The sequence below is a fragment of the Pituophis catenifer genome, unplaced genomic scaffold, assembly GCF_029215685.1.
Source record: "Pituophis catenifer annectens isolate HBS135680 unplaced genomic scaffold, rPitCat1.0.hap2 SCAF_3, whole genome shotgun sequence".
Classification (NCBI taxonomy): Eukaryota; Metazoa; Chordata; class Lepidosauria; order Squamata; family Colubridae; genus Pituophis; species Pituophis catenifer.
The window spans coordinates 178093229-178236393 of NW_027256883.1; the positions used below are offsets into that span (position 1 = coordinate 178093229).

Here is a 143165-nt window from a genome sequence, read left to right on the forward strand (position 1 = left end):
CTTAGCAACTCAGATAAATACTATCTAATCATATCAAAGACCTGCCTTCTCCAAGATTTTATTTATTTATTTGTCAACAAGTACAAGGAAACAAGTATCAGTATAGACATAGACATGGACACATGAAAAAAATGGCACAAATAAATGGATATAAATAGGCAAAACATAGCCATAAACACATAAAATGAGTACATATAAATGGGAACAGTAGGACAGGGACGGTAGGCACGCTGGTGTGCATATGCACATCCCCTTAGGGACCTCTTAAAAAACGTGTAAGGTCCACGGTAGACAGTTTAAGGTAAAAGGTATGGGGGTTAGAGAAACTAACAATAGTATCAGATAGAGTGTTCCAAATATTTACTACTCTATTGCTGAAGTCGTATTTTCTGCAATCAAGATTAGAGCCCATTAAATTTAGTTTGTATCTATCGATAGCCCTTGTGTTATTGCGGTTGAAGTTAAAGAAGTCATTAACAGGTAGGATGTTAAGGTAGATATTCTTGTGTACTAAGCTTAGGTCGGAACGTAGACGGTGTAGTTCAAGGTTGTCCAGGCCTAAAATTTCTAGCCTGGTGGTATAAGGAATTTTATTGCAAGCAGAGGAGTTGAGTACTTTTCTTGTAAAATAAATACCTCTGGATTCTCTTTAATGTATTAATGTCCAAAATACAGTGGGTTCCAGGCAGGTGAGCGGTATTCAAGGATAGTTCTGGCAAAAGTTTTCTATGCCCTAGTTAGAAGTATAGCATTATCAGAGAGAAAACTTCGTAAAATAAGGTTGACAACTCTTAATACCCTTTTAGCAATGTTGTTACAGTGAGCTCTGGGCTTTTGAAATGAGTACTCCTAGGTCCTTGACAGAGTGTGGATCAACTTTTAGATCATTTCCGCCCAGCTTGTATTTGATGTTTTAATTTTTATTGCCAATGTGCAGGACTGAGCATTTGTTAGCAGAGATTTGGAGTTGCAAATTGTTGGACCATTCAGATACATAATCTAGGTCGTTTTGTAGGGTAGTAGAATTGTCTGTGATGTTAAATAGTTTTACATCATCAGCAAAGAGGATGCAGCTGCTTGTAATATGATCACAAAGGTCGTTAATATAAAGCAGAAAGAGTGTTGGTCCTAGAATGTTACCTTGGGGAACACCACTGTTAACTGGTGCAGGATTTGATATATCGTTTCCAATTTTAACTACTTGATGCCTGTTTGATAGGAATGTAGCTATCCACTTGTGCAAAGATCCAGAAATGCCGTAAGAACTTAGTTTTAACAGAAGTTTGTCATGTACCACTGAATCAAAGGCTTTGCAGAAGTCTATGTAGATTGCATCTATTGCTTTACCCTGCTCGAGTTGAGAGGTCCAAATGTTTTTGCAGTGTATGAATTGCAAATTACATAATTTTGTTCTCATAATGCCCAACAGTCAGCTATGAGGCTATGAACTTCCAGAAGTAGTTTGATTGACTGATTGGGATTTGTTTTATTGTCCAGAGTGATTAGGATAATAGTATCATTTCTAAGATTATTCACATTCTGAATCAGCATGGCAAATATTTCTTTGCCAACTGCTGAGGCCAATGTGAGTGATTGATTCACCACACAATTCCATGCACACCATACCAAGAGATGCCTCTTGAGTCCACCATATATCTAAACAAAATTAAAGGCAGTTGCCAGTTTTCACTTTTTCTGAAATACTCAGCACAATTAGGCTGTTCAAACTGAAATCCCTCCATATCTTTCTGATGAAAAGCCTCTGGGCATCTACCAGTCAGAAAGGATTGTGGACATGATGGAAACAATTGCTGTACAATTAGTATTTGCAACAAGTAAATGCTTCAATGATCAACAGAAATGGAACTTCTAGCTATAATATTCAACAAATCAGCATCTCAGGTCCTAGGGATATAAAGTAAGCCTAGATAAGCATTTGGCATATTGTAGCTTTGTGGTGAATAAATTAGAGAAATTCCAATACAACAGAAGGGGTAAAAAAGCAAGTAATTTTCATTATAGTCCAACAGGAAGAAATAGTAGCATAATGGAATAAGCTTTAATTCTCCAGTCTGAAAATGTTCATCCTCATTATAGCAGATATAAGCACAATTCTGAGCTCCCTTATTTTCATCAGATATGTGAGTCGGATGACTTGTATGATAGTTTCACATGGGAACATTACTAGCTCCCAGACAACATATTGTCCTAAACCCCAAGAGAGGGGATTTACTATGAGGTGTATCCAAAATGCAGCTTGATTGCAAACAGCATTTTCTGATCAGTGTTCATGGTATTTGCAACTTCAAACTCACTAGTCTTATAAGCAATATTTCACCAAAATACAGATGTAAACAACTGCAAAAATTAATAGTATGTATTTCTAAATAAATGAAATAGATTAAGCTTTATGTTCCACAAATTTTAATGTTCACAGTTTTTTATTATAATTGAAGGGAAGGATGAAAATCCAAGAAATCTTGCCAAAAAAAGGTATTTATTATCAATGGCTCAGAGTGTTGATAAATGTGTGGGTCTACATCCATGATCATGCATGTGAATTGTTGGGATGGAAAAATGTTAGGAAAAAGAAACAAAATAGAGGAGATGAAAACAGCATTAATTATTCCTGGAGCTTAATAATTGAGCCAAGGCTTATACGAGCCATCAAACTTCTAACTTCCACAAGAATAAACCTTTGCAGCAAAAAGACTTGGAGAACTCACTTTTCTGCCATGCACTGGGGTATCAGTATTTTTGCAGTCCAGATGTGATAGTTTCTACTGTCAATGTTATTAAACTCCCATTATTAACTACTGTAGGTGCTGTAGACTAGACTAGACTAGACTAGACTAGACTAGACTAGACTAGACTAGAATAGAATAGAATAGAATAGAATAGAATAGAATAGAATAGAATAGAATAGAATAGAATAGAATAGAATAGAATTTTATTGGCCAAGTGTGATTGGACACACAAGGAAATTGTCTTTGGTGTATATGCTCTCAGTGTACGTAAAAGAAAAGATACGTTCATCAAGAATCATAAGGTACAACACTTAATGATAGTCATACAGTACAAATAAGCACAAACTAGGGGCTGTGTGCCTGTCTTCTTAGAACTACTGATTTGGTATGCAAAAATCCAATGATTTCTAAATAAAATCAGAGATATTTAAACCCCTAACTGCCAACTGGTGATTATTAGACAGCTCTATTTTTTAAAAAAAATAATTTATACTAATATAGTCAAACAAATCTTCAAAACTCCCAACTGCTAAATCAATATTTCTGTTGGATGTCCCTTGAAAATGCCCAGTTGTTTCCTGCTCTCCAGTGATCAGTATCTTTTTGAGTCATTTTTAAAAAAATAAATAGTAGAAACCATCCTTTCTCCTGCTAGTTATACTATTATAGGGCAGGTCAATGCTTTTGACCCTGGCTTCATTCCTTCAGAATTAAGTTCTGATGTTCTTATAGTTTATTATAATTTGTAGTTATTAACTATAGATAGATACAGCTATCTCCATGGCCCTGACCACTCAATTTGTGAAGTGTAGCATGTAGCTTTTGATAATGTTGAGGAATATAGAAATAATCTTGAAGAAGGAATGCAAGAGCACTAACGTAAAGTTATATCTGAAAGAGAGGCAAGGATAAGAAAAAAACTCAAGAGCTGCCCCATCATAATATAAGAGAGGGAAGGGAGAAATTCTACTACCAGGCTTCCAAGATTCTATTATTATACCCTATAGCAATAAAGTTCCAATGTTTCTTGTGGTATTTGTTTCCTGATCTGGCCTATCTTTCACTTGTGGACAGACAAGTACATGTATGCACATTTATGAACAAACATGTCATGTGCACATATTTATCTTGGAATGCAATTTTCAGGATCAGTTTCAGCTATTATTGGCATCACTAAATTGATAAGGTGGAAAAGTTGCACCGGATCTTTAAACCCCCGAAAAAGACAGGAAACAATATTTTTCAATTATTATTTAGGTAGAAATAAATGTTATGCTAACACATTTAGAATGTAAGCGCACACACATACACAAACATGCACAAAGTCTCTAAGAAGCTAAGGCTAAGAATCTGGTTTTGTTTTTCTTTTTTCTTCAGAGAAAATTCAAATGAATATAAGGGACAATTGATCCATCCCATAAAAGTAAACAGAATAGATATCTCCTTTCAGGCCCTTGTTGTTCTTCAGAGTCTCATACTTCTTCCTGACATTGCTGTCATTTGGCCCTGCTACATCTATCACCTCTGCTTGTCTTGTCCTTTTCTACCACCACAATGTCTGATTGATTGGCCAGTACTGTCTGGACTTCGAAATCCACAATATCTTAACCCTGTTATCCTCCATAACCTTTGTGGTATTTCCCATATGGACTTGAGATGATCTAGCACATGACACTATCCATTGTTTCTGGGTAATTCCCCTACCAAAGATTAGTGGCCACATTGGAAGTGTCACAACCGTGGTTTGCAGGGTCTAGGCTGCCTACCAGCAATTTCAATGTTGCAATCCACATAAATGTTGTGGCCCGTCAGCGGCCTGTGCAGTTAGTAACTGATTCCGACAGCGAGGAGGTTGGTGTAGTGCTGTGCCAGCACCTGTGCAGCTGGCGGTCGAGTCAGACAATGAGGAGGCTGGAGAAGATGTGGTGCTAGAGGCGGGGATTCAGCCAGGGCCTTCAGAACCTCCAGAAGCTCCCATAAGTGAAGAGGAAGAAGAGGAGGAGCCTCTTCTTGATGCACAAGCGCAGCAGAGCTGTTAAAAGGCAGGAGTGGCTCCTCAGGAAGAGGTCTCCTCAAGAGTAAGGCTTGGGGCTAATTGGCCACTCTCCTAGCCTATTTAAGGAAGAACGACGACTGATGCAATTTGCAGGAAACAACTTTGTTCATATTCCTTCACGTCTTGATTCCAGAAACGTTTGATTCGACTCGTTTATCTTGTCAGTTTTCCTGAAAATTGCTTCTGGGCATTCTGCCAACCACAGTAAGATTACGGTTATCTGAAATACTATGCCTCAGAATTGAGGAGTTATTCTTTGGATTCTTGTCGGCTGTTAATGAAATTAAATTAACAGCCCTTGTTCAGAAAAGACTGATTTTATTTATTTATTTTATTATATTTCTATACCGCCTTTCTCCCGTAGGACTCAAGGCGGTGTACAGTCAAGAAAAATATACACAAACATCATAAAATTGCTAATTAAAATTATTATTATAACATAGTTTGACCCAATAGAACCTAAAATTAGATAACATTTTAGAAACATTCACATGTTCATGTTTAGCCCCGCCTGTTGGAACATTAGGGTTTTGAGGGCACGGCGGAAAGCACGGAGATCAGGGATATTTCGTATCTCAGGGGGCAGTTCATTCCAAAGGGTTGGAGCCCCCACAGAGAAGGCCCTCCCCCTGGGAGTCACCAGTCGGCATAATTTGACTGACGGCACCCTGAGTAGTCCCTCCCTGTGAGAACAAACTGGTCGGTGGGAGGCTATTGGTGGCAAAAGACGGTCTCATAGGTACCCAGGTCCTAAGCCATGGAGCGCTTTAAAGGTGATAACTAACACCTTGAATCGCACCCGGAAGACCACCGGGAGCCAGTGCAGCTCGCGTAGGAGAGGTGTTACATGGGCGCAACGAGCTGTTTTCTTGTGTTTAAACAACTACTCATATGTAGTCCTTAATTAGTAAACTAAGGTTTGTACGGACTTTGTGTGTGCTGCATTCTTTGGGGTCCATAGCTGGGGCAGAACACTAAAGGAGGACACAATCTTTAATTAGCTTTCTGGATTCTATACAAATTGTTCGCTTTGGAAGCAAGCATTAACAAGCTTTGTTTTCTTTACCACTATGTTCTCGTAAGGTAAAGGTAAAGGTTCCCCTCACACATATGTGCTAGTCGTTCCCGACTCTAGGGGGTGGTGCTCATCTCCATTTCAAAGCCGAAGAGCCAGCGCTGTCCAAAGACGTCTCCGTGGTCATTTAGCCGGCATGACTAAACACCAAAGGCGCACGGAATGCTGTTCCCTTCCCACCAAAGGAGGTCCCTATTTTTCTACTTGCATTTTTTAGGTGCTTTCTAACTGCTAGGTTGACAGAGGCTGGGACAAGTAATGGGAGCTCACCCCATTACACGGCACTAGGGATTCGAACTGCTAACCTTTCAATCAACAAGCTCAGCACTTAGCCAGTGAGCCACCGCGTCCCTCATGTTCTTGTAGACTATTCTTAATCTTTGTAGTTTTGAAGTCACTAAATCAGGGTTTCTCAATGGGTGGTAGCTCAGTATTTTTCTCACTCTTAAGAAAAAAACAGTGACTTTGCTTGACCAGTATTCTATTATTTGATAGGAAATTTCCCTACATCAGAGCATCACCTTCCTGTTCTTCCTAGCAACTCTACTTGCAGAAATTTATATGTGTATGTTTGAAGATCATGAATACTTGTTTCATAACCGTTTTAATTTCACTTTTCCTGTTTCCAAGTGAATTATTCTCTTTTCAGTTAGATGAGGAAGCTTCTTGAATGAGAAATGAAAACATAAAAACATAAAAACATTTTCAAAGAAAAAAAACAAGAAAATGCACCTTTGGGTGTGCATTTTATGTTTTAATTAAGGAACTTCCAAAAGCAATCATATAACATCTCATATCCCTACAAGTTTCGTGCCATGTTTGCATTCTCATTCTTCAAGGCCTTACATTTTTAAAAAATGCATAAAGTGATGCACTGAACCAGTTGGGGAAAAAAGGCTTGCAGGCATTTGATATTGTTCTGTCCCCGACTCACACACGCACACAAACAGTCAGCCAGGAGTTAATAAAACCAGCAGTCAGGAATTTCTTTGAGATAACAGCATTGGCAGCAACCCAGTAGCTGCTTGCCAAAAACTTTACTCACAAAGGGAGGTTTTCCTCCTCCGTCGGATAAACCAAAATAAGTTCACAAAGCCAAAGAATTGTCAAGTCCAGTCCATAATAAATCCAAGGAAGGCATATAACGAAGTTCCAGAAACGCAGTATGACTTGCTAGCTTTTCAGTTTTGTCCGTCACAAAGCCTGAATGGCCACCACACCTCCTTTTATTCCCTGTGGGGTGTGGTCCAGTGACTCAGTTTAATCTCTGGCATGCCTCCTTCTCTGCTGCGCGCGCTTGTCTTTCCGACACTGTTAGGGATCCAGCCAAGACTTATCTCCATCACTGTCTAACTGCGGCTGCTCGGAAGTGCCTGGCTCCTGGCCTCTCTCTTCTCCTTCGGAAGACACCTGAGGCATTGCCAGAGAGGAGGGTCCTGGAGAGGGAGGCCTTGCCAACTCCTCTCCTCCACTTTCGGAGTCTTCTCCCTCCAATAAGACAGGCTCGGGGGTCGGGGTCACAATAGGTATCAAATTTTGTAACCCCAATGAATTGACAAATGTACTAATACATTTTAAAATCTTAGTCTTAAGCACTACATTGCTCAAGTGTATTTTTCTCCTTGCCTCGTGTTCTGTGTACAGTGAAAGCATTTGCTCCTTTTTTCTATAGTTTAATTTCTCATATTTAATGGCAAATAAAGAGGCACAATATGTCACAGCACTACAAATTTTATTGGCACCATTTGTTATGTTGCAAACAGTAAATTCAACCAGGTTAAAAACATATCATAGGATTGAGGCTTCTTTATCAGCTTCGATGCAATGTAACGTATCCAACTTTGTTTCTAATCTTAGCAAGGGTTTTTTTCCCCTTTTCATTTTGGGTAAAGGATTGCAAAAGTTGTCAATGGACATTTTGACTCCACTGTAAATGTAGTAAGTATTCTAGATATAGAAGTAACTGAGAGGAGACATAGTCAGAACAACTGTACAAAATGATGGTAAATGCATGAGTGAGGGATTTTAGTGGGAAAATATTCAAATGATTTTGATGGGAAGAAATCTTGGCATGTTTCTGGAGCAGCAAAATAGCTATGCTGGCACAAATCCCAAATAAGATTTTTTTTTCATAATAAAGTGAATTCCTAGACAAAAACAATCACTTTCATAATAGCAAATTCACATATTAGTGAATGCCTATAAAGGCATTCAATGCTTATTTCAGGTTATTCACATTGTCTCCTCCTTGAATTTACCTTTTTAACTACTTCCAAGAAGTAAACATTTCCGTGTCCCAATCTTGCCACAGTAAAGAAATATCTTCATTCTTCCCCTCTCATAAACACTTTCGCTGGTTGCCTAATAAATAAAATGTGACTGCAAGGAGACAATATTTTGATGGAAAAAAACAGTGTTCAGCATTTATTGTCAAATGTGTAATAAACCAGACTAACACAGGATAAACTGCATGATTCACTATAGAATAAAGAAGTAAAATAAGAACACTACAAACAGTTTCTCAGAAAACAGTTCATTTTTTTTTTATCTTCAGGTCTGCCAAAAGAAATAGAAAGGAGAAGAAAAGGTCAGCATCTTGCTTCAGGTCCAAAAGAACCCATAATATATGTCACATCAATTTCCTGAGTTTGTATCATACCTCAAAGACAAGAGCTAAAGATAAAATAGCAAAAACTTGATCTGAGATAGTCACAATTGCAAACTTTGAAAAGGGATTTGAAATTTCAAGTGGTTTGACAACTTACAGAATTTGCTATAGGTTGAGGAGGAAACCTTATTTATATACTCTCATGAAAAAAGGAACAATCAAAATATTTTCTGTAAAGTTTATAAAATATTGTTTTTGTTGTTGTTGGAGCCATGGGCCAATTTAGGGAATTTCAATGGTGTACGCCAAGAAAAAAATGCCATGATGACTTCTATGAGGGTCAAAAATCAGCATCTTCCTCATGTGACTTCCTTCACAAGGCTTCCATCTGCATAAGTTGTTGCAGGGACACAGTCACTGAGACAGGGGAGATGAAAGGCATATATCCTTCCAGGTGTCCAAAGTCAGGGAGAAACTTTTATCTATTGATCCAGATAATATGACTACCCACTGGTTACCATTTTTTTTTTGTCGGGGTGTGGGGCGGGACAGGACTAGACTGATTATTATTGCATTATCTATATATGTTCTTGGTCTGTCACCATTTACAAATGCAAAAAACAACTTCTTGGTTTGGTTAAGCTTGGTGTTGCTTTTGTTCCTATCATTGTATTCTATGTATTAGATTAGTCTGTTTGTAGTTTAAAAATGCCCCCCATGCTTCTTGATTGGTTAGTTTCAGAGTTTATATTATTATTGCACTCTGTGCATATTCTTGAGTTCAGTCTCGATTTCATTACAAGATATAATGGGCCTATCTACATTAAGTATTTTTGCCAGGTCCATTCTGTTATATGCTACATTATAAAAGGCATGTATATGCCTTATGTATGTAGAGTGAGTAGATAAATTTATATGCCTTTGTAAGGTTACTAAAGATGAGGCAGTTGCATTAGATATTTTTTCTAGAGGGATACAAAAGAGAGTTCCTATTCTGCAATCCTATTTATCTTTACTCACTGAAAATATTGTAAAGCTATTTGCCTTCTTGGATCTGGCTGAAATGTGTGTTCTCCACATCTTGTGCAAGTGTAGTTCCATGATCCCTCACCATTGGCCATACTTCTTGTTGGGGTTACTTCAAGATGCAAGTCAGTAAAGGCCATAGGTCCCTCACTCATATTAGATGATACAAACGTATGTATCACATACATTAATAATACATTCTTGTCTCTCTTAATTCATGTCTGTAGTCTGTTTATATTCAACAGCATATAGTTAACCCCATATTAACAGTTGTGAAGTACACATATTAACAGTTGAATGATATTAATATTCAGTGTGTTCTCACTTACTGTAATTTCCCACAATAGATGCCATATAATCAGTTTGGATTTAATTATACATTACTATACATTTTTAAGTTCAAGAGCAACTGAAGTGTTGCTCAGTAGTTGAGGGAAAGTGGTAACAATTTATGGCATTTATTCTTCATCCTCATTTTCTTAAATTATTGCTATAACAAAACTTATTAAATAGGTAATTATGAATTGTTCAGAAAAAACCATTGAAAGAAGACAAATAGTCAAAGATTAATTATTCCACTTATTTCCATATTTTAAAATGGTTATTTAGGAGAGTTTTTAATTGCTTCATATTTCTCCCATTCGCTTTGCTTTAGAGCAACAGAACAACTTATCATCATACAACTATATTACACAGTTAGGCATCTTGTTATTAGGAACCACCTAAACAGGAATCCTGCATATAGCCAAAGCTTAAATACTATGGTATTCATAATAACAAACTACTGCTCATTTTCAGAATTATCTTGTGTTTTGAAAGATCTTTAACAAAATATAAAGCATTCTTACATACCATTCTTCCTAAGTGATCCAAATAGCAGTACTATTGTTGTAAACTAAAGGAGCCCCTGCGGTTTTACTCTGCTAGTAGTTGCCGATTATAGGGGGCAGTGCTCATCTGTTTCAAGGGCCAGCCTTGTCTGAGAACATTTTCATGGTCTTGTGGCTAGCATGATGTCACAGAGCACTGTTACTTTCCCAGCATAGTGGTAACTATTTATCCACTCGCATATGCATGCTTTCAAACTGCTAGATTGGCAGGAGCTAGAGCAAGGACGGGAGTTCAACCCTTCATGCAATGCTCGGGTCTCAAACCCAAGCTGTCGGCTTTCCAGCCAATAAGTCCAGTGTCTTAACCGCTGAGCCATTGCACCACTCTGTTGTAATCTAGTATAATTTACTTAGCCGAGGAGGCCAATATTGTCCAAAGATCCTTTCCGTAGTCTTCAGTGCAGAATAGTTATGGAACTGATTATGCAATGTAATTTTCCACCTCCCTCCTAATGTTTAAACAACTTTACAGGCTGTACATTCGTTTCAGAAAGTTTTCCAATGTGCCTTAAGGCATTATTAAAGGTGTTACACTTTTTATCCTATATATAATGTCAAATTGGGATTTCTAATGCTTCAATATGAACTTAAACATCATCCCTGATGCTTTTCTATCTTCTGAGATTAGCCAAAGAAATCTGGGAAAAGGGCCTATTATGTCATAGCATCTTTACTGTTGGCAGAATACTTAGACTTGGCTCTAATAGTTTTTTTTAATCTCACTAGCTACGACTCTTACCTCCTCTCTAATGTTTGGCAATGTGTTTATTACATTATATGTTTCTTAGGGAGTTTACAGACTTTAAATGCAGCTAGTTCAAAAGTATTTTGTTTGAAAAAGGCAACCTTATAAAGATATTCGTATACTCCAGTAAACCTTTCTAGTCTCTTCAGATATGCAATTATTGAAGTTTTAACAAAGATAATGATAGGGAGAATAGCCTCCAGCCATCTTCTTTGCTTTTAGTATATGGCAGTAATTCACTTTATTTCCCAATCATAGTTTAAATGGAAATACCTTTTTTCAGAAAGTTCTTCTTTTCATGAACATAACTATCTTCTTTCACCACAACGGATGCCAAAACTGAAGTAACATCCTAATAAAGAATGTTATATTATTTCTATCCTATCCTCTTTCCACTTGCAGGGCTCGCAATATGGTAAGCCAACAACCAAAAAGATCTATTGTTTGCTGGTATGTAGCTTGCCCATTTGTGGAATACAAACACAAAAATCTCACTAGCAGTAAAAAGAGACTAGGTGGAGAGTATATAAAGAAAAAAAAGACTATACATTCCAAAGATTAACATTCCAACTTCTCCATAAAATATTACAAGAAGTGCATTTCTTTTCAAGAGGTTAAACTGAGATAATACAAGAGGATGAAATCACTAAATCCAATACATCAAGTTAGCTAAACCAAATACCAGGGCAGAACAGAGAGCAGATGGGCTGGTAAGGAATAAACCCTGTTCTTGATTCTCAAAGAGAAAAATGGATTGCACTTCCCATCTGAGCAACTCATAACAGTACCTATTTGTCCCAGAAACTTCTTCAAGGATAACAAATTCAGCATGATAGTCAGTTTGATAGTGAAGTTTGGATCTTGGATTTATGGATTTCAGATAGGAGTTAACTATGCAAACCAATATTGTTCGCACTTCACAGTGGCTAAGCATATATTCATTTGTGAAAAAAAAACCTTCCAAACACACACAAGCAAAAATCTACATGTGACGAGGTAACATAGCAAGGAACAAAGCTAATTTGCAAGTCAAGCTCTTCACATTTCATTAAGCAGTGCAACAACATTGCTTAGTTTCTATAAAGGTTTCCATTCTTATCCATAGTCTCTGTATCAATCATAATTAAATGAAATCCGCAAATAACCTTCGACATCAGTTCATCTATTTACACTCAGGTACAAAACTGGTGAATAAAACACAGGACAGTTAATATTATAGAATACAATATTCAAAGTGAAAGGGCACCCTGAATAGAAAGATGGAAAATATTTTTTTTCTTAACAACTAAGATAATGTTATCTCTTTAATCTCATTCCATTTCCAAAGTAAAATATCATAGTGTGTACATTGAGAATTTATTTCTGTATGTATGTTTAAACTGATGTTTAAATAAATTATATCCATCATATAGAGATATTGTAAAAGGCTTGTGTGTGTATTTAATAATGTTAAATCATAACCCTTATTCTTAAGACAGTGTAGATGCTAGCCAAATTTTCATAATTTTCCCATGCTAATAATATATCAAATAACAGTATCAATAGGTCTAGGGAGGCCTTGAATTTACAAAACAATACTCATTTGAAAAGTTCTTCCTTTTCTAATTTAATAGAAATAACCAAAACAAAGTGGTTTTCAAAACAATGCTTTTTAAAACTGTTCTAATACAATTGCTACACCACATTCCAGAGCACTTAACAAGAAATATTTACAGGTTGCTAAATGTATTAAATAATCATGTAAAGAAAAATGCTTTTATTACACATCAGCCAAAAAACACAGGAACTGAACAATTAGAAACGTTAACTTGTTAAAAAAAATTAAATATTATTCAGAGAATACAACACCACAGAAACAGCACTTTTTAAAAAGAATCAGTAAAGTTAACTATGTGCAAAAAGTACCAGTTTTAATTACCAGAAAGAAAGAATACTGGGAATTGAACCCTTTGATTTGTATGTTTACATATAAAATTAAAACAGGCTTTCAATTGCACAAATCTTTATCGACCTCATATATACATGTTTAATGGCATTTTGAATTAACAAACGCCTACATTGGCAGGCCTTTAACATGCATCATTTTCCATTTCAAAATTTATGTTCACACTACGGGAATGCTGAAACGGGTAAAGATCTATAAAATTCTTTGAATTTGTTTATACAAAGTCACAGATTATTTTAAAAGAAAAGAGCAGCTCCCTACTTGAAAAAGAATTGAATAGAAAAGAGAAAGTTGTGTGTTATCATTGTCAATCAGCTACTAAATTAAGAAATCAAAATAACTTCAATTTTTCAAAACAATTTTGATTAGGATGCATTTTAAAAGTAGACTAGCAAATAGGCGGACACAAAAACCAACAAATGAGTGGAGTTACTGCACATGCATCACTGAAGCAAAGAAGTGGTGGCCATATCCAAAATCACAATCTTATGAATTACTTTGAAATAGGTCTATGTAAATTGTGGCATATAAAGTTTTTAAAAAAGTACTTCCATTATTTACTGAAACACCTACTTCTTAAAAAAATATGTTAACTTTCCCCAATTTTTAAAATAAAATGCCACACTATAACTGCACACTTTATTTGTTAAAAGCTAGACTTGGGTGATACACATACAAAAACTTTCCTATAAAACCACTACCCAAAGGAAATGGACTCCTGCCATGCTAAACAGGCAACAGATAAAGCAGTTTTATTGCTTTTTTGCTAAGAAGTGGAAAAAGAAAGAGAGAAAGCCTACATCCAGCACATTACATTTTCAACTTCAAGATAGTGTTGTCATAACTTTTACGTAAATGGGACTGTCTAATAAAACTACATTATACAACAGAATCGCAAATTGGGGTGATTTGTTAAAAAATACTACTTTGATGCAGTGGCTTGCAAAAATGTTTATAAAACATTCTGCTCTTCTATCCAGTATTGAGTACGCCGACAGTCAATGCCACTTCAAATATTATTAATGGGAATTTTTCTCATGAAAAAGGCTATCTACATTTTACAGCATACAGTATCTACTTTAAAAGCTAGGGGCAAAGCCACCTTTTTTGGATAGTAAATCAGCCTTAATAGTATATGATAGGACACTTAATTGTAGGGCACAGTTAAGTAAGACCTGAACATACTTAGCTGGTTAAACTAACACTAATCACTAGTAAGTACAAGGCAGGGGACCTGCTGAGGTAATTGAGAAGTCCACAATCAGCACGCTGTACATTTGTTATCCTTCCTGTTTCAAAGTAAGCTGCCTTTTTCTTCTTTGGATTAACTTAAATGTTTGGAACTATACAACCAGGGAAAGAGTTTTTTGTTTTCTTTTTTAGTAAGAGTATTTGAAGTCATAGTTTTAAGAGTCAAATTATAAAACAAAATATTTTGGGACCATATCAGATGTAAGTTACATTGTAATTTATGAAGCCCAGGTAAATCCATTTCACATGCAAGGAAAGCCCCATTATCCACTAGAAAGTAGATATATGAAGAACATACTCCAAAATAAACTATGTTTTCAAACCCAGTGTAGCTCAATAATTGCACAAGTGCCTGTGATATGCCAAACACAGGCTTCTTTTCAGCTGTACAGGTGGCAGAAGTTCTTTTGTGATATACTTCTTACCATCACGGAGAAAAGCTCATCAGACTGCAAATCATTTCCATCTATGAATATATTCTTCAAGAAATGACTCTAGCAATTTATACAGAGTCTATGTATAAATGTTATTATCCACTATGTTTCAGGTAGCAGATAATCAATTTAATGTCTCAAATTATGTTTTTGCAAAAAAGTAAAAAGATATTCATACAATTTAATACACTAAACTCTTATTACTTTTCCATTGCAGTTTCAGAATGGAAAAGAAACTAAATTAGCTCAATACCAGTTCTCTTTTGCAGAAAGAAATCTGCATATATTTAATTTAAGTAAGAAATAGTTTCATTCATTATAAATTGAGATACGAAGAACTTTAGTATACATAAGAACTACTACATCCAACAGTTATTTAGCATTTTGTTCTTGCATTTGATGCTTGCAATAAGCACATAAGTGGATATTTTGTGGGAACTTGTCGGAGAGTGAACACACTAAGAGGGAACAGCCTCCCATTCACCCTCATATTTTTAATTGCAAATAAAAAATGACATTCAAACTAGACTATGCTCATTACCTGTACGTAAGATCTCTCAAGCTAAGTAATCTTATCTCTACATTTGGAAAAAAGGATAATCAATAACACTATATATAGAAAACATCACAGAGTCCAGTTAGAATGTTGCCTTTTATATGTGGAAACGACAGCTATGATCATGAAACTTTCTTTCAATCTCTCTGAACTGACTTCTCTAACTTTAATTTGGTCACAATATAGACTAATATATATTCATAAAACAGACAGTTTAGAATTGATTTGTTAAATAAAACCTTTTGTGAAAATAAATCCCTGGACTCCTTTCATTTTTAATATACTGTTTATCTAAGAAAGTGAATTAAAGTCATAAATATCTTTAATTACTTTCATGTTAGAGAACCGTCCTGTCTGCCTCTTTCAGGGAAAATAAAATCAGGCATTTGAATCAAAACTCTTTAGGGAATCACTGGGAATACATTGTATAATAGAAACTATTCAACTCTACTGTATAGATCAATTCTTCATATACTGTGAACTATTGGCCATAATGAATACACTTAATGTCACAGTAAAGCTTATGTTTTGGTTACCTCAGTATAGTTTGCCTTTTTGAAAGAGGCATAAAAATATTCTATATAAGGGTTTGAAATAGTTTAATACAGACCTACGCCAAGCATATAAGGATTTTTACCTGTTCAACATTGAATTACAATAATGCAGATTTTTCTTGTCTTCGAAGAGCTTTGTTATGCATGGACAACTGCATATTATTATTCAACTAGTTACTTGTCTGATATGCTGGACCATTTTCTAGATTTAAGAATAGACAAGTAACTTAGCCTGAAAGGGCACATCATTCTCTTCAATTTAAGCTGCTTCTGAAGAAGACTGAATAGATCTAACAAAATAATATAGAACTTCAAATTATGAACTGCTTAAGAAATAAAGAGCATATTACAAATCTGTTCTTGATTAGGAACATTAGTAAGAATACATATTAGCTTAAAAACAGTCCAGCAAATGTTGCTGCCTGAAAGAATTTACAGTACCATTATTTACAAATAAGACAGAGTGAATACAGGAAATTTTACACATTTGGTAGTTGACAAAGTTATTAGTTTGCTGATAGCAGTCTATCAGAAACTGTTAGTAGGGAAGACTGGACAGTCACCAGTTATTAACATCATAGACTAGTTCTGAAAGTACTAAAATCTATATTTTAGTTGGTTTTGTAGCCAACATCCTGCCTTATAAGGAGAGAGAAAAAAACACAATACAAAAAGAAAATGGTGCTGAGGTGTATTGTGCATAGGACTTCCATTTAATACCATGAATCCTACTTAAAAACATGAATTGCAACCAAAGTCAATAAAGCACATATGAAGAACTCGCACTCCTGCATTCGCAAATTCAAGATGATTTAATGATGTTATGATACTTCTATACATAATAAAAGATTGCAGAGCTGGCTATTTGACTCAACGAAGTATGTTACTTGCATTATCACTTGGATAAGATGTTGAATCTCAAAAATAAAAGAAAAAGAAAATCATACAACCAGCAATTCTGGTTACATGAAGAGAAACGTTGCTTAGAATTTAAACCACAACCCGGTATGAAAGTGAAATATGACTTGTCTTGGTCCAATCCTACAGAAATAGTTATTAGGTAGTGACAAAAATGCATTGTTCATACAAATGTCATCATATAAAAACTTTTCTGATATGAATGTTAATAATCTCAAACTTCTATAATGAAGGAGTGAAAAAGTAAAATAAAAATCCAGCACAAAAAAAAACCCCACACAACACAAGAGCAGTAACAGAAGTTGAAAGCTTTCCCCCTTAGACAAGAATGTTTCTGTACAAATGTTTTTGTAATCTAATACTGTCTGAACACTATCAATAAAATGGCTACTAAAGCCACGATAATATCCCAGGAACATTTAAATATGTTTTTTTTTTTTTACAATAGTTCGGGTCCATTTAATCAGTTTACTTTATATGCACCGGCCTTTCATCTGATTTTAGACGTTTTCTACGTGGTTGTATAAAATCTTCATCTGAATCATCAGTTATTTCAGCATCATCTTCTTCTTGCTCGAATTCAGGTAAAGGCTGGAAGATCCTGCCTGGGTATATCTCTGTAAGTTTATCTTCAAAGTATAATGCAACTGCTTTCCCTGCCTGTGCTACTTCTGAATCAACCTGCAAAGTAAAAAAGATAGTAACATTCACCAATTGGTAATAAACATCTCTTCAGCAAGTGTGCATGGTCTGAAAAGCTTACCTTCAAATTAATCTCTTGTGTTTCTGCATAAACTTGAACAACTTTCATCATCTAAAAAGGATACCAGAGTCAAAACAAAGGAAATTATAATCCCTTCTAAAGTTATGAGACTGTACAGGAATGGATGATGAAACTCAGCCATGATGGCAATTTATTTCTAAAAACTGTGACACAGAAGTGACACTTCATAAGGTCCCAATGCTAAATTTGAGTATGTGATCCATTAACAAATGATCAGTTTGGCCAAACTGATACTAAGCACAGAAATCCAAAATTGAGCTGTACAGTAAATAGAATAATTGTGTTATAAATGGTCAGCAGTAATTTCTTCCATCAGGATTCCTTTGCCATTTCTTCTCAAGAAAGTGCTATCCCACTACCTTCCAGTTCAGTTCTTCTTGTCATGATATAAATGTGATAACTGCAGTAAGAAAAAAGGGCAAGTTTCTTTTTTAGTCTGTTCTAACTGCATTTATCTATCCATGAAAATTTCCTTTCACTGTGAGTGCGTTCATTTTTCTTAAAATTTATTTATTTTGAAAAATACTTAAACCTCACCTATTACAATCCAAGTTTAAATTAACTGCTTAGGGTAACTCAATACTTTAAAAATGTTTACATTTCTGAGATTTTAGTATTAGAATTTTATATGCAAGTATTAATATCAAACCAGGACAAAGATTATAACCCACTTTAAATGAAACTGAGGTTTTCAAATTCTGTCCTATAGAAAATTCAGGATTCTTTTTCAAGAGTCTCTGAGCATATTTAAATAAAACCTTCTAATCAATGGGAGATAGAATAATGGTTTTAGATAATATAGAAAGGATCCAAGTCCTTTCAATAGATGTTAACAACTCTAATTTAAATATGATTAAATGTGGCCAATTTTCCTGGAGTCAAAAAAATATCTTAGGTGCCTATTGATTATTTCTTTTCCCATAAATACAGTATTCTGCATTAGGTTCACATGCCATATTTTTGATGTTTCAAAAACACCATATTGTTTCAGCATTTTTTCTACATATTTGAAATTACCATTAATTATTTGTTTTATTTTAAGAAGACTTTGTTATCCAAATTGCTTAAGCTAGCAAGATAACTTTCAATTAATAAGGAATCTAACTAACAGACTGCCTTGCAGAATGGTTTCCAAACTTTTAAAAGATGCTATTTAAGCAGTCACAGGGTCGATCTGCTTCAGCGTCCATTTTTAAACAACTATTCAGTTATCATCAGAAGGCCAGGTATTCTACAGCTATTTCCATCACAAATCCTGTTCTATTATAAGTCCTTTAGCGACTGATAGCCCATGCCTCCTTGCATTTGTTTAAATCCTGCTTATTGCTTATTTTATTACATGAAAATCTTCATGTAATCTTGATTTAAGATTGCAACTTTTCAAAACTATTTATCATTCACAAAATGCTCTAGATTTAAAGATAATCTATGAATACACCATGTATTTAATTGTAAAATTATTTATTAATGACCTATCTTGTTTTCTATTGCTTTCAATGCTTTTCCATATCAACTAAATCATTCACACAAGCAGCTTTTCTGCTACTTGGGCTAGGTAACAATGTGCTATTGAAAAGACAATGTCTCCACAAAAAGGAGGCATGAAACAGTTTGTGCATGCAACCCAGCATTTAATTGGTTCACTATTAAAATCAGTAAAGAAATCAGAAGAGCAAGCATGTCCTCAGGATCCAATTTACATTATCATCTCTGTATATAATAAGTGACTAAGTCTGAGGCTCAATCTGTGCCCAGCCATATCTTTGTACAGCTTACATATGGGACACTATTTCCATCCCGCACTCAGAATTTGGAAACACTTGTAATTAAAGTCTGTAAAGACACAGAAGATATTTTTTTTCATCCGTCAAAACAATTCTACAGGTTGGAAGTTAACATACTTCATTAAACCTTTCACAGTTCTTGAAGATCAGCCGAACATCTGCCACAAAATCTTCAGGCGTCTGATAATGTTGTGAATGTTTCTTCTGCAGTTTTTTCTTTACTGTGGATAGATCCATTGGTTTCTTTATTATTTTATAGTAGTTTGGTATCTGTTCAGAAAAAAATGCAGTCATATTAGAAGAGAGAAAATGTAAAAAACATACTTTTATAGTAGAATATTTTTCTGTATGAAGCATTTTCATTTTTAAAACCAGACCCAAAGATTTTGAAAACATACACAATAAAATGCAAAATTGTGATATTATTTTTAAATGTGAAAATTCTGCTTCATAGCTCCTTCAACATTGCGGATCCAACAATTTTGTAAATAGATACTTTTTAAAAAGTACATACTGCAAAATACCGTTCATAACATAAAAGCAACTATGACTGTCAAATGTTGATCACCAATTTCATCCTCCTAAAAGTAAAAATTTACATTTTATCATCTTCAGGTAATGTATATGATGTCACTCACCGAGGCTGGAACTGGCTCTTGAAATTCAATACTCAGCTCATGGCAATATAGATAAAGTAGGAGGCGCTCACATTTCTTGTGGAGGAAAAACAAATTCAATTAAAATTGTTTTATTCTTTAAAGACTGTTAAAAGACTCTTTAATCAGTTATGTGCTTATCCTACAATTTTCAATAGAATAAGATTCTCAAAGCCTAATTCAGTCTGCAAAAAAACTACCAGTATCTAGATTACCTGGAATCAACAGAGATTAGTTATATATATTTTAATATCCATGCAACTAATTCCTTTTGCCTTCACAGCTTTGGACCTGAACAAAGTCAAAAGGAGGTAACTTTCAAGATTGTAAAGTATTTTAAAAGCAATTTATGATCTAGCATGTTTCTAAATGTTATGTGTTACTTCTAAATGTCAAGGCATCATTTCAAGGGTCACTGACAAGCCTAATTCATGTTTTAAAAAATATTGTGCATACTATCACAATACTGAGCACAACGTATTCCATGCATCAATAATAACCTATTTTTCCATTAACTGCTCTTCAATAGCAATAAAACAAATATAATATCAACTAAAATATCAACCAAAATGACAGGAAAAATCCAAATGAAACATAGTTATAAGATACCTTATGAGCGTAATCTAAGAAAATAGTCTTTGCTCCCAGTGGAAGGCAGATAAGGCAAAGCAGCTTTCCTTGGCAAAGAATCCCAAAGCCTCAGTATAGTCACTCAAAAGGCAGTACCTCAAATTTCTACCAAATATACTTCAAAGTCAAATGTCTCCCCAAAACTTTATATTGGGAACATTGTCTTCCAATTACCAGAGATACCTGTAGTTTTATGGTTCCCGGGAGACAATTCATCCTACATCACACATGGCTTGCTAGTTTATAACCAGCCTTGAATTACGCTTACAAACAGCAGTTTTGATTAAGATATTGAAGCAATGAAATCATTTATTTTCTACAATTGGCCATGGCCATTATCATAGTTAAAGCCCTCTAAGCACAGCTCAGAATCTCATATAGTCCATGCCAATTATCAGCCCAAAATATAATAATGATGATGGTGATGATGATGCAATATGTTCAGGTTTATGGGGGTGGGGGTGAAAAATGATAACTGATTGAAAAGACATGTCCGATAACTTGCTTGATCATGCTTTATGCCATTACTTCTAAGCAAATCATATCATATGCTTATTGCAGTCTGTGGAATTCCTTCTAAGCAAACGTTGTTATATCATATTATATGCTTATCATACTGTAACAGAAAAGTAAAAGCACTAGAACATTTAGCTCACTTATGATAGAGGACAATTCAATGGGCAGAACAGTCAGAAAGAGTTGAAAAAAAGACTATAAACATAGGTAAACTTTTCCACGAGAATAACTAAAGGAGAAAATTCAATGAGTAGGAGTAACTAAATGCCAAAGACAAAAGATTCAGAAGATATTCTGCATAAATGAGATTAATAAATGGGCTCAAACCTCTAGGAAGAAAAAATTATATTTCTTCTGTAATAACAGTTCTTTAAATGTAAAAAAGCAGAAATTCTATACTACTATACATATCACAGAAAAATGAAAATTCACTGATTTAGATTGTGTTAAAATTGTGATTCATTCTTCTTGTAAACAAAGGGATCTCTTGATAGCACTACACATTGGTCACAGTGGTGACATTATTGGCTCTCCACTGATTGAAGACTTGCAAAGCTATGTTCCAGTAGATCCACTCTGTTATATTGTAAGCCACACAATTTGGAGTCAGAGGACATCTAAATCAAATTAATTACATAAATAAATAATCCAAATTAACACTAGATGGAAGTCAAAAGATACAGAAAATTCCAGCTTTCTGTTTCCATTTAGTGGATATCTGAATTCTACAGTACAGATGCTGTAGACAAGTGAGAAACAACTGAAGTTCCATGGAAAAACAAGGAATATCATCACACTCATCCCTGTTTATGTACAAAATTGGTTGAATTGCTGAATGCAAACTAAATAGTACGGTTTAATAAAACAGTTTCAAATGCAAACAGCCAGCTATTTTTTTAAAAAGTGGTATGAATGGAAACTTTAGGATAATTGGCTTGTTGTAGTGAGCTCCCATCTCAAATACATGTTCCATTATCACTGTGGGGAATGGAGTGAGGAAAACAGGGAAACCTGGTTGAGAAAAGAAGAGTAGACCTTTATTATGTTTCAAAGCTGGGTGTGCATGAAATGCAACATGTCTTACAGTGTATGTAGAAATATTCCTATTAATATGCCAGATTTTTGAAATGGAGAAAATAAATCAGACCAAGATAAATCACTTCAAGGTTAAACTTTTTTTTACCAGAAATCTAAAAAGTATGTTTGGCATAAAAACAACACTATGTATCCCCAAGAAGTACACTATACCCACAGTGGAGCATGATGCCGGCAACATGTTTTGGGGCTGCTTTTCTTCAGCTGGAACTGGGGTTTTAGTCAAGGGGAAGGGAATTATGAGTCATTTCAAATATCAATCAATTTTGACACAAAACTTTCAGGTCTCTGATAAAATGCTGAAGATGAAAAGGAATTTGACTTTTCAGCATGACAATGACACTGCCAAATCAGCAAAAAAAATGGCTTCACCAAAAGAGGATCAAAATCTTTGGGGTGACCTGAAGACTGTGAACAGGAGAGCCCTTGCAATTTGACAGATTTGGAGCACTTTTGCAAGGAAGAGTAACTTGCAAGATTCCCAAAGCAAGATATGCCATCGTGATTACTTTTGAGCTCTTACCCCAAAAGTCTGAATGCTGTCATTAAATCAAAAGGCACTTCAACAAAGCATTAGTTTAAGGGTATGCATCTTTATACAATCACATTATTGTAAGTTTTTATTGTTTTGTTTTTTCATCCTACAAGGTTTCAGTTTGTTTTTCAATTTAATTGCACAGCTTGAATCTTATGTTAAAGATGGAAAGAATTCTGAAGTGTTTTATCTTGGTCTGGGTTTTTTTTTTTTTTTTTACATTCAAAAGCCTGGCATTTTAACAAGGGTGTGTGGACTTTCTATATCCACTAAAGTCTAAAACAAGAAGAAAGTATATGAAAAGACTTAGACAGAAACCTCCCTAATTTACATAAGAATTTGAGGGGAGGGGAAAGGAAGAGAAAGGGAGAAAAAGGGAGAGGGGAAGAGAGAGAGAGGGAGAGAGATGGAGAGAGAGAGAGAGAGAAACACAGAGAGAAAGACAGAGAGAAGCAAGCACAGAAAAACTTAAGATTCTGTTAGTATAGCCAATATTAATAAACTCGTACAGAGTTGGTTTCAGATTTGGTTTATGTAGTATGATGACAGTTGCTGACTATGTAAAATAAAATATAATCTAAATAAAGGAACATATAATACAAAAAAACCACAATAATTGGGTTGAATTGATTTGAGAACAAGATACCTAAAGTATGGGATACCTACCCTTTGGTCCACAGGACTCAATCCTTGTGCTGTTTTTCCCTTCTTGGTGTGCTGCAGATTATCACAATCATATTCTACCTCAGGTTTCAGAAGATCTCGACAAAATGTACATATCCATTCTCCACTAGAAAAGAAAAAATCATCCAGAAATCTAGATAACATATTATAAATCTTCTAAATATATAAATCCAAATGTCCAATTAATTAAATCATGCATATATATGTGAATGTGAGTGTGTGTGTGTGCATGTGTGTGCGTGTATGTGTGTGCATGCATGCATGCTGGTCAGTCCATTCCCGTCATAACCAACAGATCAACATTTGGTTGACCTGAAAATAGTGGACCCTGCACTATTGCAGAAAAAGTGCTGTTCGAACATCTGGAAAAGTAACTTTACAACTGATTCTTACATTACAACCATTGAAGCATCCCTGCAATCATATGATCAACATTCAGGCACATCACAACCGGTGTGTGTTTACAACTGTCACAGCATCCTATAGTCATAATTGTCATTTAAGCATTTCATAACTGGCTTCCAACAAACAAAAATTGACATTACAATTTTAAGTATATATCCTGTAATGTCTCGTTTAATGACCCACGGTAACTCAATGTGGAAAGTGATGTTGTGTATCCGAGAGTCATACGATGTTTTGCTTAGCTATGGAATTAATGGTTCCAGTTGTATTTGCTAAGCAAGGATTACCTGTATTATAAACAGTAATAGCCTCACAAAAAATTGAGGATTTTGTAGAAAAATTATAGAAATAAAATGCAAATTATGTCTAATAATTTTCACTAGAATAACAAACACAAATTGACTTGTCACAAGATTTTTAGTTACTGTAATGCCATAAGATGTTGCCTAACATACCGCAACCTACTTTTATTTTTTAACCATGCCTTGCATATGTGTAATTATGAGGACCAACTCTCCTCAAAGCATATAAGAGGTGATGGAATATTTTTTCTTGTGCACTGTTTAGTATGAAACAAAGCATAATTGTTTCATACAGATCATGGCCAGGGTGGATAAAAATCAATGATTTTTTTAAAAAAAATCAAAAAAATCAGATTTTTTTAAATTTAAATTGGATTTTTTTGATTTAAATCGGATTTTTTTGATTTTTATCCAATTTATTTTAACAAAAAACTTTTGGGGTAAAAATCTATCGTAAGATAGTTTTCTATTTAAGATACATAAATAATTTAGTTTATTCAGCATGAAATGGAGCTTAGTTATATAGCATGAGGCTGTATATTCTGCAACACTGGGACTATCAGTGAGTCAACAGTGGGTCAAAGGAGTAGCAGAGATGACAGTTGCTCTTTAAAAATTATGATTTAAATCGAGTTGATTTAAATCAAGCCTTTTTACTAGTGATTTAAATCATGATTTAAATTGTGATTTAAATCAACTAGATTTAAATCAAATCCACCCTGATCATGGCCATTGGCCAATAGCAAAAACTCATGTTAAATAAGTAACTGCTATAGTATATGTGACCGTATTTCTGTATTTAGTATTTATTACACATTTTAGGCCACTTTAAAATAATATTTAAAAACCTACCAATACCAATAATTGAAAGTCCTAATCTCCAAGAACACCTCATTCCAATATAATAATAATCTGCAGAGGGACCATTTCCACCTCAATATTGTATTTTTAACGTTCAGTATTATATCTTACTACAAATAATCACACCAAGCTCTTGCGGGATGTAACATAATAGTATTTTCATACCTTGGAAAGCTGAGAAGAGTAGGTACATGACATGTCAGATGGAAAACTTTAGGACACTTTTCACAACATAATAGGTCTCCCCCATTTTGGCACACTGCACACCAGTCTTCATTCGGGTCATCATCTTTATTGTTGCCTTCTCCTCCTCCAGCCCTGGGAGACCGGTGCATGAGGCTACGTACTGGAGATTTGCCATTTACAAGACCATGTCCAGACTGTTTACAGCTTTCATTCAATTCTGTTGGTTCAGTTTTTACATGGTTGTCTATACTTCCCAGTGCTTCTAACTCACTTTCCAGATGTAAGCTTGTAGAAAGTGGTGGCGTCAAACTGCTTTCAGGACTGCTAAGCTAAAATAAAGGCACAAATTAAAAGAAACTTTCCCTTGGGTGTCCCCTTTCTTCCCCATTTATTTTAGTAAGCTATTCTAAACATGAATACCAATAAAGGAGAATATCTGTAGCTCAGGGTTGATATGAGGGGTCCTTAGTGCTCTCTGAGCTTGGTTGAATAAATATGGATCCAGTTCAATATTCTAGGGTACACATCATGCTGCCAACGTTTATTATGGTTTATTAAATTATTATAAATTATTAAATTAACAACAATTGGCTAATACTGAGCCAAGCACCTAAGTCTGCCCTTTGTCTTAGTTTGATTTATGAACCAAAGCAACTTGGTTATCTAGTTTTCTAATCAAGGACAGGAAAAGAAAACATGGTACTAAAATAGAATTGTTAAATATTTCTAACACTATAATAATCTTTGTGGAAATAGCAGCTACTCTGTAGAAAGTAACAAATGTCTTCAATTCTTCCCACTGCTTAGGAAATCCTATGTCAAAATGGTATAACACAGAAATAGAATTTTACCATGCAGGCACTTCTCCTTCCATCTTCTGTTTTTTCTTGCTTCACAGGTCCTGAAAATCCGCACACCTCTTCCTCTGTGCCAGGTTCCTGCTTAACTTTTACATGGTCAGATTTAAAGCTAATATTGTTCTTCTCAACGGTTCTGCCTGATGAGCCACAACTGAAAAGTACACAAGTTATACAAATTAAAAATCCCTCTGCTAAAAATTCTGAGAAATATACATCCCCATACCTAATAAAATCCTTCTTCCAAAAAGTGTAAGGAACATAATTATCCAATAATAAAATCAACAGAAGTAACTCTGTGATTAATATTTTTATTTATTAAATTCTTCATTTTTAATATACTTGTATATATTTTTATTTTTTTAATTTATGAAAGCATGGCGTCTACTTAATATGAAACCAGGCCTGTAGAATCCTAAAAATGATATCTAAAACAACTATTGAGAAAAAAAAAACTCCGCACTTTAAGCATTCTGCCTGGAATAGTAAAGTTTATTTTCAATTTTTTTTTTCTGCAAATAACTTTAAATGTTTGTTTTAGCAATAGAAATTTTCAAAAGTAAATTATATCACTGAATCATTCTTTTCATTGGTTTGGTTTGTGTTTTAAAGTCAGGTTTATTTGAAAAAGTTGTTTAGGTCTTCTTTATGAAGGCATTTATTTATGTAATTAATTAAAATTCTTCCAAAATTATATAAGCAGCAAAAAACCATTGGGGACCCTAATTTTTTCCACAGTAAAAATACAATATAATTTCACATACAGTATTGTGCTAGTTTCCACTTTAGAAAATATATATCTCTTATTTTATCTTGATTTTTTAATTCTTGGTAAATCAGAGGCAAAAATGGAAGAAACAATCGCCACAGAAGTAATAGTCTTCTAGTCTTCAGAAGCAATAGTCTTCTTCTTCATGAATAAACTGACACCTATTAACAGTGATGGGATAGTGACACCATAAAACCAAGATGTCAAAATGCAAATATAGTACACAGAACTAAAGGAACTCCAACAGTGGGTTATAGTAGTGGTCCCCAACCTTTGGGGCACCAGAGACCGGTTCTGTGGAGAAAGGATTTTCCACGGTCCAGAAGGGCCGTGGTTTCGCATGCTGCCTGCATCCTGAGGATAGGATTTCCTTATTTGCACGGCCAGTTATTGGCCAGTCCACGGACCGGATGATGGGGTCCCCAGGGTTATAGGTTGATAGTATAAAGCAGAACAATAGTATAAAGAAGATACAGGTGTATATAAAAGGTCTGCAACACAAATGTTTTCGGAATCTTTTAAGCTACATAAATTATCACAGAAATGACAATATCCATTTATCACAATTATATTCCTCTTATAACGGTGTGTGGGTGTGTGGGTGTGTGGGTGTAGATATTTCCTTCATCCAGAGTATTTCAATATGAGTCAGAGAATTATGAACACTTAAAGTCAATCTCTGAGTCTAAAGTCTAAAAGATATGCCAATACAACTGGATATTGACTGAATACTAGGAAAAAAACACCTTTCGCTGTCCATAATGCTGATGTACTCACTGGAATAGGCCAATATGTTTATTGCTATAGCAAATAAAAATGATAACAGTCCAGTTGGCAAGTGTGTTTCTATTTTCCAAAGCAAGGGAAAAAACTTGAAACAATTTACAACCATTATTGTATGGATCTCATTGAAATATACCAGACTGCTTTAGAAGCAGTTATATGTTCCATGTTAAGAACAGAAGCAGTTGAAAATAAAGATATGTACAGAGGTTAAAAAAACCAGATGCAGACCAGGTTGCTGCAAAGTATGGATGCCTTTCTAGAACAGCTATCGCTTGGGAAATTTATTTATTTATTTTATTCATCACATTTCTACCCCAACTATTTAATCTAAGTAAAGAGATCCTATTTAATTATTCCTGTAACATCTAAATAGAGCATACATTTTCTTTCCTTTCCTTCCTGTCTCTATTCAGTTACCTGTTCCCTTCACCTCAACTCCATCCACTTTTTTCACTTCTTCCATTTCTCGTTTCCTTTCCTATACAATTCCTCTTAGCTCATCTCCATCTCTTTACCCAATTCCTTTTTGTGTTTCTGCTGGGAGAGGGAGGAATTTATACATGTATGCAAGGGGAAGACAAATATCTGGCACATGAAGTTAAGTGGAAACGTAAATGGAAGAGAAGAGACCTTTTCTCATTCAAAGAACTGTGGCAATCCTTTTTATTTTAGCTCTGCCTGCTAGAGCAAAGGCAACAACCCTATTTTCAGGGTTCTCTCTTCCATTGTAAGTATATATTCAATTTGCAAACGAGCACAATAAAAACATTAGAGAATGATGTTACTTCTTATACAACGCAGAAATTAAAAATAATGTATGGTTTTGTCTTCCAAGTCTTTTAATTCATAGATAAATTGTACCGCCCCAATCTTTGTCATAAACTGGAATTTATGGTTCTAGTTACGTACTCAATTCTCTGGAAACTTCAACACTCATTTAGAATTGAGAAGACCCTGTTTTTGAAGCCAATTAACTCACCTGCCTCTACTGCCTGTGCTAGATGTACTGGGTGGCCTCACAGGAGTATGAGAATTGGATAAACCTAAGGAAGGAAAGATGAATTTATAACAACAGCATATCACAGGGAACATTTCTGGCAATGCACAGTATCAACAGTTCATACTTTAAAAAACAGTTACTTTTTTTAATCCCAGCTATTATTAAGTTTACCAGCATTCAAATCCTATAGCCTTATAAATCTAATTCAGCTTCATTTTATTGAGAACGAAGTTACAAAATTATTTTATTCTTTTCATATATATGCTATTATATGAGGGGGGAAATTGCCTACTCATGGAAAAAACCTACTTTGATTAAATTTAACTAAACAGTCATAATACAAAGTCCATACATTGAAGCAAAAAACATTCAGTCTCTTTACTGTGCAAGTTACTACAAAAAGATGGGTAAAATTTCAAAATAAGTATTGGTTGTTTTATATACAGAAATTAAAATGTCTATCATGTCTTTCTCAGCTTACCTGATGAGCCTGGAGATAGTGCTGAGGGTCCAGGAGAGGGATTCATACTGCTTATGGGTTGAGGGGGTAGATGGCTACCTGCGATATATCTACTTAGTAAATTATCTAAGTTACTGGAACCAGCATCTTCTAGCTGAAATAAAAAACACTCATACAGTGAATTTGCTAAGTCTAAATGCAGTATGCTAGAAATGACCTCTTGAAACTATCTGTATTTTTTCTGAAGGATATTAATAAAAAAAAAACTAAAACCAACCATATGATAGGACAATGTCCTGGAAACAGGGAGCAGAACATAGGGTGACTTCATATAGCCTCTTTACACTATTCTTAAAATCATTAGGTTACAACAATAAATTATTACCATGTTTCCCCGAAAATAAGACCCTGTCTTATATTTTTTTTGAACCCTGAAATAAGTGCTTGGCCTTATTGCCATTCACTCAAAAGCCCGATTGGGCTTATTATCAGGGGATGTCTTATTTTGGGGGAAATAGGGAAAAAAATAAGGGATTGTCAGGTTCCAGATTTAAGTTAACAGGTTTCCACAACGTGCCAGAATTTGAATTACCAAGGGCACATGGCAACTAGCAACTTATTTGTTAAATCTAATTTTCCCTAAGCTGAGAATCACATTCTTTAAAGCTAGATTTAACATTCTTCCATCTGCACTTTAAGGCAGATATAATAAAATTTCTATAGCTGAGTGTATTTGTCCATGCAGGGACAAGAAAATTGAAATCATCTCACACACATTAGTAGGTTGTAAATTTAACAGAGACATTAGGTCAATCTGTACCTCTAATTGATAAATTCCACTGGAAGACCAGATAAATGTTATAGCACACAAAGGAACCATATATTTCCAAACCGTTAAAAAAGAAATTGAAATGTTTTCCCACATCCCAGAACTTATTACACAATTGACAAATAGAAATAATTTGCAAATATGTAATTTCCAATCAAGTCTCTCTTTTAAAATATTCAGGAAACAGCATAGTAGTTAAGTTTCAATCCAAAATTAATGGAGCAACTAAGAGTGGAACCCAATGCTGTGCAAGCAGATGTGATTCACATTCTGGGGATATTTTTAAGGCATTTAAAGGAGTTTGGGGGAGGAATTCATCCCCCGTTTTGATGGAAATGTAAATCAGTGGCAAAATCAGTGGGTATATTTTAAAATCATTGATACCAAAGAGGTCATAAAGCCAAAATATAGAGAATACATAGCTTATTTTATTTATTTATTAAATTTTTATACCACCCATTTCCCTACAAGGTGACCCTCGGCAACATTTGCATTTTGGTACACACATACGCGCGCACACACACACACACACTTCTGTAGACATCTTTGATCACAAGATATATTAACCTTGGACTGTTTAATGTGTGCAATAAATTTCAAGATTGAGTGAAGACTTAAACACAAATCTTGTCATTCTTACAGTCTCCAGTCCAAAAAAAGACATTCTAATAAATATATCCTACAGATTGGATTTTATCTTTTTTATACAAATTGTAAATCATTTTACTCCAGTGTAAGCTGTACAATGTTAATTTCAGTAACAATTAACTTTCATTCTTTTTTGATATAATATGCTTACCTGTATGGGAGGAATATCTGGCAAGGAAGGTAGATTTTCTGGGTTGGTTACAGATGGAATAAGCTCTATTGCTGCTACAGATGGGCTTGTTGGACCACGATTAGCATTTGCCATGGTGGCTGTTGTAGGGCTTGTTGGATTGATAGTATTGTTATGTACTGAAACAACTGGGAAGGGACCTGCATGTCCTGGATTTGAATGCTAAAAGAGGGGGAGAGAAAAAAAATAGAAATTATTATTAAGTTAGTTACACAGAAGGGCAATATTTATTTTTCACCTCTTACATTTAATAAGTCAAAATAATAACAACATTTTCTCATTCGTAACTTAATGCTGATGTTTTTTAGACACAAATTTTCCTTTATCAGAGAACAAGCTCTTACAGATCAATAAATCTGTAAGAGCAAACAATCAAAGCAATAAAAAATTATGGCAAACTGATAACCATGAATATTGCATGCCTTATGTTTGAAAACTATGTTTCGGTCTAATTTCAGATTTCTTATAACAAAATTTGAATTGATTTCCTTAAATAGAAATGATCCTTTTAATTTTGAAAAGCATTTTTGTAGCTAAATTACACTGATATTTAAAAAAAACAAGCTAATTCACTTTTCTAAAATGAAAGGTGGGAAACAAAATGTGCACACAGCATATACTTGTCTCTGTAAGTGTGGCTGCATCATAGAATACTGGGGCCCGTTGTGGCGTGGTATCCCTGGGAGACGAGCTGCATTCTGAGCCATTCTCATCTGATGAGCTTGGAAAGCACCACAATTCATACTCCTCTGCATGGTCTGCATACTTATCAACCGTGGAGGCTACAAAATATAATGAATTTCATAAAACCCTGGCTCTGTGAATGAGAAAAAACACTAGCCTCTTTTCCCATGTTTTTACTCTTCTGCATAAGGGAACAAACTGCATTGCAGTGATATTAGAATTAACAAAATGTAGCCCTATATAAACTTTAAATGTATGTAAATTCTATGCCTGAAAATGATCTTTTGAGTTTATATGAGTATCTTAATTTAAAGAGTCTGAAGACTTGCCTGTTGCTGAAGCATCTGTGGACCTGCCTGGCGTGTGATTTGCCCTGCAGGCTGCCCCATCCTCATCTGCTGTAACTGCTGGTGTTTTTGTTGCGCAAACACCTGCTGTTGCATGTGCTGGAGCCGAAGCTGTGCAAGATTAATTTGCCCTGGAGGTTTGCTGATATGATTTGTTCCTGGAGGAACTTGTCCCACTACTACATTAGGAGTGTAACCTTGTGTTGGCTTATTTTCAATAACAAGATTACCTAGACAATAGGAGAAAGTATGATTAACTACAAAGCTTGTACGTTAAATAAAGTTTAATAGTGAAATGCTTGTGATTAGTATACATTAGCTTCACATTAAGGGTTGAAGCTTTAAAAAAATACACAACTAGTGTATTTTTTTTTCAATAGAAAATAATACATGTAGCTTGGGGTTGAACTATGGAGTCCCTGATGCTTTCTGAACCTGGCTATTTGCTTTCAGGTATTTCATTACCCAAATAAGTAACATTATCAATGTTATCTAGTTGAGTAATGAAATGTCTACAAGCGAACAACCAAGCTCAGAGAGCAAAAAGGACTCTGTATTTTTTATGTTAAAAGATTCAAAGTCATATTTTTAATTAATGAATATATAAGACGTGGATTTTAATGTATCTGCATTATTTATTTTGATCAAACTAAGGTTAATGGAACATTTTCAACAAATTAGCACCTAGTTTCAATATATATGTGCTTTTCCCTAAACTTTGATGCACAGCTGCAGAAAATGTTTTAACTCTTGTATAATATATATATTAGATTTTTTTTCACTTAAATTCTTAAAGATGTTTATTACTGAAAAAATTAAAATGAAAAAAATGGGTATAATTTTAATTACGACAGCAAAATCTCATTAACGCTTGTAGTCACTGCCATAATGTATGGTCTCTGAATTATTCTCAGGATTATTCAATATTTTAAAAACCCCTATTTTGAATATCCTTTGATGAACCATTTTCTCTTATTCTTGCTATTCTGATACATTTTAATATTATGGCTCAGTATTTCAATTTGATTACAAATATATACTTCCTTGCATCTCTTTACAGCAGCTGCATCTTTCCCAGGATTCCATGGCTCTCCCTTATAGTGAAAGCTAAATCTGATGCATTGCACAGCCCTATTAAGTACTAGATTGTTATTGTATAAAATAAGAAATATTTTTTTCTCTAGAACAGTGGCCATAATTCTTTTTTTAAAAATACTCTATTCTTGGTCTGTACTACCAATTAACAGAATGGACAATTCTGTTCCTTCTCAAAAAAATTATTGTTGTTTAAGAATCTGACAATGGCATCCAATATCATCTCAGTTTTAAAATAACCCAGGCATTGTATTATTATCAAAAATTGTACTTAAATATTTATGTCAATAAAATAAAATACAGTTTAAACATTTCTGCACCCTCTAGGATCTTTTCAAACAGTTTTATAGTATTTCATTTCCAATACCTTTTCAGTTCCCAATGTACATTCCCATTCCAAAGGACCATATGATGAGCTCTGCACATGTAACAGGGAGTTTGGGTTCTCCCCCTTTCCAGAAGCATCCTCTCACACTACCCTGAAGTTTGGGAACCTCAAAAGTGGCCTCCAACAGAGTAAGAGGTGCTGCTGGTGGAGAAGAACATGGGAAAAACCTGGTATGGACATGTAAGCCTTTGTACACACCCACAAGGCTGTTTGTAATTTAGATGTTGACTGCTAGTTCTTGCTTATTAAATCTAAATGTATTTTCAATGGGATCTATTTCACTATAAAAAATAGAAATACATTATCTGATATATGTTGAGAAGATATAAATGACATACATGGACCAATGTGTTTTTGTTTTACATATAGAAAAATGCATTGTAGTTTCATTTCACTGGAAACTACAATGTCTCTAAGCCAACAGCCTCATACTTTCGGCTTAACCACCAATGTGTTGAAATAATTTTACCTTTAAGAGTCACCCCATTACTTCAGAGTTTATATTGCAAATACAAGGGTTGCAAAGAAAGGAACAATAAAGAAAATTCTTTTTGAAAGAGAGAGCATCTGCTCCTGTAAACCTTGCATTTTATATCTTGTTTGGTGGGAGGGGAGACATAAAAGAAGACAAAGTTTCTGCCTGTGCCAAGTAAAATAGTTTGGAGTTATTTTGAATCTGATTTTTAATTATTTTTTAGAATATGAAGATTTTGATACATTTGTATCAAATGTACATAGTTAACACGTCTGAGTTTCCCAACAATAATTGATATGCTAGAAATTAAGTTGGACTGAATCCAAATTACTTTCCTATAATTAAACACTTGTCTTTTTAATATTCTTAAAAGTAGAAGGTAGTGACCATATAATTATGTAATACACCATACCTCCGTAATTTTTTTCTTTTTTTTTTTTCAAATAACACTCTCGTCCTCCACAATTGACATGCCCCTTACTACTACTATATATCTCACTTCACACTGCTTTTCTGTGAAAAACATTGCTATCTATTATTAAGATGGGTCAATTACCATATGAACGAAGATTTATTCTAATGGAAAGTATTCCTGTGACAAGAAATGTATGAAAAAAGGCAAGCAAACAGGGTAGAAAAAGAAACATATCTGGGTTGTGATTGTATTTGTCTCACTGGTTTAAATCCAGACCTACATAAGTAAGTTACACTTCATCATGTGTATATTAACTGTCATGGTGCACAGAACTTCTGAACATTCTCCTGAAGGATAGCTTCAATCTTAAAGAAGGCATATTGGTACCCATATGAACAGCTCCAGTAACAAACCTTTTTTTTTTTTTTACTGGAAGTCTCTTACACCTATAAGGAACACTTTAGAGAACATGCCATTTACATTTACAAAGTTTTACACATTAAATCTGTCAGAAATATGAAAAGCTCTACCTAAATTGACTACGTTCTTTGCCCAAAATGTAGGATCACAATGGAAGCGAATTGCTCCATTAGCAGCTGGAACAGGATCACACCGTGCTTTTAAAATATGTCGCAGCTGGAAAGTGATCTGCAAAGCAAATAATCTCAATTACTGTTATGCAAAGCATAAAAAAAGAAATTAAAAGTAAGCTATTTGCAAACAAGTGACATTGAAAAAATTAAGTTTTCTTATCCATATTGTAAGATAAGCTAAAATTTCCACTTTATATATTTTGATGAAAGGATTTGATTGATCACAAGAAAATTAATATCAATTATGTTAAAGAATACAGATAAGATTTAATTTCAAACAATAAATTCCATATGCTTTTTAAATAAATTTAATAATTTTCTTAATATTTTGTAAAACTTGAATTGAACCCATGTTCAAAAATAGATAATCAATGAAATTAAACTACTTTGTATCAAAAGAAACCAGGTAATTTTGAATAGAAGATTATCCCAAGAAAAATCCTCCCTCCCAATGGGTTAGCAACAAAAAATATGCTCATTACATGCTACACTTTACTCTTTTTTTTAATTAATAACTGTGAGATATATTATTTTAAAAAAGGGCAGTACTTTTATAAAAGCCTCCCTTACATTGCAACAAGTTAGTTCCATTCATCACCAACGCTATTATTCCCTTCTTGGATAAGCAACATTATATGAAGCGTAGAAAAAAAATAAGCAGTGATTAGAAAAAGAAATTAAAGGCAAAAGATAATTTTTAAAAAACTGAATCTAATTAAATCTAGATTATACCAACACTATTTGCTGTTCGTCTGTCCTTGTAAATCAGTTTGCTTCCATATATTGTTTTTATATTTTTTTTCTTTATACTTTTTACCTTTCTTTTTTTGAGGCTCTCATCAATTCTAGACAACTACCTGTTTCTCCATTTTTCCTTCCCTCCCAATCAATTCATTTTTGTTCTTATATTTGTTCTGAGAGTCAATCCTCCTTCTCTTGTACAAGAAAGAAACCATTCTGCTCATTTTTGTAGTCAATGTTTATTCTTCAATCATACATTCCTTTTTCTTGTTTTACCACACATATGGATCTTAAGTAACTCATACCCACTGCATTCAACTCACTTATATATTTCATCTGACATACCCAATTTTTACTTTGCATGGATAGTGGATGAATGCGCACTCCTGCACACAGATATTCTAAGTGAACGAGGGGCCATTGGTCAGGAATGGGTTAAGACCTCTGATCTTTAAACACTGTTTGCATTCACTGTTGCTACCACTCCCTTTCTGTAAGGGAGTAACAGCATCCTTTCAGGTGTCATACATAGATGAATTTTCTCACACTTGCTACACAATTCTGTTCTGTAAGCTTTTTTCCAATTATAAAATATACCTCTTAAACACAACTTAAGATCTCAGTAATGAAAATCATATTAGAAACTGGAATAATTAGACATTAGAAAAAATTCTAATTCTAATTCTTTCATATAGTTTTCTTGCTTTTCTTTTAACTTTGATATCTTGGGTGTGTTACTCTATCGTAATTTCACTTTTTAATTCTGCATTTTTTCCCTGTGTTTTATATAATACTTTCTTGTGTGATAGTTGGAACTTTTCATTTAACCCTGACACTTGTGATACTAATTTCTTGAACATTTAGTTATGTATTTCTGAGCCTGATTCTAGTCCTCTGAGTCTTTCTCTAGTCCTCTTTTGCAGTAATTGGTATGGCTAGTCTAGAGAAAAGAAGGATTAGGAGTGACATGATAGCAGTATTCCAGTATTTGAGGGGCTGCCACAAAGAAGAGGGAGGGTCAACTTATTTTCCAAAGCACCAGAAGGCAAGACAAAAAACAATGGATGGAAACTAATCAAGAGAAGCAACCTTGAATTAAGTAGAAACTTCCTAACAATGAGGACAATTAACCAGTGGAACAGCTTGCCTTCAGAAGTTGTGGGTGCTTCTTCACTGGAAATTTTTAAGAAAAGACTGGACAGCCACCAATCTGAAAGGATATAGGATTTCCTGCTGGGGATTGGACTAGAAGAGCTCCAAGGTCCCTTCCAGCTCTATACTGATTGATTGATTGATTGATTGATTGATTGATTGATTGACCTTCCTTACACTCTATTGTCTTACCCTTTTCCCGTTACACTGATAAAAATAGCCTTCCCACATTCAGAAGGTTTCCGCAACCTTGTATCCTTTATAACCTTTCATCCTAACCAACCAAATAATGCTTTTTGATTTATTTCTTTGACACATTATGCACAACCAGATTCAAACTTCAACCATGTATTGAATTTAATAGCTATCTTCCTCAACAGATACCAAATAATCACCATTTCCATTTTGGGTTTTTGTGTAGTCTAAGCATTTTTTGTACATGCTGCATTCTATCTCCATGCAACCATTTTACAGAAAACTTTCCTCCAGATCATTCAGAATAAAACGTCTTCAATTCCATGTGTGTATTCATCAACTTCATCCCATAAACTCAAATTGCCATTCAACCCCACTACATGCTCCCTAGAGTTTTACAAAGATGTAACATATATCTATTTTTATTTCTTTTAAATAATTAATTCATGCTCATTATCATATATTCTTTTTATATTCATAGGTGTCATGTTCCATACACCATAGTAGTCAACGTATAGCCTACATATAGCCTACAACATATATCGACCTCTCATGGCCCATAAGGCTTTAGTCAGCTAAGGCATTCATAAAACACATTTTAGGAGGATAAAGAATGAGCAAAGTGGGTTGTGCCTTTGCCAGACTTATGCTATATGCAACATTTCTTAACAATACCAGTCACATGGGCTCATTTTGGTTAGGGAGCCACAAGCTTAATCAAGATTAAATTTTACTCCAATTATTTTAACATACTCTTTGCAAACTAGGATCTCTAAGAATACCTTGTAAACCATCATCCTGCTGCCCACATATCATTGAGCAGAATCTTCAATCAAAATACCAACATATTCTAGATTAATAAAGGAGAATACTTGTAGTTCAGGTTGACATGATGGGTCCTTGGTGCTCTCTGAGCTTGGTTGTTTTCTTGCAAACTGTTCATTACCCAAACTAGGTAACATCATCAGGGTTAGAGCTGATAATGACTAGAACTGATGATGTTACCTAGTTTGGATAATGAAACTGCAAGACAAAACTCATCTCAAGACAGCAACTCCAAAACTCCGGCATAAATATCGATTGGTGGCCCTATACTCAAATACACTCAAGACACATAGCAGATAAAAAGCAATATGGAATCTCGAATAATTTGAATGAATTGGATAAGATTTTACAAGGCCCAGAACAAAAAATGATAACCAAATTATATAACTTCCTACTTAGATATAAATTACTGGAAGAAACAGTAAAAGAAAATATGATAAGATGGGCCAGGGACATAGGGCACAACATCCAACTGGCAAACTGGGAGAAATTGTGGAAACAGAACATCAAAATGACAAGAGCCATACCCTACAAAGAAAACCTCATAAAAATGTTTTACAGATGGCACCTAACACCAGCCAGACTAGCCAAAATATATCCAAACACCTCCCCACGCTGTTGGAAGTGCAAAATAAAAAAGGGGACATACTACCATGCCTGGTGGAAATGTACAAAGGCCCAACAATACTGGAAGGACACAAAGGAAATCATTGAAGAAATAATAAACCAACAAGTAGAAAGCACTCCAGAATTTTTTCTATTTGGAATGATAACAACACAACACAACAAAGAGACAAAATACCTCATCATACATATTTTGACAGCAGCACGACTACTGTTTGCGCAAAACTGGAAATCAGATCAACTCCCAACCAAAGACAAACTAATCTCAAAGATAACAGAATGTGCCGAAATGGATAGACTGACACTAGAACTCCAAGATAAAGAAGAAAGTGAATTCTATCTTGTGTGGCACCAGTGGTATCAATGGCTGGAAAAGAAAATCAGTACAAATATGGATGAAAGAATATAGGGTAGAAAAAATAAAACTGGGAATAAATAAATAAAGAGGAGATGCAAGATTATTTCCAATCTAAAACATCTGAATTGATAATGTATCACGTATATATTAAATTATAAAGCAATATATATTTTGATGATGACCAAAGCATATATGTAAAGTATGGTGTGGGTAGGTTGGTGGTGGGAATTCGTTATGTCTTTGTAATATCTTTGTATTTTTTGTATTGTCTTTATATCTATGTTTAAAACTCAATAAAAAAAAAAAAAGAAACTGCAAGACAAAAAGTTTTAAAAACACCAAGGACCCTTCCCATTCTAGATTCACAGACATATCTATCAGGAGGTACTACTGATAAACTTCTCTCCGTTTTGTAGCTCTCTATGCACCTTCAAATCTAATTCAGATAATGAAGAGAGAGAAAGAAAATTTGTTGTGCAAGTGTGTATAACTCTGAGAATAATGAACTAACAAGATTTTTCCTTCTGTTCTGAAAACAACTAATACTGACATTTTATGTATATTAGTTTTTATCAGTTTCTTTACCTTTACTAAAAGTTCCACTACAAAAACATTAAAATAAAACATATCACCTGACCAATATACATTTTGGATCCCCCAGCATATTAGCAATAGCACTTAGACTTATATACCATTTCACAGTGCTTTACAGCCCTCTCTAAGCAGTTTACAGAGTCAGCATATTGCCCCCAACAATCTGGGTCCTCATTTTACCGACCTCAGAAGGACGGGAGGCTGAGTCAACCTTGAGCCTAGTGATATTAATACTTGAATTGCTTTGGGAATAGGTTACAGATGAGAAAACACAATTGCTAGAAAAAGAATATCATCCCAATTCAGCATTTAAAACCTCTAACATCCTGGATTATGATTTTACAGCTTGGCTTTGATGAACCAAATATATCAACAATTGAAATACAAAGTATTATGTTGAAAAAACAAAATTTCATTAGAGGTACTTACCTTCAAGACTACAGAATAAGAATAATACAGATTTTCATAATAAATATGGTTTTATTGCAAGAATAGAATTTATAGCCAAACTGCAACAATAAAATCTGATTTTTCTTACCAGTCGCTTGCTATAGAGCAATGCAGTGCTGCTGCCACTTGTAATGGCCCAATTAGTGAAGTTCATCACATGCTTCACCTGCCTTGATAAACCACTGATATCATTCTGTTGTTGTAATAATTTCATCTGTCTCTCCTTTGTCACAGTCTGAACAGAGAGAATACACACATACTGAATCAATTAAAAAATACGTAACAGCAATAATAAAGCCTTTTATCACAATGTTGAGATCTAGCAGGTACTGAGAGATTTTAAGTGTTCTAATAATACAAAGCTTTTTTTAAAAAAAAAGTTGCAGCATGAAAATTTATTTATATCCTATGCAATTTAATAATTATGCTTTCCTAAGGCAATATCCCTAAATCAGATTCACCTGCAAGAACAGGTTATAACTGTAATTCAGTTAAAATTGTGGCTTTGTTTGCCTTAATGTTATTTATTGCACTTATATCCACTTTCATTTAAAACCAACCTCAAACTAAACCACCTTCCAAACACTAGTCAAATTTAGACAAGCTCAATGATATTTTGAAAGCGACCACTAACAAAACAAGTCCATCAGGCAAACTCCCACAGATACAGTGACAATTAAGCCCCAACTCTAAAATCTGGAAATAACAATATTAAAGTTTTATGCAACAAAATGCATCTGTTTTTTTAATTTTAGTTACAAATACCCAATTTTTCTCATCGGTCTCATTATTTAATAATACCATCTACTTACAATTTTACTGTTTTATATTTGAAATGTGTATAGTTTTGGCACCTAATACATGCTCAAAGTAAAGTACATTGAAGATCAGTAATAAAACATACCATCATTATTACACCATGAATTTCATTATACTTATTCTGTTTTAGAAAAATGCTTTTTCAGTGCTAAATCTAGCACTTCACCTGTATTTTGACAGAATATGAATAAATTCTGTATGTGTCAATTGCTAAACAATGAATAAAACAAGCATCCTCAAATATCTTATTTAAAAATAAGTTCAGCAATTGTTTTATAGAATAGACTTTATAATGATGTTTCTTGATTAAAACAGAAAATCATATTAAAATTAAAGGAAGAGTGAAGTACACCACATTTCTGAGAAATGCAATGGTTGATACCATGGACAGAATTATGATTTCTCAGTGGAAAGTATAAGTTACTTTTGCAACAACAAAATCCTACAGTATTTCAAGTCATTCTTCAGAAGCTGCAACTTTACAATATAGGATAAGTAAAATTTTCCACTGTTAGGTTACACTAAACAAATCTCAACATTTTCTGATGAAACTCAAACCCAATAATATTTTGGTAAGTGACTGTTACTCTACCTCTGTCTCTAAAAGTATTTATCATTCAGAATAATATTAATCATGCTTTCTTTCTCATTAATCTTCTGATCAATATTTGTTTTCTATAATTTTACTAACATTGTATTCATATCAATGATATTGAAAGAGATTTTATTCAAAATGATCTAGTCTAGTTTCTCATCCTGTCCAAGTATTATGGTTTTGTAATACTTGTATTGCAAAATTAGGGTATTAAATTGAGGGAAAATAAATCTAGTATGAAGTACAAAGATTAATATACTGACTGATGGCCTTCTAGCTTCAATTTAAAATTTTCAACTGACAGATTATGGATGTAGAATAAACTACTGTAACACTTAGCACAACATTTCTAACACTGCTGTAATCTATCTATTCAATATTGTAGAAGATGTTTCAACTAGACATGGGGGGGAGGTTGCCTGAGCAACTTTATTAATATGCTTCTAGTCCCATCCTGCAGTCTGTCCTACACTTAAAAATAAAAGACGATATAATCAAAAAACATACTAGTAGATCCAAAAAAGCAAAATATTACTAGTAAGAAATCTGAAATAAATCATATTGCACTCAACACAGGCAAAGATTTTAATAAGACTTCACAAGAAAGAACCATACTTAGTATTACAGTCAAGCAGCTTCTGCAACTGTTCCTTTATTTTGTTCTAGAATACTACAACTGCAACTGCAAGTAAGTCACCTGATCTTCCCAATGATTTCTGCATTACATACATGAGTGGTTAGCAAGCTGATTTACCTCCAGTAAGGAGATGGAATTCTTTTTTAAAAAAATATTTTTTTAAAGATTTAAATCAAGTCAAAGAACTCTTTTGTGGAATTTTATGTATGATCAATACACAAGATATACACTTTGTCAGGCTGTAATACTGATGTGATTGTCCCTAAGAAAGATAGTTGAGAAGTCAGCAGTGAGAAGTCATTTAAAAGTTCAAGTAGTAACAAAAATTCTGCAAGAATCATTGACAAATTTCAACAAAGTTTCGGAACCTGAATTTATGGGGGAAGTTTCCAAAGAATTTTCATTTAGCTTTTATGTTAACATGCATAAGAATGTAAAAATCCCACCAATGAGAGGTATGATTTGCTTGGTTTGGTATGGTATGATTGCTATTTAACTGAAGATAAACAATTTTTAAAATATGTTATAATAAATGTCTTAGCAGGTGGCAACACTTGGCCGATTTTGACTTGAACCCTAAATAGTCTGGGCTCAGTTAGTTCCTAGATGGGACACTGCCAAGAATTTCAAAGCTACATATCAGACTAAGAAGCTAAAAAGATATTCCGGAAGCAGGCTGTGGAAAGCATCTTATTACCAAGAAAACTGAATGAATGTGTGGCCCTGAAGTCACCAAGAGCTGGAACTGACTTAAAAGTAACTTTATTTCTGAGAAGTAAACAAGGCTTCAGCGTTCATGATGAGAGAACATTTGCTTTATGGATTCTTTCAATGTAATAAAAATGCTGACATCCTGAAGACTTAACATGACACATCACTTTTTGGAGAAGAATGAAATATGTTAAACTGTACTAGCCAATCATAATAACCCTCTTCGATCACTTCTTTGCACAGTGGAGCAGAGATGTCTTCCAAAAAGGAAGATAGGTACAATTGTCTAAGAAAAGTTTCCAGACAACTTCAAAAATCCAAGAATCAACAGAAGTATTACATCAAAGATGTAAAGCAGGCTAAGACACTGGTGAGAAGAGAAAAAATGACATCAAGCCCCTTTGAATTCCAAATGTTTCTATTAAATTGTAGTATTTAAAGTAGAAGAATAGGAAAATTATTAAACACATAGGAAGAAATCATATTTTAAATTTAAATCAATAAACATTTAAATTAAATCGGCTAAATCCAATGTAGTAATTGTTCTGGCTTTACCCTTTTTTACCCAGAATGTTGTTTCTGATATGCCTTTCAAAGGCCAAATGCAGTCCTAGTCCACAAAACACCTCAAAAAGAGATGTCAGAAGAAACAGTATCAAGAAGTTAGCATACTATAGCAGTATCTGTTCTAGAACCTGAATTATTATTTATTGATTAAATTTATATGCTGCTCATTCTGGATTAATTTGCAGCTTAACAGATGTCACGGCCTTTCTGTACAAACACCTTGACATAGCACTTTGTTTTCTGGGAATGCTCATTCCCAGTTCATTTTCTAATAGGAAATGCTGATACTAAAAATATAAATGCATCAGTAGGGATGTAGTAATCAACATCTCTTGAATTTAATTCCTGCCTTTTTTTCAGTCTTTTTTTTTAACTGAGTAAATTCAGTAATGAAGGAGTGGAGATCAAATGATGAAAAAATATGCTTTATAACTATTTCTGTGAATTCAGAAATGGTTGCCCATTTCTTGGAAATCAAAGATATGGATAATAATGTTTATGACAACTTTTTATGATAGTGGCAGTCTGGAGTCTTTTCTTATATTAAGATCAGCAGCACCCTTAATCTAGGTTCATTTATCAATACTATAGTGACAAATAAGGGATCTGGCAGTTAGTGAAACAACCAGACCAGACCAGACCAGACCAGACCAGACCAGGTCCTGTATAAGTTTATTTTATTTTATTTTATTTTTAAATTTGATTTATATGCCACCCTTCTCCAGAGACTCAGGGCGGCTTACAATGCGCTAAGCAATAGCCTTCATCCTTTTGTATATTTATACAAAGTCAGCTTATTGCCCCCACAACTGGGTCCTCAATTTACCTACCTCAGAAAGGATGGAAGGCTGAGTCAACCTTGAGCCTGACGAGATTCGAACCTGCAGTAATTGCAGGCAGCTGGTCTTAATAACAGGGTGCTTTAGACCACTGTACTACCAAGGCTTTATTTAACATTTAGTAAAAAATTGTAAAGGTATTAAATGCCTGTACTGACGACTATCACATTCATATCTGAAAGTATTCTCAAACATATGAAGTCTAGATGATTTATTATAATAAGCCTATTCAAAAAAAATCCTCACAAAAACAACAGGAATCACCTTTATAACAATCCTTGCCTTGTAAGGGCAAAGTATTCTCACAACAGCAGATTTTCTAAGGGTAGCCCCTGAAGTCACAGTCATGACTAAGGATATACATAGAAGATAAAACATAAAATGTAGCATAAATACACGGACCATAATAAAGAAGAAATAAAACTTTATGTTAAGTCTGAGTAAAAATTAAATGAAAAAGAACTCAGCTCAACCACACTCAAAAAGAGAAAGTAAGAATAAGGCAACTGCTGCAATGGATAGAGCAAAACTGCTGTAGTGGATAAAGCAAAGGGCTTGGTGGTGTAACTCTTCAGCACTTGCATTAATGTAGAATGGCAACCAATAGTTTTAGCTAGCCTGCTCCTGAATAAGGCTCTGCAGACATAGAAACAGGATAGCTAATGAAAGAAGACCATTTCCATATTGAGAAAGGGAGACTCCAAACAACACTAAAGAAGAAGTTAATATTACGTTTTATTTTATATATCATACTACCACATTTAACTATGTTTTTTAAAAAACAATAAGTTACAACTGGATGGGTTCATATAATGTTCTTGTCAGATCCCCACAAAGACTATGAGAATCACAACCAACAGCAGTTTATGAGCAAGGAATGGTAGTTTAGAATTTTTATCTGGGCAGATCTCAAACCTTTTCCAATGTCTTCCAATCCCACCCTCTCTAAAGAAGGGAATCAGATTTCCTACTGTCTATAGCCCTTTGAGTGTTTTACTGACAATAGATGCATGTTTATATTCTTTGCATTCCTACTCTCATATTCAACTTAATTCACCAAGTTAGCCTGGACTTTTCTGGCTGTTAACTACGTCCTAACGGTGCTAAACCAAAGCCAACGAAATTAGGCTATGATATAGATAAAGAGAGGTCATTTGTCAGAACACCTTTTCTGGATTTCAGAGCATCTATTCCACTAGATAGGATAACATTTTCAATTTTGGGGTGGAGACTGAATCTTAAGGGAAAACCAATATCTTAAACTTGTATAGATTGAATTAAACTACTGTATGTTTATACACTACGCTTATAAACTAATCCACTTCTAAACTTCTTTGGAGAAACTATAGACTAAATTAAATCAACAAAATTCTCCAGACTTTTGCTTCCAAGTGAAAATGGATGCTTCTAATCTTCCTATGACCAGATTAAACTGGAAAGAAATACAAACTGAGTTTGTTGCCACTGACAACAGGGTATATCAAGAAAAGATCTATTAAAAGGTCATTTAAATCAAAAGAATAATATACATGATATCCACATTATGTTCAGTTAAATTTAATTGTACCTCAAGCTGTTGTAGGAGAGATTTTCCCTTTTTATTGATTTCATTAATGAGGGTAAAAATAGCCACTTTGATTTCCTGTTCTACTCGTTTGTTAGTTTCATTTACTTCTTTTACCCTGAAAAGAGAGAAATCTGTCATCAGTCACTTACATTACAACATCTTCAACATTCGCCCCTCCCCCACGTAAATGAAAATTCAACATAGAAATTGATGCAGATTCATACAAAATATCATTATCTTAAGTAAAGATAGCATTAAAAATCACAACTATTATTTATAATTTTTAAGGTTCTTTTTACTACACATTATGCATTTAAATCTGCTCCTGGGTTTTTAAAAAAAGCATTTTACATGCTGTAAATGACAGTCAGTTTTCTGTTGATTTTCTACATTATTAAAAAAAACAGTAAAACTTAACTAAGAATAATTTATCACAACTAAAAAAATCCAGCTATTTCACCTATCTAGCTGTTCTTACTTTCTTTTCGTAACAAATAACTATAGTTGCCTATCCAATTATTGCCATAGCAATCTGATAGAAATTCTAGATGGACTTTCCATGGCAGACTTTGATCATAAGAAGGTCACTGACAGCCAATTATAACAAACTACAGGAAAGCATAAAGGTCAAACAATGTAGGAGGATTTGTATTTAGTATACTATGTTTACCAGAGGTGTTAAATATAATACAATTTTAATATTCTTTAATGGCATTTATGGATCTCTTGATCTGCTATATCGATCACTGCAAGCAGATGCACCACAATTTATTTGCCTCAAGAAGCTCTGACAAGTAGAATTTTAAATGGTTGGTTAAGTGAGTTAACATCTCTTGACTTCTCTTGGCAATGCCTTACAATGACTTTTAAAATGAGAAAAAAAGCACTAAATTATTTCACCTGAGACTGAAACATCAAAGTAATTAAATATCCCTAAAAATAAACATTTGTACAATGTTTCTACATGGCCATCTATGCTTTTTCATGCAGCTGGTATATAGCAGTTTCTTTTTGTACTAAACTGTAAAATAATATATGATGTAATGTTATGTTTGTTATGTGTTTTTAATGTGTTTTTGTTTTTGTTGTATTTTTCTTTATTTTGTTTTTAAAAGTCAAAAGTTCAATAAAAATTATTTTTTTTAAAAAAGAAGTTCTTTTTGTAGAAACTTGGTTATCACTGTTACCAACTGTTTAAGGAAAGCCATCTGATATTGAAATTTTAAAAATTCACTCAATTTAAATAAAATATCAACTCTTTTAATGAAATTGTTACTTACCTATTTTGTACTTGAGTAGCTGCAAAGTTAACATAATTCTTCTTTTCAAGGAGTTTGGCTAAGAGATTCTCAATAGCACCTTTTTGATTCTGAAATGCCTCTTCCAAAAACTGATACCTTCCAAACCAGAAAACAGAACCCACATACTATGAAAAGTCAGAGTATTATTACTTTTTATTAATAAGATGGTAAACTATCACATACTGTAGAGGTATTAAAATAAACCCAGGTTCTTCTGAATTTAGACATTACCAACAAATTTTTATTGTGTATGAACAGATGCATCTCTATGTCATCAGAATCATACCCTAGCTCAGGGCTGTCAAACTTATGGCCCATGGGCCAGATGCATCACGCGCTGGCCATGCCCATTAGCAAAGAGGGGAAAGTCCCAATACGTCACATGACGACGACGTGATGGCGCGAGTTTGACACCCTTGCCATAGCTTGTCTCGTGTCTCAAAATAATAATTGCCAAGAGATTAAGATTCTAAATAATGTGAGAACTTTATTGTATTATGGCATTTTGTCAAAACAGCTACTCATATATGAAATCCAGAGGCAGACCAATGAATAGTTGTTTTTGCTGACTGATGGTAATCTTGCCTGCTTCCAATACACATTTAATTGGGAAAGATATATATGAACTCTGAAGAAGACACTTTGTCTCCTTTTATCACCAGAATATACACCATACAAATCTGTCTATTGTGCTCATCCAGATTACAATTGGTATATGATAAGCATCAGGACTATTGCCAATAGTCCATCAAAAACATTTTCCCTATTGCTACTTCAAATTTACTATTCTTACTTAAATATTCTAGATAAACTAAATTAAAAACACATAATATGGTATATATCTATTATTTATACTATGCTAAACCCAGATTGCCAAAGTATCTTAATACATACATTAATACATTATTTTAAAAACAGATGAGAACTAAAGTAATTTAATGTCTTTAACCATGTTAAGTAATAAAGGGGAGAAATAGAAAGATATAGCATGGACGTAAACCATTAAAATATTTTCATATATAAACATATAAGAACATATTGCTATTTATATCTTTAGTACTAGTCGTAAGTACCTAACACAAATTAAGATTCCTAATGAGAGAATTAAGAAAGGAGGAGAGAAAAGAATGCTTCCCATATTTTTATGCCTTCTGTTCATTTATACAGACATCAGAGACAAAACTAAGTAAACTGATAAAACTGATACAGACTTCCAAATCTGTATATCTAACAGAACAGAATTTGCCTTGGTTTTGAACAAGATATGAACAGTTTCTATACAAAAGTTATACTGTCCATTCAACAAAACTGAACTTGCTAGAACTAATTACCACTATATCTCTCTTAAAAACTTTTAAAAACAATTAAAGTGTAACCTATTCAAAGATAAGTTCAACTATTGTTAAAATATCAGCAGTAACATTGCTGATTCCAATAGCATCTTAGCAAGTAATAATTCAGCATTTATGAAATGTAACTTCTTCCAGCAATTTTCTTAATCAGTTCAAGCAAGGTGCCTCAGAGGATATGGAAGTGCTCGCAAAGCATCTGTCAGCAACAATTAAAACATCTGTGTCTATTCCTGGCATAGTGTTGCTAACCTCCAAAGTTCAGAGTGAATCCGGGAAAATACATATTTGGTTTAAAAAGTTACTACAGATGCATACCTATATTTACTCCAAAATACATTTTTCCCTCAGGATCCAATGTGCTCCACAGACCTAAATCATATAATGAAAATTTTGTAGCTAAACTACCATTAAAATTTGTTGTTATCCTTCTTTTATTCAATTTATTAATGCTGATCTAAAAAAAAAACAACGCAAAAGAAAACTACAAACATCTCTTAAGTTTAGTGGTGCAACTTTAAACTATTTATGAAATCCTGATATGTTAAAAATACTTCTGGTTAATTAGGCAATATAGTTTACAAAAAATGTTTTTTTAGACAAGTGTACTTACAAGAACCAAAAGCACTGGTACTAACTTAGAAGAGACATTTCCTACCTTCCTCCCACCCACCACCACCATACTGGAGGGAATGTTTCTTTCTAAAATGGCACCTGCTTCAGGTATCATCTAAAATCAAAGAACATTGCTTTACTAATGTAAAACATATATAAAGTTAACAATTAAAAGTCATGATTACATTGACAAAGATTTTTTTTTATTTAGCTGTCTACTTATTTTTAATTGTCACATGACCTAACTATATCAGGTTTAGAAACAACAGGCTGAATTACTATAAGCCTATTTGGCACAAAAGCAAAAGGAAAGAAGACTTTAAATATAGTAATTATTTGAGGGTTGTTTTTCAAAGTTATCTATATAAGAAAAGGTGTATTACAAAGACACAGACAACTATACCTATGTTCTTTGTGTTCCAGTAACTGACAATCTCTGCACGTCAGCCTGTCACAGGTTTCACAGAAAAGTTTTAACTGTTCTTGTTTGTGCACAGGACAAAAAACAGGACGTTGACCAGATGCTCCAACAGCTTCTGTATTGAAAGAGACAGACTGTCCAAGTCACAAACCAATATAATTGGTAATGCAGACAACGAAAGCTAGCTGAAGACTGTTGTTTTATCATTATTTCTGTTTATCCTGACTGAAATGCTTCACTGACCTCCAATTAATATTACACGAACTATTTTGTTAAGCTGTTTGCTTCTTTCAGGAAATATACTACCACTAACTAATATATCTTCAGCAAATCAGTATCTAGATTAATGGGCAAATTAGTTGCAATAACCCATGGCTAGCAATTTAATTACTTAGCTAGCCAAAGGGACAAAGGGAGTTTTCACATTTATTTTTATACCTAAGAAAAAGATACGGTGATAATTTTTTGCTATACATAGGCCAGCATTATTCACATTTACAAAACTAACCGACCTTGTCTCATCTTACCACTACAACTTTTTTCTCTTTTTGAGATAGTCCTCAATTTATGACAACTTTGGTCACTAAGCAATGCAGTAGTTAAAGCATCATTACATGACCAGATCCAATTTTATGACCATTTTTACTGTGATTGTTAAGTAAATCATTGTGGTCATTAAGTGAAATACATGCTTGTTGAACAAAGCCCAATTGACTCTGCTTGTCAGAAGCCAGCTGGGAAGGTTGCAAATTATAATTACATGACTGCAAGGCACTGCAATCATCATAAATACGAAGTGGCTACCAAGAGCCTGAATTTTGATCACATGATCTCAAGGATGGATAGTGACTGTTTCCAAGGTCATTGTAACTTCAAACCAACATTAAACAGTCATAAATCAAGGAGTACCTGCAATTCTTTGTCTCTAAAATCATCGCTTAATCTCAAATGCCATTTCTCAACTCCTGCAGAACATAAATACAGTATCACCCTCTATGATAAAAGCTCTTTTATACTAGTTGGTCACTCTCAAATTATTTTAAAAGTAAATCCTGCATGATTGAAGTCTGTAATATCTATTTTAAAACATAATGTACCTTGCTAATTATACATCATTTGTAAGAAAACTACCTTTCAACACTGTATCTTAAAGACACTGACAAAATTCAAACATTTTAAACTACTCTATCTGGGAGTTTCCTGTGAGCTTCTTCAGAAAGTCAAACTGCTGCCAGCTGCTGAGAGGTCCATACCAAACTCCCAGCAGGATTTTCAGCCCTAGAGCAGAGAGACCACACTGGGGCTGAAAAATGCTTAAAGTAGTTAGTACAGAAATCCTCTCTGAGGTTGGAAACCCTGCTTGTATTCAGTGGGCTTCTTTTTCAGACCAGAGCAGGAGGAGTTTCAGCATCTTTCAGAATGAACACTTATGTTGGCCTTAAATGTTAATCTGTTTTAAACTGTTTTAGCATTACTGGTTTTAGCTTTATTTGTCAGACTATTTCTGACATAGGATTTTGAAATATTTTGTAGATGTTGCAAAATGGGGTGTTTAAATATAAGAGAGAGATATTATTTAAAACTTAAAATATCTCTCAAGCTCAACATTGAAAAATTGGCATGAAATATTGATATAAATGAAATTACTGTATAAGATAGTAATGGCAATTTGCACTATGCTCTCTAAACATTCCAGCTGAATAAAACCATCCACAAGAGAAACATTCAATAGTATTTTTAAGTTGATTACATGCAAGTTCCTCAACCTTTGTACGAAAATGACATCATGGATTTTCATTATTTTAGGCAAATGACATATCTCAAAGTATTTCATCATAACCACTCAATCAATATTTTCACCTGAAGAGACATCTTCTTTTTTTCTGATCATATGGTCCTTTGTAAATTTTACACGTTGATGAGCTTCTATACAGGTTTTGCAAAGCCATTCTCCACATTCCACACAGAACCCAACAGCACTAGAATTATCATCACAACTGGTGCAGACCTAGAATCAAGAAAAATGTTATCTTTAAATGTTTACATATTCTGGAAATTACCAAATGCACAATGTATTACCCTACACAGAATGTAAATCAAACTATGTTGCAAAGAGGAAAAGCTGGAAGTGACATACCTGCTCAGTTTTCTCATCAGAGCTGCTTGGTACTTCAGATGTATCTTTGACAAAGTAGTTATCTACCAAATCTATTTGTCTGCATTCTTGGCGACAAATTGGGCATCTGATCACACCAACTGCAACCAAAAGAGGATATTTCTTATATTTTTCTAGATTTTTTTTATTAAATTGAAGATTGATCATATTTTTCTTTAATATTTTTTCTAAATCTGTTATAGGGTCAACTTTCTGGCAGAGATGGGGAGGCGGGGGGGCATAAAAATTTAATAAATAAATAAAAATAAATAATTAAATTTATTTTTCCTAAAATAACTTTTCAAGCAATACTGCTTAGGTCACTTGTATATTATATATAAAGAAATCTGTTTATTCACTGTGGCTTTTGTGTCACCTATTCTATGAAACCAAGCACCTTACCTCAAAAGGATTTTTTTTAAAAAAAAGCAAATAAATGAAGTACAAGCACAATAAACTCTATTTCAAAAGACTAAACAAATATCAAGCAAATACTTTAACATATACTTTCCCCTTTGAGGCACTTATGCATTCAAAGACCCTTACAGAGTTCAGTTTCCATAAAGTTATTAGGAAAGTAACTAATTTAACTTGAGGGAGTGAGAGTGGGAGAGATCCGTACAGATGACACTGTCTAAAAGAAGTGACCTAAGAGAAGCTACTCTTTCAAATCCTATTGGCTCAGTGGAAACCACTAGAACAGACATCCAGATCCCAGGGCAGTATTGGCGAACCTGGAAGAACAGCTGCCTGGTGCAAATGCGTACGCTGTGAAGATGATCTTCTGGTTTCCGGCATGCACATGCGCTCCGGCCAGCTGGTCTTCCTGCATGCATGTGCACCAGAAACTGGAAGATGAGATGGCAGGCACGCACTGGAAACCAAAAAAGTAAGTGTGCAGATGCGCACTGGGCAGCTGTTCTTCCGGTTTCCGGCGCTCCCGCACGCCTGAAGACCAGATAACCGGCATGCCAGAACCTGGAAGAGCAACGGGTATCAGCTCACATGCCTGTGGGTCTGTGTGCCACTTCCAGCACGCATGCCACAGGTTCGCCATCAAGATCCAAGGGCAGTGATGGCTAACCTTTTTGTCATCGTGTGCCAAAAGCGGGGGGAGTGTGGGAGGGTCACGCGTGTGTGTGCCCACACCCATAATTCAGTGCACCCTGCCCCCCCATGCATGCGCACGCAACCCCCCCTGCGCTTCCCCCACTTTTAGCATGTGATGGCACGGTAGGACTGTTTTTCGCCCTCCCCAGGTTCCAGAGGCTTTCTAGGAGCCTGGGGAGGGCGAAAACGGCCTTCCCAACCCTCCTGGAGGCCTTCTGGAGGCCGGAAACTGCCCAATTCCCAACTTCCGGTAGGCCCGAAAATCAACTGGCGTACCCACCATTATGGCTCCGTGTGCTATCTGTGGCACACGTGCCATAGGTTCGCCATCATGGTCCTGGGGCATTAAAGCTTTATAGGTAACAATCAACTTTCAGTTGCACTCATAAAATAAGTGCAGCTTCTGAAGTGTTACATGGAATCCAACATTACTTGAACTAATACATTTTTTTGTGATCTCTGTAAGGGCAGTCTCATGTGACGCTATTCTAGTCTAAATGAGTGGATTAAGTATGTTACTGCTAAATAGGACCTCTGGGTATGTATGATCATACCTGGCAGGCAATACATAATTGCGAAAAGGGTCTTCTATTCACAGCTGCCATCTGTTTTGAATATAGAAGCTGACTTTCCAGATAATAAACTAATTTTGTTTATGGAAGTGCAACCCCATCCAGAACCAAAAATAGTAAACTGAGTACCCAGCAACATAGGCTGGGAATTTATGGATTGAGAATGTCCTTGAATGTTCTCAGAGAATGTGGGAAAACAGGCACTAAGATCACAATCCTGGCAGGCAGAAGAAAATAAGACAGGAATCTGAGAGTGGGCCATTCACAGAAGTAGTGGGAATCAATGGTTGAGACTGAACCAATCCTCAGTATTCACCCTATGCCAGGTCACTGGGTATCCCTAGAATCCAGTTGTTACTATTGATTACCAGGAATGTAATAAGACCAATCTCATCCATGATTTTGACCAAGTCTTGGATAGATCCAGAGAGGGATATTTCCTTCTCTACCCACCAGGGTTGCATATCAGTCACAAACCCAGGATAGAACAGGTGGTATTTTCAAAAACTTGATGGCTTCCAAAGAGTCTATTCCACAGTTAACCAGATGTGAGGTTGTCTGAGGCTGCAGTCTACACAGAGTTAGGTTGTTACCATACAAACCGCCTTGCTGGGCAGTAACATCTCTGCCAGAAATGTGAATTTGTACTGGATCAATAGTGGAATCAACAAGGCTGATGATTCTTGGCAATTTCAATTTCACTGCCCTTGAGTGATATGAGGCATGGTGAAGTTCAGAATTTCATCCACTATGACATGATCAAATAACTGTGGGCTCCAAAGCTAGCAAGGGTCATACTTTGTCTCGTTTGTGATTCAGGGCAACAGCAACTTGGTTTGATAAATAATATTACCATCAGTTCACTTCATCAGCAACTAAACTAAACTTATAAATTATTCTCCCAGTGACTTCATACAAATGTTAAACAGCAGAAGGAAAATAATAAAACCTGAAGGACTGTATTAGTTTCTTTTTGACAAACAAGATCAATATAGAATTTCACGAGGATTAAAAGCTTTCACAGCAGGATATAGAATTTGGAACTTTTTTAAAATGATAGAATTGAGGAAAGAGTTTGATCCAGAAGAACAATGAAATTAATATTTTATAACTGTGTAAGAATGAAAGATGAGATAGTATGTTACTGCATGATCTTGAGCACACAGCTTCTGTAATTTCAAAATAAAAATTTTAAGGAACTGAGTCTCTTTTTAAAAAAACTAAGACTGAAATACATTGACTTCCACCTTATACTTCACACTATACACCTTACAGTACCCACATAATTCACCCCAGTGGAAGTTCATACAGAGTTGAGAAAAAGTTGAGGGACAATTAAAAATATTTTATAATAAATCTAATTAATTTCAATGCTAGAAAGAAAACATTGTTCTCACTATAAAACTGCCCTGTGAATTAGAAAATAAAATTATACAAAGAGCAATCATATTAACTATTTTGAAATAAGAAAAAAAAACAATCATTTTATTGGTATAGTCAAAAAATAAAAATAACAATTTCTCAGAATATACAGATTTAATAAATTTGTTTTCAAATATTGAGTGTAAGAAAATTCTTCCTATTAAAAAAGGGAGATGGAGATGATGGAGAATTTCCCAGACTGGGAACATTTTAAAATACTGGATTACAGCAGGTTAGATCAGAATTCTGCTTTCTAAAAGAACCATCTAAGTGCCTTCATAAAGCTTCACAAGAATATAAAAACGAAACATGACTCTCATCATCTGTTTGCTTTGCAACAAATGATAGTCATAAAAATCATAGGAGGGTTTTTTGGAGTAATAAAAATAGAAAATAAGAGATGGCAACTAAAATAGAGGATGATATATAGGTGGTTAAAAACAATAAAGAAGAGTATATATTATATACTAAAGAAGAGTATATATTAATGTGAGACAACTTTAAGAAAATTTACTGTTTGATGTAATATGTTTTAATTTTAATATGCAAACAAATGCTAGATTGGTGATTATGCTTGACTAAGGTTTTATTGAACAAAACTATAAGATACACAGATTTTAGCAACAAACTGTGATTTAATTTAATATATGCTGGAAATGATTATTATGAAATATATTGAGAATTAATTTGAAAGAGCATGTTGGGAAACTGACACAAAATAGATAACTATATTGTAAGAGAAAATTAAAATAAGAGGGATGGATACCAACTAGATAAGAGTTTGAGACTCGGAGGAAATACGTTGGAAACTAGTTAAAATGCTGGAAATCAGTCAAACACTTACAGGAGAGTTGGAGGAGACTATGCTGGAAATCAGCCAATAAAATGCTGGAAATCAGCCAAGCAAATAGGAGGAGAGTTGGAGATTATGCTGGAATAATATGCTGGAAATTAGCCAATAATGGTGGTAGGCTTGGAGGAGACTATACTGGAAATTAGCCAAAAATAGTTGGTGCTCTGGAGGAGACTATGCTGGGAATCAGCCAAACATAATATGCTGGAAAACAGCCAAACAATAGAGGGAGAAAATAAGCCGGAAATTAGTTTAAATAAAACATGTTTTTGTGATAAACCTGTGTAATATGAAAACTGTAATAGATGATAAGTGTTTTTATGTGTGTTTAAGATACTAAGATTCGAGGAAAAGGGTCAAGAGATTAAGAATTAGATAGAATTTTGTTTTATAAAGTGTAATAAAAATGGAGTTGTATTGAATTTGAAATTAAGATTTGTGGTGATAAAACTGTAAGGTAAATAATTAGAATAAGAGGTTAGAATATTGTTAAAAATTATTTTGATGCTGATGGTAAAAGATATAAGATGAAGAACAAGATAAAATCAGGATTGATATATACATATAAAAATGAGCAAAAGTTAATTTGAAATTAAAATTGTATTGATATAATAGATTTGTTTAGGTGAAGATGCTAGACTTTATATTAAAATCTGTTCTTTTATGTTTTGAATTTCTATCCGTAAAAGATGTAATGGGAAATTGTGAATGGAGCTTGTTAAAGGAATGTAAGCATAGTAACCATCTATGACCGGATCGAGACTCTGTTCTTGAAAGTTATATTTTATGTTTGAAAAAATAAAATAAAAAATATTTACAAAAAAAATAAATATAAAAATGAAACATGACTCTCATCTGTTTGCTTTGCAACAAATGATAGTCATAAAAATCATAGAATGTATGAATTTGAAAGAGACTTTAAGTCACCTACTGTAAACACCTGCAAAACAGACTTACATTGCAATTCAATATGAAAATTTCACATATTAATTGCCTGATCTTTTCAGGCAATTTGGCCATATAAATCCAAGATACAGGACATTATCATATCTTGCAGCAGCAAGTATTAAATGTTAATTGCATAGTGTGAAATGATCATCTTTTAATGAGGTGCTACTACTGAGAGACTAAATATTTTATTCACACCATGCCTAAATGCATAAACTGCTAACAAGAAAAAAAAATCAGAAAGGTTGAAACAGAAACAGAAGCAGAAGGGCTAGAAGACAGACTATTCTCTGAAAATGTTTGCCAAGCTCCTGTGGATTCAATTAATCAATGTATATGTTATTTTTCAGAAATATTTTCAGAGTTGTAATTGTAAATACTACAAATGGGTTGCAACTGACAAATACAGTTATCTTTCACTACAGCAAATGATAACAACTCAATATTATCATCACTAGTTGACCTAAAGTAAAAATCTTAGTATCTTAGTATCTACCCAGATCTTCCATAAAAGTCTATTACCACTAATTAGAGAAAATTGGAGAAAAGGGATCAAAAATAATTTCTCCAGAAAATATACACCACAGTTTTGATTTAGCTTAGTTACAGGAGACACAATAAAATTACTTACAATGTACACAAAACAGTACAGTTAACAAAAGGTTATATGTATTTCAAAAAAGGCCTAGGGAGGAAAATTTACAGCAACTGAAGATGTTAAATTGAATTCAGTTCAGTTGTTTTTTTTTTTATTGAAAAGTTTTATAAAAAATACAAACAATTTTCTCCCCCCCATCCTTCCCCCTCCCCACATAATAGAAAATGTACATTTTCTTATACATAATAAATCCTACATATACATGTTTCCCTTAAAGAAAGCATTAAAATAAGGCATTTTAATTACATTCGGAGTTGCTCTTCTTCTTTCTTCCCTCATTCCACAACAAACCTTCTTCTTCTCCTCCTTTCTTTCCCTTCCCTCCCTCCTCTTCTCTCCTATTTTCTCCTTCCTCCTCTCCTACCTCATCCTACTTCCTTTTCCTTTCCCCCACTTCTCTCTTCTTTTCCCCCTTCTCACCTTCTCTCCTACTCCTATCCCCTTCCCTTCCTCCTCTCCTTTCTTCCACTCCTCTCCCTCCCTTTCCTCTTCCTACCCTCTCCTCCTCTCTCCTTACTTCTTTGCTGTGGAATATTCTCCTCCTTTAGTATCTGAGCAACTCCTGTATTCTAATCATAGATACTTTCTTTCAGTTTCTTTTCAGATTTATTCTATCTATCTGCATTATCATCCTAATTGTACATTTATTTTTATAATCTTCTAACTATCGCAACTTAATATTATCATTTCATTTATTATATTTCCCCCACATTTGCTTTTCTATTAAAACATTTATCTATTCAACACTTTTATCCCAACCCAACCTTTGTCCCTCCCTCCCCACCCCCCTACCCCCAACTTCCCAGGGCAAAAACAGGGTATTACATTTAACAAGCATAAGCTAAAATATACTAACTAACTACAGAGTTCAAAATACCCTCACGCTCTTTAACTCCTCTTTTACAAACTCATCAACCTCCCTTTTATATCTTCCTAAATATAAAGACCTTTTTTGGATATATAATCCAATACTTTTACAATATTACCAACATTAAAAATCATAGATAAGTTTCATTTCCCCAGCCTCAAACACCATTCCTTTTCAGCATTACTCCCTAATGAAATTCTAAATTTAACATTTATCCTCTTTAATCCTTCATAAAATTGAACATTTTCAAAACCTAAACATTTTCTCTCATATACCTTTTAAGATACTATAATCTTGTATTAAACATTTTAAAAATCTCTTAATACATCAAAAAAAACGTTCTTAATTTATTTCACAATTAAATTTCAAAACCTGCAGGAAGATATCCTTCAAATTTTCAATTAACCATTTTAATACTTCCATAACTTTTAAAAAGCAATCGTTTTTATATCCAAAACTAATTGTAAGAAAACACTTCCTTTATAACGTTGTCTTAGAATAATTAAAATAACCTTTAAAAATACCAGTTAATTAAAATTTTGAATTTATTACTAAAATCCTCCCCCCCAAAAGAATTAATCTTCTATTCTTCCCTTCTTTCTATATTTTTTCCAATCCTTCTTCTTCAATAATTCTTTCAGCATTGCTCCTCCCCCTAATCTTCTCTTCGAAAATTTTTGAATTTTGATGTGAGGTTGATGTATCTTGAAAACTCGCCCTCTTCTTAAAATCATTTTCTCTGGTTTAAGACCCCCATTTCGACTCCTCCTGCTTGTATAATCAATCATTTCATTCCTTTGTCTGTAAAGCCAAGAGTTGTTGCCATAAAGTTTGTCAACTTGCAATAAAGAGTCTGCTTGTTGGCTTTCTTTTAATTGAGTGGAAGCGTCTGTTTCAACCTCCATTTCCAGCCTGACAGCGTCTTTATCCTCCGGAATCAAAATCCTCTCTTTAATTTCCTCCTGATTCTCAGCCAGCAAATCATTACAATTCTCCAAGCTACATTTTTGAAAAATTCTTTCAATTGTTTCCAAAAGAGCAGAGTTAAAAGAGTCTAATAATTCTTGAAAAACCTTTACGGTCACAACTTGAGAATTTGCTGATTCACCAAACAGTGACTCTCCAGCCCAGATGTCAGCCATGTTTCAGTCTGCACTTTATATTTATCCAGCTATCAGGTCGACAAATCCAACTATTTTTCACACAGTATGAAGATATAAATTAATTGAGGTCAATACCAAGTTCTTTTCCATGCCGCTTCCACTTTAAATCTTTTTCTTAGGGTGTAATCCAGTAGCTGTATCAATGTTACAAGCGTTAACAAGCTTAACAAGCACTTTCACTAGTAGCTTTTACTTACGCCCTTAGATGCCATTTTCTGCATTTATAAACGGAGTTAAAGTATTACTTGCATTTTTTTTTCTTTTTTCTCCTGCTTTGCTCTGCCAGCACTCCAAGCCCAAATTTAAAATTGTGTTGCTGGAATGGTCACGGCTTCTAGCTCCGCTTTAGCGGAGTCATTCCAAGGTCCGGAGCAGATTGACAGGCTTCTAGGGAGCTCTCACCCTTCGCGCCCCAAGATTTCTCCTAGAGCGCTTGGGAGGCTCTACCTCCGCCTACCTTTGCCCGGGGAGAGGGTTTCCAAGCCCCAGACAGCTGTTTTTCGACTGTTCTGGGGTTTTTACGGTGCCGAGGACCCACAAAGGAACGGAAGCGAAGCTCGCGGAGCCAACCGGAAGCCCAGTTCAGTTGTTGAAAACATTTCCGAAGCTATCTCCTGCAGAATGTAATACATAAAATTCTTACTTCCTCAAGGATGCAGGTTTCAAATTTTTGCACCAGGTTAATTAAGGTTAGCTTCACAACTGAAAAGTTTTCTGCTATACAAGTAGTCCTTGGTTAACAACAGTAACTGGGAGCAGAATTTCTACTGATAAGCAATGCAGTCAATAAAGCGCAGTGTCATGTGACCATATCACTTAGCAAGCCCAGCAATCTCTGTTACCAACATTAACTGAATTCTATCCATCCCACAGGTCATTAGGTGAGGACCCAACCTGATCCAAGTCATTCCCAGCTTGGTTTCTTCGCATTCCTAAACTTCAATTAGGGGCTGTCTCCACTTCAACTTCCCCCACCTGCCTACCTACCCCAGCCTACTACCCTATTATCCCCTATCCTACTATCCCTGCCTTTTGGCTACCTACCAACATGCTATAGCCAGTTGCCCTCCCCAGCCCTGCCTGTCACTACCATGCCATTTCACTACACTACTACATACTACTACTGTACCAGTTGGGGTCTTCTCTTGTGCACCAGCCAGGGCCTCCATTCACACCCCACCCAGGGTCCTTCTTTTCTGCCAGACTTATTTGGTTAAAAAAGACTCTAGGTGAGAGGCAAATAGACACCTTGACCAAAATGTGACATGGCCCAGCTGCACTGGCATAAAAAAGGGCCCTGATTGGTATGGTAATGGCATATGGTACAGCAGGCAGAGCCAGGGGGTGGGTGCAAATGGCAGCAGTAAAAGAGCATTGGTCTTACCTGAATGCTGCTTCTCCTCATGCTGAAGGATAATACAACTCATGGGTCGTTCCTCTACTTCCATGCTTGAAGCTGAGTCAATCATTTCTTTAGTCCCGCCTCCTTCTACTGCGCCTCTCCAGTTTTGATGAAGGCTGATGGATTGACTTTTGGAGTTCTTCAATGCTGTTACTGATCATTTCCGGACCTAGGACTTGACAGTCTTCAGGGGGGATTTGTTCTGACCTAGGCCTCCTGAGTCAGTAAAACACACAAGTAGTCCCAAAAACCTGTTTTAACAGCTGTGAATTCTGTTCATTCACAGATGAGTCCCAAATAGTTATAAAGAGTCCTTCGAGATAAGGCTGATAATCACCCACCTTTAGATCCCTTGACCCGCTGCCTTTATCTGCCTTGACATGCTAATTGGCAAAGACACACGGAGTCCAGAATCAAACAGAGCTTCAGAGTTTAAACTGCACAGAATTAACAATGTTGCTTCGTGCAAAGGCCCACATGCCTTTGCTCTTCTTTTAAGTCTTATGGGATGGGCCAATCATCTCCAAGCCCTACTCCCAAGTCGTCCCTTTTGTTTTAACTGTTCTTGCCTTCTGGCAGCTCTGCGCATGCGTGCACTGGGAACAGGCTCCCCCTATTCTGTTCCTCTGCCTCACTGAGGTCCAACTCTGGAGCCTCTGGAGGCAGCACATACCTCCCAGATGGCCCTTTCTCTGCCTCCGACACAGAGCCCTCGTCTGAGCCTTCCCCAGACTCCAGGACTGGCCCATGTTCCTCCCCAGACTCCTCCCTGTTTGACTCTGCTGCCAACTCCACAGGCAGTTGGCGGACCACAACAGGATGGTATTATCCTTCAGCACGACGAGAAGAAGTGTTCAGGTAAGACCAATGCTCTTTCTCCGTTGTGCTGATAGGATAATACAATTCATGGGACATACCAAAGCTGGATGTCCTAAGGGTAGGGCAGATGTCCACGATGGAAGCCTGAGTATTCCATGCCGCCATTGTAGCTGCATTCCTCATTGAGTGGGCCGTCACTCATCCGGGCAGTGGCAACAACTGCAGTTCATAGGTCTTGATAATGCATGCTCGAATCCACCGACCTATTGATGGTGAAATCTTGTTGCCCAATGAGCTTGGCCTAATTGAAACGAACATTGATTCTGCCTTCCTGATAGAAGCGGTTCTCTTTAGATAGATGTATATTGCCCTTCTAACGTCCAAGGAGTGCTACTTCTTTTCTAATTCGTGTACTGGCCTAGGATAGAAATCCGGCAGTACTATCTCCTGTGCCCTCACCTTCGGTAGGAAAGTGGGATCTAGTCGCAACACTACCCTATTTGGGTGAAAAATACATAAGTCCTCTCTTATGGACAGGGGTGCCAGTTCAGATATTCGTCTGGCGGAAGTAATTGCCACGAGGAAGACCACCTTCCAGGTGAGGAAGTTTAAACTGGTGGAACATAATGATTCAAACGGTTCTACCATTAATCTTCTCAAGACCTTTGTCAGGTCCCATGTTGGATATCTATGAACCACTGGGGTTCATAGATATCCAACAGATATCTATAGATTGGTTGCTCCTCTGAGGAAGCTGCGCACCAGTGGGTGTCAGGTGTCAGGTGACCTAACCTCCCGCTGCCCAAAACTGATGCTATTGCCACTACCTGTCTACGTAAAGTATTGGGAGACAGGCCTTTGTCCAGGTCTTCCTGTAGGAATACTATAATTTGTATCACTGATACTGTGGTTGGTTCGATACGTGTGTCATCACACCAACCACAGAATGCTCTCCATGTGGCGTTGTAGATCCTGTTGGTTGAAGGCCTTCTAGAGGCCTGCATTGTCTGAATAACCCTGGTGGGGCACTTGAGCTGACCTAATCTAGCTCGTTCAAGTGCCAGACGGTCAGTTGAAGCCACTGGAGTTCTGGGTGTAGTAGTCCCCCTGGCTGAGAGATACTCTGTCCATGGGGATCCTCCACGGTCTGGCCATTGACAGGTTGACCAGATCTGTGAACCATGGCTGTCTGGGCCAGTGTAGCGCTATGAGCAGGACCTCTGCCCTCTCCTCCATACCTTTCTGATCACTTTCTGAATCAATGGTAGTGGTGGGAAAGCATATAACAGTCCCCTTGGCTATGGGCTGCAGAGTGTGTTGGCTCTTTCCGCTCCCGGTGTTGGGAATCTTGCATAGAACCTTGGTAGCTGCATGTTCGTTTTGGATGGAAAAAGATCCAGGACTGAACTCCCAAATCTTTCCGCCAACTCCTTGAATAGGTCGGGATGTAGGCACCACTCTGAGTGGTTGAGTCTTGTTCCGCTGAGCCAGTCTGCCTGTATGTTTGTTGACCCCAAGATGTGTTCTGCTCTGAGCGAAAGGAGGATGCTTCTCTACCCAGAGGCCCAGGTGTTCTGCTTCTTGCATGAGCGCCTTGAAGTGTGTGTCCCCCTGACGGTTTATGTGGGTCTTTGTGGCCACATTGTCCATCAAGATGAGTGAGGGACCAAAGGGACCCATTGAGACCCTTTGGAATCTTTTTAGTGCCAGGTGAGTCGCCCTGAGTTCCAGCCAGTTGATGTTGTTCTTGAGGTCTGCTGGGGACCACTGACCCTGTGCTATCTGGGACTGGCAATGTGTCCCCCAACCGAATAAGCTGGCGTCTGTTGTGATGGTCAGGTGATTTGGCTCCTTGAAGCCACACCCCTGGTTATGGCCTGTGACCTCCACCACCGAAGTGATTGCCTCACCCTTGGTGGGACCCACACCCTGATCCTGGGGTTGCTCCTGCCTGATCTCTGATGTGGTAGGAGGAACCATTGCAATGTCCTTGCGTGCAAGCATGCCCAGGGCATGATTGCTATGCAGGACACCATTTTGCCTAGGAGCTGCAGTAGTAGATCCAAAGACAGTATTTGGGCTGTTAGGATCTGATCCTCCAGTGGTTTTATGGTTTAGCGATCCTGTGACAAATACACCTTGCAAGAGGTGGTATCTATGACTGCTCCCAAATGTAGCAGTCACTTGGTTGGAGTCGACTGGCTCTTCTCGAAGTTGATGGAAAATCCATGCTTCTGCAGTGCTATTGCTATTTCCAAGCCCTCCTTTGCCCTGGCCTTTGTCGAGGACTGTATCAATATGTCATCCATGTAGCATTGGACGCAAACAGGAATAGTTCTGAGATGTGCTGCCACTACTGCCAGCACTTTGGTGAACATTCTGGGCACTGAGGATAGTCCGAATGGAAGGGCTCTGTACTGGTAATGGCAGCTGGCATAGCAGAATTGTAGGAATTTCCAATGAGCTTGAAGAATGGGAATGTGCAGATACGCCTACATGAGGTTTATCAATGTTAAGATGTCGCCCTCTCAAATGTTCCCCAGTATTGACTGGAGGGACTGCATTTCGAATCTTCTGTATACTATATGATGGTTTAAAAGTTTGAGGTTTAAAATTAGTCTCCGAAGCCTTTGGCACCATGAACAGGATTGAATAGAACCCTTGTCCCTGTTTGTCCCATGGAACAGGTTCTATGGCCTGGATGTCCAGCAGATGTTGAACTGCTGTCTCCATGATATTCCATTTTGTCCTGTCCCTTGATATTGGACACCTTCTGAAGGAGTTCAGAATTCTATTGCTAGACCTCGCTTTACTGTGTTCACCTAGGCATCCTCTGTTATTGTCATGCATCAGTCGGCAAATAGGCCCAGTCTTCTGCCGATGGGTGGATTGCTCTTGCTTTCACTTGTTGCGTTGGAAAGGCCTACTGGTTGAGCCCTGGAATGAACCTCAGTAAACCGTTGTCTTGCCTTGTCTTTAAATCTGGTTCTGACCGATTGACAGTTCTGGCCATATGTGGAGCCTCTGTCTCTGCTGGTGACCAAAACTGGCATCTGTGGCCGGAAAGGACTGTTGTGTGTATAGGCTGAAAGGTGCTGCTGGGCATGCCCATTTATTTCAGGCAAAAAAAATTCTTGTCCCTGGTTTCCACCAGTATAGATTCTATGGTCTCGCCAAATAGCTTGTTCCCCTTGACTGGGGCAGAAGCTTGCTTTCATTTATGTTTTACATCCACCTGCCAATGGCGGCGCCAAACCAAGTGTCTTACAGCTACCAATGCTGCGATGGCTTTGGAAGCGTACTTAGCTCCATTGAAAATGGCATCTGCTATAAGTGTAGCTATTACTTTGTTAAAATCCTGTTGTGATTGGAGATCATCAAGTCGTGGCTTGTCCTGCATCTCCCAAAGCCAGATCAGAGCAGCTCTGCTGAAAAATGAGGTGGTTGTGGTAGCTTTGACTGCCCATGCTGCTGCTTGGTGAACCTTATGAAGGGTCTGCTCCGCTTTCTTGTCCTCTCCTTTCAAGCCCTCCTCTGCCTCATTCGCTAGGTTGGTTGAGGATGTTGAGGCAGCCACTGAGCCATCATTTGTTGGAGGTTGTAGAGACTCTGCAAATTCCGGCTCTATGTTATACATTTTGTTTTCGTTCTTACTCGGCATTGAGAAAAACAATAGTTGGTCCATTTGCCCATGCACCACCTCTCTGAACAGATTGGCAGAAGGAACCATCTCGCATTCCACCGCTGGGCTTGCAAAAAGCCTATCCTTTGGGTCTATCACGGATGGTTTTACCCTAGATGTCATCAGATCAGTGCCCATGTCAGTTGTTGCCTTGGCCTTGCTTAGCAATAGTTTGAACAGACTTGTTCGAAACGGATCATTAAATGCTGAGGTATCTTCCAGTTTCCTCTTCATCAGAGAATTCTGTCTCCTTTTGTTTCTCCTCTCCTGAAAATGAAGCCTCACTAGGAGTGGATGAGATGCAGGAGTTAAGTCTTTGTAATGCCAGGCCCCCCTTTTGCCTCCTTGCTGGTAAGGGACGATCCTGTTCTGATATTCTCTCCACATTTATAGGGCTGGTCTGATCCTCTTGCTCAACATGACCTGAGTTAAAGCCTCTGATATTAGAGCTTTCATCCTATTCATAAGTGCAGGAGATCTAGCTCCTGCAGTTATGGGAGTGTATGTTGCCTCTGGTGCCAGTCTCATCCCAATGATTTCCAAAGTCCTGAAACTTTTCTTGCAATCCAAGCAATGATTCATCCTCTCTCAAACAAAGGATTGTTTGGTTTGATTGCTCACCAGCTCCCTCTGGTGTTGCAGTTCTGGCACTAATGCCTTGCTGTTCCATCTCTACTGGCTGAAATACTGAAGAGCAGGGAATCCCATTTCGCTCCACCTCCTTTTCAGCTCTTGCAAAACTTTTCTCAATGGCTTTCTGCCTCCTCAAGGCCTCTTTATCCTCAGTTTTGGAGTACTTACTGGAAAATAGAGGCTTTCCTCTTAACTCTAATGTAGTTGCTTTTGCTGCCACTCTGGGCCCTTCTGAGCTCCTTTCTTGGGCTGGGCTTAGAGCAGGGAATCCCTGCTCCTCCCCACTTGCCCGTCTCAGAGTAATCCTCCATGTTTGTCCCCTTTGTTCCTGGGAGACAGGCAGACTCACCCACGCAGGAGCTTTGCTGCACGGCCCTTGTTTCTATGGCCGGTAATGAGTGTACTCAGCCTAAACTGAGCAGAGATTTTAGGTCCTATATTATTCAAATGATATCCTGGGGTCTCGGCTTTTCAGTTTAAAGTAGACAGAGAGCTGATGCTTTTAAAGGATCGCTACTAGACAGCTTCCCCCCCCTCACACACACACACACACACGGCTGCAAAGACAGCCTGGTCTTTTTACTCACAGTTCTGCTACCATTAATTTTGCTCCTATTAGTTGGATCCTGGTCTAAAATTTTTTTTTCCTCTGAAACACCTCTCCTTGCTGCTTGAAAGCTGAGTCAAAAACTGGGGAGGTGCAGTAGGAGGCGGAATTAAAGGATTGGCTCAGCTTCAAGCAAGGAAGTAACGGAACCACCCATGAATTGTATTATCCTTCAGCATGACAAGAAGCAGTGTTCAGGTAAGACTAACGCTCTTTCACTGCTGCCATTGCTCAGAGAACAAACCTCCATCCTCAAGGTTACATTAACTGAATCTTGCAAGTCTGAAAGTACCTCCCCCCCTCTACTTTACAGTTCAAGAAACAAGGGTGAATCCTTCTGTAGCATTTGCTAGGCCCCCATTCCTGCTGCAGACTCAGCTGCCACTTAGCTAAGTGTTGTCTGGTCTGCAACTCCTTCTCCTATCTCCCAGGATCATTCCACATAGGATTTCATCCTTGTATTTTGTTAAATTTTCTTCCTGTTATTATAGTTTTAAGAATAAAACCCTTTTTTATTTCCCCTGGTTTTACTTTTTCCTTACCTTTCAGTTCTATTTATAATGTTATCTACTCACACTATTATTGGGTTTCAGAAAAGGAAAAATAATATACCTTTATTTTTTTTCCTTTTTGTTCCTGTATCTTAGAATTTTCTTCTCTTGTTTTCCATTGTTATTCTACGAAATTCTCAATGCTGCTGGACCATTCCCGCATCACTTAAGATACTTAACTGATTAAGTCTCTCAAATGAGCTCAATTAAGATTCACTTTTACTTGATTAGAAACATGCATTGTTGAATTTCTTATTCACCTTCACCATCCTCAAGACCTGTTAAATGCCTATATCTCAAATAATATTTTAAATAGTTGTATCAAGCAATATCCTTAATTGCTGGTAATAGTTGAAGCTCTTCATTATTAAAATCCATCAAGATGTTCCCTCTGCCATTATTTCTATAATTTCCTCTCGTTTGCTGACATTTTAAAGCTAATGGATGTACAAGAAACTCATTAAACCTATCATCAAAATACTATGAAGAGGAAGAGAATTGCAAAAGGCAAGAAAGATGTCCTTGAATTGTGCATGTCCCAATTCTGGAATTTAAAATAAAAGTAATGGTGCCTTTTGCTCTATCTACATGTGCTAATTTTTAAAGAATTCTCTGAAATTCATGAATGTTTATCAGCATATTTTCTTTGGTTCATTACAGGGTGGATTTGATTTAAATTGAGTTGATTTAAATCACAATTTAAATCATGATTTAAATCACTAGTAAAAAGGCTTGATTTAAATCAACTCGATTTAAATCATAATTTTTAAAGAGCAACTGTCATCTCTGCTACTCCTTTGACCCACTTTTGACTCACTGATAGTCCCAGTGTTGCAGAATATACAGCCTCATGCTACATAACTAAGCTCCATTTCATGCTGAATAAACTAAATTATTTATGTATCTTAAATAGAAAACTATCTTACGATAGATTTTTACCCCAAGTTTTTTATTAAAATAAATTCGATAAAAATCAAAAAAATCTGATTTTTTTGATTTTTTTAAAAAAAATCATTGATTTTTATCCACCCTGGTTCATTAGTCATTATTAATATTAGCTTTTTGGGGGGAGGTAACATTTAAAAACTGTAAGGCAATTTATTACCTTTAAACCTTCTAATTAAAAAAAATCTATGTAAAAATTATATCAAATATACCTTAGTTTTTTTCAGTGAAAATCCTGAAATATTCTGTGTCAAATACTTGTCACACTGGGGTTAAAACTAACATATGATTCTATTTTCAATTTTGTTCACTTAATGTAAGTAAAATCAATATTTGAAATCATATCCTGTGCCCAGTAACTCAGACCCTGGTCACCTCACACTTGGGACTATACTGCAATGTGTTCTACAGGAGGATACTTTTGAAGAGCATTCAGAAGCAACAAATACCGTGTTTCTCCAAAAAGAAGGCCAGGTTTTATTTTCTTTTGAGTCCCGAAAAAACAGCTAGGTCTTCTTTTTGGAGGGTTTTAATTCAATAATTACTCACCTCACAGCGGTGGCTCACCTCGCAGCGGTTGCACCAACAGCCCCCCCCAGCAGGAGCCCGCTGCTGCTTGCCACCACTTGCACGCATCGTCCCAGCATCCATTTCGCCTTGCAGCCAATAACAGAGCTCTGGATCGCTCCGGAGCTCTGTTATCAGCTGCAGATGCCTTCCAGCAGGCATCTGAAAGCTAAAGAAAGGCCAGGGCAATGCATGCGAGTGGTGGCAAGCGGCTGCAGAAGAAGCAGCTGCAGAAGAAGTAAAGGCAGATGTTGGGGTGTGCGAGGCCTGATAAGTAGAGCAGCTCCACCACCACCCATCCCCACCCTAGCTTATTTTTTACCTGTGTGCCTCGCCCTACCCCTGCACCCCGGGGTGGGTGGGGTCTTAATTAGGACTAATTTTGTGGGTGGGAGCTTAATTTGATAGTATGCACTCAAAAACATGATAGGGCTTCTTTTCAAAGTGGGTCGTCTTTTTGGAGAAACACGGTAGCTCAAGCATGGCACACAGACAGTTCTTGCATCCCCTAGAGTGGCCCATGTTACACCACTGTTCAACAAGCTGCACTGGCTCCTTTTTGCGTCCAGGTGCAATTCAAGGTGTTGGCTATCAACTTTAAAATCCTATATGGCATGGGTCCAGGTTATCAGAGGAAACGTCTTACCCCAAAGGAAGCAGGCCCATCACACCTATGCCAGCAGAAGGGGCATGCTGTGTGCTGTGTCCGTCAAGGATTCTAGCTGGCAGATACAGGAAGTCTTTTCTGCTGTAACTCTGCCCTTTGGAACATCTTGCCCCACCTCCCCAGCTGAGATCTGCTCACACCCTTCTGATCTTCCGTAAGGGCCTGAAGACCTGGCTCTGCCAATTGGCTTTGGGCACCAAAGGGGGAGTATCACTGGAAGCAGTCGATAGTTTAAGAAGAGATCCCACCTACATCCCTGCGCATCCCGTTCCTTCCAGCCCCATCTTTTAATTGTAATTTTATTGTTATCAGAAATGTTTATTTTTTACGGTTTTATTAGTTTTATTGTTGTAAGCTGCCTAGAATCACCTTCAGGTGAGAGAATTAGCAAATAAATCTAATAAAAAAATTAACATCCTCCAGAACACCAGAAAATTTTCCAATTTTCTCTTATGTACATTATTTAATCAACAGTCCAAAACATCTTCCATGCTAGCCTGTTTCCCTTTCCATACTACAAATTTATTCATTCATATAGCTGCCCATGTGACATACATGAATCAGAGCAGCTTACAATATAAAGATAAACAGGTAAAATACATAATATAATATAAAATACAATAATGTAAAAGTAAAAGCAGCAGAACATCAGGGCTTTCAGGGCCATGCAAGAGACCGGCAGGATGAGGGCTAACCTAATCTTAGAGGGAATAATGTTTCCAAGTGTGTGCACCATAGTAGAAAAGCCTCTCCTCTTGGCCCCTGCTAGCCAACATTCCTTTGCTAATAGCACCCGGATCATGCCCTTCCTCCCAGACCAGGTAAGCTGAGCAGAAACAATTTGGGAGAGACAGTCCTGCAAGTACTGTAGTACTAAGCCATTAAGGCCTTTAAAGTGATTACCAGCACCTTGAATTTCACCCAGAAGCACACTGGAAGCCAATGCAGCTCAAAAAACAGTGGTGTTACATGTGTCAAAGAACCAATACCATTAACTCTGCCATCACATTCTGCACCAGTTAAAGCTTCCAATGCTCTTCAATATCACCTTCATGAAAAACATGTACAGTACAGACATCAGTGATCATGAACAGGACCCCAGTCAAGGAATAGGTACTGTGTTTCCCCGAAAATAAGATTCCGTCTTATATTTTTTTGAACCCCGAAATAAATGCTTGGCCTTATTTTCGGGGAGGTCTTATTATTTTGGAGCGCGTGGAGCAAGATGGGGCTCCTCTTGCAGTCTTGCCTAATTTCCAGCTCTGCATTTAAACATTTTCAGGGAGGGCTTATTTTCGGGGGGGGGGGAGATTATTTTAGCACATGTGCTCAAAAGCCCAATTGGGTTTATTATCAGAGCATGTCTTATTTTTGGGGAAACAGGGTACAAGTCTCAGAAGTCCCTCATCCCATCCCAATAATGCAGTATCTAGGGCAGTGCTACCAACTCAGAGACAAAGATAGAAGATCTACAGACCAGGATGTCCTACACAGAGTCACCCAGTCTTGCTCGGATTGATCTGAAGCTTATCACATCCTATCCAGGCCCCAGAGCATCCAGGCACAGAACCTCCATGGCATCATTCGGGGATCAGGGGTAGAAATATAAAGCTGAGTATTATCAAAATATAGATTCATCCCAAACCACTGGACAGCTTCACTCGATGGCTTTGTGTAGATGTTAAACAGAGAAGGAGAAAGTACCAAGCCCTAAAGCACCTTTCAAAGGACTGCAGGCTGGACTTCTCTCCCCCATCAATATCTACTGAAACCAATGCTGGAGAAGGAAGAGAACCCACAACTCCCAGAGCTAGCGCAGAAGAATACCCTGATTTATAGATCGATTTTTCAATATTGGTGGTATGAATATTACAGGTTGATGTGCCTAAATACAGGTATTATAAAACATAGAACCAAATCCTTTAGGAGCAAATGGCTACATCAATATTGTTGATATCCTGCACGCAACCTTCTTGTCCTATTTCACATAACCATTTTGCTGATCTTAAATAAATCACTGTATTCTAATTGCTCATTATTTCAATCAAGTAATTTACATTCCAAATGAGATTTAAACTAGTTGTTGATGCTGCTAAATTGGTCTTAATACCTAATGGGAATACAATTCTTAAGCCAATTGACTTTACAAAATTATGAGTTATAATTTAAAAAAACTTTAATGAGTAACGTCTACCAAATACTTCAAATATATTGTCTATTTGAACAAATCATACAATCTGCTTTGCTACTTATAAGATTGAACAACAGGAATGTATTTGTTTTGATTCATAAATAGTTGTCTTAAACTAATCTGAAATTTTAAACTACAATATTTAAGTTATAGAATAACCTAAACTATACTAAGTTTCATTTTACATTTTTTACTTCAAAGAAAAATTCTCCATAACTTTTGCATAGGAAAGAGTAATACAAGAGACCTGGCATTTTTATTTAGTCTTGATATTTCCACAGGAGCTCAATATAACATATATAATTCATCTTGCATTCTTCCCAAGAACAACAGTATATGCTCGATTGAAAAATAATGGTTGGCCAATTATCATTCAGTGGATTTTAATAGAAGAAAATGGACTTGAACTTCAGAAACATAGACAAATTGGTAGACATTTTCATTCTTGAAATATTACTGATTTCAATATTGAAGGTAGAAATTGTCATCTATTATTGAACAATTTATAAACTTGCTCAAAGAACAAGCCTAATCAATAAACATTAAGCATATGCAAACAGATATGGGAAAAACTACTAAAATTTATATCACCTAAAGCAGCCTTTCTCAACTGCAGGTTTTCCTGATGTATTGGAGTAATTTCAGGTCATTATGGCCTTTGATCATGGTGTCTCAAAATAAAAATAATAGAAATCCAACACAACTGGAGGTCATCAAATTGAGAATGGCTAGTCCTTACAATACAAAATTATATGGACCAATGGTTTGATTAAAAATCAAATAGAATCCACTTTATTAGAGTTCCTTATTTTAGACCCAACATCAGCCCTTTCTCTCTAATTGATTAGAAATTAGTTATGAACACAAGATTTTTATATTTCCAAATGTTATTATTTTTTTCTAAAAAGGCTCCATTGAGGCAGAAACCATAATAAATATTCAATCTATGTGTTTGACATTTACAGATAATACAAATATTTTGTCAGGAAGATGAAAAATAGATTAAAATTCACTTTTCGGTATTGTATATTATAACAATTTTCAAAGAGCAGTTTTTCCTCTATATTTACTCCTGTGACTAACTGCAGCTTTATACAACTTTCTCATACTGAAAAATGTAATTACATTTGAACATAATGACAAATAAAAGACAATATTCTTACTTCAGTAAAGAGAGAAACTAGATTACATACAAAATAATTACGTATTATTAACCTATGTTCTAATACTATGTCCAAAACAGCTTATCAAATCTCAACGTTTTCAGCATGTAAGTACAACACATCCAAATGCTTCATGTAATTATTAGCTTTATTAGCTATATATATTATTCACAAAACATGCAAACATGATCATCAATCTAATGTGCAATGAATCCTACTCTCATTATTGAAATCTGTTTACATAGTTCTAGGAATTGCCATCAATTTTCAAGTCTACATGAATTCATAGAAAAATAAAATAAAAAATGTCACCAAATTAAAAAAGACAATTTTCAAGACATTATTAAAACACCCAATTAAGTCTATTTGAGGAAGCAGAATGTAAAATTATATTAACTGATAAAAGGACTAGATAAGAAAATAAGGCTACAGTCCCAAGGCCACAAGATTGGTTGGCTCCCCCTCAAATGTCAGCAACAAGTTTCTGACCTTGGAGAAGGGAACTGGACATCAGAATTAGCCTCCATCGTTGGCCTTTCTGAAATCACAAACCTTGATCTCAAGAAGCCCCTAAAATTGAAGCATGATTGAAAGCAGGATTCAGAACATTAATTTGGCAGATGCAAATAAGCTGCTTTCCTTTGAAGGTGTATTTATTTATCAAATTTGTTTCGTTATTTATCAAATAACGAAAAGGAAAAAAGCAAATAAAGCAAAATATAAGGATAGTGATCACTTCCCCTTTCCTGCTTGGATCACTGGAGGGCTTTCAGTTGCCACTGCCATTTCCATCCTCCAAAAGTCCAGTCCAGTTTACATACTACCTCTCATTAGGACAGGTAACACCCTTATTACCATATTTTTCGGAGTATAAGACACACCAGAGTATAAGATGCAGCTTAGTTTTTGGGGAGGAAAATAGGGGAAAAAAATCTGCCTACCAAGTATTCATCTGGCTAATGTCCTTAGTCTGGTCGGCTTCAGCACATTAGTTTGCTGGGTTTATCCCCTGCTTGGGGATAAAAAACAGCTTCTAAAGCACAACTGATCTTTGGAGAGAGAAGCAATGAGAAAAGCAGGCAAACCACAGATATCGCTTCACTCCCTAGCGCCTCGTTAGGTCTGAAAAAAAACTTCACAGCTGAGAGTCAGAGGGAGCAGGCAAAGCAAGGAAGCTGAGATTGCTTCACTTGCTAGCCTCTCGATAGGGCTGAAAAAAAGCTTTGACAAAGCTACATTCTGAGTATAAAACGCACCCAAATTTTCAGCCTCTTTTAGGAGGGAGAAAAGTGCGTCTTATACTCTGAAAAGTCACATATGATAAGTCACTCTATCTTCCAGCTACAATGTAGAGATAATACAGATTATTGAATTAATTTATATGATTAGTTGTAAGTTAACATTGTAAGTTAATTATATTGTTAAGAACTTGTACCATTATTATTCTGACAGAGAATAACAGAGATTTTGAATCATCTCAGAAAGCTCAAAATTAATTTTTGTAAATTCCTTTTATTTTCTGGGGGGAAATTGTAAAAATGAAATTAGAAAAACCAGAGATATAGCATTAAAAGTTTGAATTAACTGAGTATCATATGTAGTTCATTGATCCTAGTGCAATGAGGTTTTCTCAGATAGATTTTTTTAAAAAATGTATAGCAATTCATGAAACTACATATTTATTAAATTTGTGTACGTATGTACACTTGTGCACACATCTCACCGCAAGTCATGTTTATTTATTTGTTCAATTTTTGTACCTGCCCATCTCAATCAATGACTTAGTTGAAAGAAGTAAATTCTAGTCACAAAAAATTCAGAGTACAATCAGTCCTTTTGACCTACATGATGGTTTAAAACATTTTCCCAAATGATACTGCTTTCATAAAGATTTGAAAAAATTCAGGGGGGGAGGGGTTGTAACCAGATTTAATGTGGTGTCTGATACTTGATACCCACCCAATTTAAGAATATTATGCACAATTCTCTGAAAATCTATTTAATGTATATCTTTCAAAGTTGCAAAAAATGCTCATGTAAAACACACTTCAGAGAATCTGGATTGAGGAAAAAGTATCCTAGAGTGAAATTTCAAAACAAAAAAAGCCAGCAATTAGAGAAAGTTTAGAAGCACTTGACATGCATTTCATTTACTCTCAATAATTCCGTCTAGAACAAAACACTATCCACTATTATTTTCAGGCCAAGGTGAGTATTGATTTCCTAAAGGCTTCCAGTATCTGTAATATAGATAGTAGCTACTAAAAGGCAGACAAAAAGTGCTGGACAATCCTTAAAATTTATTTTGTTTTTCCTAAATACTGCTAGCCAGTAAAATGCAAAGATCTGAGACAGGAGGGAGGGAGAGGGAATATTTGAATTTGATCTCCAAAAGGTACTATGAGTGTCTATGGAACACTTTAGAGAAACTAAATTTTTCCCCTAGGATCACACAGCAATTGCAAAGAAAAGCCAAGTAATCCCAAGAAAGGCACTATATAGACCTGAATTGTAGAATAAAGAGGAAGGGAGGAGTCTGTTAAGAGTGGAATGTTGGAAACAGTTTATAATTTGTCAGTTAGGATTAGGCATGATGGGATTCTTAAATTTAAGAAGAAAAAGAAAAGACCCTGTATTGACACCTAAATGTTTCCTCTTTATCATACAAAAAAATTATCCCACTCTCAAGAATACAGTACAGTATACAGTATTACTCATACAAAGAACTAGAAGAATTTGTGTAGAAGTGCTCAAATAAACATACATTTCTGAGTTCAGAATGATTTAATTCTAAGTGTAGCCTCTTTTGCAACAGGTGCAAATTAACACACTCCAAATTATTAATATAATGTAATCTAATATGGCCTCTCTGCAATTGACCACTTAGACACACACAAGAGATTCTCCAAGGTCAGGCTTGATGCTGTATATAGCAACAAATGTACCAAATTCTACACAAAAAGATCTGCTCCGGACCAATTCCATCCGACGGTATCACTGTTCAACCTTTGTGTAAAGCATCTATACAGCCCTTGACACAAACCTCCGATCAAGCCAGTCAGTCCTGGAATTCCTTTTCTAACCCACCCTGTATCGCTGCATCACACGGGGTTATTGATCTGGTCAAAATGGTGCCAGTTTAAATCACAAGCGCTTCTAACATCCTACTCTCCTCCATTCATTCACCTTGTTCACAGCCCCTTCCCTTAGGCAGGCGCCCACCTTTAGCAGGGCTGCCTCCCCAGTCAGACTCCTGTCACCGGCACCTTATGCCCACAGCCTTGGCACTCACTCCCTCACTCACCCTGCTGGATATCCCCGTTGGCACCGCCGGGAACCGGCACGCTGAGTTGGCGCTCAGGCTCCGGCAGGCAGCGGCGGCAAAAGGAATGAAGGCAAGGCAACAGCTTCGGTTCGGCCTCCCGGCTTTGCAGGCTTTGCGCGCACACTGCGCAGGTGTCTAGAAGCGACAGCGGGCCCGGCGCGGCGCTGGACAGAGCGGGGGGAGCAGGGCTGGGGCCCAGAGGTGCCGGGATAGAGGTGGAGCTCGGGCCTACGCTTACCACAACCGGCGCCGCGGCCTCCGCCTCCCCTGGGCCCTTGTCCGCCGCCGCAGCCAGAATCGCCGCGGCGGGGCTTTCCCTTTCTTCGGGCTGGGTAGGGGCCGGAGAAGACGGGGATGCAGTTGCCGCCGCAGAGGTGACAACAACAGCCGACGCCGCAGCGGCAGGTTCGGGACCACCCCCCGCCGGCCCGGCCTCTCCAGCCCCCTCCCCGCCGCCACCGCCGCCGCCTCCTCCTCCTCCTCCTTTGTTTTCCGCCATATTTCCTCCTTTGAACCCGACTCCCCGCTTTGCTCACGCATCGGATGGCGCATGCGTCCGCACGCACGCCATTAGGTTGCGCGCGCGCCTCCGACACTCTTCTAGAGCTGGGACTGCAGAGATTGAGTGGGGGGGGGCGAGGGGAGAGCGAACGTACGAGCGTGCGCGTTCTAAGAGGGGGGGGGAAAGAGGTGGAGGTGGTTAGCAACCTTTACAATGTAATAAAGCGAACGGAGTGAATGTAGAGGGGAGCGCAGGCGCGCAACGCTGGGGGACATGTAAAGGCAACAGCGCATGCGCGCCGTTGTCTTATACGTGGAGGTCTAAATGATTTTTGGCGGCTGGAGACTGGAAGGAAATTAGAGTCATGTGATGTTGTTTGAAGCGTCCGAGCTGAACGTCTGTGCGGATTCTCAATCATCCAAATCATAGTTGTCCCAAAAATGCTTTTCCAAAAGTCAACAGGACTCTTTCTTGGTTTTCTTCCCTTGAACAAGAAGCTTCTTAGATGAGAAGCGAAACATGTTCAAGGAAAAAAACCTTGGGTCCTGCAAAACCAAGTAAATCCAGTTACCTTTTGGAAAAGCATCTTTGGGACATCCGAACTGAAACCAAATGGGCTAAATCGCAGATGCTACAATGAAAAAACAATAATTTGCTTCTAAAGGACTTGATTTTCAGAGACTTCTAATGACAGACTAGGTGCAAGCAATGACGGTGATGCTGCACTTTGCTAATGTTAATTGTTTAATAATTTGAACAGGTGTATTTGCATGGCAACTTCTGTGCTTGTGAATTTGTCTGCACAAGTTTCAAAAGGAATTTGCTGCTGCAGCCTCCTGTCTGGCCACACTTTAGAAGTTGGTGTATTGCACATTCAAGCTGCCATAATTAATTCAGAAATAAGGCTTGAATTTTAGCAGGGTGGATTTGATTTAAATCGAGTTGATTTAAATCACGATTTAAATCATTTAAATCACTAGTAAAAAGGCTTGATTTAAATCAACTCGATTTAAATCATAATTTTTGAAGAGCAACTGTCATCTCTGCTACTCCTTTGACCCACTGTTGACTCACCGATAGTCCCAGTGTTGCAGAATATACAGCCTCATGCTACATAACTAAGCTCCATTTCATGCTGAATAAACTAAATTATGTATGTATCTTAAATAGAAAACTATCTTACGATAGATTTTTACTCCAAAAGTTTTTTATTAAAATAAATTTGATAAAAATTAAAAAAATTCGATTTAAATCAAAAACAATCTGATTTTTTTGATTTTTTTAAAAAAATCATTGATTTTTATCCACCCTGAATTTTAGTACCAGGTTGGGGAATATTATCTGAGCAACAAAGAGCTTGTTTTAAACAGAAGCTTCAGATATCATGTTAGTGTGAATCAAGCCCTTTCTTGAACCATTAAAGGAGCAATATATCTAAAAGGGTTATGTAACTGTTTTGTACACTTAAGCTAACTTCCAGTGAAAACATTTATGCATGCATTATTCACAACTGCTGGAAGCCCCCATCCCCCAGAGAATGAAATATTTTGGGGAATATTAAAAGAGGCAGAATATTATATGTCCCCAAAGGAGAAATGGAGCTTCCTGCATAGTAAAACAGCCTCCAGCAGATCCCTGAAGTCTTTAGAGATAGATATTTTGTGCCCATTAAGAAATCCAGGCCAGCCTATTCATGAACAAAACAAAACACCTTCAGTTCCAGCTGATGGAATTAAGAATTTACATTCCCCCATCCAAATTCTAAGAACCGGATATGACCTTTAGTACATAATAGGATTAACCTGCCACCATTAAAATAGCAAAAGACAGAAGGCTCACTACATTGCACAACCTCTACAGCATCTCAATCACAAAATTCCAGAATCCTATAAAAAGCAATGTACTCATCAAATCACTTTCTCAGCTGTCCCAGAACAACATGCTGTTGTTGGCTCTGCTCATAAATAAACCTCCTTTCCTTGCAGCCAGTCAGCCTCCATTTTATTTCCAGCACCTTTCTCCCAGACTGCAACATCATTCCTCTTCAGATCAAATATTCTGATGTGATGTACTGATCCCACCTACAGGAAAATGTCATTACTTGGTTATTGCTTGTTCCTTGGTTGAAAGTAATCAATTATTCTTTCTTGTTGTTTGTTCTTTTAATTTTACTACTGCATTTAAGAATATAAATCATGTGATTGTATTTAGTTGAAGTGGCATCTAAGCCAACTAACATAAATTAATTAATTTAAGCCACCATTTCGAGATGATTGCAGTATTGCAGGCTAATTCTGCTGACTACCAGGAGTCTGAGTCTCACCGGCTCAAGGTTGACTCAGCCTTCCACCCTAAAATGAGGACCCAGATTGTTTGGGGCAATATGCTGACTCTGTAAACCACTTAGAGAGGGCTGTAAAGCACTGTGAAGCAATATTGCTATATCAAGTATCTAGAGACATGATCCTATTATCTCCCTTGTGATATTGCCTGAAAATACCAGGTAAATTCACAGTGAAGCAGTATATATTTGCTAAATGAGGTACTTCACAAATGAAACACCTTTGTTGAAGGAAATGCACTGGTTGCCAATTAGTTACCAAACCAGATTCAGAGTTTTGGTTTCGACACAAAAGTCTGTAAACAGCCTAAGCACTGGATACCTGTCAGATCACTTTTGCCATAATAGATCTGGTCCATCATCAGGGCAGGTTCTGCTGCATATACTATACTGAGGATTGCTGAATGCCACCTGGCAAATGTTTATAGAGAGATAAGTCTTTTTGGTGGCACCCATACCCTAGAATGCTCTGTCCCTGAAAGCTGGTGCCTGTTGCAAACTTCTCTTTGGTCAGGTCTTCATAATATGACTATTAGAAGAATGTGCCATTATTTTAAATGAGTATATTTTATTGAATATTATTTTTATGTTTCAGCATAGGAAGCAATATGAAAGTATATAAATATATTTCTAAATAATAAACTGTTGCTATAAGTGGGACTTCTTTAAGTACTAAAAATCATACACATATACTGTTTTCTGGAACCATGTGCAATAAAGTTAAGCATGCAGATGTCAGGTATTCCATTAATTTAATCTCTTCATGTAATATCTTGGAACCGAACAGAAGATTCACAAACAGCTTTCAAGATTAAAACATCAATCCAATTGAAAACAAGCAGCATAATGAAACAATAAACTTCCATAGCTATTTATAGCATCCACTATCATGAAAAGCGCAAGCAAAAACATGATGATCTAGTCAATATGTTTTCTCCCTGTTTCCAGAAATTTACAAAATCAGTTGTAGAACACAGTGGAATTAATGTGGGTGTTAGGAAGAAAACAGTAATTGGAGAGAGGCTGCTTAAAATGGTGATATTTTGCAATTGTACATCTGTCTAAGAGAATATGTAAATTCTTAATATGAAAATTAGTTGGGAAATAACAAGCTGGAGAAATTTAGTTTTTATCTAAGATACATAGTTAATTGTTGGAATTGTGTTCATACACATAAATATGTGATTTTAGGTATTACCTCATCCAATCCTCATAATTGCTTTGATAATGCATTACTTAAACTGAGATTGAAAATGATATTTCCCCTATTAGAGAAGAGACCAGGTACAATTCAAATCTATGATGAACTTATAACAATCTAGTATCAAATTTTCTTTATATTCTTACATAGAAATGATGTGATGGTTTTGTATAAAGGTGTCAACTAATTCTGAGAATCAAAAATAACTTCAGTAGGTTTAGAGAAATTAAAGTATCTTGGATTCTGATTTCTCAGTCCCAGATTATTGCTCTTGTAGCCTCCAGCAACAACAGTTTGTGACTTAGAATATTTTGTACATTCAACAAACTATGACTTGTTCAACACAATATAGTTTTGTACATTGTCTGAAACCAATTTTTGGCTATGTTCAATTTTTTTTATTTTTTTAAATTTATTTATCAAATTTATATGCCACTCATTTTATGGTTCAAGGCAACTCAGAGCAGCATACAACGTAATAAAGTATATGGATGTAAAAACAATTATAAGTTTAAAAACAGATTAAAATTACAAAAAATTAAAAGAATCTTTTAAAACCACATGACATGCTATGCTTAAAATGGGAATGTGGAAAGAGCAAAGAGAATGTCATTCTTATTTTCTCTCTAAACAAAATTCCCTTTTATAAACTCTCAAAAGTTTTAAAATTTACTCGATGCTTCTTTTTGTTTGAAAATGACTCCAGAAACACAATGGTTACCCTGGCCTGTAAATTCTAGCCATCAGAGTAAGGTTGGCATAATCAGAGACAGATTTTAAGAGATCCAAAATTTATTAGTAACAAAATAATGCAATGAAAATATGTAAATAACATTGTTAAATTATAAACTCTGTATAATCTGGTGAGGTAAATGAGAAGAAAGAAAAGTTGCTTAGAAGTGTTACTGATCCTTACTTAAAATTCAAATCAGATTTCTGTTCCTAATAACACTAAGCAGAATTAGTTTCCAATGGTTAATACTCCACCTTCTTTGTTCATTTCCCAAAGTTCAGCTATTTCCTTCTGATTGACTCTCCGCACAAGCTTATATTCAAAAACTGACTAAAGGGTGGATTCTTATACAATTGACCAAAATAATGGACTTCATCAAAGGACTACTACTACAGTTCAAAGATATTTTTTCCTTGCCACATAACCATTATAATAGAGATTATTTTGCACTATCTTCTCTTACCTACCTCACTTTAATTCAGAGTCCTCAACTTATAATCACAGTTGGGATCAGAATTTCTGTTGCTAAGCAAGGTGGTTATTAAGTGATTCACACCTGATTTTATGACCTCTTTGCCATGGTTTCAGAATCTGGTTAGAAGATTGCAGATGACATTCACATGACCCAGGATGTTGCAACTATTGTAAATATATGTCAGTTGTTGAGCACTTGAATTTTGATCATGAGACTCTGGGAATGCTGCAATGGTTGTAAGCGCAAAGACCAGTTGTAACTTTTTTTAGTGCCATTGTAACTTCAAACAGCCACTAAACAAATGCTTGTAACCATTTTAGAACTTCACTTGTCCTCAATGTATACCCTTTCTCACTATGTCTTTTAATGCAGCAGTGATTCTCAAATGTTTTGTAGACCTCTGATGGTCTTTGTAGATCCACAAAGTGGTGTACTGCACAGGGATGTCTTAACACATGGGCCTGATGGGCATTTCCCGTGGGGCCATGAGCATAGGGGGCCCATACTAATCTGTGTATGTTAACTCTTCAATGCACCTTGTATCATAAAAATACAGCAGCATATTTATTACATTTTACTGGATTTTTAATTAATACTAACATGCAAATATATGTTTAATTTTATCAACCATTTACATTTTTATTCCTGTGAGTAGTTGTCATAGGAGCCCCAGTACATTGCTCTGCCATACTGCTGTTAAGACGGCCCTGGTACTGCAACCTTCCGGCAGTCAGTTGGCCAGTCATAACCCTCTGCACCACTTCCTCCTTCCATTCTCCATTCTCACCAAAAACAGATACTAATTCTTTTTTTTCCTAAGAAGATGAAGCAGACAAAGTTTCTCTGCTTCATCTTCTTAGGGGAAAAAAGAATTAGTATCTGAAAATGCATATTCTGTAATATAGAACAGAAATAAGGGGTATCTTTCCTCTCCAATAGCTAACAAATGCTGATTCTAATTTACAACTTCCCATGAAATATCTTACCTAGGAATAACATGCTATATTGATCAAAAGCTTGTTTCTGACATAATCAATTGTGGACCAGGCTAAAAATACATTTCTTTGCTATTTATATTGAGATGTTTAAAAACTGTCCTGCAAATTGATACATCAGCCACTTTGTTCATAATAGTCTCCAGCAAATGGACAGGGTTGGAAAATTAGAGGGAATTTTGAAAATGACCAAAAATCTTACAATTTTATCATTGATAAAAGGAAAGCAATCATTCATTAGTTGATTGTGTATAAACTTTTGGACAATTTTTAAAGGTAATCACAATAAATGAAGTATAGTCTTCTCTGACTTTACAGTCTGAAATTCAATTTTCTATAGTCTTGCAATATATTTTCGGCCAGGTGGAATTGCCTGAGATTGCTGCAGAAGGGAATTCCAAAAGCCCTTGCAGAAATATTTCAACAAAAGGTGGAAGGCAAAAAAAACAGCTACCATCCCTCACCTCAATCTTTTTTTTTTATTTAAAAAGTTTTAACAGTCATTACAACAATTTTCCCCCCTCCCACCCCCCATCCCCCCATTCCCTCCAACCCCCCTCCCCCCCAACACCCACCCACCGGACTTCCCAGAGCAAAAATAGGGTATAGCATAACAAACATAAGCTAAAATAAGCTAACTTTCTATGGTTTCCAAACTCCCCCTTGCTCTTTAACTCCCCTTTCAACTAACTAAACATATTCAAAAAGGAAATATAGATTTCATTCATAAGCTATTTGAAACTTTTTAATCTGATATTTGTTTTGAATATAGTCAATCTATCTTCTCCATTCCAATATATATCTTTCATTTGAATGGTCCTTCAAATATGCTGAAATTTTAGCCATCTCTGCTAAATTCACTACTTTTCGTGTCCATTCTTCAATAGTAGGCAAGTCTTCCTTTTTCCAGTACTGTGCCACCAAGAGTCTGGCTGCTGTTATTAAATTTAAAATCAACTTAGTCTCTATAACAGTACAATCTGTAATTATGCCTAACAAAAAGAACTGTGGAGTAAATTTTATCTTCTTTTTGAGAATATTTTGAATAATCCACCATATTTTTATCCAAAATGCCTTAATTTTTTTACATGTCCACCATATATGATAATACGTGGCATCGTCACATTCACATCTCCAACACTTAGGCTGCACACTTGGATACATACAGGCTAGCTTTTTAGGATCCAGATGCCATCTATAAAATATTTTATAAAAATTCTCTCTTAAGTTTTGGGCTTGGGTGAACTTCACATTTCTAACCCATTTTTTTTCCACGTTTCCATCATTATTGGTTCTTCAATATTTTGTGCCCACTTTATCATACAGTCCTTAACTAACTCCGTTTTTGAATCTATTTCTACCAACGCATTATACAACCTTTTTATATGCATTTGACTTTGATTTCTAATCTGTTTTACCAAGTTCTCCTCATTTTGCAGAAAACCAATTTTCTGATCTTCTCTCCATCTAGCTTGCAACTGTACATATTGAAACCATGTTCGAATTGTCCTTTCTTCTCTTAGTTGATTCAAAGATTTTAATTGTAGTATACCTCTTTCCTTGTTAAGAAGCTCACCTCAATCTTTAATGATTATAGGGCTAAGCATTTAGTCTAACGGTACAAAGGAACTCTCTTGAATGAGAAGCAGACAGGGCTTCATGACCACTGTAGCAACCATGGACTTGATCTAACTTATTTATGGTTCAACTCACACAAGATTGGACAATGGTATCACCCATGTTCCTCCTGGTTGTTAAAGCCTCCAGGAAGTGCCTTGAGTGATTGGGTCCAAGTGATGGTTAAACCCATCTGTGGAAGGAATGATACTATTTGCACTGAAGAAGGTAGTGGGGCACTCCCTTTTCAAGAACGAAGTAGGAAAAATTAGCATGGGATAAACTTTTTGGAAGTTGCATTGAAAACTTTACCTGTGATGCTAGGCCTTTTTCATTTTTTGTTGTATTGTTTTTATTTTATTGATGGTATGTGCTGTTTTATCCTTGGGTTGTGAACAACAACTCAAGGATAAAATGGGCAGGCATACAAATGTTTTAAAGAAACAAATAAAAGGAAATAACTTTTTCAAGATTTTAATGCTATGGGCCAAATAAATGAAGTATAGTCCCAGCATTTCTTGTAGTAGCTGTTTCCTGATCTGGTATTGAAGGGTTGCCTTCAAATTATTCCTTCTATTAAATTAGCCAATTAGAAACTTCAGCTTTGCAATATTAGTTATAGAACATAGATTTTGAATATTACCCTCAAACGGAAGCACTTTGATCCTCACCTTGAACTCCAGAATGAAACTGAAAAGCCTCAACCAAGCATGGCATCTCAATGCAACAAAGAGCGTTGCAGTGCTTTCAAGCCCTCTGAACAAAATAAACACAAATAATAGTTATCTCTGGCTTTGTAAGATTGGAAAGGTTCCTTTACAACCCTATTTGGGGCTTTTCTAAGGACTGAGAAGAGCGATGGAAATTAGGTGAAGAATGAAAGTCTTGCATGTCAGAGAAAAAATTCCATAGCATTAAAATGGTAGCAATATATCAGGCTGAACCTATGACTGAGCATCCCTGCTTGAATGGTGTAGGAAAAATAATTATTAGATAGATTAATTTTCTAATCTCATTCTCCAAAATAGATCATCCTCACCACTGGTGAGGATCTTGTATCTGATTTTAGACAACCTTATTATGGATATTGGAATATCCCTAAGATAGTAGAACTGAAATCATGACAAACATCATGTCTAGTATCAATGCAAGTATCCTCTAGCTTTTTACTTGTTGAAAATTTCAGTTATTATATTTTAGTGGAAATACCTAGAGCATATTTATTTTAAATGTTAAAAAATGCATAAACAGCTTTTATTTCACTTGTTATATATCAGTGGCTATGACATTTGGCTTTGTGGACTGTTCACCCTTCATAATATTAAAGAGAGAGTGCTTGTCAGGGGATCTGGAAGGTTGCACCATAAAGAACAAAATAAATCTCATGGCAAAGCAGTACTATAATTAATCAATTCGAAGCCCAGCAATAGTGTCTTATTTTTTCTATTGTACTTGAAGCAATTTATTAATTAGATGTTGTAGATCAAATAGTATAACATTTTAAGGCTGATCTGTTGCATTCTTGCAAAATGGCTGTGTGGCATTTCTGTTCTTGAACTGTCAACAGCCAACCAATCAACAGTCCGAAACCAGAGCATGACTCAGAAGTATCTGAACAAACAACACTGATGCTAATTTACATAACATAAAAAGGTATTTAAAGGCCAGTGTTCTGACAGATGAGCACAATTCAAAGCGCACTGATGATATCTCCTCAATGGTGACGAAACATTTGCAACCAAATTGCCAAGCTCAGAGCTCAAACCAACAGCCTAATTTCTGTTCTTGTCAGTTCACAAATCATGACCAATTGCAAAGCACACCTTATGAGAAGCCCGCTTTCCACTCTATCTGTTCCACAAAATGCTTCCGTTACCACCAGTTTATAGATTCTTTTTCTGGGCAGATATGTGCACTTCCTAATTATACTGCATTTATTCACCATTCATATTTTCTAACAAAGCTTTTAACACATTTGGGATCCAGGGACATAACTGGAAATAAACCAATATTGTCACACCTCACTATGCAGTATGGTAGCATTTCTTTCCTAACTTAATCCTGATTTTCCAATTTTGTGCTAAATGGCACGTGCACAAACATCTGCAACTTATGCCTCTGCTTGCAGAACCGTGGCTGAGGTTTGGATTGCGGAAGTATTAGCTTTAAGAAAGTGAAATCCAGATCTCCTGCTTATGCAGGCAGTGCTGATGGAGAATTAAAATTCCTCAAGCTCTTAAGAAAGCCCTGGAAAAGGAACTGTGAAAAGATGGCTTGGCACTGGTTAGGTGATTAAGCTACTAATGTAGCTAAGTGGATTTTAATAGATGAAAAAATACAACATCAGCAAGATCCTAGAAGCAAGGACAAAAATGAACTAGAAAGAAATGCTTCTATATAAGAGCTCTGAAGAAATAATTTCTTCTGTAGTACCCTGTGCTCCATCTCTTAGTCAGAAGAATGGAGATAAAGAAAATTCATAAAGAAAACTGCCATAAGAGAAATAAGTGCTTTGACAGAGAGTTCATTCCACTTCCAGTTTGAAACCAATATTACTACTCATATTTAGTAAACAAACAGCTACTGTACTGCTGCAGAAACTGCAAATGAATCCCAACTGACCATTACTCTAAAAGAAAACTACAAATTTTGTAATTAGGCAAAGACTGGGGACAATATATTATGACAGTATATTATGATTCTAAAGCAAGAAACTACCACACATGTATGTAGTTATCTTGGATACTTTTTCCTACAGATAACGACTATGTTATGAGAGTGAAATCCTGATTTGCCACAGGATTCACCTGCATTCATTAAGCACAATACAACTGAACACAATCTTCTGAAAATTTCACCTTCTGGCACCATTACTATATTTCTGTGTCCTAAAATTACCTGGGAGCATGTTACCATTATCAATAATTCACCATTAATGTTACTATGATAGGAAATGTTTCGATTTTTAAGTACTGTGTGGAATATTTACTAAATCTAAATTCTTTGTCAATTTGCATCATTTCCATAACAGAATAAATAACACAAAGTTATTTGCAGCAAAATGTTAATTTAAAAGACCACTTGCCATCTGATAATTTAATGTATATTTTTATACATTACATATAGTTATGTAAATATATAACTGATATGAATATCATTTGCAGTGAAACCCAAACTTTTATTTTCATTAGTCCATTAAATAGAGTCCAAACACAAAATCTGTTCATTGCATCTAAAGTATGAAAAACCAATCAAGTTTTATTTTTATTTCAAATATGAAACTGTATTTCAAATTAAATAACCAATGTCCCACAACTCCTAAGAAATCGTACATTAAAAATCCCATTATACCATTTGTACTAATCCAATATATTGTCTTGACACTTAGAACAAAGGTATTTGCTGCCACTATGCATATTTGTATTTAATGCAGACATAATCTATTTTTTTGCTTAAGAGCAAATATAAAATCTAAGTAAATTATTCCATCTTTTAGATTTTGCTAACCATTTTGTGACATTTGAAAGTATTTTGACATTCACTGGCAACATAAATTTTGCCGCAGGATTTTTCAACTATGATGCTTTATTCTTGCTAGACAATTTACATTGGTATTTTTTATTTTTGTATTCCTTTAAAAAAAAGATACAATCCTTCATAAAAATAAATCCGTCCATGCTAAAAATCTGAAAAATTAATAAATCTTCTGAAGAGGTTTGGACTTTGTAATCGGTTTATTAAGCTAAAGTTCATGAATCACACAGGTGACGACTTCTATATCATTATATACATAGAGAAATCATCTTCACTTATGCACACGCTTCAGGCAATGCTGTATTAGCAACAATAAACTAAAGCAAGCCTCAGAAGTCTTGCTGGATGTTTTCTTTATTTGCCTCTCCATGTTGCTGCTTAATTTGAGAAATTTCATTTTCCAACTGCACAATTGTTCGTTCAATCTCATAATTTTTACTGACAAGGGACACCCATCTAGAAAAAAAGAAAGAAAAAAACATTATAAATGAATGTGCTAGTTTTATTGCTGAAAGAAAGAATATTCATCTTGGGGGTGTGCAATACCATATTGTCAATAAAATAGAAAGATAGCAAAGGAGTGCAAAATAGCATATTAGTTAGTAGGATGTGCTTAACACAAACAGAGCTTCACCTGAGATGACAGAAATAACATGGCTGTTGATGGGAGGAAAATATAGATAATAAGGGACAATGTGAAAAGATAACCGCCTTAATACTGCACAGAATTGTTAATACATAGAAACAGGGATTTACAACTCCTGCTTGCTTAATTATGTTGACTAATTGTTGACCAAGTCACAATTGCCAAGATTTAAAAATTATGCTAAGCCAAAAAGCCATGTTTAACAAATTATAATGGCTGGATAACCAATGGAACCAAATAAACTACGCTATGTCATGGCATGCCACACATCAGGTAACTTGGAAAAGTTATCTTGTAAACATTTAAGCTCCAATAATCTGCTCCATATTGAATTTCAAAAAAATCTTATATATTTTTTTTTTCCAATATGAGGAAGTGACTATTGAAAAATAAAAAATCTTGCAATTGCTAACTTCTATGGAAATATTTTATAAAACCCAGTTACATTTTAACAGATTACTTCATTAGTTCTGCAGAAATTGTTTTAAAAGTAGGTGAAATACTAGTGAGAAAAACTACTCACGTGGACTCCATTTCACGAAGTTTAGCACCAGCTGTGAGTTGCATGTTCTTCCGCTGCCAATTAAGGTCTTGGATGTGTTTTCTGGAAGAAAGAAAATGGAATAATGAATTATATAGTAATTTATTTTGCAGCCCAATACCTTAAGATAATAATCCTTAGAATTACAAACACTCATAACACAGGTCTTTAAAATGACATCATAAAAATGAAACAGCTCACTGGATACACTTGGAGCAACTCACAATGCTCACAGTGAGAAAAGCAGGATAGTTTTAGATTCTAGATGTGTTAACCAGAAGAGCATGGCAATAATTCTGGACTATCATTGTGTAGCTATGCCTCTGAATTACAACAGAATGAAGATCCCTATTGTATCAACCCTGATGCAGAGCACCTAAGATTTATTTTAATTTTATATAAATTATTTTAAATATTTATAAATTCTATTTATTATTTATATCCTAATAAATGAAAGTATAGTATTTTCCATCAACTTTAAATACACTGCAAACAAACTTTTATCCATTAAGAAAGGAGTTTCAAAAATCTAACTTTTTTTTAACCATCATGGAAATCATACATATGGACTGAATGGGTGCTGTTGCTAGATGATTTTTAATATGTTGTAAAGATTGGAGGTTTGCTGTTTTTGTTTAAGTTATGGTAGAGCCGTTTGAGATCGTCACCCAAGCAGAGAACAGGACTGGTTTACTCTCTGACCCATATGACTTATATCTTATGCGACCTGAAACAGAGTTGTTTGGAGGGACAGACGGCCATTTGCTTTGTTTGGAGTTGGAAAGCTGGTCATAGGGGATTGAAGCCAGCAGCAATGGTGGCTGGATTGGAGCCGGTGCTGCTGGCAAGTGGATTGCTGACTGCCAAGTCTACAGATTGCTTGCTTTGCAAGGGAAACATTCCAGGTATTTGGCAGAGACTGTTGATGAGGCATTGGAAAGGAGTGGCACCAATGAAGAAGTAGCTCTATCAGCAGAGTGGCTGTGGAATGAAATAGATGGGACTACCAGAGAATGGATGAGGACTATTTATTCATCAAGACAGGTTGTAAGGTTCCAGTAATGATGGGAGGAGAAAATATGATGGGAGGTGGGAGGTGGGAAGTGGGCCACTCACGGATCCAAGCCACAGGTATATTATGTTACTGCACACTCCAGCCCCAAGCTCACTCTTGGGCAGATGGCAGACTTTCAAGGCTCTGGGTTGTCAGCTGTGAACAACTAGTGATGCTAGTGAACAAGAGATTAGTCTGTTATAAAGCCACCTTTACTCACAACTTACTTGTGCATGAAAGGGCCAATGTGGCATTCATTACCAAAATCTAGCTGGGAGAGGAGGTATGTGTGTGTCCCCTGAGATATGTCTGCCTATTTCCAGATATTGTACCAGTGTGAGTGGGGAGTGGGGGGGGAGGGAGAGAGATTGTCTAAGATATTTGGGGCCCTTTTTCAGATTGCTGGGCAAGAAACACAGTTTATTAAGTTGGGCATCTAAGAGGGATCAGTTGTACCAGCACCCTGCTGCGTACCAACCTCCCTGCTTGAGCTTCTTGACACTATGGTTGGGCTGGTGATAAAATTTCTCCTTATGGTCTTTGGGGACTTTAATTTGCTTTCCTCGGGAGTAGGGTCAGAGACAGCTCAGGAGTTCATGGTCACGTCAGCCATGGGTCTAACCCAAGTCATCCGGAGCCTAACACATAATAGTGATAATGCACCTGATCTGAGAAGTGGTAGTGTTATGGATTTGGGAACATAAGCAGAATCTGTGGCTTCGGGGCCAGGTTTTGTATGGTTATCTAGGGGGACTTTGAGCCAGTTGAACCTTGCAGACCCTAGTTTGGTCACTTCAGTGTTAGATCCATGTCTCCTGGATTGCTAAGACTATGCATGATAGGACACATGACTGGATGGTTATTAACTAGAGAGGGAGTGGTTCTGCTGCTTTTTAAGTAGGCAGTAGTGCATCCCATCCTCAAGAGGCCTTCACTGAATCCAACTAATATGGACGTCTTTCATCCAGTTTCCAACCTTCCCTTTTTAGGGAAGGTTGTGAAGAGTGGTCGCAGGACAACTTCAAAGGACTATGGATGAAGATTATTATCTGGATCTTTTTCAGTTAGGATTCAGGGTAGGGCTTAGGACTGACACTTTATTGATAGTGCTCATGGATGACCTCTGGTGGGAACAGAATGGGTAGTGCATCCATTTTGGCTTTACGTGAACACTTAGTAGCAATTAATAATCATAGTATTTTTCTGGACTGGCTTTGGAAGCTGGGAATGGGTGGCCCTGTGTTGTGCTAGTTTTCCTCCTTCCTTTGGTGTTGCTTCCAGTCGGGGTTGATAGGGAGATAGAATTTACGGTTTCTACTTTATCAGCTACCTCAGGACTCAGTTCTGCTCCTCTATTCAACATCTACATGAGGCCACTGAGTGAGGCAATCTGTTGGTTTGGGGTGAGGTATCCTCAATATAAGGACGACCTCCAGCTTTATATCTTTACCCCAGGTTCTCCGAGTGATGTGGTGAATATCCTATCCTAGTATCTGGAGACTGTCAGGGTCTGGATAGGATGCAATGGGCTTTGACTTAACTTAAGCAAGACTTAATCGATGGCAGTATTATTGTCCAGGATAGACCCAATGTACAAGAAGGGAATTCTCATGCTTGAAGACCAGGTGGCAGCTCATGCTTGAAGAGCAGGTGACAGCTGTAACTAGGAGGTCCTTTGCACACCTTTGGATGGTACGCCAGTTGTACCCATTCCTGGACCAGGAGGCTCTGCTCACAGTCACCCCTGCACCTATAACCTCTCATTTGGATTGCAACATGCTTTACATAGGGCTATCCTTAAAGAACATTTGAAGCTTCAATTGATATGGATAGTGAATAATATTGGATATGCAACACGTGTAACACCACTACTGTGTGAGCTGCATTGGTTACTGGCATTTCCAGGTGCAATTCAAGATTCTAGTTGTTTCCTTTAAAGCCCTAAATAGCTTGGGACTAGGTTAACTAAGGGACAATCTTTTCCCAATAGTTTCTATCCATCTAAATCAGTACAGCAGGTTGGGCAATGCTGTGAGTCCTGCCAGCCAAGAAATGATGGCTAGCAGGGACCATGCTTTGTTTGCTCTGGTTCCTATCCTTTGGAACATCCTTCCTTCAAAGCCAAAATGGCCCTGACTCAGTTTGTTTTAAAAAACCTGGCTATGTGCCCACCCCGAGACTCCTAATGTGTTATGGGTGCTGTTTCTTGATTATACAGACAACTATTATGACAATTTTCTCAGATGCTGTATACATTTTGGTATTTTTGTTTTACTTCGCAGAATCACTAGGATGATATGGGCAGCTATAGAAAATAAGTAAATAAATTGTTTCATTTATGTGTATTCCTTACATAAATGGGAATCTGGTGGAATCTCTGGCCAAGAAAATTTTTGCTCAACTTAAACTAATTTACCAATGAGGATAAAAATGATGCAAACAAATTCCACAACCTTATTTCTTCTGCTGAAAGCAAAAGCAGTTCTTACCTTAAACTTTGCAGCTCTTTCTGTGCCTGTTCAATCATGTGGACTAAATGTCTAATTAGCAGACAAAAATACAAATTCATTATATTATTCAAATATAAAAAGGAAAAATAATGAAGTATTATTTCACAATAATTCAAAGTACCAGACTTCGTCATCTGAAGATGGGGCCAACAGGAAAAGGATCTACTATGGAATAGTAGTATTATGGTAAGATTTATAGCCCCTGCTATATGGAACAGCATAGGCCCTTTTGCAAATACAAACTTATGGTGTTTAAGTAAAGTAGTAGGTTTTGCTACTTTGCAGTGGTACAAATGCTTATCAAGAAGATCGCAGCTCCAACAAAGGTGTCTATGGGTCCATGGGAAGCCTTAGTGCCAGACTGGGGATCATTTTTATTAAAACTGAACATTCAATATTTATGATTTAAAGTATTTTACCTGGATAAAATAACCAAACAGAGCTTATGTTAATTTAGTTCCCAAATCTTTTTTATATGTACTGCTGTTAATGTTGCCATCTTTTAAACCTGACACTAAAAATATTAAAGTGGTAAAAACACCAGACCTATTAAAGGAAGTTACCAAACTTATTTTGCATATGCTGCAGTGTGTGATACAAAGAAATGAGTACAGGCAGTCATGAACTTACAGTAGTTCATTTAGTCACTATTGGAAATTATAATGGCACTGAAAAAAATGACTTATGACTGCTTTTCACACTTAGGGCCATTGCAGCATCCCCATGGCAACTGACTCATGTTTATGATGGTTGCCGTGTCCGGGGATCATATGATCCCCTTCTGCGACCTTCTGACAAGCAAAGTCAATGAAGAAGCCAGATTCAACCATGTTACTAACTTAACAACTGCAGTGATTCACTTAACAAGTATGGCAAGAAAGGTTGTAAAATGGGGCAAAACTCAGTTATCAAATGTCTCCCTTAGCAACATAAATTCTGGGCTCAATTGTGGTCATAAGTCAAGGACAACTTTTATTAGGTTTCAGCCTTAACAGAAAATTTGTGTTTCCCATTCCATTAGAAAGCGAATAGCAGAATAGATAATCCTCAGTTGGTGATCAAAACTGGAATCAGACATTACGATCTTATTTCATTTTACCTTTGCTTTACTGACCTGAAAAGGTCAAAAAGGCAAGATTTGATCATAAAGTTACTTTTTCATTGCCCCTGTTAACTGCACAAGATAACTAAAAGAGGCAGTTGCTAAACAAGAACTACTTGTAGCTATGTAGTGACTGCATATCAAACTTAATTTACCAATTAAGTCTCTTGACAGCATTCTTTTACTACCAAAAAAAATAAAGCCTCCCCCAAATGGAAATGAAATACCAAGTCTTGTAGATAACCCTTTTCAAAGAATGACTAAGGCTATAACAAACAGCTTACTCATTATATACTTTCCAGCCATTGCAGCCATACTGCGACATCAACTCCAAATTTTCAATTCGAACTGCTTGGTGTTCCAGTTGAGCCATTGAGTTATTAACACATTCCTGCCATGCTGTAATATCATTCTTCTGCCCAGAGGAGGGTGCAGGTAGCTCATATCTGTAATGAAAATGAGAGGAAAAACCATTGTATCTCATTAGAGTATAACTGATAGATAACCCATTATTTTGAAGATTTAAACTTATAAATGTATCTGTTTTGTAAGGGGAGTGTAGAGTATATAGAGTAGAGTAGAGTAGAGTAGAGTAGAGTAGAGTAGAGTAGAGTAGAGTAGAGTAGAGTAGAATAGAATAGAACAGAACAGAACAGAACAGAACAGAACAGAACAGAACAGAACAGAACAGAACAGAATAGGAAGGGACCTTGGAGGTCTTCCAGTCCAACCCTCTGCTCAGGCAGGAAACCCTAGTTAAACATAATTTAAATACCTGAAGATTCCAGGGCTTATACCAGCAGAAGTAATGACCCATTGTCTGTTTTTTTTTCCCAAAGGTCAATATTTGTAAAATATATGTCCATCTTTTTTCATATATTAATGATTTGTAACTCCCAAAACAATTATGTTAATTTTTAAGATGAAAAGAATTATTGACAACTGCCTAGTTCTTGTCATAATGAGGCAAGAAGTAAAATGTTAGCTTTTAAAAATTCAAAACATCCCCCCAAATTTTAGTTTTACGCTTTGCCCTAGCATAGATGCAGACACTGAATCTATATATAGCTAGCCTTACCTTTTCATGCTCAGTAATTCTATGGGCTGTCGGGCTGCTAGGCGTTCAAACTCATTTCTCATTATTTCAGTCTATGAATCAAATTAAAGATAAATTAGTTATATCCAAAAAAAGCAGGCAGCAAAAGATTATAATCAACACATTATCAACAGACATACATGTATAGCAGTCTTACCTCATTATCTTTTAGAGGTTTTGGATTATAAACTTTACCACTTCTTGGGCAATACATTGATCATCATATTCAGAAATATAGATTTGTGGAATTATTTTTCTTTAATTAGAATTGGAGGATGTCATTTATACATTTATCTCTGCAACCAAAGTTTTAAATTTGATGCAGAGTGAATTATCCATTCATAGCTAACCAGATGAATACAAACCAAACAGCAATACTATCTATGGAGAAATATCCTAAAATTAAAAACCCTGTGAAAGAAATGCTAATTTGCCAACATGCACTTCACAAATTATTGGCCTGAAGTCTATTATTTGAACTAGAAAATATAATTCTTAGCAAGAGACAAAACGTCTGATGAATGAATGCAGATTATAATCCTCTACAATTTGCCAGAAAGTAAATTTTAGGGGACAAAGTAGAATTTACTATTACTAAACCATTACTAACAGTTTTTGTGAGTCAAAAGTCCATTTCAGATATATGACACATACTTATTCTAGTCTATGAAAGTGATACTGCAATTGAGAATAAATGTGGCAATTCCAAAGTCTTTTTTTCCAATTTTCAGAAATGTCTAAATTGGTTCGGAGTCCCTCCACATGTTCTAGGTTACAGTTTAACATTGCAAATGGATCTGTTATGGGGATTTTTTTGGTAAGATATTTAGAAATTAGAGGCGTACAATTTCTGCAGCACAATCTTGATGATGTTGACAGGGTCATTCCATCCCATTCCATCTGGTCCACTCTATTGCTAATGGAAATTTTCTTTTTAAAGCACTGCAGATATTGCACACAGAACACATCCACACAAATAAGGAGAAACTTTGAAAACTGCCCTTTGTATTTGCAACGGAAGAATGGTAATATTACATTTCTTCTACTCGCAACCATTTCTGCAGAGTATATTATGTTTGGGGGAAGTACTACTGTCCCTTTCTTACCCGCTCACCATGCCTACAAAATCTGTTTTTATCAGAAATTTTTGTAAGGAAGAAAGGAAAGGGAAAGGAAAAGAAGGAAGGAAAGAAGGAAAGAAGGAAGGAAGGAAGGAAGGAAGGAAGGAAGGAGGGAGGGAGGGAGGGAGAGAGAGAGAGAGAGAGAGAGAGAGAGAGAGGGAAAGAAAGAAAGAAAGAAAGAAAGAAAGAAAGAAAGAAAGAAAGAAAGAAAGAAAGAAAGAAAGAAAGAACGAACAAGAATTGTGGGCAAGATCAAAACTACTCCTATTTCTAAATAGCAAACCTGCATCAGGGAAAGTGTCAATAAACACAACTCAATCAAGCATATTTCACCACTCCCTCCATCCCAGCCAGTATCTTCTGTGCGCTCGTGTTATGGAATGTCTAAAATTTAGACTCTTAAACGGTGTCAAGAAGAGGCCTTTCCTCAATTTAGTGTTCCCGTAACGGGCTGGACTCCCACTCCCATAATTCACGCGTAACTCCGTTGGATCGAACTAGGGAGCCGTCGTTACACTTCCTGAACGGCGGGAGCAACGCGGTGACAGAAAGGGCGTCCCGGCTTCGATCGGGGCCCGATCCCACGCGAAACACGGGTGGCGCTCACCTCGAAAGTGCTGTAGTCCGGCGTCGCCAGGTAGCTCAGGTAGTTCTTGGTGGGTCTGTAGCGCCGCGTCTCCTCCTCCACCAGCGCCGCGGCCTGAGAGAAAAGCGGACAGCGACTAGCTTAGCTCCTCCGACAGGCGCAACTGGACCCCGGCCCGCCTCTCGCCTTTCCCGACGCGCCACTCTTACCGCTTCTCGGACGCCCGGCGCTTCATAGCCCTGGTCGAAGTAGGGCAACGCATCTACAGCGACTTCGCCCGCCACTAAGCCCGGGCCGGCCATCCTGGACCGCGCACGAGCCCTTTCCGCTTCTCAGTTGCCCCGCGACAAAGCTCCGTTTAGGCCTCGCCTCCTCTTACAGCGCCTGCGCGGATGTACACTTCAGCTTGGCTCCTCGGCCTAAATTTTACCCTCGGAATGGCTGGCTGAAGAATTCTGGGAGTTGAAGTCTTCAACTTGGCAAGTTTTGAGGCCCTGGAAATCGTCCAGCCAATCGGTACCTTCGCATCGTTACGGACACCACGGAGCTGCTTAATCGCCCCTCCCTTAGCTCATGCTGTTCAGATGATTGGACTCCAGGTCTTGCACTTGCGCACTACTGTAGCTTGGCAAAAAATATTCGGGCTTTTGCTGTCCAATAGGTCTGAAAAGCATAAGGCTCAGTAAGGAGCTTGAGGTAGCACGTATCTTATTTTGCATGCTTCCAGGATGAGCTATAGATCCTGGATTCGTCACAAATGTAGACAAAAAGTACATTACGTAGTCCACTGCTAAAAAAAGATGAGATATTCCTTACTGAGCTAATGTCAAAATAATCATGTCCCTTGTCATCTATAGCAATGTTTTTCAAACTTGGCAACTTTAAGATATGTGGACTTCCAACACTCAGGATTCCCTAGCCAGCTTGAAAAAGAAAACGGGGAGGGGGGGGGCAAAGATATTGGGTATTAAATTGGCTTAACATGTTTGCATTCCGTTTATGGCTTGTCCTGTACTTAAATAAGAATGTTTTACTCTATGTCTTAAATCATTAAAGTGCCAAAAGCCTCCAAGCTGCCCCCCTGCTTGTTTTACAAATCAAAAGTCTGCTTCACATTTAGAAACTTGCTATCATAGTATTATTGTATATACTATAATTACTATTGTAGAATAATATAAACAATGTTACAAATTAATGTAAAATAATACTATGGTGTTAATAGTATAGCCTTTCTGGTCATTGTACATGATAATATACAACGAAATTGGTTATAAAATAACTCTATGGTAGGAACCCCCTGTATGATCTTGTCTTTTTAATATTGAGAATTTAAAATATTTTTACAATAGCTTAAATTATCCCTCCCGACACTTATTGCACTGCATCATCATATGAAGGAAATGTTCTTCATAGAAATGAGTAAAGAAAGCTAGCAGTATATGCCAAGAGTGTATGTCCCAGCAGCGTCACCCAAGATGTTAAGGTGCCCATCTAAAGCAAGCAGGTACGTAGCAATAGCAATAGCACTTAGACTTATATACCACTTCATAGTGCTTTACAGCCCTCTAAGCGGTTTACAGAGTCAGCATATTGCCCCCAACAATCTGGGTCCTCAATTTACCGACCAAGGAAGGATGGACGGTTGAGTCAACCTTGAGCCTGTTGAGATTCGATCTGCCAAGCTGCTGGCAGCGGGTGATCAGCAGAAGTAGCCTGCAGTACTGTACTCTAACCACTGCGCCACCCCGGCTCACATATATATGGAACAGCACGATATATGAAAATGCTGGAGGCAGATTATCACTTTAGTGACTCAGGAGAAGGCAACGGTAAACTATTCCTGTATTTTTTATCGAGAAAGTCACATGGATAGAAAATATAAAATTACTGACAATACAGTGTCAGATGATGGTCCCTTCAGGTCAGATGACACTCAGCATGTTACTAAGAAAAAGCTGAGGAATAAGAAAAAAGAGCACGCTTCATTGATTATATCCATTTGTATTCCATCTTTATTATTTTATAAATAACTCAAGAAGGTAAGCATACCCAATACTGCTTCCTTCTCCTATTTTACCCATAACAAGGCATTTGAGTTGACCATATCAGGTTGTGAAATGCACCTAGAAAAATGGGAATCCCAGAATATCACATTGTTCTTTTGTGAAACTACAGGCAGATCAGGAAGTCACAGTATGGACAGAACATGGTGAAGCAGATTGATTCCAGGTTGGCAAGGATGTGAGATAAGGTTGTACACACTCTATTTATTTAACTATATGCTGAATATAAAGTGAAACAGGATTGGAAAAGGACATGGCTTTAAAACTGGAGGAAACATCAATAATTTGTGCTGTACTACTCTAATCTGCTAAAAAAAGTCAAAGAGCACAGTGAAAAAATGGAACTAAAATTAAATAAAGAAATAATGACAATAGGTACAGCAACCAGCCTTACAATACACAGTAAATATATTGAAGTGGTAGATAGTTAAGGTAGAAAGTATCAATAGTAAAGGACATTCAGTCAGTAAGTATACCATAGACTAGCACTTGGTAGAGTAATCATGAAGCCTTGGAAAGGATATTCAAGATGCTGGAGAGTCTATATCAAAAACAGCAGTAGCAAACTGGATGTACACTAACAATGGGTACACCACTGAAAGATTCAAAAGACCAAACTAAAGGCAGATCCTCCTGGATAAAATCTTACATATGTGGTCACTAAGAACCAACTCTGACTTGATGGCATGTGATTATCTTCAATCACTGGCAGCACTACTACGCAGAGTAGACCATGAAATAAATTTCCAGGCAGGCTAAAAGTATTTTTATTGAGATTGGCTATAACAGCAGTATCTTGCAAGTCTAATTACACTGTACCACAACCCCCTTCTTATTCAGTAAATGGGAGAAGTGACTGCCTGTGTCACTTCTGAATATTATCTGGACATTCTGGACTTAAAAGAAAACGCCTCAGTTCCTTTTCCCTAGGCAATAGCACCTGCATATCAGGATCACCTTCCTTGCTCTCTACAATTATCTTGAATTATGTCCATAAATTTACAGCAAGTTCTAACTACGTTGGTTTAATGCATTTCTGTCAAGCAATAGTATTCATGAGATAGGTCACATTCTGCACAATCTGTAGCTATCAAACTCATTAAAAACTTTAATATATATATATATATATATATATATATATATATATATATATATATATATATATATATATATTCAACTTATAGTGAAACCATTGTTGTGTTACACCTGGTTTTATGGGTTGAGCAAGAAGTGAAGGAAAACTAGACATATACTGGACAGTGGCCATACAACTCCAACAGATAAAACAAAGATTCATCAAAACACAAAAATAGTACACTTTATTCCCAAAAGATTTTGATTTCTTATAGCTTCATCTTTGTACATACAGTTTTGGTTTCTTCTATACAGCATAAATTAAGGCTTTATAAAGAATGAGCAGAACAAACAAACAAACATATGTGACAAAGAAGGATGAGAAGTACCCAGAGTCTCGAACATGTTTGGGGCTAGATTAACCCAATTATTTCTCAAAAGTGGGCATGGCTCAAAGTTTTCTTCCTGTTCTTCTGAATACTGTAAGAGCATAGTTCAAGTGCTGAAGTATATTCCAAAAAGCAATTCTTAACTGCTACTATTCAAGAAACGGGAAGGGTGCTACGTATTCCGAAGCCAGATTCTGAAACCTTCAAAGCAAAGCAACTAAATTCAGACTCTGTTCTTTGTGTTTGGGACTTGCTTGTGTCACTGTTATATGTATATTGTGCTCCTGATATACTGCAGTATAATTTCCTCCAACTGTTGTCTTCCATATAAATAGGACTGCAAGATTGATCATAGTGATTGAATTCTGAATCCCACTGTATGTAGATACTATGGAGGAGGAAGGTTGATCCCATCCAGAGACTGATCCACATTTCTTCCCTGTCCAGTACAAAGATGGGCTGTGTATAAATTTTTTTCTGTGTCTGTGGAGGAATGGAAAGCATCATCCTCAGTTTACCTCTAGACTTCTGGGAAGGCAATCATCATCTGATGTAAAAAGTGGCATTTCACCCTCTCTTCTGGCACAAGCAAGACAGTCTGGTCCACCAATTGCACTTCATTTAATCTTACCCAAGTTATGGTTCCAGTTGCTGTAGCAAATATGCCTCCCCCCTCCACTCTTATAGTGTCTTAGAGGCCATTTTATATTGGCATTTATGCCATGACAGGATGGAGCTTGATCTTTTTATACAGCAGCCCTGTAGTGCAATAGTAAACGCTGGACATTTTTCTCTTTTTATTTTAACAGATTCAGCAGTTTCCCTTCTAAGGGAAGTTCCAAGAGACAGGAACTGTGGTGATGCATGTTCAGCCATAGGATGGTGAAACGCTTGACATTTCTTGGTTTTCTTGTTTTAACTGGGTGAAACTGACAAAAGTTCTGCCAAGTTTTCCTTTTTAGATCAAGTGATAGGAAGAAGAACTGCGATCTTTCTCCTTTTTTTTTCCCTCCCAGTCCTCAAAATAGAATGGAAAGTAACTAGCACCCACTTTCACGGCACAGGTAGAGAGTAAAAGCAGAAGAGGAATTATCAATCATAGGTCATGTTAATCACAGTCCAAGTAGAATACCTGATCATCACTATGACCATAATAAAGAAACAGACTGAAATCCAAAAACATATTTTTTTAAACGGCTTCATTTTCAGGCTGTTTATTTTGGGAGACAAGCAGCTGAAGACTGCAGAAAAGCCCTCAGTACGAACCACATGAGTATCAACCTGCAATCTCACCAGATGAAAAATGTTGTTCTGAATTTACTTACATTGGGTGGGCTGTTGACTGGCCAAATGAAAATAAGGACATTTCCTAGGCCTTTCGATAAATTGTCTAACTCCTCATGGAGAATCAGCAAGTCAAACTTCTGCCTGTTCTCTCTGTTTCAGAGATGGACAATGTTCATATTCTCTGAGTAGAGCTTGAGTTCATGATAAAATTTCACCAGTTTTTTGATATTATCTTCTTTGATATTATGTACTATCTTTGATATTATTTACTGAACTCCCTTCTTCTTAGATAGATCTACCTTACATGCTGCAAGGGAACAAAAGAGTAACTGTTCCTCATTAAAAGCAGCATTTCTTTTGGATAAGAGGCAAGTCACAAACTTGTTTCATCCAAAGGTCAATTTAACCACACAGCAGAGAAACAGCCCAGTACTTCAGCATTATGCACTTCAAAGAAAAATCCCCTTTCACTTGGGACATTTTTGCTCACAGGCAACATTTTACTAGACAGGAGCCATTAGCTATATACTATGCAAGAGATCTGCAGAGGTGAATGAATCATGAAATACCTGCAAGTCAATATCATAGTAAACTATGATTTAACCATGATTTATACATAAATGATATTTGGCTGAGTATTCATTACAACAAGCCAATAACCATGGCCTAAAGCCACAGTAACTGGTTTCACCCAACACAAACTGCATTTTGGCTGAGGTCAATGTGTGAACCTAGACTTTCTGTCATATTTGATTAATGGGCTATGTAAATTCAATATTTACGTAATAAATCCTAAAAAGATTATATCAAATGCTAGGCATCTCCAGGAGTAGCTAATAAGAAAATTCAGTATTTATTGAAAGCAGTTGACAGATTTAACGTTAGATGAAGAAGCATATTGTTGATGATATTCAGCTATGGGAAAAGAGTAGAATGATGCTTCAAGGGAAGAATAATTTGTTATTCCAGTTTTTACTGCAAAATAGACTGCATGAAAGTTATTGTCTGTCCCTTTACATCAGTTCGGCAGCAAATTAGTCTATTTCAATGTGAACATCTTGACTTTGAAAAATATTCATACTCCATTTGGGAAAACAGTCTTCTCCTGACAAGTAAACAATACTTTAGCATGAGGTATTTCCTCTGTCATATATGAGATGGACTTGTAATTAGACAGTGTGTACATTCACAACAATTAAGACTAACATAGCAAACAGTCTTCTTGTTTTGCTTTCAAAAATGAGAAAAAAAGCTTTACAGTGCAGTAATATGTCCAAACAATAGTTAACATGAATGATCAAGCCAATAGAATATCTGATGTGATGGTGTTAGAGTCAAGGAGAGATTATAACCTCCAACCAGCTTTAGGAAAGGCTTTCTTGTGCAAAGAATCTATTCAAGGAAATATTGGCATAGTCACTTTGCTGGATTCCTGGTTCTTTCCTGGTTTCTTCCTCTTTTTAAAAGGTACCAGCTGAATCCTTCAGATTGCTTTGAGCTGAGGCATTGGATTGCTTTGAGCATATTTTTAATAACATGAGGAAAAAGGGAGAATCTTTTCCGGCCATGCAGTATAAATAAGGATATAGTTTCTGCTGTTATTTCTGCTTTATAAATCATCTCTGTAAACAGAAGTTCATTTTTTGCTCAGTAAAACTCCAACCGGACCAAGCAGAACAGAGACCGAGCATGCTGTTCATATTTGGTGCTCATTTTTCCGGTCATCTGAAGTTCTTCACGTGCGACCTGAAGAATCTAACAGAATACCATAACGACACAGCCATCTCATTATGGCTTGCCAGGATTGTAAAATAAAGCTTAGTGATTCTGCATTTGGCTTTTCACTTCTTTTGTAGAAACTTCATTTTATTACCTAAAATACAACAGGAGATAAAAAGAAAGGTTGATATATTACCATGTGGAGGAATTACAAAAAAAAAAAAAAAAAGAGCAAGTTTGTCTGTCAAAATTCACAGTGGCTAATTTTGACTTGTGGAATTTTAGGATTGGATTTTTTCAGAACAGAAAAATTTCTCTCAGGGAATGGTAAAGGGAATATAATATTTTAAAAGTATCTCCCAACACACACAAAATTTAAATACATTTTTGAGGGTCTCCAGATCCCCCTATAAATGAGATGCAGAAAAGCCTAGGTAGGCTTTTAGTAGCAACACCCCAATTATACAATGTTTATCAATAGAAGAGAAGAGAATATATGAAGTTTTCTACATGAAATTTGCCTGATGGAATGCAAATGGTTTTCAGCTCCTGAAATCTTAAGCTTCTTTAGCACATAACTGTAGTGTTCTGTTTTGAGTGATAGTGAGCAAGGGATAATGATTGTAATTTACAATTTACGGTACATTTCAATATGCCAAAAACAGCTCTTTCAGCCTTGGTCTTAACATTCTAAATACAGTGCATTCATGCATATAATTTTTAGAATTAAATTAATTGGAGCAAGTTCAGACAAATTACCTACTTAACAACAAACACTGCTGCCTAGATTATAGTCAAATGATTGGGGGAGGGGGTGAACCGAAGACAGAGATAGAAGGATGGTTGGAGAAATGCCAAAGTGTTGCAGAAGTACAAGACGAGCAACAGGAAGGGAGGAGTGAAGCTGCCCTGCTTGAGCCTTCTCACCACTTGCGGTGCTTAGAGAAGAATATGACTGCCTCAGACTTTGAACAGGAGGACTGCTATTAGAAGCTGCTTTAAATTCCGTTTGTTTAGGTCCCAATATTAACTTCTAGTGCAATGCTCTACATTTTCACTAGGCAAAAATTATCAGGTAACCGAACATGTAACTGTTAACTGAATAACTGTTAACAGAAGCAGTTAACACGAAGGTTCACTGATCCATTGACATCATACTGCAAAATCAATTTCTTAATACTGTAAGTGGCAAAAAGTGAACTGGGGAGCCTAAGACTTCAAAATCAAAGATGAGGTTAATATATTGTGCTAAGCCACAAGAAGGATTACAAATGTTGATTTACAAGATTTTGGAAACTGAGCAATGTGAGTGGTTTATAGATTACCTTGCAACATGAGCCCAGTTAAGGGTAATGATCATGAGAGTAGTGTGGCTTAAAGGTTAAGTTATTGGACTGATATCAGGAAGATCCAGGTTCAAGTCCACCTTCGGCCACAGAAACTCATTGGATGACTTGGGTCATCTCTCAACTCAATCTACTACAGAACTGTTGCAAGCACAATGGGTGGGCATGCCATGCACTGCCTTGACCTCCTGAGGAAAAGTAGATTATAAGGGTAAATTATAAATAACATAGCTCAGCTGAAGTGTAAGCTTCAATTAAAATATAAAAAGTTAAAGTTAAAGCATAAGAGGCAAAAGTTCTTCCTCAACTACATTACTAAATTTCTGTTTGGATATCAAGGTAAGGATTCTAACCCTCAACTAAACAGTTAGAAAGTCACATCATAAAAATCATTCCAGCTGTCAGTACCATTTTAGGAATCAAAGTAATATGATCAAGGTCGGAGTGGATCACAAACAACTAGACTAACCAAGAACAAATCTGAGGATGACTCACCCAGACTGCGAAGGATTTTGTTCATTCCACTTGGCTCAGTCTCTGGAATGGTCTCCAAGTATTCCAAGGCACGAACTTCAAACAAGCCTTGAAAAAGAAAGCAACATTTCAATAGATGCTTTTGCTCCAGAAAGCATCCCTTTTTTTTATTTCTCCTATTTTAAAAGTTGAGCTCTGAAGAAGCAAAAATATATTTAGAAAATCAGAAGGCTACAAAAAGAATGTTTGAAACTCAGGTAGAAAATCTCTCAATTCTCTAGCATCAAAATTAGGTGAAATATGCAATATATAACTCTCTACAATTATACAATTTGCATGTATTAATGGATAGATGCACACCACTCTCCATATTTGGAAATGGAGTTTTACAATTATTTCTCAAAGAAAAACAAGGCTGATCCCCCCCCTCCCCTTGCTCAACTATGAAAGCAAATGTTGAAGTCAGGACAGACTTCACGGAAGGCACAATTTCTTATGGGTTCTGTCTCTCTGATTCTGAAATTGTTGTAAGTCAAGGATAGCAACCTGAAACCTTCCAGATGTTGAACTGCAACTCCCATGCAACAGGGCCAAAAGCTGCTTGTTCAGCACCATCTGGAAAGAATTTTAGTTCAGCAATATCTGGATAATCATAGTTCCCACACCTTTCAAAAGTGAAGGGAAAGAGTTCCATCTGTTCATTGAACTTGCAAATTTTTTTCTTGTTCATTAATAAACTAATGAAGATATTTAAAGATATATAGATTTAATTCAGAATATGTTTAAATTTTATTCCTTTTCAATGTAACAAAAAGCACATGGCAACACCTGACTAAATTCAAAAAGCTACATAGGGTCAAAGCTAGGTAGCAGTAGGATAACCCTAGGAAAATCCCAGGGCTGTCATCTAGACTAGAAAATTGGGGTGGGGGGGAGATCCCAGAAGGCAATGGCAATCCACTTCCCTCTTATCAGCACAAAAACAACATGAATGTGTTGATGTAAATCACCAAGAATCAAGTGCAAGTTAAGTATGACTTTACCTTCTAGATATTTTTTAAGTTGTGGCAAGAGCTGGAACTTTGAAAACAGATATTTCTAATGCAACTAGCAGAATCTTTTAAAAGCAAGAGGTATTTGTCCTTATTAAAATATTAAATCATTCCTATCTTCTATGTCTGGTTATTAAAATGCTTTGGGTTATGGCAGCAATAAACATTCAGTTTCCAGGCTAAAAACTTACTAAAATTCAAAACAAGTGATTTGAGCACATCAATATCTTCAACTTCCCAGGAGAAAGGCAGCAGATATTTGTAGAGAGAACATCATCCTGAATTTGTACTATTTTTGTTCTACAACAACAGCTCACCTTTTACCCCACTCTTCCGTAGCTCTCGGTCCTGGATGAAACCAGCAAACATTTGTGTCTCCATGAAGATATCTAAGAAATGGCGCACACTGCGGGACGTATGGGACTTCCGGAAGGGCTCCCGCTGGAACACTCTCTCTCCTTTCTCAGTGACATGCATGTGCAAAGAATAGTGTCCCACGATTTCCACAAAAAAGCGCACAAAAGCCTCTGATACTAAAGAGTCCAATGTCACATCAGCTGCAGAAAGAGATGCCATATTACACAGTCAATCCAGGAAGTAATGTAATGGAGTAGAAGCTATTAGTGTGCAAGGCCATTTTTTTTCCAAATTGAAGATATTCAATCTTCAAATTGAAGATAAGCATATGTTTAAAAGTTACAGTGTTTTGGGGAATAAGACAAACATTATCTAGACTTCATTCTTGTTATTTTTCACTCAGAGCAAGAAATACATCTATTTCTCTAAGCAAGGTTAGAGGCAGAATTATTTTTCAATCAACGTCACCTTGTGTGTAGCAGCGTTCCTGAGACAAGATTTCATGCCTTTCTTCTAAGATCTGTACAAGTGCAGCCTGAAGCTTGTGAGGTAGAATTTCATCCTCATCTGAAACCTTTGAAATAAAATAGTGTAGGAGACAGAGAAAAAATAATGGGGTGAACTTGATGTCCTCAGAACTAAACAAAATGCTGTATTAAGCATCAGTACCTACAACTCTATGAAATGTCTTCAGTGTCAGTGTACAGATGCATGATTAGGCCACATATTATAAAGTGCAAACAAAATCAGCCACATATAAATTGATTGATAAAATCAATTTATTGATTGATTGATTGATATAAATTGATAAATCAATTGATAAATTGATTTACAACAGGGTCTATTATATAAATTGCCAGTATAAAAATGTGGAAGTTGACAACATAATACTTTCTGTATTAGAAATTGCATAGGGAGGGATATTTTGCAAACACCCTGATGCTAAAATTCAGACAATCAGGGTTAGGACAATCAGCTAGAACAACACAACTCAACACCTTTTTAACTTCTGCTTTGCAGAATAAGACAATGAGCAATTAGTCAGTCTGTGCTTGTTTGTCTTGCAAAAGCAGCACTTTGCTCAACAAAAAAACAAAAAGTAAACAAAAAGCCCACATGTGTCTAGATAGTGAAGGGAAGTAGAGGAGAAGAAGCCCATTGTAGGTTTTCCTAAGTGCCATCCTCTCATGATACACAGCAGGTGTGATTTGGCCTTCTGTATGATATGATTATTTCTAAACAGCAGCTGACCCAATTAGATGAATCAAGTCACAGAAAGGAAGGAGGAGCCTTACAAAACAAAGCCCAGTTGCCTTTTGAAAAGGTATCTTTGGGATGAACCTTGTTATTTATTGGTTGCATATTGCAGCATAGGGTGTAATTTCAGTGGGAAAGCTTAAAAAAATTTACACTTGTATTATGACTCTGATTCAGCCCTTCTATTGTTATATACAGTAAATTAAAATAAAAATGTAAAGTCAAGGCTGGCATTTATCATAATGACATGTTCAGACAGTTTAATGTTGTGGGAATGAGTTTATATACTGTCACCCACCCCTACCACCAGTAGCAGAAACCTAGAAGATCTGCATGGTGGTTTTACCTCAATCAGAAAAGGATGTACTGTAATTGTTCTCAACTGTATTCTAAACTTCCCATATTTAAAAATAAACCACAATTCAGGACAGAACCTAGCCAGCTTGCTTTACTTCAACTTTTCTTGTAATACAAACGGCAACATAATTGCTTTCTGAAATGTAGAAATAGTGATAAAATGTGAAGACTTCCTTGGAGCTGAGCTCAACGACACATCTATATAGTTTTCTAGGCAACGGAGATTTGCCATTTCCTCCTTCTGGGATTTTTTTTCACCCCTAATTTTCCAGCGTAATTTATAGCTCTAGCAGTTTCTCATCCAAATATTAACCAGGTTAGATCATTCTTAGTTTTTTTGGGTTGAGCCAAATACTGTCACAGCAGCTCGGTGCTGTTATTTCCTATGGCAAAGCAGAAACTAGTATTATTTTATTCACCTTTTGCAGAAATTTATCGGCACACAGATCAACGATCAGCACCTAAGAAAAGGAAGAGTCATACAATTAATGCAAATCTTCAATTGCTTCAAGCAACCCCTCGCCCCCTTTTCAATTGCATGAAATGTTCAGAGTTGACCACGGGGCTACTCTTTTGTATTAAATTTCTGCAGTTCTCATTAACTATTAACAATTTGGAATGCAACAAGTTTACTATTTCGTAGCATTAATTTAAATCCAGTCCCTCTGAAGAAATAAGGGAAAGCTCTTACAGTCTTAATAACTGGCCGGGTACAGCTACTTGAACTCTCAACAGAGAAAGCAAGTCTTTCAGAATTCTGCTTTAATTAGTTCTGGGAATAGCCTTTGGACAATTACCAGTCTCACATTTAAAAAGACAAAACAGCACAATATCTTTGACCTCAAAGATGAATTACCATGTTTTTAAATGTAAGTTATGCAGTCATTACCATAGCCTTTAGCAGCCATACAGCATGGTAAGAATGCTCTGCATTCTGGTTTCACTGATCTCACCTCTTCTATAGGCAGGTCCTGGAGATGTGTTAAGGAGCAGGAGAGGATGCCAATGAGAAAAGGAGTAGGTGAACAAACAATATCTATCATGGAGGCTGGCAGGACAGGGATGTAAGTGTGTTGCCAGGTAAATGGGTAGAGGGTTGCAACCACAGCATGGCCACATTTGGACAAGGTACTATATGGAAAGAACATGAAATGAAAATTGTATCAGTAAACAAAACATCAGTATCTGAACCCCTCAGGAGATGGTCATATGAAGAAACTAAACAGTAATGTATGAAGTGGTTCTACATAAGTAAAAGAAACAGAAATGGCTCATTCAAAACAAATGAAGTGCAAAATTGAATGTTGTCCCACATTGAAGATGTTCTGAATGATACAAGGCAGCACACCCAAGAGAAGGCCTGGAATTCTCCTAATCATGCTAGTGCTCCCAAGGCAAATTATTTTAAATAGAAAACTAGTCACATAGGTGTCACCAGCATTAGGAAATATAACAGTTCTTGGAAGGGAGAGTTCTACGCACTTCTCCCAAAGGTGAAGTCTATACCAGATTTCCAGAACAGCATTTAATTCTGGTTCCATGTACGTGAAATATTCTGTCCAAATACATGTTAGGGTAGATTGACGTATTTTTTCCTCTTGAAAAACAGATACCTCACTTTCTATGTACACTCTCCCTGCTCAAACGAAACATATTGGCCTGCTTTTGGGCTGAAGATTGTTTCCCTGTACATTTTTGTCCAGCCTACATATACATTGCATAACAAAAATCACAAGTTTACAGTAGCATCAAAGAGTCACCTTAGATTGTCAGCAACAAAAATCACCCTTCTTTCTAGCAGAAGAGAAGCACAAACTTGGATCAAATTAGAGACACTGAGGCACTTTAAGAGACATTCAAAATCTACGTGTTCTAATCGGGAATCCAGTGGACGGCAAAGCTCAATCACCTAAAAGCAAAGAAATGAAAAAGAATCATGGATGAGAAATGCATTATTTTATTGTACTTACTTTGGTGGATGGCTGGAAGAGATACACAGACCAGACAAATAGAATCCAACATAAAGATTGAAAGCCTTCAGATTGCTTTAGTCAAATTAATTCCATTACTTCTATGGGACAAGTAATAAGAAATATAAGCCTATTTCATATTCTATGATATGGGAATAGAAGTAATGGAATTAATTACTTCTACTGGATGATGAAATAAGCCTATTAGATTGCCACAACTACTGGGGCCTTCATTGGATGAAAATTATGTCTCAGCTTTTACCTCATTGCCAGCTCCGGGCAGGAAGCTCTTCACAGTGATGGTACGCCCAGGAGCAGGGAATGGTGCTTCCATAACACTGCGCATGAATGGGTGAACTAGGGCAGGGGACATCTCACGCCTCTTCTCCACTTCATCTAATATCTGCATAAAAAGAATTTTCTGTTACTTGTCTGGTTCCTTTTAAGACAGTGGAAAGAGGACTGAAATAATATATGATATAATATATGATATAATATGTATATCAGGTTGTGTGCACGCACATGTGCATGTGCGCCTTCAAGTCAGTGCAGGTTATTTAGCAACATTTTTGGAAGTGGCTAGCCAATCCTTTCTTCCTAAGACTGAGAGATACTGGTAGTGGCTGGTCCGTCATTCATCTGGCAGGTCTGGACACATGGTCTCCTGGTTTCTAGGCTGATGCCTTTAATCATTGCATCAGACTGGTTCTCAATAGTTTATTTATAGTTTGCAAAATATTTTGCTTTTCAAACCTTCATGATACCAATTTTCCTGATTATTAATCCTGAAAACGGGTAGTCCAGGCCCCTAAGAGCTTTCTGGACCATCTTCAATTTTTTTTTCTTTTCTGTTCATTATTCTTTTAATTTTAAGTCATGTCCACTATTTTCAGAATGTATCCTCAGCATTTTGGTGGACGTTGGACACTCTGAATTTTTGATACAAAAGCATTAAATTCTGCAGCAGGACACTATTTATTTTAGCATCAAAGCATTACAGCAGCTTTGGCAAAGTCATATTCTGGCATTCCCTATGGTTTGGCTCATCTTCTGAATTTGTTTGTTATTTCAGAAAAGTGACTTCTTATTTTATTTTTCGTTTTGAGTTTTTGAACTTTACACTTATGATTTTCAGCCTTCAGCCTCAGACACAAAGCCCATTGATTTTGCGTGTCAGAAGGTTGCAAAAGGGGATCACATGACCTTAGGACCCTGCAACTGTCATAAATATGAGTCAGCTGCCAAGCGTCTGAATTTTGATCATGTGACCATGGAGATGTGTAATAGCCATAAGTGTGAACAATAATCAAAAGTCACTTTTTTCAGTGCTGTTGTAACTTTGAACAGTCACTAAATGAACTATTGTAAGCAGTGGTGGGTTGCTACTGGTTCATGCCGGATTGGGGGAACCAGTAGTGGCGGTGGCTTCGCCCACCCACCCGAACATCTCTGCGCATGAGCAGAAGCGTCAGCACATGCACAGAAGCGTCGTACATGCATGTCCCCGAGCGAACCGGTAGCGAACGAAATTGAAACCCACTACTGGTTGTAAATCGAGGACTACCTGTACCTTTCCATCAGACTTTTGTCTTGCTTCAGGAGTACGTCAGCTTCCTGAGGTCCATAACTGTAATTTCTTTTTGGTGTCTTGCAACATTTGGTTAGCGTGCAGTAAACTACAATTCTGAGTTTGTAAGTCTTTTTTGAAAAATATACTAAAAAAAAAGTTCTAAAGCAACAAAAAAAACCCATCAGATTTTGTAGTCAAGTTGTGCACAGTACTTTGGGATTCTTTTCAATTTTGGTGCCCCCTAAAATTTGGTGTCCTAAGCAACTGCCTAATTTGCTTGGCTCTAGGACAGCCTTGAAGTATTTCTGTCTCCTGCAAGTAATCAGTTCAGGCATCTGGCAAAAAACAAGTTATAAAGCTGTCCTTCCTCTTCGTAGCTTCAATGGGCAGAAATAAAAAGGAACACACCAGAACAGAATTTAGCAGGTAAGTTATATCACTTCCAGGCTCGGACTTTGTTCACATCCTGCCTCCAGGGCAAATTACTTGCAAAAACATTGAATCCTCTGCAGAGAAATGGTTGCCATGCCTTTTCTATGCAACCAGTTTTATACTAAAAAGAAGTGTAATTCCCATAGATATTTGCTATTGCAAAGCAAGCAGCAATATGAATGCAAAGTTCCTCACCTTAGAAAAAAGGTTGAAGCAACCTAGACGGCTAACCATGCAATAGACCTCAGGTAGCCGCTTTCCTTTTCCTTCTGGCTAAAAAGCAATAGAAAGAAATAGTTAACCAAGTCTCCCAGTGTGGCTTCCCCCATCTTCTTTTTTCTACTTAAGACACACCAGCCTCATTAACTGTTTGAGTGACCCTTCGCTATTTATGTCTTTTCATCTAAGTAACATTTATCTATGGTACAAAGCACCTGAGCACGTCGCAAACTATCTATTAATAAGATTGCTTGCCAATGATTGCTCTTTACTAGCTCCTGCACAACAGAGATAAATACAAATTGCTGAACATTTCTATCTGTTTTATTATCATTCTTAGCAAGAAAACATCTGGATCCAGATTCCTTCAGGTACTCCAACGGATACTTAAGACTGCAGAAAGAATAATTGCAACCAGCTTGCCTTCCATAGAAGACCTGTATATTGTGTGGGGTCAGAAGGAGGGCTTAGAAGATATTTGCAAAACTTCTCACATCCTGGACATAAACGGTTTCAACTCTTCTTCTTAGGATGGTACTACATTGCAGGCCAAAACAGCAAGACTCAGGGACAGTTTTAACTCTCACGCCAGCAAACTGTTGAACTTCTAATTCTCACAGTTCTATCTAATGTCTATGTCTATTTAACCATGTAGTATGGCTATAGTATTATCACTTATCCTTCTTATTATCTTCTTTTCTCCACCCTTTCATTAGTCTGATGATTATTAGTCTGTTGTTTGCATGTACACTGAGAGCTTCTGCACCAGAGACAAACGCCTTGTGTGTCTAATCACTCTGGAACAATAAAGTATTCTGTTCTATTCTCTTTTTTAAAAAAATAATACAAAAGTCACAATATCAGCTAAGCATATGGAGGCGTTATAATGTATGTTTCACTAATATAACAAGACCTTAGACTAGCACCTTCCATAGATGCTTGACTTTCTCTGATGTACCCAGGTTCATCAGAGGTTTTCAAAATGTATTTTTCCTCAATATAAGCTCTTCTTCAAATAACAACTACCACTGGTTGTATTCAATTTCCATTAGAGCGTTGGCAGATTTTGATGTTGCTCCACTGCAAAATTATTATTATTGTTGTTTGTTGCATAGTCAAACAGATGTTCAGACTATATTTGGCATGTTTATCCACCTAGCAAGGCAGATGTTGATGTTTGATAGTGTTAAAGGTATCATGCCAGCTGTTTTGAGAAAAACTCCTTTTGTAATTGATTAATGGTGTTGTTGTTTTTTATTGCTGATGGTGTTCAAGGGATGCTCCAGTTGTTTTGGGATTGTACCCAAGGTACCTATTGCTATTAGTACCACCTTTGCTTGCTTTTGCCATCGTCATTCTATTTCTATTTGCAGGTCTTTGTATTTGTTATCTTTTCCAGTTCTTTCTCTTCTATTCTGCTATCTCCAGGTATTGCCACATCCACCATCCAGACTCTCTTGTCTTTCTTATCGACAATGTTATATGGCAGGTGCCTGTCTGTTTTAATTCTTAAGTCTCAGAGCACTTTAGCTTCTTCATTTTCTATTATTATATTCTTTGTCTATTTTAAGATCCAATTCTGCCTCTGTGAATACTTTATTTTGTATTATAAATCAACATTGATCTGCTAGCCTCTGTTCTGTTGTTTCTGATTCTGGATGTTGTTCTTTCCAGAACTGGTGCATTAGTTCTTCTTGCTGGACTCGATCTGTAATAACAGATCATTATTTCTTATATTCTACAAATATATCTCCATATATTTGCAATGGATAAACACCTTTTCTTCCAGTATGTCTGCAACTGCTGGCCCTCGTTACTCAGCCAACAGTCCTGAGTCCTATAGCCCATTTTTTACCAGATGTCCAGGAACTACCTGTTGACCCAGGCAATGAGCAAAATAATATGTGTTTCTGTAATTTACATCCCACCATATTATGGGAGAGACATTCTTCATCCGGCTCCTCTGATGAGACCTGTCCAGTATGGTTGAACTTCTGGCATAGCTCTCATATTCCTCAGAGCACACAAACCCCACAATCACATCAAGGTAGTGCCTTACTGGAGGGGGTCAATATTATTATTCTTATTAATATATACTTAATTAATATACTCACCAAGAGCCTTTTGCAATATCCAAACCAGCGGCTGCCATCCTCACCAGTTAGCACAAAGGAAAAGGTTTCACTGAACAACACACATACACAAAAATGATTGTTAGTTTTATTAAGGAAACAAGTGCAAAGAGCTATTATATCACAACTGTATATAAAACATATTTCTCCAATCAACTTCTATATACAGGTTTTTTTCAGAGCTCCAGAAAGTTTACAAGAGATCTTTTATTATATGTTGACTTCCCAAGTTCTCCACCCTGCTGCAAATAACCATAATTGGCAGCTTAGAAATGATCACTTCATCACAGTGTAAGTATGATGGGAACGCTAGGGCCAGCAACATCTAAGCCATTGTGGCACTGTATTAGAAGGCGGAAAACAACAAGCACATGGGCCGAAAAAAGCTTCAAAAACGGGCCAAAAAAACTCTCAAAAACAGGCTGAAAAAAACCCTGAAAATGGGCCAAAAAAAGGCCTGAAAACAGGGCATGCAGAAGCCAAAAAATGACCGACGGCTGGGTGGGGCTTCAGCAATATTCAGTCTATAAGATGCACAGACATTTTCGCCCCCTTTTGGGAAGCAAAAAAGTGTGTCTTATAGTTCGAAAAATACGGTAATTTTAAATACACCAGAGTACTATGAAGCACATCCAGGAAAGCAAATGGCATTGATTTTTCTAGACGCACAGAAAGCATTTGACAATGTGAACTGGCAGTTTATGCTAGCACAATTAAAAGATATGGATTTTGGGGAGAGATTTATTAACATGATTAAGGCGATATATTATAAACAAACAGCAAAGGTAATGGTAAATGGAGATATGACAGAGAAGGTTAACATTAAAAAAGGTACAAGACAAGGATGCCCCTTGTCTCCTCTATTATTCATATTGACACTGGAAGTATTAAACAGAAATATTAGACAAGACACAGAGATAAAATATGGAAATAAAAAAGAAAAAAATATAAACTACAGGCATTTGCAGATGATTTAGTCTTCATTTGGAAGATCCACAAGAAACAGGGCCTAAATTAATAAAAAAAATAGAGGAATATGACGAAGTGGCAGGATTGAAAATAAATAAAGAGAAAACTAAGATATTAGTTAAAAATTTTACAGACATGCAGAAAAAAGAGTTAATGAAGAGAATAGATATTCAGATTACTAAGAAAGTAAAATACTTAGAGATTCATCTAACAACAAGATGTTTTAAGGAAGATAATTACTATAAACTGATGCAACAAATTAAAGCAGATTTGGAGAAATGGAAAAGTGCAAATATCATTAATAGGAAGAATAGCTACAATAAAAATGAATATGTTACCATGTCTCATGTTCTTGCCTTTAGTTTTATTGAAACAATAAATATGTTTCAATAAAACAATTGTAATTCAAACAAAACAAAATAAAGCAAATTGATTTGCAGAGGGAAAAACATGAAGGAGAAAGGGAAGGGAAGGGAAGGGAAGGGAAGGGAAGGGAAAGGAAGGAGAAGAAAGAAAGAAAGAAAGAAAGAAAGAAAGAAAGAAAGAAAGAAAGAAAGAAAGAAAGAAAGAAAGAAAGAAAGAAAGAAAGAAGCGAGAGGGAGGGAGGGAGGGAGGGAGGGAAAGAAAAACAACAACCATCCTCTTGGGGGCATATAAACACTAATACAATGTTTATGAAGAAACCTAGACATTTTGGAAATTCATATTTAAGGCTGTGGTTTAAAATATTTTGATGAAAGCATCAGGAAAAGTTTCATTAATACAGCAAAGTAATGGAGACCAGATTAAAATTAAATTGTGCTTAATATTGCAACAGTTTCTAAATTGTGCTTAATACTGCAACAGTTTCTAAGTTTTGTAAAGTATGGTCACTAAACCAACAATATGATTAATCACCAAAAAATGGTAAGTGATTCTCGTATATGCCTCAAAACTCTAGCCAAAATGAGTAAGGCATTAGGCATCACCGCTTACCTCTTTGTTTCTGAGGTTGGACACCAATCTTTGGGATCTGGGAAACAAAATTTGGGAATGACCTTTAGTCTGTCTTCAGTGTCCTTAGATTGACGAAAAGGATGGTCAGACTGCAAATAGAAAAAAAAAATTGCCAGGCTGTCAAACAAATAAAACCAGGCTAATATTTTCCTCTATGCAGATTGACCTAAATTAGATGCAGAGACAGTGACTGTGTTTCAACGGTATCTGGAAGCTGTGGGCAGCAATTTATCCAAGAATCTTTCAAGACACCCACCAAGTTTTTAAATTAAACATATGATTTAAATAATAAAAATGGAATGCTGCCATCTGCTAGGCAAACCATCTGCCTCTAGAATTTATTTTGAAAACGGTTTCTGTGCATCACACAGGCCCTACATGCGTTTGGGGGGGGGACGGGGGCATGGCAGCTGTTGCAATGCAGCTTGGAAATTTTTCTGATGTGCCAGATCTATTGAGACTATCATTTTATGAATGGGCAACCACCCGAGGCTATCATTTTGTGAATCTATTCACAATTCATTGTCAACATTCTATATATAACTACCAATACATTCTGATTCTTGAACAACATCAAGACTTTTTTTGCCCCCTGACTATTTATTCCAGTTCTCAATGAGCTACTTTTCACAGCAAATGTCTATGGAGATTCTCAGTCAGTCATCCAGGTCATGGTTGTCTCAAAGGTGTTTTTTTCCTCCATCCTTGGCTGGGATGGTGGGAGGAGGGGAATGGAAGGATCTCCTGTTAGAACTAATCCTTTCATTCCCTCCACCAGCATCATCACCACCCTTCAGCCAGAACCGATAAAGCTTCTTGAATGAGAAGTGAAACGTCTTCTCCTTCCTCAAGGGAGAAAAAAAAAAAATAGTTCAGATGCCTTTTGAAAAAAGCACCTTTGAGACTAACTTTCACTGTGTGTTTTTTTTAAAAAAACAGAACTTTCTAAAGAGTAACAAGTTTCAGATAGTTCTTAGTTTTCCTTTGGACGTTTTCCTTCACTACATGGTCTATTCAAGCAAGTGACTGGCAGACTGTTTGGAAACAGAATTATTTTGGGAGCTGGTGGAAGTCTGTAATAATGGTGCTCATGTTATATAATCACTGCCCCATAATTACTAAAGTAAAGTTTTCCTGCTAGATCCCAGTCTGAAAGACCCTTCTGTGCAAATCTTGTTAACAAACTACAAAGCATTTCCTAGGCAGAAGAAGACATGGGCTGGCAAAATGCCATCATGCTTTTTGTCAACAGCGACATAAAGAGTGCAACAACCATGTGACCTTGTGAATCATTGCTCACTATATTTCTGAGCAATGTAGGCCAGTGCTGTTTTAGTATCAGTAGCAGTTTGTATTAAATCAGCACAATTTTGGAATTGCTGTTGTTCAATTGTATTTCATTCCTCATCTGAGTCTAGCATAAGAAACTAGTGTATGTTTTCCCCCAAAAAACAAAGGTGCAAACCATTTTGCAGTCTACCAGAATCTGCAGAGGGAATCAGCCCTCCCCCCACAACCACATTGGTGTCATATGTATATTTGATGGCTGCTTTTTTTCAAAAGAAATGGTGGTTGGAGAAGAGGAAACAAATACAGGAAATTCTGTCCTCGATCCATTGTTCCTTTTTTCCAAATAATTCCTCCCTCAAACTTCTTCCCCCAATTCACTGGATTCCAAATATATATCCAAGGATGCAAATGTGCACGTAGAAGGTTTAAATCTGTCCAGGACCTTTGATTGTTATCAGAAGTTGTTACCAAATTGTAATTCAGAAGGTAATAGAAGACAGAGATATTTGTATCACCAGAGAATTATCAAGTTAACTTTATATGGATTCAGATAATTTTAACTGTAAATGAAGGTGGTTTTTTTCCCCAAGGCTAACCATTACTCTTTGGAATCTATCTGCTAGCATCCTATTCAAAGGACAAATTCACCACTTAGGCTCAGAAAAAACTGCACCTCCACAATACACTATAAGCCCCGGAAAACTATTCTATGAAATCATACTCTTTTCCATGAGGTTGAAATCATAGAGAGCAGATGGTGAAAACATGCAATGAAATATGGTTAATGCATAAGACAGTATGTTACTTTTCTGCTGATCGTAGCACGGATAATACTGCTGTGGACAAAACCCAACCACTGTATAAACATTGTACCTCACCTAAACCTGTGTTTCCCAGCTTCCAGATGTGCAGATTTCACTTCCCACAGTTCACAGCAACAGTCATGGGAATTGAAATCTACAGATCTGGAAGATGGCCAGGTTGGGAAACACTGATCTATACTTATACACAGACAAGGCAGACAGAGCACTAATTTACTTATTTCTTATAGAGTCTGAATCGAGAAAGACTGAAGGACTTCTCATTGGGAATCCATGAACAACTAAATCCATAACATATTGTCCTGCAACGTGGCATTTTGAGCATCCAGAAACAGACTCTGAATCAGTGAAAGCAGAGCTCAGCAAAGGCACAGTGCTCATCTTGTGTTTCCTCTGTCAGTACTTAGGTTCAATTTTAACAGGAGTGAAGGTTCCATTCTACCTGGCCAACCAAAAGCACCTAAATTTAATTTTGTGGAGCATGGATAGAAGTAAACAGACACCAACCTTACATGGAAACTGTTGTATAACCTGTGGGGTATATGTTGCCTCTGATGGTTTCTTCTGCAGAGATACCACAACGAACAGCTCAAAGAGCTGCTGCTCCTGGAACTCAATGAGATCTCGCTCCAATGTCTGGTAATGTGGGTTCCGTTTGGACTGAGCCTGGACCTGCAGAAGGCGCTTATGGCGACCTAGAGAAAAGAAGCAGTTCTTCAGTTGCCCAATCTTGCATCATGGGATGGGTAAACGGCATGGCTTCCATTCATCAGGTAGGGGGACTGCAAAAATGGCTCTGCTATGGCTCAACAGCAGGTCAGTTTTCAGAGCTGCGTCCCCAGCATAACTAAAAGTAATTGCTATGTTGCTGGAATAACAGTATTCCCATAAGCAAAAGAAAATGTGGGTAGCAATAACACCCTAACCGTCCAATAAAAAAACATACAAATAAACTCATATTAAATTAACAAGCCACAAAGCCTAACTTCCAAACAGACCTCTTGATCTCTATTGTGGTACACTAACAGAAAGCCATTCATTCTAAATGCACATAATGCTTTAAGAAGCACTGCGAAAGTGATGAAAATTGCAGTGGCGGAGACTACAAGGACACCAAATAAATAGCTACATGTTAAGTGTCTCCCTCTCTCTAGAGAAAATGCTGATCTGACCACCTTCACAAAACTGTTGAAGGAAGGAAGTGAGGAAAATAATCACAGCTTGCTTGGCACTATGCCTTTATTATTATCAGGGAATTGCTGTGTTAAGCTATATGCAAAGCTTAATTCTGACAATTTCCAGGCATGGTGAACAGGAAATGCTGGTGTGTCCAGGGCCATTGGTGCCAATTAGGACAGATGAGTCACGATGCAGAGCCAGTTTGGAGCCTGCTGCTCTAGTTGTTCTTCCTCCAGTGTTTACATGCAAGGGCCAAGCGTTATATATAATTTCACTCCAGTTACTCCTTTTTCCCAGCGAAGGGCGTTTCACAATATTGCAAGAGACAGACAGAGACATGACTGGGCTTCTTTAGCTTCAGTGAAAGGGGAAAAAAAGTTCTCAAGAGGAAGCACTGGAAATGATCAAAAGGGAAAACACTTGACCCGGAAGCAGATGATTATTATGTGCCAAGTTGTTTTCAACTCATTATTATTATGTTTATGGCATTATAAAATAAAGAGGGCCTCTAATTACAGCCCAATGAAACGGCATGGTTCTTGCCAGGTAATCCTTTCCTTCCTGGGCAGTTTATTTTCCTTCACCTTGAACAAAAGACACAACTATCCTGAGAACTTGTTGCCTATCCATTTTACATGCTTTCTCTTTTACAAATCCAAAGTCCAAATCTGCATTCAAGAATCATCCTTGTTTAACTTTCCTTCAGCACTGTGGCCATGCAGTTGCTTGTTCCCATGCTCTTTGCAGAAACTAGCCACTGCTGCCAAGCTATGGCGCATCAGAGGTGGGGGTCACAAGCAGTTGCAAGCTGTCTGAAATACTTAAGGCAGGGGTGTCAAACTGGCAGCCCATGGGCTGGAAGCGTCATGCACAGGCCACGCCCAGCCCAGCTCCAATAAGGGGGAAAATGTCACGAAATGTGACATGACGCCAACATGATGTGGCGAGTTTAACACCTGTGACTTAAAGGGAGTGGTGAGAAGCCTACTGGAAGCAGCAAGTGCAGTTGTGCTGTGCTGTTAAGACTTTCGAGGTAGCCCATGCAAGAAGCACAACAAAGAAGCCTGGCTTTACCTTTACCATAAGGTTACATTAAGAGAATCTTGCAAGAGCGAAAGCATTTCTCCCCTCGTCTCCTTTTTACTCTCTGGAAAAGTAGAGAGGATCTCTTCTGAAACATTTCCCACACCTCCTCTGCTTCTGTGGAGTGTGATACCTTTTGCATGATAGAGGTCTAGTCTGCAGCTCTCTGCCTTGTCTCCCAGGGTCATTACCACATACCATTACACGGGCCAACATCAAGAATCACAGTAGTCATAACAAAGCAATGTTACATTTTGTGTCGCTGTTGCAGGCTTTGGTAGAATATCACAAAAAACACTGCAGACAAATCACACTTACCACTTATATTTATCCACTTCTTGGCAGAACCAGATAGGCACTGCAACATGCTCTCCTTTTCTGAAATCCACCTTTCAGACTTTGAGATAACCATGTGTCCCTTCTCTTAGGGAACTGAAGAATGGCTTTAAAAAGTTCTCTTAGCATTTTCTTGTTTTTTTTAGTACCATTTAATTATTTATTTAATAGATTTATACTCTGCCAATATTTATACTCTGCCAATATTATACGGAGTATTATACGGACTGCCCAAGGCAGTCCATATAATACTCCTTCATCCTATTTTTCCACAACAATGTTGTGAGGTAAATTGGGTTGAGAGATAGTGACCGGCCCAAGGCCATCAGGAAGTTTGTAGAACCAGGATGCACCACTCCTAGTCCAACTCCTTCATTACTACACTACATAAGCCTTTCAGGAGTTCAAATATGTTCTAAATGAAAATACTACTACACTACTACAAGTGCTATTAGATATATGCAAAGCAACCATAATCCTTTGCTACTGACTTACATAATAATAATTTGCTGTTACATTGCAGCTAAAAATTAAGAATGATAAACAGACTGTCTTTCAAGAAAGCCTTTCCCCGACTGATTTCCTTCTCAAGGCAACTGTCATTAAATTCCTGAGGGACTCTAGGAGATCATAGCTTAAAAGTGACGTGGTGGTGCAGTGGTTAGAATGCAGAACTGCAGGCTACTTCTGCTGACTGTCGGCTGCTTGCAATTTGGCAGTTCGAAACTCATCGACTCAAGGTTGACTCAGCCTTCCATCCTTCCTTCCAAAGTCGGTAAAATGAGGACCCAGATTGTTGGGGGCAATATGCTCACTCTGTAAACTGCTTAGAGAGGGCTGTAAAGCATTGTGAAGCGGTATATAAGTCTAAGTGCTATTGCTATTATCCCGAGTTCTAAATCCATCTATTCCTTCTCTCTCAATCATCCCAGTTCTTAATGGATTTCTAAAATGGAGCCTTACAAGCCTTTAAATGATCATAATGCATCCATTCTGTCCAGCAAATAGTGACCATTCCAATTATTCAAATAGATCTCAGTCCCAAAGTACTTCACTGACTAGGTAGAATTTGCATAGAACGTAGACACTCTCAACAGTTATCTGCAAGGTATAATTATGCCACTTGACCTGTTTTAGGGCCAGTGATTCACTCACTCACTTTTCGGCAGATTCTCTGGTTCACTCTCATATCCACTGGTTTCACCTGAAATGACAAAAAGTTTCCCTCAGATTTTGTCAACTGGGCAGAACTGGAACTGTTGGAAGCAATCTGACAGAGCAACAATCAATTATGTTCCTGAAATTTGGGAACAATTGTATGAACAGCAAAGGCATCTATTCAAAAGCATATCTACATATGTGTCAGGTGTTAAATAAAGCAAGTCAAGCTCATTATACAATTCTGTGGCGGCACCTTCTCCATTATGCAATGCAAAGGACTGAGGGAAGATGCATCACCATCAATTGTTTAACATTACTAGGCAAGTAGGCATCATTGATTTGCAAAATGTAGATTACACAAACAGCCGTTGGCTCTAGCTTGTATTTCAGCACATGTGGAAGAGGAAAGCCATCTAAAACAGGAAGGACTATTGATAAGATATATACACCCACTACAATAATACTACAATCTTGCTCTTCTCGTTTTAGCAACAAAAATTCTATACCATCCTAAAGGGGCAACAGGATAAAAAAGAGAAATCACAGATCACAATATTTCTCAAGGGAATTCTCAGAATTAACATAATTAAATCCAGGTTTAATTGGAAAGGTCTCATTCCAATGGGACTGGTCCGCTCCACCCATGCCAGCAAAGGAGGGATGCTGCGGGCCCAATCAGCCAGTATGTTCCAGCTGGCAGAATCCAGAAAAAGAACTTTCTCTGCTGTTGCTCTTGCCTTTTGGAACCTCTTGTCCCTTGTATTGAGGTCGGCTCCAACCCTGCTGACCTTCTGCAAGAATTTAAGATCTGGCTTGAACAGTTGGCTTGGGACTCGTGGGAGAGCATCACAGTGGAGGTGGTTGATTGATTAACAGGAATTCCACTTCCCCGCACCCCCATCCTGCTCCTGCCCTTCCCATCTTTTAGTTAGGGTGGAATTTTTATATTTTCATAGTATTTTATTCCGTATAGGTTTTATATGCTGTGTAGGTTTTATATAGTTTTATTTTTTAATATTGTAAGACACCCAGAGTTATCCTGTGGTAAAATGGATGGCCAAAAAATAAATAATGAAATAATAAATAAAATAAAATAAAGTAATAAAATAAAATAAATAAAATAAAATAAAAATAGAAAAACAAATAAATAATGAATTGACTAGAAAAACTGCCCAGGATTTATACCTCTGGCTGGAGAAAGTTCTTTTCCAGTTTGTACGACCAACTTCACACGTTTCTTTCCTCGTCTGGAATCAAAGATCTCTTGTATCTTTAATACAAGCTGAAACCCAATAAGAAAGAAATCATCAAAAGGGATGATAAGTTTCAGAAAAAGAAAAACTGCATTTGTATACATGGGCTAATATTAGAAAACACTACAGAATTTAGCAGAACTATAATAGAAGAACTGATGGAAATACAAATGCCCCAAACAGAAAAGATTATTGTCATCTGCATAGTGCTAGTAATATAGAATGAGCTTTAATCTGGATACCAAAAATATTCTAATCCATAATGAAAGCTAAATTGAACAAAACATGAATGCAAATAGGTTCACTGGTGCTATGCGGTGAATGCTCTATCTCTAAGCATTACAGGGTTTTGTTTTGTTTCATTTTATTTTTTTGGTGCAGGCATAGTTTGAAATAAAGATGCAATTGTGTTCAGCTTGGTCTTGCATCTGCATCATTTTCTTGCAAACATTATGGAAGTGATTTACCACTAGTTTTTTTTCCAGGACCTTTGTTAACTTTTTATCTAGATAGCAGCCTAGAACTGCCAGGCAATTTCCCATTTACCAACTAGGACCAAGCCTGCTTAGCTTCTGTGATCAGCCAAGATTAGCTAGATACTGCAGTTTGTAAAAAACAAACTGTTAGAGCATAATTCTTAGGTACACTTTTTCTTGGATAGTTGGTTTCTACCATTTCCAGAGAAACAGCCATATATTCAACTGTGGTGGTGGTAACTGCCCAACCCATCAAGCATCATGTGGTGTCAAGTGTCTCAGGCCATAGGCAGAAGACAGAAAGATCTTCGCCACAGCATGTCTAGTCAAACTTTGCTGACGATCTCAGCTCCTGCTCTTGCTATTTTAGACAATGGCATGCAGGCCAAGTTCACTCTTGCCCGGCTTCAAGAATGCATTCAGCATTCCAAAGCAAAGGCAACAGGGTGGGGTCTAGTTATTCCCTTCACCGCAAGTCATACAGAGAGACAGAAGACAGTTAGTAGGTAAACTATTCTTAGTTCCAACTCTTTTCTTAACGATAGCAACCTAAATAGAGTAAAAAGGGGAAAAAAAGAATTTCAGAGATCCAGTCTGCTACTCAGGGCAAAGGCGATACAATTTGACTTCAGGAAAGGTCTGCACCTATGCAAGAAATTCTGCAGGTCTTCCATTCTTTCCTTCAGCTTCTTTTCCATTCCTCCAAATTTTCCCAGCCCTGGTTTAAATGATTGGTTTAAGAGCGTCTTCAGATTTTGGATGTCAAACATGAAAAAATGAAAAGGACTTAGAAATGTATGGTACCATGTAAAAGAATATCATGGAGCTGCGACTAATGCTTTCTGGAATACATGTACATGACAGAGACTTTGGAAATGTGCATTCCTAATGCACAAGTTTTAAGCTGACTCTTGCAAAGTCTGGTGCCTGCAATATTTGTAATGGCTTCAAGAATGACTAGAAAATGCTGAGAGCTGAATGCATGATGTCAAAATGCTGGAGAATACATTATTTTCCATGCTGGAATTGAATAAGAATGTTTGGCTTACTCGGGCATTCTTCCAGCAATCATGGCCAAGTCCTATGAGTTCAGGATGAGAGAATAACATGCATTTCCTCTCTCAGTAAATTACTCTCACATTTCTGAATGTGGTTGGGGCGATCATTTTGTCTGAGGAATAATGCTCATATGGGACTTTTTAATCATCCTTTGTGGGTCAATTAATCATTTTTGTATGTTCTACATAATACTGACATGCAATACTTAGAAAGAGGGCAAATTTGATCTGCATATGTACTGGCTTTCCTTCTGTCCACCTATTCTCTCCATCATAATGGAAATAAATTCTAACTAACAATGTGACTCTTTTTGCCTTTGAGTAACCAGAAATGGGACCTTCTTTTGCTCAAATTCTTAAGTAAACATGATGTCTGATCTGCAGTTCTTTTCCTTTGCAATATTTCATGATTGTGAGATTCCTTAGGAGACAATGCATATGTAGATTATTAAAAATTACTAAATTACTAAGATTGATTAAAAAAATACTAATTGTAAAAGATTCCAATTTCTTCAATGAACAGGCAGTATTTATTGATTTACAGTAGGTACAGACTGATCCAAATCTATACAACTCTAGATGATAACTGATGCTTTTCAGTTTTTCTATGTTCACCTTACTTGCACATCTCTGCTAATCATTCATTCAGAAGCACATCAGGAAATTACACTGACATTTTATATAACAGCCTCATCTTTAATGAGCTGCTCAAAAGCATTTAAAGTACAGAACAGTTGAAAGTTAAATCCTGAATCAGGAGTAAGCAACCCCAGGGAAAGAAGTCCAGGCAAAATAAAATGAACTCAAGGTCACTTTAAGCAGTCTTAGGCAGGAACTCATCTTCCTATTTTTAATAGGAGGGTGTGTGCCTGAGTTACTGCTGGTGTAAATGGGAACTTAACTGTGTCTTAACTACATATTGCCCAATATTGCTGGTGACATCTTCTTAGCAAACCTGCATGGTAATCTAAATATAGCAGGACAGGATGTCAAGATAACTTTTTAAAGATATATTTCAGTTATTTCCCTACTCAGGTCTTTTTATCTAATATTGTATACTGAATATTTATTTTATTAGGATTATTTTGAATTCAGATTGAAAACATTTGAAATAACAATCCACTGTAATTGCAAGACCTTCGGGATATAGTGTGACAGCAGTTCCCAAGCTCCCATGTAGTGTGATGGCAACTCCCAAAATTCAGCTAGCTTGAATGATGGCCAGATAAGGAATTCTAAGAATTACTATGCCACTCAACTGGGGACACCCAATTCAGAAAGATCAGTGTAGCTATGTCTCTATTAAATTTATACAGCCACCCTTCTCATCTTTGTGACTCTGGGTAGCAAGTACAATTAACACAGTTAAGAACTATAATAACATCTGATCATCTGATATTACCAACAACTCTCACATTCAAATGATGCAATACAGAATTATTTAAGAAAGCAATCACTTTTCATTAAAAATGACAGGAATGACCCAACCAAAGGCTGTGGTACAGAAGGAGATAGGGAGAGGAAATGGCAACAGAAGATGGTATTTGCCTAGCAACTAATTATTAATATTTTGGCTCAATCCTTACCCGCGGAAGATTTTTTCTCTTCCTGCTTCCAGCATCTCCTGCTTTGAAAAACTTCCATTCAGTCAACGTAACAGGTAGCGTTGAATCTTTTGGCAACTTCCCACGCAAACAGATCCGTGTGTTTTTTAGCTCCAAGGTTTTACGGTGAAAGAAGTGTGGCTTGTGGAGAAGCTAAAGAAATATGAAAAGAATGCTAATGTTTTATAAAGAAAGCAATGCCCACTGAACTTGATATAAACAGATACAGACTCAAAAACAATACATCCCACCACGCAAAAAGGTGGCTTGGTTTTTAGAAGAGTGAAAGCAGCAAGGTCTAAAAGTTTGGTGGCCCAAGCGCTCTGCCAGAAAAAATGGGCAGCCAAGCTCCTTTTCCAGTTGTGATGCCTCCTGCAACACTCTGCCAGTGAAAATGGAGCCCAGAAGGGCCACACACAGCCCTCATGAACTCCATTTTCACCTGCAATAGCCTGTAACCCTCTGCCAGGGAAAACGGAGCTCAGGAAGGCAACATGTGGCCCTCCTGAGCGCCATTTTCGATGGCAGAGGCACCGCAGGCCGGTCTTTCTTTGTTTCCAGGGTAGCCCCATGGGTCAGATCTAAGCACCCCACCGGCCGGATCAAGCCCCTGGACCTTGAGTTTGACACTCCTGCTCTAGGGAATCAATGTATAGTAACAATGAGACTAATAGATACAACAGCTCTTCGTTTGAACTGTGCAATGAGGGAAAAAGTGAAATCCTCCCACCACAGTCCCAATCTTCCCTTTCCCCATGAATTCTACTTAGAATCAAAAGAGAGAAAGAAAAGAGAGATGTAGCTTCCAGGAATGAATTAATCATTATATCCATCATGGCCATCAACCACTGGACCAGATTATAAATCACAGAGAAATTTAGGATTGTTCAAGATAAGAAATCCCACAGAGGTCACCATTCCTTGCAGCTTCTTCTTTCTAGCTTTTTCATGTAAAAAGAGATATTACTGTGGAACATAGGAAATTACTAGAGTCAAATGTATCAGTTTCAACCTCAGCAGATAGAGGTATGTAACTGACTTCATAAACTAAGCATGATGGGGCCTGATTAGTATTTAGATGGGAAATTATCAGAATTACTAGTTCTGTTGATTAGATTAAAAAGTAAAAAAAACTTGCATAGATACAATCATCAAGAGGTGGACTTGAAAAGGTATCTTTTACATAGGCTAAACATAAAAAATTAAATTAAAAAGAGCAAATGAAGAATACACAATCAGATTTTAATATAAGCAATATATATATAGTATGTCTATAGGAAGACATAATCTATACAGTACTGCATATGAAGATCTATTCTATAGGAAGATATAAGAGACTAAAGGAAAGATAAACTGGAAAAAAATCCAAAATTTCAACACAGGAAAATAGGGGCTGATTTTAGCACAAGCAATCATCAAAAGAAGGAGGATGATATTGCCTTAAACAACAAGGAGGATATATGTCAACAAATTTCAACATCAGGCAAGAAAGGGCACGGAACGATATATTGATCAAAAATGTCAACAAAGAGCACAAGGTAACAAGAAAAGGAAATGAGGAATCTAATTAAAAATCATCAGAAAATTTATAGTTAGTGTTGGGCCATTCAAGAATAGTGAAAAAAGAGATTTCATAGATTTCATTTCAAAACAAAGTAGTATAGAAATATTTTAAATACATAAATATCAAAATATTTTACAAGTAATATTATAGATTGACAGGAATATCTGTAAAAACAAAATACATTCAGGAACCAATTCTACAAGAGAGTGAGACACGACTGGCAACAGATCTGCTGTTAATAAGAAAGTACCAGGTGCAGATGAAATATCTACTGAACCGTTTAAAGCTAAAGACAAAGAGACAGTTGAAGTTCAAATAAATCCATGTCAACAAATATGGAACAACACAAAGTGCAGATTAGAAAGCAGCAGTAATAGTTATAGTAACAAATTACTGAGCCAATTTTCACCACATTTTGCTTAAGATTTCACCATTAAAATACATGGAGAGAGATCTTATGGAGATAATGCCAGAATGTAGAATATGTTAACATTAATAGATAAACATTTAAATAGAAGAAGAATTATTTTATGTCACTTTTCGTAACATAACTCTGGGCAGTGCACAATAAAACAAAATACAGTTGACACAGGTAGAAACTACAAAGTCTTTCGGGGGGGGGGAACCTTCTTAGCCAAAAACAAAAAAAGACCCACCCCTCATTCAACCCAAGGCCAGAGGGAAGACTAAGTTTTAAACACAGGCAAGTTCGGAGGTCAAATGCATCTTGAGATGGCTAAGATGATTGCAAACAACAGGTGCTGTTACAGACAAGCCACACTTCCTAGGTCCCACCAGATGGCACTGCTTAATAAGGGGAACCTGGGGGATGCCCACTATGCCCAATCATACCAGTTTTTCTTTCAGAGAAATAACAGAAGAATTAACAGAAATAATAATCAGAAGGAACTTCCTGATGAGCAAGAAGCTGCTCTAAGAATTAATTTAGAGGAAAACACAGTAGTACAGAATAAGTAAAACAGTGCGATATGTTTACATATTTTCCCATATCTGTATAATTTACACAGTAAGCCTACATTAGGAATGGCTGGGGAAACCAGTATGTATCTATGCATGTATGTATGTATGTATGTATGTATGTATGTATGTATGTATGTATGTATGTTTGCATGCACAATAGCTCTACCCATTGAGGAGTACAGCCAGTTAAGTCTTTATATAGGCTTATGCTACAGAGTTTAAATTCAAGGCTTTTTTCTTCTGCAGCAGTTTTTCCATTGCTAATCTGTCCTGTAAAAATAGGACAATTGTATTATATTGCTAATTAAAAGTACCATAGACTGTAGTCAGTCAGTCTTGGATTAAATAAAAGCTGATTGCTCTCTTTAGGCAAGAAGCAAAAACTAAAGAACATTGGACATGTGAGACAAGAGAAGGATGGATTTAAAAAGTTTGTATGCTTGGCAGGTTGAAAGAAGACAACAGGCTAGATTGATGGACAAGATCAAACAAGCTACAGGAATGTCCCAGGGAGAATTACACGTTATTATTGCAGATAGGGCAGGATGGTTCATGCAGTCACTCTGAATTAAAACCAACTTGATTACGCCTAAAAAATAACTAAATCACACAAAGAAACAAAACAACAATCAGCTTTGGGGTTAAACCTTGTAAGCTGCCTGGAGTTGCTGAGAGTGAGTTAGGCGGCCATGTAATTTTTTAAATAAATAAATAACTACTCAAAAGATCTTGATTTAAATTACATGAAGAAAAATAGATTAATATTGGCGTTAGGGTAAGCAGTTGCATAAGAACAATTCATACCCCCATGTCTCCCTTTGTGCAAAATGGTTTTTGCCTTAAAATAGTTCTTCCTTTTAAATGGCAGCTGTCAGTACTTCGTTAAACACCTATAAATTAACACATGGTTCATTCCTTTTTCAGAACAGTATAGAACATGGGTGTCAAAGTCAATCCTGTCACGTGATGTATCGTGACATATTGTGACATTTTTTGCCTTTGCAGAGCTGGGGTGGGCATGGCCTGTGCGTGACGCATCCAGCCCAAGGGCCACCAGTTTGACAGGCCTGATATAGAAAAATAGTCACTAACAATAGTAGCTATTATAATTTCATCTGCCAGGGAAACATCTCCTTTTTCCCAAACGACCAGTGATATGCAATCTACTCCCAGTCTTCAATTCACTACAGGTAGTCCTCGACTTATGACCACAATTGAGCCCAGAATTTATGTTGCTAAGTGAGACATTTGTTAAGTGAGTTTTGCCCCATTTTACAACCTTTCTTGCCACAATTGTTAAGTGAGTTATTGCAGTTGTTAAGTTAGTAACACAGTTGTTAAGTGAATCTGGTTTATCCACTGACTTTGTTTGTCAGAAGATCACAAAAGGTAATCACATGATCTCAGACACTGCAACCGTCATAAACGTGAGACAGTTGTCAACAGTCTGAATTATGATCAAGTGACTATTATTATTATTATTATTATTATTATTATTATTATTATTATTATTATTAATTAAATTTCTATACCGCCCTTCTCCAAATAGGACTCAGGGCGGTGCACAGCCAAAGTAAAAACAGAGCATACAAAATTTAAAAACAGTATTAAAATAATTAAATATTTTGGCCATAAATTAAAACAACCCAATTTAAAATCAATTTAAAATTTAACTCAAGCCAGCCCATGGGGATGCTACAAGTGTAAGTGTGAGAAATGGTCATAAGTCACTTTTTTCAATAATGTTGTAATTTTGAACGGTCACTAAATTAGTTATTGTAAGTCAAGGACTACCTGTGCCAAGTATGAAAAGTTAATTGGGATGGAACATTTTGAAGTTATTATTATAAGTACCTTTGGTAAGTAGTAGGTAGGTAAGAGATATTAACCTGATTTTGGCAGCCATCTAAAAAAGCACATAACATCTAATTCTTTCCTTCTGGAGCACCTCTCCTTGCTTCTTCTTGCATGAAAGCTGAGTCAAAACTGGGGATGCGCAGTAGGAGGTGGGACTAAAGAAATGATTGACTCAGCTTCAAAGCAAGGAAGTAGAGGAACACCCACGAATTGTATTATCCTAACAGCATGACAGAGAAAAGAAATGGTTGGTTAGTTGAACAAATGGCAAGCTACACTAGCATTTGGTTTGGACCACATCCATTCCTGAATCCATTCCTGAAAAGGAAAACCTATGCCCAAACACTACTGACAAATACTATACAATTTTCTCTTTTTATTCCTTTTTTGGTTTGGTTTGGTTCTGTGCATGGGAGAGCAAAGTATCGTCTTCAGATTAAATAGAGACCAAACAAAGTTAAATCAGCTTCATGGGCATCCATTCTCTTAAAAGTGAGTTTACATATCTCTATGTTCTTCAATGAACAACTGCAATGTGATGATTCACGTGAGAATAAAGACAAGGCATAACAACGAGGCATCTACTTATTTATAATCACAGAGCAATGTAGACAAATATCTTCATTTTGTTCATATTTCTGCACGATAATGCCTAATCCCTGGGTAGCACAGGCACAAAGCCCAATATTTAACTAGAGAGGACAATCACTAAATGTGCATTCACCTTGGGTGGCTTGAAGGTATTTCGGGGAGGAGGCAGTTTCCAATTAGATGGGATCCTCCACAAAGGCTTCACTTTAATGTCCTCATAGGGATTCTCTTTTGCAGGATCTAGAAAAAAGAATTATTTTGAAGCAGAGCATGGGTAGACAAACCAACCACATATACTTGCCAATTACTATTTTTCCATAGGCACAAACTGGCATCAAGTTATTACCCAGCGAGTGACAAATAGAGGAATCAAAGCAAATCCCCAAGTTACTGTCTTTAATTTCTAGCTTCCCAGTGGAGGAACTGGGATATATCCTTGAACATATCCGCACAGAAGATCAGAATATGTATTCTGGAATTCTCTAGAACTGAACTGTAGCAGTTACTTTTCATTCAGAAGGCTGTTTCTTGTTTCTTTTAGCTAGATCTGGAATCTTACCAGTAATATCTTCATAGAGGTTGTCCTCTGACTGCGTGCAATAGAGACAGACGCGTGTGGTGCCATTTAGCTCTTCATGAAGCTTTTGGTATTCGATGGCTGCTAGTCTGTTTCGATAACTTTGGATGTCCTCAAATTCAAAGGACTTTCTATAAATAAGAATAGGATATGTTATCACACATCTTAGGTGCAAAACCAAGCGCAGCTATTTACCTACTAGCTTTTTTTTAAAGCGAGCTACCTAGGAATGGATGAATTTTAAAAATATACTTATCTATATATAAAATAATAATATGTATATAAATAATGTGTATATACAAAATTATTCTTGGAATGTTTTAGAAATTAAAATTATGTGCACAATTTTGGAAAATCTGTCTTTCTCAATCTTCCACCAGCAATATAGAACGAAAGAGGCAAAGGAGCCATCAAAGATAATTTGACTTGATACTAAAGCAGTTTATTTAACCAAACCACACCTAAAAGTGCTTCAGTTACATAATAGAAACCATAAGATATAGCTTGCAAATCACAGAAATTGGAGAGTTACAATACTGTAAAACACACCGAATTTTTATTTGGTTTTATATTTATTCTTCTAAGGAAAAAGAAGAGAACTTAGATACTACAGTAGTACAGTGGTCTCTTGAATCTGGTGTCCCCTAGATTTTGGTAGACAATCAAATAATAGTACTGCAGCAATATTATAAGTGTGTTAGGTCTATATTCCATATCATTTCAATGCAGGACTGAAACAGCAAAACTGAAATGATAGGACCAACCCCATAGTACCATTCTCTCCAAAGAAAACACGTGAGAGAATCTGAAAATCAGAATTTGTTGCCTGTAAATAAATAATGAATGGGACATACTGGTATATCCTATGTAAAACCACTGGTTATACTCTGCTACTTTATGTCTCCATGAGTACAGGGTAATTCTCAACCGGTTATTTTATAACAGTTTACAGTTATGATGATCTCGAAAACTGTGCTTTATGGCCTGTAAAGTACTTCTGGCTATTGTAAAATGGTGCTCCCCATGATAAAGTGACTGCATTTGGGGTTGTTGGTAACTGAATTGCCACTATGGCTGGTTGCAGCACCCTGCAGTCACATGATTTCTGCCAGTTTGTGGCGGATTTTGTTGGATTCTGGCAAAAAAAAAAGTCCATTCAGAAGACAACCACTGCCAAAAATGTCAAAAACCTGTATTTAGTCATATGTGCGCCTGGACTTATGACCAAAATAATTTACAACCAGATTTCCAGTCCCAATTTGATTGTAAGATGAAGGCTACCTGTTTTTATATTTAATATAATGTAATTGAATTGATTTAATTTCATTTAGATTATGACAGATTAAGGTAAAGGAGAAGGAGGACAGGGATAAGCCTAGAGTCATTCTCATTGCAACACTTGTAACTGGCTGTTTCGTCTTTTTTTTTGGCTGGTTGATGAAATGCAAAAAAGGAAAGAGAGGAAAGTCAGAGGAATCAGTCAATCTTTTTTCCTATCACACACTGCATATGCATAACCAAGACAGCACTGTGGGCAACAGAGACAATAGGGGCAGAAAATATCATGTCAGTATAATTTTCTGCCAACTTAAAGGATCAACAGACAGCACTTTAATTCAACATAGGGGAATAGCTCTTCGTGCATGATACGAACTGCATCAGTGATAGCGTTCCCATCATCCTTCATTTCACATGATCAAAAATGTGAAATACACACTAATAAACTATAAATATTCCACTTTAAAATAAATTTCTGCACCAGGATAATCCTCATCATGCATTAATGCTGAATATGACATATGTAAATGTATTTATCTTTCGAACACAGTCATATCAGGGACTGCCTACCCATTTTTAGTCTAATTTTATGATCACATAGCAACAAATGCAATGTTTTCATTTTCAAGGCTGAAATTCTATTTTAATGCAACACTTTGCATGCCAAAGGTCAAAAAATAAAGGCACATCCTATAAAGCACCTACAAGGATGAATGCTAGGAAAACAGTTTTGCAACTACAGCAAAAAATATTTAACATTTTCTTCATTCATGTGCTCCACTCAAATGAACAAAATTATGTAATTAAATGGAAGCAATTTTCTAAATGGAAAAATGTTTTGTTTTCTCAAGAATTATGCAAGCTTCCTGGTTAATGTTTATATGAGGAAAAATGACCCCAAGTAGATGACTAACTGATTGACTGATTATGTGCACTATCAAGCCAGTGTTGATTCTTAGCAATAAAATAATGATGATGATGATAATTCAGTGATACTGGACAGTTTGCAAATTGTTAAAACCATTTAAAAACAAGTAAAAATACAAGAAACGCAAAACAAATAATCAAACATGGCAGAGAAAACAAACCCAGATGGGAACAAGAAAAAGGGAGAAAAATGGTGTCCATCATCTTGCCAAAGTTCTGGACAAAGAGCCTTCAGGGCCCTTCAAATGGCAATAGAGTGGGGGGAGCAGTCAACACTCTTTGGGGAGGGCTCATTCCAAGAGCAGGCACTGCAATAGAAAAGGCAGACTTCTGGGGTCCTGAAAGATGATATTGTTTAATCAATAGAACCCACAACTTCCCAATCCAGCCAGATCAAACCAGCTGGACAGATACAATGGGATACAATGGGTGGTTCCTCAAGTAACCAGGATGTTTGCCATGTAGCTCTTATAGATAGCGACCAGCACCTTCAATCATACCTGGAAGCAAATTGATAACCAGTGCAGCTCATGAAGCAGAAATGTTACATGGGCATACCAAGGCTGTCCACACTGCTGTATTCTGGTTACTTCAAGGGCAACCCCATATAGAGCATCACATACATACTTACATAGATTTTCTCCACAAATGACTTACTGCTCCAGAACGTTGCAGTCTTAATAACTGCTTGTAACAAACAGAGGAAATTAGATTCATTCCCTACAGAAGAGGTCAAGCTGCAACCCACCTCTTAGATCTACCTCGGATTCCTCTGCTGCCTGTTCTGCAGTCAGACTCACAGGAGGCAGTTGCAGTATAGCTCCCATTACACAGCTGTTCCAGTGGCTTCTTATTGCTGTGGTATCCATTAGCAAAGTTTGCCTGGTCCTTCTCAGAATGGTAACGGAAAGTCCTCTGCGGTTTGGGCACTGGGTTGATGGCCGGCTGCCTTTCCTGACCTTCCACATCACAATATATTGTCTCCAGGCTCTTTGCTGGAGCTACATTCAGCTCCTTCTCTGTCGAACCACAGCTTTCCCGTTTCCTTTTTAAGTCCAGTGCAACAGAAGCTTCTTCATCAAAAGGAAGAGTTTCCATCTGTTTCCATAGGCCCCGTGACGTGTAGAAATTGCCAGGGGGCAGTCTCTCCCGTGGCCATTCTGTAGCATCTGCTGCTTCGGATAAAGTGTCATTAGAAAGTTGCTCCACTGAATGGTTTCTGGAAATCTCTTGGAAGTGGTGGTCGTCCTCCTCCTCTTCCTCCTCCGTCACAGAGCCAAGATTAGAGTTTTCCCAGAAATCTAAACCTAAACGCTGAACATTTGCTTCTATACTCTTGTCAGGTGCAGGAGCTGATGGCTTTTTCCTGCTGTCGAGGCCATATCTGACCCCAAAATCCTTCAGTTTCTGCCTTTCTTCTTGGCAGACTCCTTTTGTCCGACCTTCCCACTGAGAAATCTTTTGCTTTATGTTCCGGCAGTGGCTACGGGACAGTGTTTGCACAGCCGTACGGGAAAAACTGGTATCTACACTCCCTGTGGGGTGCATGGCAGGCAAGCTAAACTCACAAGAGCCCCATCACAGCATGCTGCCTTTGGATATATATATATATATATTAGAGGTTAGAGAATTTCCAAAACTCAAACTCCTTTTGGTTAATTATATCCAGTTTGTGGAATGATCCAACTTTTGCAGAAAGAAGAAGGGTATCCTGATGCTATACTGTAGAAAAAGAGACAAAGGACATTTATCAAAAGGACTAGAAGGCCCAATTAGATAATGTCACAATAAATTATTTTCCATAATACTCACTTATTAAAAACAAACTAAAAATTATTCTGATCTTCTCTCAATACTGCAGAGCAACAGACCTAGATTTGCAACTTATTCACTGATAAAAAATGTGTGACCTTTTCATTACTTTTCATTACTTTCAGTGAGAGCTAGTTTGGTGTAGTGGTTAGAGCATCAGACCAGAAGCCAGGAGATCGTGAGTTCTGGTCCTACCTTAGGCACAAAGCCAGCTGAGTGACCTTGGGAGATCGACTGTCTCTCAGCCCTACAAAAGAGGCAATGGCAAATTACTAAGCATTTTAGCAACTGAATTTGTATGATATACACTCATCTGATTCACAAAGGTACATTTTTAAGAATATCTCATTAGATATTCTTAACATGTTCTATATTTGTGATACTATTAAAACAGTGTTAAAAGACAAAGAAGCCCAATGTTGTTATGTCTGTGTGAGAATTGGCTTTATATCAACCAACAACCTCTCTCCCAAATATAGAAATTTTGCACCTGGATGAAGAATATAGGTAAAAAAAATCTGATCTAGAGAAGTGAGCTCAGCCACAACTGAATGGCTCATTTGGCCCATACACTGAAAGTTCCTCACCTTGTAGAGTTGAGTATCAAATTTGAGAACAAAGTAAAAGGTAGAACCTCAGCTACTGCTACTTACTACTGTCTTGGACATTCAAACAGTAGTTGAAGAAAGATTACCCAATTAAAATCAAAACACTTCAACAGCACAAGTCATAGGATTGGAAGCTCATACCTAGTAGATTTGAAGCTGATAGAGACCTGAATTAATCTCAGGGTGATGTCTAGCTCTTGCAAACTGGGCTCTTCCCAGTATCAACCAGATCTCCAAGCTAATTTATGGCCTCGAGGTATGGCTCTAAATAAAGAATAAGTCGAGTACCGTGGAAAGGCTTTACTGCTTCACTGTGCAATTTCTCCCACCTATGCTGATCAGCTGTTAGTCTGGCTCTCTTTGAATTCACCCACACAAAACATTTGTACAAAGTGAGGAGTGAGACTGACAGATGGCTAAACCCATCGGCCTACCTATCTGTCAAAACTTGTCTCTTGCCCTACTCCAGCCCTATTCTACATGAAGGGAAATGATTGATGGGTGCGCAGTCAGTAATGCTTTGCAGGCAGGAAAGGAAATAAAATCAGGGAAATGCCTTCCCTTAAAATGCCCTGAACCCTTCAAATGAAGACTCCACTATTAGATGGCAGACCAGAATAAGCGGAATAGGAATTTGAAGTAAAGGCAGCAGATGTTATGCTGATATTGTTTTCTGCTGCTTGTCACAGGCTGTTTGATAATATTTTATGCAGCAAAAGCCCTTTGTTTCACAAAACAATATGAGATATTGGCACAATAAGTACAATCACAGAGCCCTTGCACTCTGACACATTCCAAAGCACCATTTTGGAACTAAATCCGAAGCACTGCTCGGTTTCAGAATTTACCCATCTTATGGTTTGCTACATGAGCTAACCAGCAACTGACAAAAGTCATTGCCACCATTCTTTCTACTTGCTGAGATCCTAAACTGCTATAACAGAAGAGGGAAATGCAGGAGTAAGAAATTAAGAAAACTCTTCACTCTTGGAGTTTTCAGAAGATAAAAGATTGCCACAGTTTTCTGTGACAAAGTCAGCTTCATCCCAAATTACACTTTTTTTTTCCTTTTAAGAAAAAAAAGGATTATTTTAATCCCTGTGAATCTTAACATACTTATTTTGTTCCTTGATGCTCCCCTCCAAATAGATAAAAAGTGCCCTACTTATTTTGGCTCTTGGTAACATCCCTGCATACATCCCTGCATACATCCTGAGTCTCCGGAGAGGGGCGGCATATAAATTTAATAAAGAAAGAAAGAAAGAAATCCTCTGCAGTCTTTAGAGGACCAAAAATGGTGCTGAAGGTAGCCCTTGCGTGCAAAAACTTGCCAATGCCAGATATAGTTAGATACTGAGATGAGGTTTCCAAATGGAAAAATTCTGTATGGATGGCATTAATCTAACCCTTATCTGACATATGGGGTCCTCAGTGATAGAAAATACTGTCAAATTAGTAAAGAACTTCTTGACTTCTAGCCCCTAAAGACACTCCAGGCCTGCCCCAAATATCACTGCCATAATCCATAGAGATCCCACACAATTTCCTATGAATAGTTCAGACTCTCTTCTCTAGCATTAAGAACTGGAATAAGAATTAACTATAATTAAAGCTGTCTGGTAACAATATGGATAGGAATCTAATCTACCCTGTTCTACATTCCTTTTCTCTATATTCCTCCTGTCTTGATATACAGAATCAACAAGGCCATTCTTCAGAGTAGGAGACTGGTATCAAGGGCTAATGATTTTCAAAAGATCCATGGAAATTTTGGAAATCAAAGAAGGATGCAGTAGTGTAACGTCCAGGGGTAGAAATCATCTCACAAAATATGAAAAATTTCTAACTCACAATGCAGGATTCTCATACAAAGAGGAAAAGAAAGTAGTGTTGCCTGCATGATTCAGATCTTTACGGTGATTCTTTCCCTCAATGCTTCCCTGTCATTTCTCTTTTCAACGCCAGACTAACTTCTACTTCAACCCACATATTTAGCTAATCGTGGGAATCTTTTTGAGGCTTTTTTGATCTACCTTGCAGAGCAGGTGTCATATGATTGTTATATCCACTAAGAGACTGACTCCACTCATATAATTTAGTTAACTGAACTATGGTTTAATCAACTCTATTTCTGGGCTAGTACAGCATACTGAACTACAAATTAATCACACAAATAGTGTTCATAAGACACACTCTTGGCTCTGTTTGTTGCAAAATCCATCCATTGTGGCCGTTTCAATAGTACGTAAATGTAAACTCAGGCAATCAGGTTAATTCAATACCATATGGGTTAAGATGTGGTAGAAATAACCACATGAAGTAGAAGAAGGTGATGGCAAACCACTGCTGAAAAACCTTGCCAAGAAAACTTGTCCAGGTGGTTTCTGAAAATCTTCCAGTCAATTTTTTTTTAAAAAAAAATGACGTGAACAGGACTTGTTCATGGAACAAAATCATGGAAAGGCGAACTTTTTGAACACTGGTATTAAAAAAGAACTATTGTAGAATCTTCTACATTGGAAAAATTAAATTACTGCTGAAGTTTTTGTTTTAACATGAGGAAATAGCATGCACCCAAATTTAAGACAGCTCTAAACAAAAATAAAGCTTTATTATATACAGTATCTTTGTAAAATGCCAGAGGTCAGCTTTTGGTTCTCATCTCCTTTTCATTGGATCCCTTCTACAATTTCTTCTGACCAAATGACATTCTTTGAACATTGGGTACAAGCAATATTAGCCCAAATCAGTCTAATGGCATATCCTGTTTTTAAAGGAAGACCAAATCTACTATTTTTACTACAACAGGGTATCAGTGACTCTGCCTAGATATTCACTGCCTCCCCAAAAGCTATTTCTTTATTTTTCAAAGCAAAATTCTCTACATGTCTTTAGTATGTTGCTCTTGAAATCTGATAAATTTTTCAAATATGATCATATCCTAATCTATTCTCAGGAGAAATACTGGCTGTTCTTGTTCAAGGCACAACCCTTCATGAGCCTCCACACCCAATGGAAAGAATAGAATACTACTATTTGAACTTGCACAGGCTTGCAAACCAGGTAACTGTGTCTGTCAACAAAATATGGGACTTTTGTCCTGATAAGATCTACTATCCTGTTCTGGTAAGGCACCTAGTGGGTAGAAAATTTGCCAGTGTTCAATGGATAGTTGTGGCTAAGACTAGCAAGTTGTGTCTGCCCAAAACACTGACAGAAAAGCCCTACAGAATGACAATTATCATAGACCCATTTAATTGCCTCATCCCCAATTTTTTTTTTATCAAAAACAGAATCAAAAGCCATCCTCCTGTAACCTAGTACTAGACGCTGTTACTGGAAGCTGGATTAAAGAATTATGGGATACCAGCTGAAAATGGCCATATTCAGACCGCCAGAATGTCTGCTTCTCTGACAGCATTTAAGTTCTCCAATTAGAGAGGCAGAAGGTCTAACTGAAGCCACCTTCAACAGAACTGACTTAACCATTACAAACAGAAACAGTCTTATGAAAGTTTTAGGAAACCTTTAACATTCAGTGACCTTATAAAGTAGAATGAGCAATCCACAAACGTCACAAACCTAAGGGTGACTTTCTCAAAACAAGCAGGGCAAAAGTGGTTTTAATCGGATTTTATAAGTGCAAAAAAGTTTAAGGGGCAAAACTGGCACGTATTTCCTCCATTAATCTGTCGAAATCATTTTTCTTTAAAACTTTTCATGGGCAACATGAAAACTTCCAAAACCAGACAAAACAGTTTGATTTGATTTGATTTGATTCCCAGTGATAGTATGATGACCTACACTTTCCTATGCTCCTTGGAACTGAGTTACCCACAGTTATTTACCCCTCAGAATTTAATCCCTGCTTCAGTATCTAATATAGATACTGTATTTACAAATCAAATAGTACTGATCCTGGCTGCAAAGAAATGTTCAATCCCTGCTAAAGGATCATACATCTGACTTTTTACTTTTTATTTTAGTAAACACAAATGAAGACAGATATTGAACCTCCCTTTGGCTACCAGTAAGTAGCATTTTTGCAAGAACAGCTAGATCACAATGTGAATTAAATCCCAGACTTTAGAAATAATTTAATGTATTTTACCTATTTACAATTTCTTAAATTGTCTTTATGTCCTCCCAATTTCATTTTTAAAAAGTAATAAATAGTTGCTACTAAAGAATACAGGTAGTCCTCAACTTATTACCACAACTGAGCCCAAAATTTATGTTGGTAAGAGGAACATTTGTTAAGTGAATTTTGCCCCATTTTATGACCTTTCTTTCTTTATTTTTTATTTATTTTTATTTATTTATTATCAAATTTATATACCGCCCTTCTCCCGAAGGACTCAGGGCGGTGTACAGCCAAAGTAAAAAAACATAGATACAAACATTAAAATACAGTTTAAAAGATATATATGCGTTTGGCCCCATAATTAAAAGAACAATAACAGACCTATTAAAAACATTTTAAAAGTGTTAAGCCAGCCTGGTTTACTGAAAAAGAAAGGTCTTAAGGGCACAGCAGAAGGCACCGAGGTCATGAATTCTTCGTATCTCTGGGGGCAGTTGATTCCAGAGGGCAAGTGCCCCCACAGAGAAGGCCCTCCCCCTGGGGGCCACCAGTCTACATTGCTTGGCCGAGGGTACCCTGAGGAGGCCCTCTCTGTGGGAGCGCACAAGTCGGTAGGAGGCCATTGGTAGCAGCAGGCAGTCTCGAAGATATCCAGGTCCTATGCCATAGTCCTATGCTATGTCCTTTCTTGCCACTCTTGTTAAGAAATCACTGCAGTTGTAAAATTAGTAACTTGGTTGTTAAGTGAATCTGCTGTCCTCACTGACTTTGCTTGTCAGAAGGTCACAAAGGGTGATCACATGACACTGCAACCGTCATAAATATGAGTCAGTTGCCAAGCATTTTAATTTGGGTCATGTGGCCATGGAGATGCAGCAACTGTCATAAATGTGAAAAAGGGTCATAAGTCACTTTTTTCACTGCCGTTGGAACTTTGAATGGTCACTAAATGAACTGTTGTAAGTGGAGGATTATTTGTAATATGGTAATCATTTAACTGGACTCATTTAGTTTACATGAATTTATATAATACACTAAACAGTAAACTGCAATTGCTGAAATTGCTCAACATACTGAGGCACAAATAAGCCAGTCACATTTGTCCCTAACATATTATTATGCACACGGTCTCCAAGTCACATTATTTTATGATTAAAATTGTCTCAACCATATTCATTATAAACTTTCTCACCTGTTCTTGCTGAGCTCCCACAACATCCTTAATTAAGCCTTGTTTAACTATGGTTTTACCAAATAAAAAAAACATCTGGCTGGTTTCTTCCCACACATTAACAAATAAATCACATTGGCAGGATTCACATAACATATTATAACAAACTTTGTTTATTTCTATGCATGGTGTGTAAGCCCAGCCTCTCCATCCTTCCGTCCCTCTGAATTTTTTTTTAAAAGATCATTGGCTTCCAGTCTTAAAATATCTAAATACAGTGTTTCTCAACCTGGGCAAGATGAAGATGTGTGGACTTCAACTCCCAGAATTCCAAGCAAAGCTGGCTGGGGAATTCTGGGAGTTGAACTCCACACATCTTCAAGCTGCCAAGGTTGAGAAACACGGTCTAAATACATTAAGCACATGTTTATTCTATGGTGCTACAACAAGCAAATTTCCTACTCTGAAATTTGGTTGGCTATTGGGCATCAGTAATAAGAAAAAAGACATGTTTTTTTTAAAAAAAATCTCAGGAGACTGTTCCAGAGATGGATTTCTATTTATTTTTAAAATTCCCCTTGCAGCATTGTCAGGATTGAAAAAGAAAGCACCTTTCCTGATCTCTTTGCCGAAGAGAAGGCTGTTGGAAAGTGTTAATACCACGTGACAGGAATTTTTTCTAACCTCTTTCCAACACTGCAAGCCAAAACACATTTTAAATGTTTTCCATTCCAAATTCCCAACAGGGGTTAATTTAATTTCCTGAAGCCAGGAGTTCCAAAACTATAGAATTGCCAGATGATTCAATATCACTGCTCCCCTCATTGCTGAGGTCAAGCCCACCCAGAGAAAGTATTTTTGCCTGCATAAACTAGGGCTGCTGCACTACAAAGGCATCGACCATCACAGTACAAATTGCCACATGGGATTTGATTGTATCTGAAGAAGCCTGCTGACTTAATAGTTTGATTGCTTGTGACCAGGTGAGATTCCTAAGTCACTGTTGATATTCCCCATCCAAATACAGCCTGGGCTCTTCTTAAATATTTGAGATAAGAAACGTTTTCCTACCATTTGAGATACATCAATGAAAACAAAGTTAAATGTTTCGATACCCCCTTCAGAAGTTGAGTTCCACAGGGAGACCATATGTACTAATTTCAAATTATTTATATCAACCAGTCGGCATAGCTGGCTGGGGAATTCTGGGAGCTGTAGTCCCATATGTCTTAAAGTTGCTAAAGTTGAAAAAGAGTTTTATATAAAGCAATTCTGAATTTGAAGGGCTCTCCAAAGGCATGTATCTATCTTCTGATTCTTTTCCTAACCACAATCTTTTATAACAGAAACATTATTCATGATATATGTATTGCAACTGAACACCTCTGTCTTGATAGTAATATAACAATTACACAAATATATGTATTATAAAATAGCAAAATATAGAGTAACCAGAACAATGTATACAAATTCAGGGGTTTACCACATATCCCTAAAACCTCTTCCCATTATAAAATGAATGTTTCATTAGAATCAGACATGAGCAGGAAATAGTCTATCAACTTGTAATAATTTTAAGTTATGTCCACTGGGGTTCTTAAATGGTTTTGGATGTACCAAAACTATCCATTACTGCCTGGGCTGGTGTAGGCAAAGTGGGGAGTAAAACCTGAAGAGAGTTTTGACAGTATTCCTTCTTTGCCTTCTGAAGCATGATGGGGTTTCACACCCGTACAGCCACAAACCCCTCCTTGATCTTCAAACTGGTTGAAGTTTGGTTAATCAGAAGTTGACCAAACTTCTGGTCAACTTCTCCTTGATCAGAAGTTTGGGAACTTCTGATCTATTTATCTTATAGATCTGGCTAGCCCGGAACATCAAACTCTATTTGTGATTTAAATCAGGCTATTTTTTTCAGACTTTGGAAGAAGTGCAAAGAAGAGCAACTAAGATGATTAAGGGCCTGGAGACAAAAACGTATCAAAAACAGTTGCAGGAACTGGATATGGCCAGTCTAGAGAAAAGAAGGACTAGGGGTGACATAATATCAGTATTCCAGTATTGAGGGGCTGCCACAAAGAAGAGGGGGGTCAACTTATTTTGCAAAGCACCAGAAGGCAAGACAAGAAACAATGGACAGAAACTAATCAAGGAGAGAAGCAACCTGGAATTGAGGAGAAACTTCTTAACAGTGAGGGCAATTAACCAGTGAAACAGCTTGCCTTCAGAAGCTGTGGTGCTTCATCACTGGAGGTTTTTAGGAAAAGACTGGATTATCATCTGTCTGAAATGGTATA

The 143165-nt window shown here is 36.8% G+C and overlaps 3 protein-coding genes across 4 annotated transcripts; all 3 read right to left on the bottom strand.

Annotated features, from left to right (window-relative positions):
• Positions 1–16684: 16684 nt before the first annotated feature.
• TRIM33 (tripartite motif containing 33) lies at positions 16685–75939 on the bottom strand. 2 transcript variants are annotated; one of them, XM_070941578.1, is made up of 20 exons: positions 75420–75939; positions 51277–51395; positions 51000–51147; positions 49122–49254; positions 46734–46850; positions 45454–45568; positions 39807–39953; positions 34717–34834; positions 31796–32043; positions 31403–31564; positions 30744–30944; positions 29137–29269; positions 28635–28698; positions 26095–26254; positions 25223–25572; positions 23472–23595; positions 20012–20086; positions 19491–19643; positions 17569–17619; positions 16685–17486 (listed from the first exon to the last, which is right to left on the bottom strand). In XM_070941578.1, exons 1-20 carry the CDS (start codon positions 75937–75939, stop codon positions 17274–17276), a joined length of 3351 nt encoding a protein of 1116 aa, XP_070797679.1. In that variant the 3' UTR covers positions 16685–17273. The 2 variants fall into 2 exon arrangements, with proteins under 2 accessions (XP_070797679.1, XP_070797680.1); XM_070941579.1 differs by lacking the exon at positions 17569–17619 and having other exon boundaries at positions 49122–49251.
• Positions 75940–86537: 10598 nt separating this feature from the next.
• On the bottom strand, positions 86538–95909 carry BCAS2 (BCAS2 pre-mRNA processing factor). Its single transcript, XM_070939859.1, has 7 exons — positions 95704–95909; positions 95516–95608; positions 93770–93840; positions 92976–93137; positions 91569–91619; positions 88008–88088; positions 86538–87294 (listed from the first exon to the last, which is right to left on the bottom strand). Exons 1-7 carry the CDS (start codon positions 95794–95796, stop codon positions 87168–87170), a joined length of 678 nt encoding a protein of 225 aa, XP_070795960.1. The 5' UTR covers positions 95797–95909; the 3' UTR covers positions 86538–87167.
• Positions 95910–101141: 5232 nt separating this feature from the next.
• DENND2C (DENN domain containing 2C) lies at positions 101142–134763 on the bottom strand. The gene is made up of 18 exons (XM_070941580.1): positions 133942–134763; positions 130971–131119; positions 130545–130651; positions 125401–125571; positions 122213–122309; positions 121026–121070; positions 117776–117963; positions 115137–115246; positions 113175–113244; positions 111037–111114; positions 109102–109242; positions 108630–108778; positions 107823–108000; positions 107289–107330; positions 105724–105829; positions 105216–105455; positions 103868–103954; positions 101142–102180 (listed from the first exon to the last, which is right to left on the bottom strand). Exons 1-18 carry the CDS (start codon positions 134739–134741, stop codon positions 102149–102151), a joined length of 2790 nt encoding a protein of 929 aa, XP_070797681.1. The 5' UTR covers positions 134742–134763; the 3' UTR covers positions 101142–102148.
• Positions 134764–143165: the final 8402 nt, after the last annotated feature.

Bases quoted from the DNA above. Each gene is read 5' to 3' on its own strand.
- TRIM33 (XM_070941578.1), bottom strand. From the start codon at position 75,939: ATGGCGGAAAACAAAGGAGGAGGAGGAGGAGGCGGCGGCGGTGGCGGC. The intron at 32,044-34,716 runs GTAGAGCTTTTC...CCTATTGTCTAG, and splicing joins AAAGAACGTAGTCAATTTAG to GTAATCTTGTTATTGAAAAT. The intron at 30,945-31,402 runs GTATATGCTGTG...CCCCTCTTTTAG, and splicing joins AGCCACACTTACAGAGACAA to CATTCAAATCCAGGACATGC.
- BCAS2 (XM_070939859.1), bottom strand. From the start codon at position 95,796: ATGGCCGGCCCGGGCTTAGTGGCGGGCGAAGTCGCTGTAGATGCGTTG. The intron at 91,620-92,975 runs GTAAGCTGTTTG...TCTGCTAATTAG, and splicing joins GGCTGGAAAGTATATAATGA to ACATTTAGTCCACATGATTG. The intron at 88,089-91,568 runs GTAAGAACTGCT...TCTTTCTTCCAG, and splicing joins AAAGAGCTGCAAAGTTTAAG to AAAACACATCCAAGACCTTA.
- DENND2C (XM_070941580.1), bottom strand. From the start codon at position 134,741: ATGCACCCCACAGGGAGTGTAGATACCAGTTTTTCCCGTACGGCTGTG. The intron at 131,120-133,941 runs GTGGGTTGCAGC...TCTTATTTATAG, and splicing joins ATCCGAGGTAGATCTAAGAG to AAAGTCCTTTGAATTTGAGG. The intron at 121,071-122,212 runs GTATAAATCCTG...TTGTCATTTCAG, and splicing joins AGAACTTTCTCCAGCCAGAG to GTGAAACCAGTGGATATGAG.